Genomic DNA, 105545 nt, shown 5'->3' with positions numbered 1-105545 from the left:
ACTGCAGTTTCTTCAGAAAATGCACTTTCTAGTTATATTTTCTTATTCCGTACGTTTTTTGAAAGCCTACTCCTTCAAAACCGTTCAACTTAGAAAAACCATTCAAACATCGTTAGATTCCTATTATTTTGGACATGACTGCTTCTATTTTTCTCATTTTTAACATTTATATTTTTAATTTTATTCAACTTTATTCAACAAAAATTTCCCATGTATTTCAATGGGGAGACCCTTCAAATTCTCATTCAACTTACTCATTTTTAAACTCTTACTACTTCCACATACATTGACATAGAGCCACCATTCAAACTTTAAAACGAAGACAAGACATCCAACTATTCAACTTGTATTTATCTTTTCAATATCTATTATACTTTTTCTTCAGCTCCAGTTTAAGTTTCATGATGTTTTTTCACCCGTTTCAGAGTTTATAATGGGTGTGTATGGGACGGAATGTTGGGGCTAGAGTGAGGCAGCTCAACTGCTAGAGTGAGAGGAGCAAAAAAATTAATCTTAAAATCTTTTTTAAAACTGCTGCTGTGTCCGCAGCGTTTGCTCTACAGGTATGATTTTACCCTCAAAACGTAGCCATCGCTGTCCTCTTTCATCCAATGTGTTTACTATTGTACTAGGTGTTATGGTTCTTTCATAAATGTCACCAATGCACAGCCTCCTCCCTCCAACTCTTCCATAGACTCTAATGTTAAAATGGCTCAGAAGGTTCGTTTGAAAATCAGAAGAGCATGGTGTCTTTCCACTGTCACCACGTCCATATAATAAACTCCACAGACATGAAAACTGAGAATTTGGTAGACTAGACATTGCTGTCGCTCACAGTGAAAGAATTTTGTCAATATGACTTTTACTTTTCATTTGGGAAGAATTTGTTTCGGCCTGACTTTTCTGTTCATTTTAAGCAGCAAAAGTGAGGTGCATGTCTGTGTCCGTGTGTATGGAGCCATTGGGTGCAGTCACTATAGCAACCAGGCTCACACCTGCCTGCTTAACGAGCTCTGCCTGCCACTGTACCAAGATTCATCTTAAACACTTCTCTTTCAACTGCTGCTGTGTCCACAGTGTTAAAGCCATCATTTTACCCTCAAAACGTCGCCATCGTTGTTCTTTTTCCAACATCTTGTCTTTCAAAGCTCAGAGATGTAAACTTTTTAAACTGTGTGGGTCCAAGTGGAGGGATCACATTTTAGTCATTCAGTGATTCAAAGAATATGACCTTTTAATATTCTTTCAGATGTTTTCTGACTCTAAATGTTCTTTTCTCATTTCTTAGGTTTTTCTAATTTACAATTAAAACATTTTCAGCTTTTTTTCCAACTTCTTCTTCTGTGTAACCTTCAGCTTTTAGCAGTTCAGCACTTTTGTTTTCAGGTTAAATTCGGTTTTTTTTTTTTTTTATCTCATTCAAGATTTTTAACTTAAATTCAGTAATTAATTCATTTCAGTGCATACATTCAGATTCAAGCATTCACACTGCAGTTTCTTCAGAAAATGCACTTTCTAGTTTATATAGAGATCCTCCAGCTTCAAACTGTATCATTTCATTTCATTTCATTTAAGTATTTATTGTCATTGTCACCCTTCAAGGACCTGCAGTTCAAAAAAAGCGCCCCTCCGACAGCCAAACCCATCTGTTCTCTGATTGGATTGTTACATTTGTGATTGACATGACATTGACCAATCAGATGAAAGGAAGAAAAATAGGGTCAAAATTCGCACTTGTAACTTGCAGGGGTTTTTTTCTAAGTCAACACACAAATCTTTTTTACGCACACACAAATCTTTTTTACACATACAAATCTTTTTTTACACATACAAATCTTTTTTACGCACACACAAATTCTTTTTACACACACACAAATCTTTTTTACACATACAAATCTTTTTTACAAGTACAAAATATTTATGACCACATTTTGAGCCCATAGGCAACAGACGTTTCCAAAAATGTAGGGGGGCTTTTGAAAATATGTGGTGTCTTGATGAACTGAGCAGATATTTGAGGTTTACACAGCTACATTCTCGCCTGAAAATATGTTAAACGTTTATTTTGTGACCCAGTAAGAATAATAAGAGTAATATTAAAACTAACTAGCGGCCGCCATTGTTGGAAACTGAGCAGGGCCACGCAGTGTTGCCAACTCCTCAGTAAGGAAAATCGCTATTGCTAGAAGTAGCTAAATGACGTCATCGCCTAATTTGCGTTGTTGGAGAGAGAAATAACATCGTAGAAGAGACATAAAGTGAGTAAAAAACGTCCTAAATGCATTTCGTTTATTTAGAGCAACAAATTAAATTTCTTTTAGCATTTTTTTTTAACTTCTCAAGTACAGCCCTGCTCCTTTATGCTGACCCAAAATAGGCACTCTGGTGGAATTACTTTGTGTGTGTGTGTGTGTGTGTGATTAAAAGTAGTTTTAAACCTTGTGATCCACAAAACAGCATAAGAGTAAAAGAAGAACTGACTGTGTTACAGTCAGTGCGGGAGCAGCGGCTTCGCTCATGCGCGATTCCCCAAGTTCCCCCACCTAAAATGATGACAGAGGTCAGTAATTTGCACCAGAGGTACACTTCAACTGTGAGAGACAGAATGTGAAAAAAAAATCCATGAATTCACATGGTAGGATTTGTAAAGAATTTATTCGTAAATTAGGGTGGAAAATAAGTATTTGGTCACCTCAAACAAGGAAAATCTCTGGCTCTCACAGACCTGTAACGTCCTCTGTAAGAAGCTTTTCTGTCCCCCACTCGTTACCTGTATGAATGGCACCTGTTTGAACTCATCATCTGTATAAAAGACACCTGTCCACAGCCTCAAACAGTCAGACTCCAAACTCCACCATGGCCAAGACCAAAGAGCTTTCGAAGGACACCAGGAAAAGTATTGTAGACCTGCACCAGACTGGGAAGAGTGAATCTACAATAGGCAAGCAGCTTGGTGTGAAAAAATCAACTGTGGGAGCAATCATCAGAAAATGGAAGACATACAATACCACTGATAATCTCCCTCGATCTGGGGCTCCACGCAAGATCTTATCCCGTGGGGTCAAAATGATCATGAGAACGGTGAGCAAAGATCCCAGAACCACACGGGGGGACCTGGTGAATGACCTGCAGAGAGCTGGGACCAAAGTAACAAAGGTCACCATCAGTAACACACTACAACGGCAGGGAATCAAATCCCGCAGTGCCAGACGTGTTCCGCTGCTGAAGCCAGTGCATGTCCAGGCCCGTCTGAAGTTTGCCAGAGAGCACATGGATGATACAGCAGAGGATTGGGAGAATGTCATGTGGTCAGATGAAACTAAAGTAGAACTTTTTGGTATAAACTCAACTCGTCGTGTTTGGAGGAAGAAGAATACTGAGTTGCATCCCAAGAACACCATACCTACTGTGAAGCATGGGGGTGGAAACATCATGCTATGGGGCTGTTTTTCTGCCAAGGGGACAGGACGACTGATCCGTGTTAAGGACAGAATGAATGGGGCCATGTATCATGAGATTTTGAGCCAAAACCTCCTTCCATCAGTGAGAACTTTGAAGATGAAACGAGGCTGGGTCTTCCAACATGACAATGATCCAAAACACACCGCCCGGGCAACAAAGGAGTGGCTCCGTAAGAAGCATTTGAAAGTCCTGGAGTGGCCTAGCCAGTCTCCAGACCTCAACCCCATAGAAAATCTGTGGCGGGAGTTGAAAGTCCGTGTTGCTCTGCGACAGCCCCAAAACATCACTGCTCTCGAGAAGATCTGCATGGAGGAATGGGCCAAAATACCAGCTACTGTGTGTGCAAACCTGGTAAAGACCTATAGTAAACATTTGACCTCTGTTATTGCCAACAAAGGTTATGTTACAAAGTATTGAGTTGTATTTTTGTTATTGACCAAATACTTATTTTCCACCCTGATTTACGAATAAATTCTTTACAAATCCTACCATGTGGATTCATGGATTTTTTTTTCACATTCTGTCTCTCACAGTTGAAGTGTACCTCTGGTGCAAATTACTGACCTCTGTCATCATTTTAAGCGGGGGAACTTGCACAATCGGTGGCTGACTAAATACTTTTTTACCCCACTGTAGGTGTGAACATCTTCTGCCCTGATAGCAGCTGGGGGAGGACTATCCTCCGCCTGTGAGCGCTTTGGCACGGGCGAGGTGCCCATTCCAGCATCCGCTGCTTGATAAGAGTAGGAGCAATACGTGCTTTCACGTCAAAAAGTCGTCATAAATAAGGCTCCAATAACACCAGAAAAAGTCGCTAAGAGAGTCTGAAAACTTGCTAAATATAACGAAAAAGTCGCTAACTTGGCAACACAGCGACAACCACGATGGGCCGCTATGAATTCTGGGACACAGCTTCTTCTTCTTGGGGGTTTAACGGCAGCTGGCATCCTTGTACATGCAGTGCTGCCATCTTCAGTTATTACACTCTTAAATCCTACTACTTATTCCTGCGTGTTTTGGGATCTTACAAAGCTTCAAACGACGCGTCGACTATTGAATTAGCACCCACAGGCAGCTAATGGGTGCTAAGCTAAGCAGGCACACATCACATACTTACTTCGATCATTAACGCACACTTCTCAAGGAATGACCAACTCTGCAGGTAATCTGGAGCAGTAAAGCTCAAGTGCCGTGACCACGTTCCTCCCTCCCCATTGTCTCTGGCATACAAAGCGGTGGGGTGACCTCTACTTTCATTTATCTGTGTAGCCAATTTAATTAAAAACTTTTCCATAACATTTTGTTTCATAGTGTAATCTTCACATCCTTTACCTAAAGCAGACTCTCTGTTGATTCATCTGCTAATTATATTCACAGTATTCATTCACTGTCTTTAGGGATTAACTTGCTCAGGATAGCTCAACGCACTAATACAATGGCCTCTTCACCAGTCCCTCCTGTACTTTCTTGCTCAGTGTGTCAGATGTTTAGTTACTCCTCAAACCCTTTAGTGATAACTATACTTGTAATAAATGTTTAGAGTCTGGAGGCTAGGATCACTGAATTGGAGACCCAGCTCCGCTCCCTTGAAAAACCCATAGCTAGCCAGGCCTCTGTAGCTGATGCAGCCAGAGGCAGCTTTGTATTTTTATTTAGAATTTTAATTTATTACTTCTAGTCTGAACTAGTGTAACTTGTTATTGTCACGATGTCCTCAAAACTCCCAGAACAACGTTCAGTTTATCCAAAATGCTGCAGTGAGAGTACCAACAGGGACTAGGAAAGAGAGAGCATATTTCACCTATATTGGCTTCCTTTCACTGGCTCCCTGTTAAATCCAGAATCAAATTTAAAATCCTTCTGCTCATGTACAAGGTCTTTAAAGTGTCAGTCATCAAATACAGTTTCTGATCTCGTCTTCTGTAATAGTGTCTTGTTTTTGTTTCTCTGTCATATCACAACTTAGATTATTACACTTTTGAGCCTCTTATGTGTGTGACTCTTAGTTGGATAAGCATTTCAGAAAAGCCTGATGGCTCATCTGGGATTCTGCGAACAACAGTAACAGTCTGCTGGGCCGTTATTAAGTGCTGATCACATACAGTAATTGTATTACTCGGAAAAACATCCTGTGACTCCACGTCAACATCTTTATATTAACTTCAAAAAGTTTATATCTTGCACTAACACAGTTACACCACATGAGGGAGGCATCGTGCAAGTTTTCTAGTGGATCAGCTTATAAAAAAGTCTATGACTCTACTTGCATGTGAAACTGACACTGCACCTTGTTAATACTTAAGGGTTTAAAGGGTTAAGTAGAGTTTCATTTACCATATTGAGTCAGTAGGTTCGTGGTCAGTTTGATAGTTGAACATTCCTAGCTGCACTCTTCACAGATATTTAATTAATGGCTTTGTTACTACAGCTTCTTATTGTCTTAGTGGCATTTGCAGGTAAGTCTCAAAAATTATGATGTTCAGTAGAACTTATTGTCTCTTTACAAAAGGTTATATTTTCCTTTGGATGTTTGCCAAAGACTTAGAACAGCAGCAATTCACTGAAAGCAACAGCTGGTTAACTGTTTTAATAACCACACGTTTACTGTGTGAGTTCCTGAAACTCGATCAGAAATATGTGCGGTATTATCTGGAAAAGCTCAACCTCTAATGAAAATAAGGTGAACTCTGCAGCTTTGCTGTATTTCATTGCATTTATTCCACAATTGTTTTATTTGTTTGACTGACATATGTTTTATGTACTTTTCTATTTGTCTCCTGCAGTTTTCACTGAAGGAGCTAGTGTGTTGCCTGATGGTCCACTGAATGCAGCTGTAGGAGAAAAGGTGATGTTCACCACAACACTGACTCCAACAGAAACACCGTTTCTAACTGTGGACTGGAAGTTAAATTTCTCTAAGGTTATAATCATCTCAACTAACTTAGCAAACAATACTGGACCAGAGTATGAAGGCAGGATCACCTTCTTCCCATCTACTGGGTCTCTGGAGCTCAGGAGTCTGACTCGCGATGACATTGGAGAATACAGTGTTAGCATTACACAAGCTGATGGCACAAACCATGCTGGACGTACAACTTTGGAGATACACGGTGAGCAGATATTGAAATCCAACAGTGTAATTTTTTTCTGCAATATTTAAACAAGTTTACATTATATTAAACGTGCAAAAATACCTGGAATTATTAGTACATTTTTGTTATGTGTTGTTCTGCTTTCTTGCAATAATTTGTGATATTATTCAGATTGTGATATTACAAACTTTACAAAGTGGCTGTAAGAAACTGAATGGCTTATTTAAATGTAGTATTGACCAGCATATTGTAAAGATTAGTCTGACGACTCAATTTGTCTAATTTACTCTGTGCAGAATAGTCACTTAAAGGCAGCAGATATTTAAATTATGAGAATGAAAGTATTTCAAGGTTTTGACAGTACTTCTTTAAATGTTTTAATGATAATTTTATTATTGCTATTCTGTCTTTTTCGGTTGGTTTTTATAGTATATACTCCTTGTCTTGACATGGTTTAGCTGGAGTCAGATTTTAATCACTTTAATGCTTATTTTCTATTGTTGATGCCAACAATGAAACTATTTTATTTTCTTTCACAGAGAAAGTCTCCAATGTGTTGGTAACTTCCAGCAGCACAGACTTGGTTGAGTTCAGTGCTTCTGTCTCTCTGTCCTGCTCTGCCTCTGGATCCTCTCTCTCTTTCCTCTGGTTGAACGGCAGCTCTGAGGTTACAGCAAGTGACAGAGTTCAGCTCACTGATGGAGACTCTAATCTGACTATAATCAATGTGACCCGCTTTGACCAGGGACCATTCAGGTGTAATGTGTCCAATCCTGTCAGTTTTGGTACCAGTGATCCAGTAAACCTCTCCATCAGCTGTGAGTTACTAAAGAAAATGCTCAGTCTGAAAACGTCTGCATCAGAGTTTTTTTCTGGTGACATGATGTGGATTAATGTAGCTGTGTTAAATAATTTTACAAGTACACAAGAAAAACTGAATGTAATATACTTATACATTTTTTATACAATAAAAATTTTCTCTGTTCCTTCTATATTTAGATGGTCCAGAAAATATAAATTTGATATTATTTCCATCACAAGAATACTTTGCTGTGGGGTCAGACATCAGCCTCACCTGCTCAGTTGGATCCAGACCTCCTGCCCAGTTCAAGTGGTTTCTGAATGGAGATCAGCTGCCTGATATTGGATCAGATCTCAGACTGATGAACATTCAGATGAACCAGAGTGGAAACTACAGCTGCCAGGCCTTTAACAGCAAAACTCTGAGATCTCAAGCATCTCAGCCTTCAGCCATCACTGTACTCGGTAAGTCTGTTTTTAAATAATTTATTATTTAAAATTTTATGATTCAAATTCATATTTCTCAAATTTTCTATACTCAGATAATACTTTCATATATATATATATATACATACATACATACATTTGTGGAGAAAATAAAATACAAAAATCCAGTTTTTAAACACGAATGGTCTCTCAGATACTTTTGACTTTGGACATTTTTCCTTACGCAGAAGAGAAATGAAGCTGATAGAGAAAGCTTAAACAGAATGAAGATTTTAAAATACAGGCAAAGAAGTACCCTTTAAAAGAAAGAGTAATGCTTGTTGTTTGTTGACCATGTGGCTGTTATGATAACAAGGTTGGTTAGAATCTTATATTGTGAACTATAATGAGAAGCCTAACATCACTGGATGTTTTCATAGATTCTCTTTGTTTGAGTTTGTAAAGTATGAAAGTCTCCTTTCAAGATGGAAGGAAGGGATTTTATTTAGGCTATTTTGTAGAAACGATAAAGTGATGCACAAATAAACTATTAAGCACTTCACCGTAAAACAAATTTGAACACATTTTCACTGTAGGACAAGTCCACATTAACTGTGATGATTTTACTATTTCATGTAAAGGTGGACGTTTGCCTATCAATTAACAAGTCAAGTAAGCTACTGACTTAAGAATTGGGGAAAGTGGCATTTTGTTGAGTTAACTTTGTGATTCAGGATTTTACAATTGTTGCTAAAACAGCAAAGCTAAAGTATCAACATGTTTATCGTAAATAATGACAGTTTGTTTGTTGTTTGAGTTGCCCTTCATAGCTCCCTGCTCATAATATGTTGACAGTTTGGGAATCATAAGTTGACCATATGGTGGCTAGTGGTCTTCAGTTTGAATAAATATTACCATAAAATGTAATAGAACCCTGTAACTGACTAGCGACCTGACCAGGGTTTACCCCCTTTAACCCTATGACAGCTAATATAGGCTACAGTCCCCCCTGTAACGCTGAACTAGATACCGTATTTTTCGGATTATAAGGCACACTTAAAATCCTTTAATTTTCTCAAAAATCGACAGTGCGCCTTGGGTATGAATTCTGGTTGTGCTGACTGACTTCGAACCGATTTTATGTGGTACATGGCTCTTAAAAATCTGTCAAAAAATGTTTTACTACAACTTTGGTAAGCTATGAAGCCGCACTGCTTGATAGATTGTCGGAGTTTTACAGCTACCATAGTCAGGAGCCTCCCCGAGAAATCTGGGTCCAAAACTCCATCCACTTCAGGTCCCAAAGTCAAACGAACACTGTGGCATCACTGAGAGTTTAAAACTGTCTAAATTCTTTCATCTTTAATAAAATGATCAGCGTTGCTGCTTTACCCGGTGTAACAATTAAGTTTAACATCCAGGCATCTATGAAAACAGAATTTATGAAATTTATGAGTTACAAGTTAGCAGGAAGTTAGCTCGCTAGTTTCCACCTAATCATGATGTACCATGTTCTGACTCAGGGATTTCTGAAAAATTAAAACGTACAGCTCTGCCATCGCTTCCAACATAAATGAAGACAGAAAACTAAACAACAGTGACTTTTGTAGGGTTACTGAAGTTGGACTAGCTGGTATATAAAGATGTGCTACGTGATCGCTAGCGACACAGCTATGTTAGCATAATATAAACACAGTGACGTTGGAGGATGAACGCTAACTTTTTTCCACTCGATAAATGTTAACGTGAGGGTTTCCGATGGTTAGGGACAAATGCAATCGCATGGCAGGATGCTGTAAATGGACCAAACTCCAGTCAGGAGAACAACGGAGATAATCCAGCAACAATATGAGGTTAGTCATTAATATACTGCAACAACATGAAAATAGTGCAGCTGTGAGATAATTCAACATTAATGAATCAATGGTACGGAAGTGGAGGAAGCAAGAAGAATGAGTTGAGTAAAGTTTGACTTATCTGACTGTTTTGTTTTGCTTAGTGCACCTTATAGTCCGGTGCGCCTTATGCATGAAAACAGACCCGTTCATCGTCAGTGCGCTTTATAATCCAGTGCGCCTTGTGGTCTGAAAAATACGGTAAGTGAAAGAGAATGGATGGATTGATAATTTGTTTTTGGCTTGTATGTGAATTTGGTTTTTAATTGTGTGAACCATAGATTCCATGGAATCTGATCTTTTCACAGGTCCCAAAGTAAATCAAAGATTTGATTTACTTTCATGGTATTACTGCTAGTCCTCTTCGTCCCATATGAGACATAGGGATGTCCATGGTCTGTCATCTTGCTTTTTGCTGCACTGCGTGGAGGGCCATGGGTGCCAAAATGAATTAAATAAGTACACAATTAAATAATTAATTAAATTATTTATTAATTATTTAAAATCTGAGTTATTTAATTAATTAAATATATACATGATTAGTTAAACTTCCATTCATTTCATTTATAACATTTAATAAATTATTTATTTATGTATTTCGTATTTTAATTTAGTTTAGTTTATTTATTTATATAGCACTTTTAATTACAACAGTGGTGCTGACTAAAGTGCTGTGCAAACATACAAATTTTATAATAAAATAACACAATAAAATAACAATATCAATTAACATCAATGCCAAATAGCTAATAACAAATAAATAAGTAAATAACTCTCATGCAGTATTAAAAGACAGTGAGTAGTGTTTTAAGATAGGATTTAAAAAGATTGAGGGTAGGAGCCTGTCTGATTTGGAGAGGCAAATCATTCCATAATTTAGGCACCACGACCGCAAACGCATGATCACCTCTAAGAACCAGCGTCGATCTTGTGTGGCCAAGAGCAAAAGATCACCCGATTTAAGAGCTCTAGGGGGCATATAAGGCTGCAGTAGGTCTGACACATACCCTGGGGCCTGTCCATTCCGCACTTTATAAGTCACCAATAAGATTTTATAGTTGATTCTAAAACGTACAGGGAGCCACTGAAGCGAGGCAAGCACCGGGAAGATGTGTTCATTTCTCTTCATTCATGTCAAAAGACGAGCAGCAGCATTCTGGACCAGCTGGAGCCTTGCAAGAAAAAGTCTGACTTATGCCTACATATAAAGAAATACAGTAGTCCAGTTGGGATAGAATGAAAGCATGAATTGCCCGTTCTAGTTTTTTAAAAGACAAAAAAAATCTCACCTTGGATAAAAGCCTCGGTTTAAAGAAAGACTGCTGTACAAATAAACTAATCTGTTTCTAAAAGGCGAACTTATTGTCAAATATAACCCCCAAATGTTTAGCATGCAATTTGATAAAAGGTTTTAAACTGCGCAAATTAAAATGGTTCTGGAGGTTCTGGAATTGCAATTTGGTCCAAAAACAATCACCTCGGTTTTATTTTCATTGAAATTAAGGAAACTAGCAGCCATCCAGGCCTTAACTTCGCAGAGAAACTGAAATAAAGGTTCCAGCGAGGCAGAACTATTTCAGTGGCTAGTAAAAGACCGTTAAGAACTTTTAAAAGTGCAGTTTCGGTGTTATGAAAAGCTTTAAAACCAGACTGAAACCTCTCAAGAACATTGCGACCATATACAGGGAGTGCAGAATTATTAGGCAAATGAGTATTTTGTCCACATCATGCTCTTCATGCATGTTGTCTTACTCCAAGCTGTATAGGCTTGAAAGTCTACTACCAATTAAGCATATTAGGTGATGTGCATCTCTGTAATGAGAAGGGGTGTGGTCTAATGACATCAACACCCTATATCAGGTGTGCATAATTATTAGGCAACTTCCTTTCCTTTGGCAAAATGGGTCAAAAGAAGGACTTGACAGGCTCAGAAAAGTCAAAAATAGTGAGATATCTTGCAGAGGGATGCAGCAGTCTCAAAATTGCAAAGCTTCTGAAGCGTGATCATCGAACAATCAAGCGTTTCATTCAAAATAGTCAACAGGGTCGCAAGAAGTGTGTGGAAAAACCAAGGTGCAAAATAACTGCCCATGAACTGAGAAAAGTCAAGCGTGCAGCTGCCAACATGCCACTTGCCACCAGTTTGGCCATATTTCAGAGCTGCAACATCACTGGAGTGCCCAAAAGCACAAGGTGTGCAATACTCAGAGACATGGCCAAGGTAAGAAAGGCTGAAAGACGACCGCCACTGAACAAGACACACAAGCTGAAACGTCAAGACTGGGCCAAGAAATATCTCAAGACTGGTTTTTCTAAGGTTTTATGGACTGATGAAATGAGAGTGAGCCTTGATGGGCCAGATGGATGGGCCCGTGGCTGGATTGGTAAAGGGCAGAGAGCTCCAGTCCGACTCAGACGCCAGCAAGGTGGAGGTGGAGTACTGGTTTGGGCTGGTATCATCAAAGATGAGCTTGTGGGGCCTTTTCGGGTTGAGGATGGAGTCAAGCTCAACTCCCAGTCCTACTGCCAGTTTCTGGAAGACACCTTCTTCAAGCAGTGGTACAGGAAGAAGTCTGCATCCTTCAAGAAAAACATGATTTTCATGCAGGACAATGCTCCATCACACGCGTCCAAGTACTCCACAGTGTGGTTGGCAAGAAAGGGTATAAAAGAAGAAGAACTAATGACATGGCCTCCTTGTTCACCTGATCTGAACCCCATTGAGAACCTGTGGTCCATCATCAAATGTGAGATTTACAAGGAGGGAAAACAGTACACCTCTCTGAACAGTGTCTGGGAGGCTGTGGTTGCTGCTGCATGCAATGTTGATGGTGAACAGATCAAAACACTGACAGAATCCATGGATGGCAGGCTTTTGAGTGTCCTTGCAAAGAAAGGTGGCTATATTGGTCGCTGATTTGTTTTTGTTTTGTTTTTGAATGTCAGAAATGTATATTTGTGAATGTGGAGATGTTATATTGGTTTCACTGGTAAAAATAAATAATTGAAATGGGTATATATTTGTTTTTTGTTAAGTTGCCTAATAATTATGCACAGTAATAGTCACCTTCACACACAGATATCCCCCTAAAATAGCTAAAACTAAAAACAAACTAAAAACTACTTCCAAAAACATTCAGCTTTGATATTAATGAGTTTTTTGGGTTCATTGAGAACATGGTTGTTGTTCAATAATAAAATTATTCCTCAAAAATACAACTTGCCTAATAATTCTGCACTCCCTGTAGAAAAGATTGCAGCTGAACAAATACAATCTTTTCTAAAATTTTTGACAGAAAGGGAAGCTTTGAGATATGTTGTGTTATTTTTGTGCCACTATTCTGAGTGCACGTAAAAAAAAATTTAGCGCACATAAAAAAAACCAAACAACTGCATTTTGAGGAGAATTTTATTTTGAGCGAAGAAAAGCTAAATTGAAGTGAACAAAATTCATTGCTGCATGCAAAAAATGTATTTTAGTGTTTCCTATTATCCATATACATACACAATAGCAGCCCCTGTCGCTGAGTTGTTGCATTTGCGTTTGCTCGCAATGTGTTGCTTGCGCTCTCAACATTTCTGTCTGTGTGCGTTCAACTCTTTCTGTACACCGTTATATTTGCTCCACAAAACCAACCAATCAAACTTGGATGCAAAAAAATCTGATTGGCTATTTTGGTTTCCAATCAGCTCGAAATTAAGAAATGTAATATCCCAGATTGCATTTCGTCCAAAACTCAAACGAGGCAGTAGCGGAGGAGCGCAGAGTGGCGGAGTTTGAAATATTACTCTTTCTGGATCACAAAATAGACTTTTAAGATATTTTCAGGCGAGAATGGGGCTGTGTAAACTTCAAATATCTGCTCGATTTATCAAGACATCACATGTTTGCAAAAGTGCTCTATCATTTTCGGAGATGCCTGTTACCCACCAGCTGACCGCACAGCTGGACTGGCCATTGGGCATACCGGGCATTTACCCGGTGGGCCAATGGTGATTTTTCATTTTTATGTTTGTTTGTTTGTTTTTGTAACGGCATAAACAATGAAAGGTGGTGGATTAGCCAATTGGTCATGATCAACTTTGGGCTGGACCAATTACAATACATCTGTATTTAGGTGAAAAGGAACGCGATTTGTTTATCGCCCATTTTGCGGCAGAAAGAACATCAGCTGATACTAGAAAGTAATATTAAATAAATTCTAACAACAGCTTAGCAAGCTTAAACGTGCTGGTGTTGTTTAGCGCAACATCTGCGCTAAACAACAGTTCCATGATTGAAGTAGCAACAGGAGAGAGAGGGGGATAGAATGAGAGAAGAAAAGGCAGCTGAGCAACATAAAGACACAGAATAACTCCAGCTCCAGCCAAAGTAGGAGCCCCACCTATCCCCACAATCCTATCTTTTTCAAAATATTTATTCAACTGTATTCCAAACACCATTGTTATGGAAATTTAATCAGCAAATATACAGATACAGTGAGCAGTAGTTAACACCTTTAATCCCGGGAGAGAGATGTTCAGCAGGGCACTGACGGCCATCGCTAAAAAATGAACAGCACAGCCCTCTTCTTTAACTACAGGGCCCCAAAGGGAGAGAGAGTTTAACAACCTTTATCTCCTCTTGCAGTGTTACAGTGGGGTAAAAAAGTATTTAGTCAGCCACCGATTGTGCAAGTTCCCCCACCTAAAATGATGACAGAGGTCAGTAATTTGCACCAGAGGTACACTTCAACTGTGAGAGACAGAATGTGAAAAAAAAAATCCATGAATTCACATGGTAGGATTTGTAAAGAATTTATTCGTAAATCAGGGTGGAAAATAAGTATTTGGTCAATAACAAAAATACAACTCAATACTTTGTAAAATAACCTTTGTTGGCAATAACAGAGGTCAAACGTTTACTATAGGTCTTTACCAGGTTTGCACACACAGTAGCTGGTATTTTGGCCCATTCCTCCATGCAGATCTTCTCGAGAGCAGTGATGTTTTGGGGCTGTCGCCGAGCAACACGGACTTTCAACTCCCGCCACAGATTTTCTATGGGGTTGAGGTCTGGAGACTGGCTAGGCTACTCCAGGACTTTCAAATGCTTCTTACGGAGCCACTCCTTTGTTGCCCGGGCGGTGTGTTTTGGATCATTGTCATGTTGGAAGACCTAGCCTCGTTTCATCTTCAAAGTTCTCACTGATGGAAGGAGGTTTTGGCTCAAAATCTCATGATACATGGCCCCATTCATTCTGTCCTTAACACGGATCAGTCGTCCTGTCCCCTTGGCAGAAAAACAGCCCCATAGCATGATGTTTCCACCCCCATGCTTCACAGTAGGTATGGTGTTCTTGGGATGCAACTCAGTATTCTTCTTCCTCCAAACACGACGAGTTGAGTTTATACCAAAAAGTTCTACTTTGGTTTCATCTGACCACATGACATTCTCCCAATCCTCTGCTGTATCATCCATGTGCTCTCTGGCAAACTTCAGACGGGCCTGGACATGCACTGGCTTCAGCAGCGGAACACGTCTGGCACTGCGGGATTTGATTCCCTGCCGTTGTAGTGTGTTACTGATGGTGACCTTTGTTACTTTGGTCCCAGCTCTCTGCAGGTCATTCACCAGGTCCCCCCGTGTGGTTCTGGGATCTTTGCTCACCGTTCTCATGATCATTTTGACCCCACGGGATGAGATCTTGCGTGGAGCCCCAGATCGAGGGAGATTATCAGTGGTCTTGTATGTCTTCCATTTTCTGATGATTGCTCCCACAGTTGATTTTTTCACACCAAGCTGCTTGCCTATTGTAGATTCACTCTTCCCAGTCTGGTGCAGGTCTACAATACTTTTCCTGGTGTCCTTCGAGAGCTCTTTGGTCTTGGCCATGGCGGAGTTTGGAGTCTGACTGTTTGAGGCTGTGGACAGGTGTCTTTTATACAGATGATGAGTTCAAACAGGTGCCATTCATACAGGTAACGAGTGGGGGACAGAAAAGCTTCTTACAGGAGACGTTACAGGTCTGTGAGAGCCAGAGATTTTCCTTGTTTGAGGTGACCAAATACTTATTTTCCACCCTAATTTACGAATAAATTCTTTACAAATCCTACCATGTGGATTCATGGATTTTTTTTTTCACATTCTGTCTCTCACAGTTGAAGTGTACCTCTGGTGCAAATTACTGACCTCTGTCATCATTTTAGGTGGGGGAACTTGCACAATCGGTGGCTGACTAAATACTTTTTTGCCCCACTGTAAGTAAAGAGTTCTCCCCTCTCTGAGAGATGTAAGAACTGGGTGTCTCTGCCCAACTGTGTGTGTGCAATGAAGTTGAAACTTTTGTGTCACTATTACCGTATTTTTTGGAGCATAAGGCGCACTAAGCGAAACAAAACAGTCAGGTCAAATTTTACTCAACTCATTCTTCTTGCTTCCTCCACTTCTGTACCATTGATTCATTAATGTTGAATTCTCTCGTAGCTGCTCTATTTCCATGTTGTTGCAGTATATTAATGACTGACCTCGTATTGTTGATTGGTTCTTCTCAGTTGTTCTCCTGACTGAAGTTTAATCCTCACGTTAACTTTTATTGAGAGGGAAAAAAGTTAGCATTCATTCTCCTGCTTCACTGTGTTTATGTTATGCTAACATAGCCACAAGGCCCACCACACTACCTGCCGGTGGCTGATGCCCTCAGCAGTTGACAAATAGGCTGTATTTTAACAAACTGACCAGATATGTGAATATTCTAGAACAACATTAAAAGTGTAGCTGGTGATAGACAAACAGGGTATTTTAAAACTTTACTTAGTTTAGAGCACCGCCACCATTGCCACGTGTGATTTGAAATGCATTCTTGGATATCTTGGCTGCCCCAGGTCCACACTACCACCAGTTCATAGAAATCAATTATCTGGGATTGACCTGTCTTGACTTACTGTGCATCGATACTGAATTTGATGGGTAATGAATTTGATGTAAGAAGGTAGACCATGCTCACCCCAACTAAGGAGTCGGCAACGAGTTAACCCCTTCCCGTAAAACAACACTGTGTTACAGAAATTGTTCTGTTTTCATATGTTGTCCTAAATAACATACTCTCTTATTTATTTCATATTTTGTAATGTGACCTCAGACTAAACTCTCAAATTAAAAATCATACAAACTTTATGTCACTTAAACACCTGTACATAGTTAAAACTTGCCATTCAGATCCCGATACTTTAGATGGGATCTTTTTCTCTAAAATCATTTATGTCATAATACCATAACACATGGGTAGGGATGGGTATCGAAAACCGGTTCTTGTTGAGAACCGGTTCCCACTGTTTCAATTCCTTGGAATCGTTTGCCACTTTTAAAAACGATTCCCTTATCGATTCCAGTCGCCCCGAATGACGTCATCACGTTGAGTGGCGTCTTTTACCCAGTAGGAAACATGGCGCCTGAGCGGCACAAACGCTCAAAAGTTTGGTTACACTTTATGAGAAAGGATGACAACAGGGCAACGTGCAATACTTGCAAAGTAGAGATTTCATCAAAGGGAGGAAACACTACGAACATGCAAAAGCATTTGCTCAAATAACACGCGATTGCTTTCAACGAATGTCGTGTTTTTGATCCGCTCCGGACTAGCGAAGCTCAACCCAGCAGCAGCGGTAGCGTTTCCACGTCCTCTCCCGTTAATACTGCAGGTAACTAATCAATTAGCATTGCATATTATGTTAGCGCGATCTGCCTTATTACAAAACCTGCTATTACTGTGCGTTGCATTTAGATAACCATGATGAGAGAGACAGAGTCTGGCTGGCTCAGATGCTGGCAGTTCTCGCTGCAGTCTACCGGTAGCGTCTCCTTTCAGGCCAGGATAGACAAATGTCACCGAGCAGTGTCTAAGTTTGTGGTCAAAGGCTTGAACCCATTTGCCACAGCAGATGCCCCCGATTTCACTTTGGTAAGTGAATGTGTTTAATTGTAGGCAGGGACATTACTGGATATTCTTGTGTAATTGCTACAGAATAATTTATGTTAAACTTTGTTATTGCTACAGGAGAATATTTATTTTATTATTTTACATATACATTTTTTTTCCTGGGGACCCTGTGACACCCCATTGAAGAGCCGTAGGCTGGATCTCTTAAGATCTCACTGTTGGGTTTGTAAGGCCATGTTACTCCTAAATTTCTATCTTGTTCAAAGAGAAGATATAAAACACAGTTCTAAGCTAATCGACCTTAGTGTTCTCCTTTTAAAAAAAAAAAGAATCGCTAAGAGAATCGATAAGGAATCGAATCGTTAAACAGAATCGAAAATGGAATCGGAATCGTTAAAATCTTATCAATACCCATCCCTACACATGGGTCCAAATTTGCATTTGCATTAACCTCCACATAGAAGTAGCACCACAAAAAGTTGTAAATAAACAAAAGTCAAAAATGAAAATCATCTTCTTGGAAATTTTTAGGTTATTGGTTGTATTCAAAAAATGTAGAAACGAAAAAATCAATTCAGCTTAAGTGTCTGCGTTATACTTGAGTCTTGAACTGGTAAACTGTTTCCACAAATTAATATCAGACACCTTTAAATATCATATCTTGACCTTAAAAGTCAATTGTGTGAAAATGTCATATATGTATATGCCTTACATTACTTTTAGTGTTGGCCATTAATCCTTTTGTTAGTCCAGAGAGAATTAACCCACATGTGAAGAGTTGAATTCAACTCTTAGGTTTTATTTGGTGTTTTTAATCTCATTATCTGCTGCGCAGATAGCTGCCCCTCCCTGAGCCTGGTTCTGCCGGAGGTTTCTTCCTGTTAAAAGGGAGTTTTTCCTTCCCACTGTCGCCAAAGTGCTTGCTCATATGATTGTTGGGTTTTTCTCTGGATGTACTGTACAATATAAAGCGTCTTGAGGCGACTTTTGTTGTGATTTGGTGCTATATAAATAAAATTGAATTGAATTATTTTATTTTTTTCAGCACTTTTTTTTAATCTCACCATCACTAAACTTAGTTTATGATTTTGGCCCTTAGTCACTTGTATATTTTTGTTTATATAAATATTATTTTTTCTTTTCAATCATTTATCTTTTGGCAAACAGAGAAAATATCAGACCCTTCTGTCAAACCATCACCAAACCTGCCAGTCGAGGGGATCTCTGTCAGCTTAACCTGTGAAGCTATTGGCTCAGCCTTTACAAGGAACTGGATGAAGAATAACTCTGAACTGACCCCGACTGACAACATGATCCTTTCTGACAATAACAGAGTGTTGACCTTTAACTCTGTGAATAGGAAAGACAATGGAGAATATTTTTGTAATATCAGCAACCCTGTCAACAGTGAAGGAGCTAAATACATCATGATTGTTAATTGTAAGTAATATGCTGTTCAGGCATACAGTTACAAAATATTGAAGAACAAATGACAGTACTGATATGTTTTCTTAGAAGCCATTTAATACCCATTTGATATTTTTATCATTTACTTTACAAATACCTGTTTTTCAGATGGACCAGAAAAAGTTCAGCTCAAAGGTCCAAATGAGATAAATTTCAAAAGCACCTTAAAACTGACCTGTTCTGCTGAATCCACACCATCTGCCAGATTTAGCTGGTTGCGTAATGGTGTAGAAATCCTCAGTAATTCTGCTGAGTACGTTAGAGAAGAGGTTGAACTTTCTGATAGTGGCAACTACACCTGTCAAGCATGGAATAATATAACTGAGAGAAACTCATCATCAGTGGTGCATGAATTGACTGTAACAGGTACCTGCATGTGTTGATTCTCTTGGATTTTCTAGTCAGCTGATAGACTTCTGGAGGTTTTTCCTTAAAGATCTTTTATACTTATAAATTGAAGATTAATTTCAAGCTCATGAGACAATTGTGTTTTAAATACAGGACTCCATTTAAAGATAGAAAGATGTTTGCCAAAGCCACATGGTGCCTTGATAGTTTTGCCATAACATTTAAACATTACAAAATATTCTCCATTCAATGATTTCTGCACCTCTTCTGTGTAATAAATTGTCCAATAAATTGACACTGAAACCTGTCCAATGACAAATCAAGCAAAGGAGGACGTTTTTACATGACTATGAGATGATGGAGAAAATCTATTCAAAACAATTGATATGGAAATATTTTTTCGTATTTATACAGTCCCAGAACCATCATCAGGATTATCTGCTGGTGCCATCGCTGGAATAGTAATCGCATGTTTTGTCCTCGTGGCTGCAGCTGCTGGTGGTGGATACTTCTTTTATAAGAAAAAGTATGTTGGATATTTTTCTCATTTGTGAATGTGTGCTATCTGTGTATTTCTAGCCATGACACTAGTGGTTATTTAACAAGTCTTTGTTGTTGTTTTCCAGGGGAACATTACCTTGTATTACGTTATTACATTATTGTTTTTATGTGGACATTAAATGCAAACTAATGACTCATTATCCCTCTCAACAGAGGACCTCTGAAGAAATCTACAAATAGAGACACTTCCACTACAACAGGTTTGTGTGTTTGTGTGTGTGAGTGCACATCTGCATGTTTATATTTACTCCCTAAATTCAATTACAAATCTTCTTTTTATTTTTTAAGGAGGCAATGCAGCTTCCTCGAGTCAGGTAAATTTTTTTAGTCCTTTGCAATGATCATAGATTCATAATCTTTGAGTTTTATACATGCAAGATACTTTTATAACTGTTGATATGTATTAGTGGCTACATGGTTTGTGAAAAGGACAGTTTGGGCTGATATACAGAGCCTTCCTCCCCCATCTTTCTATCTCAGCTAACACTTACTTACCATAGTGCTCAAATTCAGACTTTGAACCTTGTCAGACTCTAACTTAAATGTCATGTAATGGATTGATATCAGTAATGTTTTTTGATAATATTAACCAAAATACTGTATATGTTTAATAAATACATTTCATTTATTGTGATGTAACTGAATAAATGTTTGAACCTAAAGTATATAAAACAAAAAGATAAGATACCCTGTATTTCACAGTTTTCTACTCTCTGTTTTTTCTGTAGGAATTAAACTATGCAGATGTCCGTTTTTCCCCAAAGAGAAATGACGAAAGAGTTCAGATGGGGTTACAGAATGAATCCTCAAATCATGCCCAGGTTCAGGCAAACAACAGGGCTCCTGCAGCATCCTCCCTTCCTACACATGACGCTCATGTGCACCGAGTGAGGAGGCCCGCCCCTCAGCCTGATCCTAATGCTTCAGAAACCTATGCTCAGGTTCGTGTACGCTGAGTGTACTGGATCTGATAGATTCATATCCAAGCAGGCCAGAAGCAGTCAAACGTGCATGTTGCTCTCACTCCATTTATTGCGGGCTAGCTTGGACTTGAACTCCTGAGTCAAAGCACTTTAAAAGTAGTCAATAATCAACCAGCTCTGAAATTTATTGCCATGGGAACAATGTTTCCTTATTACTTTGAGTAAACAGCATATCATAGCTTCCCGTCCTTATGTTCAGGATTTTCTTTGTACAGTGCAAAGTTTAGTTATCTGAGCAGTGATATTCTTTTTATTTGATTCAGATATTTATCTGTAACAGGTTTGTTGTAATATATTATCATGTGATTTCATACAAGATTCTTATATGTGGCTAAAAGTAGTAGTGAAGTAGTAGTTCCAGCAGCACTCCTGGATGCTACTTAATGATCAGTTTGACAATTCATTAATATGTCAATGTGTGTTACCTTAGTTAGACTTAAGATTACTTACATAGATTGAAATAAAATCCACTTTCTCATCCCTGCAAATGAAAGGTCAGGAGTGACAATAACCAAAAATATTTCTGTTTTAAAATAATTAAAAAAGAGTTTGAATGATTCCAGACTTTCAAACTTTTTCTGGTGCTATTGAGCAGGTTTAGGGAAACCATCCATTGCACACTAGACAACAGCCTGGATCACATTTCAGAATGCTACTACGTCTTTGTTTAGTTACTCTGATAAATAATAATAAGTGCTTCAACATACTTCCATATCATTTATTATAAATGTCATGACTTTGGTACAAAATATAGGCACATTTTAAACACAATATTATCTTTATCAGGGGACTGTAGATATTTTCCTGGCACAAGTGAACGTGTGTGATGAGTATAGTTATTGATATGTATAATAAGAATGAGCTACTTCATCATTTGAATTCCTTCAAAGTGCCTAGATGACTTGTATCATCTTCAAAATCGTTCCCATGTTTCTCTTGTATAAAAAACAATAACAGATATAATAGATAACTCTGCCTAAATGCACAAAAACAGACAATCAACATTAGCTGTAACACAACAAGATTTAAATACATCATCTCTTTGATAAAAAACAAACAAACAAACAGCTTATTATTCTACAGTGGTCTTCCAAAAAACAAACAAACAAAAAAAACCTGAATGAATAAATAAAATCTAGAAGCAGGTCATACAAACTGCAATGTATATCTCATATTATTTCTAATGGGTAGCCAGTCTGTTCTCGTGTAATTATTCTTGCACTATTTCCCACTTGAGTTAAAAGTGTTAAGTGCAAATAAAGTACAAAAATAAAAAAAACTGTACTGTAACTGTTTGGAAACATGCTTTCACTTGCCTTTTTTTGCTGCTTAGCTGGAGTTATTTTTATTTTTTTAATAGAGAAGAAATGTATTATCTTAAAAGCTGCATATTAAGAGGTTTGCTAAATTCTTAAAAAATGAAAATGTAATGTATAATGTGCTATGTGGGAATTGCAGGGATTTTTTTTCTGTTCCTTTTGTTCCTGTTTTCCATTCTTTTCTGTCCGTGTATTTCCATTTGTGTCTGAAGTGTTCCTGCCATTTAATTCTGAAAAACCCAGGAAGTAATTTTCTACACAAAATTGTCTACTAGTTGTTCCTCGCTAATTGCTTCCTCTGCCAATATATATATCTCAAAAGTGCAAACATAAACAGTGCTTAATGATACTATAGCGTGTAATGTGACAGTAAAGGCATTAGATGCAGTAGAATTGCACTGACACATTTTAAAGTGTCTTTTTAATAAAGCAGAATATCCCACTTGAGAGTAATATATGATTAGAGAGTTTTACTACAGATTTAAAGTTCTTTCCTGTTTTTTAATGTTGAATGAATTGAAAACAACAGTCAACAACTAGACTTCAGGTTTAGGAATTGTAAATGAAGTGACGAAATCATATAACAGAACATATTTTACTTTGTGCTGTGGCTGCTGTGGAAATATATAATAATTTTTTCCTAATAGTGTGTTTCATATACTAAACTGAGTCATTTGCAAGTAGGCACTGGATCCTAGCAGGTGTTGATAAGGATTTTGTTTGAAATCATGCAAGCAATAAACGTGTGACGGAGATGACATTTGTCCTTTTCTTTAGTTAACAAATAAGAGTAGTTTGCCTTAACTCTGGCCTTAAACTCATTCATTTTTTAACTCTGGACCAACAGAGTTTTTCACCTTTTCTATTCAATTCAGTTAAAATCAAATGTATTAATTCTGACTGTATGTGCAATCTGTCATTGTTGGTCCTCTGTGTGAAATAATAACTTAAGTTTAGAGGACATGAAATCATGAGAGAAGACCCCCCTCCTATCTTGAGTGTTTGTCTAGTGGTTAACTGAGTTAGCCCTCCCCCCATTAGTTACCCATTACTGAAGATCAAGCTACATTTGCATTTTCCCTGTAAGTGTTTTACATCCATTGAAAGCTTATGTCTTTTTTTTTCTGCCCCATGCTGAAATTAAAGTGTAATAAATGTGTGACCAGTTTGCACCTGTTCACTAAGCAGTGCAATGATGATAGCTGCAGGTTATTTTTTTATGTATCTGTAATAATATATTTGCTTCTTCAACTGAATAAAATACTTTTTCAATTACTGAAGTTTACAGAGCATGTTCTGCTTTAGTGACCCTTTTGCTTCTTTCTTAAAATTCATGCATAAGTCACATGTGTCTCTTTGTTTGTTTTTGTTTTTACAGAGATGAAATGACACAGTAGTTGTGGATATCTGTTGTTTAAAATTTCACAAGAAAGGAACTGTAACTGAAAAAATAAAGAAGTTCAGAACAGGAACATAAATATCTTCTTGTTCGCAAGACCCAAAGAGGGCTGCAAATGAAGAGCCAAGTTAAAAGCGTGACTATACTGTTTCTCTGATGTTTGTGTACTTAGTTAAAAGTTATAAAACAAAAGACAGAGAATATATTAGGAGTGTAACTGAAGGAGGAAGTAGTTGTAGCCTAATTATACAAAATTACAGTTCCAGGAATGACACTTTGTTTTTCCTGCAGCAATAAATTCAAAGGTCATTCTGTGTAAAATACGTTGCCTTGCCAACTAATGTCATTACAGCAATAAAATCAAATAACAGTGCAGTAAAAGTACCTGTTAATGAACACATGATGTTGGTTACATATTACACATGTACACATGTGTTTTTACTTAAATTTGAAAGTTGAATTATACCACAAACTGACAGATTACTGAGTATTTCATGGTTAGCCCTTTGTGTTTTCTGAAAAGTGCTACCTATTTGAACACATATGATATTTAACAACTTATCTTAGTGTCTGACAGCTGGGAAAACTTCTCTACTAGCAACAGAGAACTTTTACTTTTAATTAGATGAGTTTCCTAGTTTGTAGTTTATTTTTTTTGTAATTAGACTTAAAATTTAAAGTCATGGAGGGAAATGATACCTCACACATACGGACACACACAGTGAGGTTCAGAGAAGAAAAAATTGAGCAAGATTTGCAAAAAGAGGATATACAATGTGGAGTTGCTTCATTAACGTATCATCACCAGTGTCGGGCTTACTGATAACTCTTTATAGCCAGAAATTCAGGTCATTTTCTGGTCATACATTTTATGAAGACCTTATTTAGAACTAGAGGGAACCAAAAGTAATAAAAGACTCATGTGAGACAGTGCCATCTGGTGTTTTGAGGAATGTGAATAGCAATTGTGCGCTTTTTGCTGGTTCATACTATCCTTTTAATAATATTGGCAAATCCATACATTCATAGAACAACAATGAGCACAGCATCATCTCAAAACTAACTGTAACTAACTCAATGAAATATGCACATTTGCTCTATCTCATCATCAAGGACATTAGGTAGAAAAATAAAAACATTTGGGAAATGTGGGTGTGACTGTAATGTGCACTGTGTTAAAAACTTTATATGAGAACATTAATAACTGATAAACACATTAATGTGCTGCTATCATTGTGGAAATATTTAACACATTCAGCTCATATTAAACAAATAAATAATAAATAAACATTAATAACAAATAAGCTGACAGGAGGATTAAAATGCAACATAAATAATAATGCTGCACGCAAGAAGACGGAATGCGCTGTAAATTTTATCTGTTAATTAATAACCCGGCCAAAAGAAAGAATATAGATACTTCCCTGTTTCTATTAATTATTTAAAAACCACAGGTATTTATTTACTTATTTTTCCTGCAATTTTATACTTCATATATTTTTGCACGATCAAGTAAAGTAACAAGTTTGTGGACAGTTAAAAATCATATTAGACGTAATGGTTTAGTTTTACAATTTAAGTCAAATCAGTGTCATTAGGTGCTGATAGTGTCTCAGTAGAGCCAAAATGGTAAGGCTATAATAAAACAAGCTTTAACAAAATAGCCTGTTGTTTTCATTTTGTATGTTAAATGAACTTCTCAGTTTATATCACAGAGGTTACAGTATCAGAATCCAAGTCAGGACCCCTCAAACCCTCCCAAGAGGAGGACATTCAGTGCTGCATTTGTGGTGGCCATTGTGCTCAACTTAACTTTGTCTAAGTAAATTAGCTTATATGCCACAAACGTTTGTTTAACTAAATATGGTTTCTACTGTAAATAATTTACTAACAGGAACAAGAACTGAAGGAGCCAATGAGCATGGACAATCCAGCAGCAGCACATGAGGAAGTATCAGTGGAATATGGAAGGTAACATTAACTGAATGACTTTGGCCACAAACTTTTGACCAATTTAATAATGAGTGAATGTGTTTTGTCAGTGAAGTCTTCTGGTGCTTCCTCCACATGAGGTGAAAATAAACAGAGTGAGTGATAATGGTACAGATGAACACTGTGCTCATGTCTCTTGTTTTTCCTACAGATGCTTTATAACACAGAGAACCGTGGCAGCAAGTGTCGTTTTTGCTGTGGCTGCTGCACCCCTGTATCTGCAGAATTTGCTGCAAATTCTGAGGCTTCCTCCTCCAACAACCAATAAATATTAACTTGTTAAGCTTTTTCTTATTATCAACATACTGTGTTTATGGAACAAAGTCTAAGACCGTATATCTGGATCTGGTGACAAATTCATGGTACTGCTTAGCATTGCAATGTTATAATAAGTAGTGATAATATTGAAGGAACAGAGGATACTCTGTTTATTTAAAAATAAATACTTTTGGATTCTAAAGTTTAAAACTTTATTTCTTTGCCTGCATCGATGTTGTTGTCATTTCAATTCAGTTTTATTTATAGCTCACCAATACACAATAACAGCTGCCTCGAGGCACTTTATATTGTAAGGTAAAGATCCTATAACAATACATAGATAACCTCCAGAATCACACGACTCCTTTGAGTAAGCACTTGGTGACAGTGGGAATCAAAAACTCCAGCAGAACCAGCCTCAAGACCACTACTATGTCATAGTAAGACATATTAGTGGTGGACAAGCCGAGGAAGACGGCCATACTGATATATGTAGCGATACCGAATGACGATCATAACATCAGGAAGAAGGAAGACGAAAAGCTGGAGAAGTACCAAGGGCTCAATGAAGAGCTTAAAAAGATGTGGAGGGTGAAGGTAACAGAGTGGTAATCAGAGCACTGGGTGCAGTTACCCCCAAATTAGGCGAGTGGCCCCAGCAGATCCCAGGAACAACATCCGAGATCTCTGTCGAGAAGAGTGCATCTACCAAGGAGATGCTCTGTCCCCACTGCTGTTCTGCATAGGCCTGAACCCCCTCAGTGAGATCATTAACAAGACTGGCTACGGATACCGACTACGGAACGGAGCAGTTGTCAGCCACCTCCTGTACATGGATGACATCAAGCTATATGCCAAGAGTGAACGAGACATCGATTCACTGATCCACACTACCAGGCTATACAGCAATGACATTGGAATGTCGTTCGGACTGGAGAAGTGTAGTCGGATGGTAACAAAGAGAGGGAAGGTAGTCAGAACTGAGGGGATTGAACTACCAGAAGGCAACATTGCAGACATAGAGGACAGTTACAAGTACCTGGGGATCCCGCAGGCGAATGGGAACCATGAAGAGGCCGCTAGAAAAGCTGCAACCACCAAGTACCTGCAGAGGGTCAGGCAAGTCCTAAGGAGTCAGCTGAATGGTAAGAACAAAATCTGGGCCATCAACACGTACGCCCTGCCCGTGATCAGGTACCCTGCTGGGGTAATAGGCTGGCCAAAGGAGGAGATAGAAGCCACTGACATAAAGACAAGAAAGCTCCTTACCATGCATGGAGGGTTTCACCCCAAGTCCAGCACCCTGAGGCTGTATGCTAAGCGGAAGGAAGGGGGCCGGGGACTGGTGAGTGTCAGCACCACAGTCCAGGATGAGACAACGAACATCCAAGAATACATTGGGAAGATGGCCCCAACTGACCGAGTGCTCAGTGAATACCTCAGGCAGCAGAAACCCAAGAAAGAGGAGGGAGACGAGGAACCATCATGGAAGGACAGGCCCCTGCACGGTATGTACCACCGGCAGATAGAGGAGGTGGCTGATATCCAGAAATCCTAACAGTGGCTGGACAAAGCTGGACTGAAAGACAGCACAGAGGCACTAATCATGGCAGCACAAGAACAAGCTCTGAGCACAAGATCCATAGAGGCTGGGGTCTATCACACCAGGCAAGACCCCAGGTGCAGGCTGTGTAAAGATGCCCCAGAGACAATCCAGCACATAACAGCAGGGTGCAAGATGCTAGCAGGCAAGGCATACATGGAACGCCATAACCAAGTGGCCGGCATAGTGTACAGGAACATCTGTGCCGAGTATAACCTGGAAGTCCCGAGGTCAAAATGGGAGATGCCCCCAAGGGTGGTGGAGAATGACCGAGCTAAGATCCTGTGGGACTTCCAGATACAGACGGACAAAATGGTGGTGGCTAACCAACCGGACATAGTGGTGGTAGACAAACAGAAGAAGACGGCCGTAGTGATCGATGTAGCGGTTCCGAATGACAGCAATATCAGGAAGAAGGAACACGAGAAGCTGGAGAAATACCAAGGGCTCAGAGAAGAGCTCGAGAGGATGTGGAGGGTAAAGGTAACGGTGGTCCCCGTGGTAATCGGAGCACTAGGTGCGGTGACTCCCAAGCTAGGCGAGTGGCTCCAGCAGATCCCGGGAATAACATCGGAGATCTCTGTCCAGAAGAGCGCAGTCCTGGGAACAGCTAAGATACTGCGCAGGACCCTCAAGCTCCCAGGCCTCTGGTAGAGGACCCGAGCTTGAAGGATAAAACCGCCCGCATGGGCGTGCTGGGTGTTTTTTATATATATATAATAGTTCACTTGAAATAATTGAACGTGATGGATTGCAATAGAGAAATTAGTTTATCATGTGAGCTCAGTTAATTAGTAAAATTTCAATTTTCTTTGAGAGTGTTTGTGCAAACACATTTTCACCACAGGAGGGACACCTGTTCCAGGTTTTCAGGGGAAAACTGTGGCCTGCAGTAGGCTTGTAAATATTCACTTATGATAGGGAGTGTCAGGTTAGGGGTCAGTCTGACCTTTGAAAATTCATCTTCTGTGCACCTCATGAAACTTTTTTAACTTTTTATCTATTAAAGTTTTCATCATTTTCATCATCACTTTATCCTGTTGTTGGCCAACAGACCTTCAGTCTGGAGCACATACTGTGTCACTTCAACCCACAGTTATTTATTGTCTTTTGAAACATTTTTATTTTAAATACTTTAAATTTATCTGCCTCAAAGGTGAAGACGAAGACTGATGCTTTGATGATTTTTATTAAAAGAAGCTGGTGTGTTGTGATGGTCCTCTGAATCCAGGAGTAGGAGACACAGTGACACCATTTGTGTGTGTGACCTGAAGATTATAGATACTGTAAACATAATTAAATAAGACCATCAAGGCAGGATCACCCTTTTAACATCTGTTGGCTCTCTGGAGCTAAGTCTCTTAATAACACTGGAGAACAAACTGTTTGCATTTTACCTGCTCGTAAACAAGATAAGACAATTAAGTGCTTTGCCACTTTCTAAGATCATCAGCAAATCAGTTGATTGTTTACTGCAGCCTTTACATTACTTTCTGCATTTTTTTTATAGTTAAGCATTTTGCCAAAGTGCTTATAAAATTTCAGTAGCCTATTTTTTAAGAATATTGGTAATTGGTAATATTAAGCACATGCTTGAGTTGAGCTTAGCCATGATGTCAACAAGTACACAATGGTGTCTGCTGCATCCTCCTGTCCTCCGAAAGCTGTAATCTAGTTACTTTGCAAACTGTGAACTAACAATTTTGCAAGAACAACCTTGTTGTGGTTGTGTATGGGATTCAATGAGTCCTCTTTTTATCAAGACTATTCAAACAGCAGATTTAAAGCAAATCAACACAGCTGTTATTCACTGTGAGAATAACACCCCCGTTACCTTACAAGCAATACATTGTAATACAAATGTTGTGGTGATGACTGACAGGCATCATGGGAAGTTTGTTAGACTTGCTACTGTAACAAAAAAAAGGTGACCTATTTGATTAAAAGTGTAATGTTTTGTTAAATGTTACTTCGAAAGTATCGTTGTAAAAGATTGTGCTCTCAGCTTGAGATTTTTTTAATGCAAGTTTCTATAAAATATAGATGAAAATGAATGAATAGGCTTCTTTCAGTGCTTGTTGGACCGGTGTACAACGGGCCTTCAATTGACTTCAATAGATCTGTCCAAAACTTTGTCGGTCCACTGAGCAAATGCCCGCCATGCCAGATGTCCAGCCCTGGAACAGAATGATCCCTGCTGGACACATGACTTTCGAAATGCACTACACTGTTATATATTATTTACTCCAGGTGTAATGTAGTGACCACTAAGCTTTTGGACACAATGATCCCCAACTTCAATTCAGGTCTGCAACTTTTATTTTCTGCTGTATTGTTTTGCCAGCTTAAAATAAGATAGTCGGTGGTAACTGATAAGGATGTGTTGAAATTTCATTTGAATGGTAAGAGAAGTGAACTTTAATTTTGTATATTTCTTATATTTTCTCCAATATTAGTAAACAGACCCTTTTCATTTTAAATAGTCTGTCTGTTTAAGAGCATTTGCTTGGTGTAGTTTGGTTACAGGTTTGTCATTAACCCTAATTTATTCTCAATTTGTGTTGATTGTCTGGGGGTACTTTGGTGGAAATAGTGGAAATTTTCACTATTATCTGTTATTTGCTTGTAGTGCTATTCCTCAGTGAAATATGATACTGACTTTACATGTCTGTTTTTCCAGACATGTGGAGGACCCACCCTCTCCAATGTTCAATTTGAGGTGATTCAAGTTCAAGATTCAGCTTGGCACTATGTTCATATTTTTGGTTTGTTTATTTATTTATTTTTTTATGATGTGTTCTACAATATGTGTCAATTTATTCACTTCTGCAGTAAAATATTTTATACAAGAATTAATTTCATATATGAGAGACCTTAGAGAATGTGAAATAAACCCCAAACAGTTGTACTTTTTTTCTACCACCGAAGTGGTATCTCCTGGACAAAAACATTTTTATAGGGTCATCCCTATATAGCCTATTTCTCCCTTCTTGACACTGTTTGTTTGTCTTTAATTTTTTGAGAATAAAATGACACAAGTAAATGCACTGAGGAATAAAGGAGATCAGAGCAGGAGTTCGAATATGTCTTTGTTAGTTTCTTAGAAATGCAGCAGTCACACAGAATATCTTATTTGTGGGAAGAGCAGAGGGAACAAAAGTACATAGGGCTGTCAACGTTAACAAGTTAACACTGCACGCTCTCATCAAGATTAAAGCGATTAAATAATTTAACGCAATTAACCCATCTGGAGTGCAGAATGGACAAACTTTGGACAAACTGCACAAAATGCGTTGACAGAGACATTTCAGATATTTTGAGTCATTCTGCGATCCAGATGGGTTAATTGCGTAAAAACTTTTAATCGCGTTATATGTGATTCCTGACCATGATTCTGGTCATGATCAGGTGCTTCCTGAACATGCATGGAAGGTTGTCCCAGCAAATAAAAACGCTGGGTCAAATGACCCAGAACCTTGATGGGTATGTGTCCGTTTCTTTACACGGTAAATGTATAAAAAGAAGTGTATCAAAAGTTCTGCTGCTCAATGGCCAAACTATCCTGTATTTATAAAACAATACAGTTTTTGTTAATTCAAGGACTTTGTTTTTAACTTTGGACCTACTATAATAAAAATACTTTCCATAGGAAATAGTGGACAAACAAGATCTTTTCTGTCTTTTAATTGTTTATATATTATGTCACTACTTTGGTGCAGTATGAATGGCAATCCAGGGAAGTCTTTATCAATAGAAAAAGCTGCAAAACTTGCATGTCTGAAAACACAGCTAAAAGTTCAAACTCTTTGCACTCCTTCACATTTTCCAGAGCTTTCCAGTGGACCAGATTGGTCACTATCTTTATGTGGGAAATTTGCAATACACCTTGTAGGTAGAGCTTTAGTTTAGGGCTCTTGATCACCTTCTGAACAACTCAATAAACAAATGTCTGTGTTACTGTTGATTGTCATCTGTGCGACTTTTACAGGTAAAAATCTTAAAATTAAGCTGTTCGTTCAAAACTTTGTGTCATAATCGTTGTGAAATTCACTTCACATGACTGTTTCTTTGTTGGCCAACGGGAGTCATTAATAAAAGTAAAAAGCCACAGAAATCACAGTTGGTTAACAGTTATTATGATCACCAATCATTTATTCAGTGCTGTTTGCCAAAAACAGACATTAAGTCTTGAGTACAGACTTCATGTGATTTTCCTACCACTAAGGCAGACAGTATGAGGTCATCTTCATGTCAGAGTTATTTTGACTACCACATGTTCATGACCCCCTCCTCCAGGTTTTATAGGGGGAAATGATGCGGTCTCACCAGATGAACCAACTATGGCAGGACATACAAGTGTGAACATAAACGGTGAGCAGGTGTTGAAGTATAATATCATCATTTTGTTTTGTATGTGACTCTTTTTGAATTTTTTTTTTAACAATTTTATATTACATTTTTTATTATGTCAGCAATCAAACCATTTTGTTTTTCTTTCACAGAGTCAGTCTCAAATATATTGATAACCAGCAGCAAGACAGACTTGGTTGAGTTCAACAGTTCTGTCACTCTGTCCTGCGCCTCCTCTGGATCTCCCACCTCTTTTCTCTGGTACAACGGCAGCTCTGAGGTTACAGCAAATGACAGAGTTCAGTTCACTGATGGAGGCTCCAATCTGACTATAATCAATGTGACCCAGTTTGACCAGGGGCTGTTCAGGTGTCTTGTGTCCAATCTTCTCAGTAATGGCACCAGTGATCCACTGAAGCTCTCCATCAGCTGTGAGTTACTAATCAGTAACTTATCTGAAAGCATCTGGATGCAAACAACAGAGAGAGTTTAGAAAGTAGTTTAGATTTCAGAACATTAGATATTCCAAAACACATTTCTCAGTTTAATGGGAATACATTTAAAAATGGCTTCTCTAACAAGGACTTGCCCTCCCGAATTTCAAGGAATATTTCTATGCAGCCCAGCTGAGATATACTGTTTACTGGTGTTCATCAGAATATACTTCAAAATGGAAGCATATAGAGTTAAATTATTGCCTATCATGTCATCCACAAGCAAGATTGGGAGAAGAAACTACCCAGCCCACGAACAAAAATCTCATCACTGAATTTACTATTAAACTCTGGTGGACAATAATGAAGAAATATAGAACTACAGAAGATTGTAAATTGCTGATTTGGCCTGCATACTCTCGAAAATTCCAAAGTGGACAATGGGATAGCACATTTTTAAGATGGGTCAATAAAGGAATTACAGCAATGTGTACATTAATAGATGGGACAACATTTAAATCTTTTGAGAATCTACAGAAACAATTCGGATTGGATAAATCAGATTTATTTAGGTACTTTCAATTAAGACACTTTTACAATACAGAAATTAGAAAGAAGCTCTCGAGAGAAAGAAATCGTATAATAGGAACAATAACAGGTGCATATAAAAATCTTCCATCAGGAATTCTGTCGAAATTATATGATGGCCTACAAAATTCGAATAGGAATGAAACATTATATATTAAACAAAAGTGGGAATCGGAACTACAAATTGAGTTGTCAGAGGATGATTGGCGATCCTTATGTCTCACACAGCATAACTCCACTAGCTCTAGACGATGGAGAGAATATGGCTGGAAAAATGTGATTAGGTTTTTTATTACTCCGTATATCAAAAGCAAGCAGTTGAAAACACCCCAACAATGCTGGAGATTATGTGGAGACTGGAACGCCAATCACTCACATGTGTTTTGGAAGTGTAAATATATTAAATCATATTGGGAAAGAATCGCGGCAACAATGACGAAGGTGCTGGGGTATGAAGTACTGTGTGAGGCACGAGTAATGTATTTTGGAATATGGGAAAATGTAAAAAAGGAGGACTGGTATTTGTTTAAGATTATGTTGTTGTCAAGCAAAAAGGTGATAACAAAGAATTGGCTGAAAAGCGATCCTTTAAAACTGGAAGACTGGATGGACGTAATCGAGGACATATATACAATGGAAAAAATGACTTACACTCTGAGACTGAAATCTGACAAACACCGAAAACAGTGGACAAAATGGATAATTTATAAGTCTCAGTCAGCCTTATAGGGCGGGACCTCTCGTGGTTTTTTTTTTTTTTTTTTTTTTTTTTTTTTGTGTGTTTGTTGTTGTGTTATTATTATTATTGTCTTGTCCGTATGTAATACAAAGGAAAAAGTACAAAATAAAGAGTTAAAAAAAAAAAAAAAAAATGGCTTCTCTAACAACACCAACTAGAGCCACCCCATGACTGTGGTTAAGAAACTGGATGGCTTGATGGGACATTATCACAAGTTACATCAGAGTGCCAGCTAAACTGCATGGCAAAGTTTAATTTATAAGGTTTTCTTTGAATGTATTAAATTGTACAGAGATTTGTTTTCCTGGTAACTTGATATGAAGTATTATTATTTACTAATGATCTTACACCAAACTGAATACAACATACTGGCAAACTTTTCTATTTTCCCTTTACATTTAGATGGTCCTGAAAATATAAAATTGAGAGTAAACCCATCAAAGGAATATTATACAGTAGGGTCAGACATCTTCTTCAGTTGCAAAGCTGATTCCAAACCTCCTGCAAGGTATCACTGGCTTGTGAATGGAGCCCCGGGGTTTACAGGTGGAATAGGTTTTGGTGTGATTGATGCTCGCACAAGTCAGAGTGGAAACTACATTTGTCAGGCCTTTAACAGCAGAACTCTGAGATATGAAACATCTCCGCCTTTATCCATCACTATAGTGGCTATAGACCCAGTGGGTAAGTTGGTATATACATTATAATTACATTTATGAAAATGGATGTAATTTCTGACCAGTTGATGCAATTATTGGTTCAGAATTAAAGCTGAATGTTTACATTTTTCTACACATTTCAGTTGTTTGATTTAAAATCTGCTTCTCTGCATCACCACAGTCGAACTACAAAAACTGTGTCTTGGATGCAAAAATCAAATAAATCTTTTTTGCATATATCTTGTTTAATGATATATATCTTGCATATATCTTGTTTATGTTGTTTAATGATACACCCCACAGAACCTAAGCTTTTCAGTTGTTATTCAGTAAACTTTTATTGTACAACCTGATTTAAAAAAAAAAAAAAAGGTTATACTCTGTGTAAAACGAGAATATTTCTGTATGTGTTGTTAACTGTGAGTTTCACAATATTCAGCTTACACTACCTGTTTACATGGACGTAGCACTATGCAGAATACATACATTTATTTTTTGTTTATTTTCAGATTATATATTTATATTGTCAGTGCCTATGCTGAAAGCTGAGTCACCCTCTGACCTCTGTATGACCTCTGTAGGATCCTGGGCACACATGGGTTTACAGTTTCACAGTTTCAAGACTCCCTTACCCAACTTTCTTTGACTTGACTCACACTGGTGAATCTCGTAGCCATCTGAACAGATAACTGTCTAATTTGACTCTGAAGGTTTAAAATTTAGAATCAGCTGTACAACAGTATAATATATAGAGTCACCAAATTACAATTACAGGGTAAAAGTCAGGTATTTAGGGTATTTTTACTGGTATCAACCTTTAAAATGCATCTAATATGACCCGAACAGTATGTAAAGGTTAAAAGCGTTGATTTATCTGACTGTGGTCAGATTCAATGATTGTGGTTGTATTATTTATTTTGTAAAAACATTGAGGCTCTATAGCTGTTTTTATTATGTGACAAAAGGTCAGAGAATGCTTGTGTTGTAATGAATAGTAATGACCTTTTAACTCTCTCAGCAGAAGACATCTGAACCAGTCCACACACACAGAAACTACCACTGCAACAGGTAAGATTCAAATAAATAAATAAATAAATAACATGTGATCATATAAATACCAGTACGGTTTTTGGTGGAGCTGCTTTAATTTAAATGCAAAGGAAAACACAAAATCAGATGGTGTGTAATACAGGTAGCGTCCCATTTGTTCTGTGATGTTTCCACATAATTCCTCTCCAATTTTCACTGTTAGTATGTCTGACAGCCAAGATTTACTTTTCTGGCCTGTTTGTTATGTTTGGCTGCTGAGAGAGAACGTGTAGCAAGTTGACAGCTTTGCTTTTTTGTGTTTCTGTGCGTGTTAGTATTGTTTCCCTAAATTATTTGTTTATTTTTAAAGCCGCTGAAGGCCAGGATAATCCAGCTTCCTCCATTCAGGTAAAAGTTTTCACTTCTTTTATGTTCACCTATGTTTGCAAACTGTTTGGCAAAATCATGGTCTTTATAGTTTTGTGTGAGTGGCTACAGGGTATTTGACCAGGACTGCATGGGCTGATTAATGATTATGCTAACTCCATATCAGTTCAATATTTTATCCAATACGATGGAACAAAATAGAAGTTATCCCCATATGTTAGTTCTGTTCATCTGGACGTAGCGTTTTGAGTGGGAGAAACATTATGTCACCCACTCAAAACGCTATGTCCAGATGAACAGAATCAACTCTTGGGGATTTACTTACCTGGATGATTGAGGATGCATCAAGACATAAATGGAAGTTACATCTTATAAAATCTAACACAAAGACAATAAAATCCTGTGTACTTTACATCTGTAATGTTTCTGTCGTCTCTTTTTCATTTGTAGGAGCTGAACTTTACAAATTTGAGGTTTTTCCCAAACAAAAATATACATAGTGACTCTGCACATTATGCATCCTCCCCTCCTTCTTATGATGAAGTCATGCAGGAAGTGAATAGATTCAAATAATACCAAAAGCAGTGAAACCTGAACTTCTCTCGTAGTTCATTCATTGTGAGCTTGTCTGAACATGGCTTTCCGACTTTCCTTTAAAATGTGATTAACAACCAACCAGCTCTGAAATTTACTGTCACTGGAAAACTGTTTCTATTTATTACTTTGATATTTCTTTAAATAACTGTATATCGTGTTTTACAGCCCATGTAAAATGCAGTTATCTAAGCAGTAATATTCTTTATATTTGATTCAAATGTTAATCTAGCTAATGTTTGTCACAGGTGTGACATAATGTAATATCATGGGATTTCATATGAGATTCTAGTGTTTATTTGTTAAAGGTAACACTCCTGGATACTACTTAATTATCAGTTTGATGAATGATTAATGTGCCATTACCTTAGTGAACTGTAAAGGCGCTGCACTGTTTGAAAATTTTGAATTAAATGAAATGTCACAACAAAGAAAATGCTAATGGTGAGTTTTTAAACTTTCAAAAATTCTCAGTTATTAGGTTGTCAAGTTTAGAGCGAACATGCATTGCTCACTAGATAATACCCTGCACTGCATTTCAAGGTGTTACATCTCCATTTACTAAAAATCTGTATTCAGATTTTTTGCTGCTTAAAACTGCTTAAAAATACCATTTGTCATTTTAGGGTGGGGGGAATATTATTAGTTTGTTTTAAAATATATATATATATAGTCACACAAAAACCTTTGATTTTTTTTTTCCTGGGAGAAATAATTTCCACACACAAAGTAATTAGTAAAGTTATAGTTTTATTATCCCTTCAAAATGCTTATTGAAATGAATTATAAATATATTTTTAGGCCATTCTGGATTAACTTTTCTACAGTAAAGAACAGACATTGCACTTACAAAATAACAACATGCTCCCTTCCCTCTGTCAGCATATTTCAGTAGTGTAACTAGAAGGTATCAGTACGCAGTCTGTGTCTGTGTAATACAACCGAATACAAGTTGTCAAGCCTGGAATTCTGTAACAATATCAATTCATTAAATTGCAACACTTTTTGTACCAATAAAGGTATTAATTACATCGAATCCATTTATCGAATCCCGTATATACATTAGTATCAAAGAATGGTCTTTGAACATCCTGATTGAGAGAGTCGTTCATTATAATTATTTATAATTCACTAAAATGTATTTTTCTTAATGTTGAGCAAATTGAAGTGTTGACAACCAACAACCCAGAAAACCCTCGAAGGCTCTGAAGGGAAGTGGATAAACTTTTGCCCTCTGTGTAAAGTAATAACTTTAGTTTATAGCACATGAAGCTCTGGAAAACGACTTTCCTATCTCATGCACTTGAGTGCTCGTCTACATGCTGAGATGAATGTGTCATAAGTGTGTCACCAGTTTACATTGTTCTTCTAAGGAGTGCAAAGAATGCAACCTCAGAAACTGTGTTTGTAATAATATGCATCATTTTTCTAATCAACTTTTTGTTTCTTCTGCTTATTGACATTTCTGACTTCTTCACACCTGATAAATCACATGGGCCCTTTTTTTAAATACAGACTTACACATTTATTTGTCTTTGATTTTTCTGAGAATTAGATGTTGCAAAGAGGAAACGTAAATGCACTGGGGAATAAGGAAGAGGAATAAATATAAGAAATATCAATATATTTCTGTCACTCCATGTTTCTCAGAAATGCAGCAATCATAAAGCATATCTGTGGTAACACCCAGAGAGGAGGAAATGAAAGAAAACATGTTACTCCTCCTCTTGCAAAAAGAACTTAGAAGGATGTAGTTCAGGTATATTGCTAAATTTTTATGCTTTTTTGTTTTTCTGATGTTAGTGTATTTGATATACACTCAACATAAGGTTATAGCCAAACAATGCAAGATTTAGAGGAATGACACAGCATGAAACTGCAGCAATAAATTCAAAGTTCAGCCAAAAAATTATATTCCGGTTATCCAACCTGTTATCACAACAATGCAATAAGACAACACTGTACCAAAAGTACCGGTAATGTGTTGTGACAAAGCCTGCTAAATTTACTAACCACATTGCCAAATATATACTGTCAAGGCAAAAGTGACAGTTCACCAAGCAAACAGACTCAGAGATGTTCTTTTGGAAAGTTTTCTAAAATGGATGACTCAGCTTTTCTTGTGCTCTTCTGAATAGAGACCTCTGACGTTGTGCCTGGAATCTGCTGGAGCTAGTCCCTCGAGTTTAATGGTCACAGCTCACAGTATTCCTTTTACCTCTGGTACCACTGTGGACACACATCCCACTACAATGTGCTGGATAGTCTCCAGGACATCTTTGCACAGTCAGCCTATTTAGTTCTGTCAGTTGTGTTAGACTCCTGCCTCCATGGGTCTGGTGCTTAGGGCCCATCATTGTGCTGCCGTGATTAGTGCCTCTGTGCTGTCCTTTAGGCCAACCTTTTTTAGCCACTGCTTGGATTTCCTGATGTCAGCTACATCCTATGTTATCATTGGTACATCATATCCAGGGACTTGATCATCCATGATTGTTTCTCCTCATGTTCCTCATCACCATTTGCCTTCAGCCACCTAAAGTACTTTTGGAGAAAAATTCTCAGGGAACCAGATGAACTTCTCTAAGAACTTCTCCATCATCCTGATCATAGAGCCTCAAGGTGCTGGACTTCAGCTGGACACCCCAGTTGTGTCCAGCCCCATTGTGAGGAGTTTTTGTTTGTTGACATAAGTGACATATATCCTCTTCTGTGCCCAGCTCTGACCATTAGGATGTATGTATTCACTGTAAAAAATCAAACTTGCAGTTGTTGAGCTTACAGTCATTTCTTTCACAATTCAACAATAAAAGTTCAGTTGGCCCATAAACTCAAATACATTAAGGGTTTCAACTAATCATTTAACGTTTTGGAGCAAAAGTTGGTCTCAGATGAAATTTATTGCTGGCAAAATGAATGAATTCAAGTTTTACATGAGTTGAAGCTGCGCATGCGCATCTCATATTTTTGGATGCTACGGGGTCTACTTTGCGCTTTTGCAAGGACTGAAAGCCACCTGCCCGTCTGCCTTAATGAGAACGTGAGGCTTTTTATACCAGGAGCTGGATAGATCGTTCGTCTCAAGTTTCTAAAGGCAAGTAATGTTTCTTTTATTATATCAGACAGTATATGTTTGAACAGTCTCAATTTGTCTTTTAGAAATATCACAACTGAAGTTCTTCGTATTTTTCCGAAACTTAGCATAGCATTACTTTCTTGGCTAAGAAGCCTTGTGGCTTATGGGTATGTGTTTACTATATCATTTAAGATTCCATGTCACAAACTACGTGCCATGTCACAAAAGAATGAAAATCCGACAAACTTCGCTACTGAAGAGGTGCGCTCATATCTGACAAGCCTCCGCGACACCCCCTATGCGTATTTCATGAAGTGCAGTCTGTGGCCGCCATACCACCGAACGAAACAAAATAGGCTGGCTCACTCATGACCAACGGCAGCAACCTCTATGTTACATTATAATTATACTCGTGGAGCCGCAAGTTTGCCTCTCTTTCGTCCACTTTTGTCTCTACGCTGTGTTACTCCGCCTCTCTCCTTCACTGAACACAACTCCCCCTCCCCCATCGCTTCACCTGCAGGCAACGACAAGATGGACACGGCAGCTATCAAAGAGGAGCTGGTCGGTAAAAAGAAAACATTTGAAGATTACTATTTTAGTGCTGTCAGCGTAAAGTCAATGCCATAACTGCATTAACGGGGCACTAGTTACCGCGGATCACCCCGTGCGTGGGGCTGGGTGGCGTTAGTGAGCTAACCGGGCTAACGCGTTGACACACGGCCTAAAATCCTTTCATCTCAAAAATCGACAGTCTGCCTTATGTATGAATTCTGGTTGTGCTTACTGACCTCGAACCAATTTTATGTGGTACACAGCTTAAAAAAATATGTCAAAAAATGTTTTGGTACGACTTTGGTAAGCTATGAAGCTGCACTGCTTGATGGATTGTTGGAGCATTACGGCTACCGAGGAGCCTCGCAGAGTGATACTACTCTGCTTCAACGTAATATTACCATATTATGTGTGTAAGGACCATAAATGGCACCTGTAAGAGACATGGTTACAAAGAGGATTTCAAACTCCAGGCTGTCAGTTGCGCAGTAGAACTTGGAAACAGAGCAGCTGCAAAATCTGTCTTTGTTATTATGCTCAGCATCTTTTATTTTACATTTTGACTGCACAATTGTGAGCTTTTTGTTATGCACAAAACAACATTGTTTTGGTTTATTTATGGAGCACCATTAATAAATGCACTGATAATTTAAACAGATGCTTCAGGAGTTTTATCCCACTCATACTCTCAATCCAATGTTTGTCATTCTAAGTTGTAAAACCAATCACACAAAATTATCCTTGGCTTACATAATACATCCCAGTATACTGTTGGTGCATTCCATGTAGAATACAATTTGTTAATAATAAATTAAACATTTGATGTAATGTATGTTTTGTAAATTATTTGTTTTACTGTGTTTCACATGGCATTTTACAAGGCAGAATCATTTCACTTTAGTGAGCCAAAAAAATTAGGACAGGAGAAAAAAATTCTTAAGTAATGTCAGGAAGCTGGTATTTTATTTTAAAACTAATTGCTATTTTTTTTATTTATTTAGAGAATTAAAAGCCAACTCCAGACCACTGCTTGTCCTGATTTATGAGGGACTGATGAGGAGTTGGTAAGGAGAGGAATCAGAACAGGAGTGCCTGCCCCCCGCCCCAAACACATTATCAGGTAATGTAACTTTGGTAATTTGAGATTAATTCAGGTTTCTTTTGAATTGTTGACACTGTCCTCTCCTCTCTTCTCATTATAGCTTTTGTATGCAGTGCCAGTTCTGCTCTTTTGTCTGTTCAAGCCAAGAAGTACTCTTAAGACATCACCAGCTACGACATAGAAGAGGATTTCATTTGCCCTGTGTTTACAGTGACTGCGTCTGTTCGTTTAGGACACGAGGGGCGTTGAAGTCTCACCTCAGCAGATCACACAACAGGGCTAAGAAAAGGCAGGAGATCTCAACATTTTTTTGTGAATTTAAGGAAAACTGCTCACAGCATACATTTATTTCACATATTTTAAGGCACTTAAAAAAAAAAGATCAGACTGTATCCTGTCCTTTCCAAAAATGTGACTATGCTACCAACAATTTATCAACCTTTACGGCACACACAAGCAGAAAGCACAAAAACTCAAAAGATATAAAAAAACTGTATTAGACTGATTTCTCATGCAAATGCATGTCCTAGTGAAAGTAGCTCCCCTGATAAATCCTTAAATACCTCTCAGGAGCCAGAGACATTACCAAGTGGTTCAGGTGTAGCATCAAGTGATAAAGAGGACAATGAGTTTGTAGATTACCAATGTCTTGAACATAAAATAGCTAGACTTTTTCTATGCATGCAAACATTGTTACATGTTTCTAAAAGTGCTTTGCAGAGAATTATTGAGGAAATTAGTGACATTTTAAAATTTTCTCAGGTTCATTCATTTCAAAGAATCAAACAGGTGCTTGCTAGAAACCATTCAAACACCATTAGATTCCTCATCTTTTGGACATGACTGCTTCTATTTTTCTCATTTTTAACATTTATATTTTTAATTTTATTCAACTTTTTTCAACAAAAATTTCCCATGTATTTCAATGGGGAGACCCTTCAAATTCTCATTCAATTTACTCATTTTTAAACTCTTACTACGTCCACATACATTGACATAGAGCCACCATTCAAACTTTAAAACGAAGACAAGACATTCAACTATTGAACTTGTATTTATCTTTTCAATATCTATTATACTTTTTCTTCAGTTCCAGTTTAAGTTTCATGATGTTTTTTCACCCGTTTCAGAGTTTATAATGGGTGTGTATGGGACGGAATGTTGGGGCTAGAGTGAGGCAGCTCAACTGCTAGAGTGAGAGGAGCAAAAAAATTAATCTTAAAATCTTTTTTAAAACTGCTGCTGTGTCCACAGCGTTTGCTCTACAGGTATGATTTTACCCTCAAAACGTAGCCATCGTTGTCCTCTTTCATCCAATGTGTTTACTATTGTACTAGGTGTTATGGTTCTTTCATAAATGTCACCAATGCACAGCCTCCTCCCTCCAACTCTTCCATAGACTCTAATGTTAAAATGGCTCAGAAGGTTCGTTTGAAAATCAGAAGAGCATGGTGTCTTTACACTGTCACCACGTCCATATAATAAACTCCACAGGCATGAAAACTGAGAATTTGGTAGACTGGACATTGCTGCCGCTCACGGTGAAAGAATTTTGTCAATACGACCTATACTTTTCATTTGGGAACGATTTGTTTAGGGCTGACTTTTCTGTTCATTTTAAGCAGCAAAAGTGAGGCGCATGTCTGTGTACGTGTGTATGGAGCCATTGGGTGCAGTCACTATAGCAACCAGGCTCACACCTGCCTGCTTAACGAGCTCTGCCTGCCACTGTGCCAAGATTCATCTTAAACACTTCTCTTTCAACTGCTGCTGTGTCCACAGTTTGCTCTACAGCCATCATTTTACCCTCAAAACGTATCCATCGTTCTTCTCCTTCCAACACCGTGTCTTTCAAAGCTCAGACATTTAAACTTTTTAAACTGTGTGGATCAAAGTGGAGGGATCAGATTTGAGTCATTTAGTGATTCAAAGAATATGAACTTTTAATATTAATTCAGATGTTTTATTTTTTGTTTTTCTTAGTCTAAATTTCTTTTCTCATTTCTTAGATTTTTCTAATTTACAATTAAAACATTTTCAGCTATTTTCCAACTTCTGTGTGGTTGTCAGCTTGTAGCAGTTCACCACTTTTGTTTTCAGGTGAAAATTTCTGTATTTTTCATCTCATTCAAAATTTTTAACTTAAATTCAGCAATTAATTCATTTCAGTGAATACATTCAGATTCAAGCATTCACACTGCAGTTTCTTCAGAAAATGCACTTTCTAGTTCTTACTTCATTCCTACATAACTATAAAATTAATGGAATTTTTTCAATGAATTTAAAATACAATTTATTGATTTATTTCTTTTCTGCAATGCATCCTGTAACAATTGAAACCATTATTTTGCCTTATCAACATTTGATTAGGTATTCTATAGACTTACTGTAAAATCTGCCGATCAGATTTTTCTTTTTGTTTTTTTTAATACGTCAGTTATAATTTGTACCACCACTACCACTAAAAGAAAAAAAAAAAATCCAATCAAGGCCTGACCAATAGATCAACCGAGACTAACTAAATGTTTTGAAATTAAGCTCCTTTAACCAAATTTGAAAACAATGTGATTTTTATATAATGTACCTTTAAAAGTTTTCTTCTATATTTTTTTTGTTGCTTTGTGGATTTGTGCGGAATTCTCACGCATTACCACCAAGGATCTCATGGGGACCTTCATGACTGCCCTCGACACTTACTCGCTTCGGCTGATTAAGCTGTATCGAATTAGAAAAGCTGCTTTCCGCAATGACATGGATTCCCTGTTGCAGAAGTTCGATGAACAGGTAATATATAAAAATGTATTTGTGTCTGGTTTATGAGGAACCTGAAGTTCCCACTGTAACGAAAGATACTTTATTAAATATTTACTAAATTGATGTAAAAATTGTTAGTTTTCAAAAAGTGTGTCCTGAATGGGATTATAAGCTAACAAGCAGCGCTGTGTTTGGCAGATTGCAGGTCATGACAGACAGTTCAACTCTCATCCCACTCATGGCACTTTTTGTTATAAATGTTGTAATAAGTGTGCTACATTTGTTGCACATCAAAATTACTTAAAAAAAAACTGACAAAAACATGACCAATCATCTGTAATAACTCATTTCAACATCTTATTTCTTAAGGCTGTATTTTGAGCAACAACACTTAATGTGTTTTAAAAACAAAATAGGTTTATAAATGAGACTGAGTCTTGTTTGATTTCCTTGTTTTAGGTCTCAAACATAGTCCAGCATCGACGAACCATCAGTTTGGAAGGGTTACCGATATTTGTTCGCGACGACGAGACCAAACTCTTCTTAACATGTCTGGTGAGTATGCAAATCTACTCAATCTTCAGTTTTGGTTTTCAGAGACTTATATGTACTGTTGTTTTTTATTTTGCATAGGATACAGATCCAGTTGAGAGGGCAACCCGAGGTGTTACGGTGGGCATCCTCACTGTTCTGGAGGACTACGTGGGACCCAACTCGCAGTCCACAGTGGTCAACACTGCCATTGTTTTGGAAGAGGACATTATTCTTGATGATCTGCCAGACCTTCCCACTGCCTTTGCCTACTTGTTTGGCCTACTTTATGGGCTCAACATGGAGTTTCCCAAAGAACTCAAGTACACATTTGAAGCTGTGCAACACATTTTTATGGAGTTGACATCTACCTGTTCCCAGAGGATAAGAAGCTTCAAAACCAAGCTCTTAACCAAAGTCTAACCTATTTGACAACATGTTCAACTCAAATGCAACTTGTGTCAAACAGAATGGCAATTTGTTTTGATTTACAGTTTTTGGGTTTCGTGGCAAGTTGCTCTGAAAATTAATTTCTGTCTTTAAGAAAACGGTAAGGTGCAGAAAGTTCTGAATCAATGTCTTCTGTTCTAACTTTACTTAATGTAGCTTGCATGGCTGATTGCAGATTTCATGTATAACATGTTATTATAAAATGTTGAAAGGTTTTATTCTATTTTTTTTTTTTTTTTTTTTTTGCCTGTCCCATTTGGTTCTTTAGCCATCAGAATTGTTGTCTGAAGACCAACAAGGATACCCAATGGATTTACTTTGCCAAATGGATCATCGTGGCATTGCCGTATTGGTCCATTTGGTCGATCTTTGTTTTTATTATTTATTATATTCTATTTTCAGATGTTACAGACGGGACAGACATGAGTGAGGGATAGGAAAGGGAGAAAGAAAGAGGAAGGAAAGGAAAAACAGAAGGGGAGAGGGACAGTGAGAAAGGGGGGGAGAAAAAAAAATAAAAATCTCCTGGATCACCTGTTGAGAGAAAAATAGAAAACAAGCAAAAAAAACAAAGCAACATACTAAACACAACACCATCGCATTAATCTAGCTAAGTGTAAATAGCAGTAAATACTAAATATTCAATGTTGTTGTGCAGCACGCAGGACAGATGTGCTTCGAAGTAGCGGCCAAGAAAGGTGTAATTTTGGTCTACGAGCAGTGAACACCCGTGTGCATACCTGTGTGGATCAGCGCGCTTGTATTCCAAAGGTTTCTCTATGTAACGATCTGCTAGGGAGTGTGGGGGGGCCACAGCCCCGTCCTCCAGGGTGTGAAGCGGGTATGGAGGAGATCAAAACTCCAGACATCCAGAGGCCCCCAGAACACAAGAGACCATGGAAGACCAACAGAGGGGCAGCCGCGCCACTGTTCCAGTAAGAGCTGAGGAGAGTCCCAGATGAGGGCTCACTCAGCAGCCGCGGAGCAGAAGCCAGGGGGAGTTGCAGTGACGCGCCCATGAGCTCCGCCGGCCCCCAGCTGTGCCTGAGTGACCGAGCCCCAGGCCAAGAGGCCGGGGGCACCCCACCTCCGAAGGGGCCCGAGCGAGCCCCAGGCTCCAGGCCCCGATAAGCAGCCGCCAATTAGTGAGCCGGTGTGTACCCGGACGCCCACCCCCAGACACAAAGAACCACCAACGCACCGACACCTGAGGGAGTCCGCCACCGGCAGGGGAAGTGGTGGTGGGTGGAGATAGGCCTCCAAACCTTGGAGGGCCTGAGGTGTCCCCAGAGAGGTGGTGTCTGATACCCAACCTGACATATAGACACAGACATACAGGCACACACATATACAAACATCCATTCCCACCCTCATGCTCTCATGTGCACTTACTCCACACTCAACCAACGTGGAGACAGACATAAAGAGACGCTGTACACACGATCACACTCCCCAAGCGTACTCTACAAACCGGGTCTAGGTACCCTTGCCCCTGGAGGGGGGAACTGCACCCAGACCCAGGTGGTGTTACCCTTTTCCCTGCGGTGGGGAGAGGCAGACCACCCCGACTCCGTAGCAGCAGGGAGGCCCCACACCCCAGACCGCAGTCGGACGGCCAACTCCTCCTAGCCCTCCCGCTCCAGCAGGCCGCAGAGAACGGGGGTGGGAGAAGACTCCAAACCTCCCTCCACCCGCTCATTGTAGTGTTGATGCATGTGTGTTCTAAGGTGCAATTAAAACCCAGGAGGGCATGGAGCTACCTGCCAAGGAGCAGCAGGTAAGCGCATAGTCCCTCCTGATAGCCCTTAATGTCTAAGTGTATTTAAAATTGAGAGGTGGGCAACGACGCCAGGGGTGAGGTGTACACCCTGATGGTAATTTGGACTCCGTGATTGTGCCCACCCCCAAGATCCTATATGTATGTGTAATGAGAGTGTGAATAATGTGAAAGGTTTTATTCTAACTTGAGCTGTTTTAAACAATTTTTATAATCTGGTTTTAGGTACATTTGTACTAGTTTTATAACAAATGTGGCACAATACTGAACTTCACAGGAAATTGGAGTGTTGATACCATTACTATTAAAAGACAAGTGGTGGAAAAATTTGTTTGAAAGTTGTTTGCTGTATGGAAACCAGATAGAAGTTGTTCACATCCTGCCATCTGATGTTTTGAATCTGTTTGTTAGTGACTATCTATCAAGATAGGTTTGATATTCTGTCTGACAACACCACCTTTAAAATTGGATGAGTAACATTTGTTACAAAAATTTGACTTTTTTTGTGTTTTTGGAAGGACTTTATTTGTGGCTGAATGTTGTCAGTATGTTAAAAATGGCTAATCTCAAAAGTCAACATTGTCAGTGGTGCAGTTGTGTTTGAACACAAAGTTATTTGAAAATCAACTGTGTAAACATTCATTGGTACAACAGGGAGCACCTCATGAAAACTATGAAAGATACTTTTTCTAAACTTGAGGAAATTGATTGGCAAAACAAAATATGTTGTGTAAACTTTAGGAAATACGTTGCAAAAACAATAAAATATGAGTTGAGAAAAAGGACAATTATTAATTTTGTCAACACAAAAACATTAGCTAAAGCAACTTATCTCCTAAACTTGAAATTATAAGTTATCCATCAGAACCTAAAAACGTAAATGCAGTCGGTTGCCTTGAGTTTTTAAGTTTTAGCAACTTTTTTTTTTTTTTTTTTACAGTGTTGAAGGCTTGCATCTTATCCCTACCATTCCACTGATTTTTGTGTATTTTATATACTGTATTTTGTTGTGGTGTTTTTCCAGACTTGTGCTGTCAGGCCTTCATTGAATAATATTACTGTAGCTTCTTCATGCCTGAAAGTCAGTGTTAGATATCTGCCTTTGTGATGTTGTGATTGTAAAACTTGTTATTTTTGACATTTTTCCTAGATTCAACTAAAGAAATGGGAAGAAATTATGGGTTTTTGACTAAGTGTCTAAAAATAGAATTTCTGATTGGTTCTTTGCTAAGTGTAGTCAGCACTGGGTCATCCTTTGAGTTAGGTGCTTCGTAATGCTGAATGGTTTTTAATTCGGTGGATTAAAAAGTAAACACTCCTTTTAAAAAAAAAAGGTCAGGTACAAGAATTGAAGAGCTCTAAAAGACTTTCAGAAAGCCTGGACCAAGACCACTTTTTAAAAAAGGACAAGACAGTTTGGCTTCTTTGGAAACAAACTATAAAGACGTGAGGGATGACTCAAGATATTGGCACAGTACTGTCTACATGGCATAGATTACAATGTTTTTTTTCTATTGTACTTATACCAGTAACAGACTGACAGCAACTTTTACTGCTTGTCTTTGCCCTTGTTTCAAAAGCCCCACCTCTCTGAGCAATGATAATTACTGAATTATCTTAGTGTGTGACAGCAGGGAAGACTCAACCCCTATGTCATCTGACATAATAAAAAGCTTATCGTTGTGCTGCCATCAGAAGTTAAATTAGGTATATTTCATAATTCATACTCTATCTTCTATGTAATCACATTCAAAGTGTCAATCACAGGACTAATGTTTTAGATTCACGAGGGCTAGAAAAGATAAGATAAATATAATATTAGCTGAGAACAGAAATATATAGTTGGATGTTGCATTATTACTGTGTTACTACCCATCTGCAGGCTTGTTGAGAGAAACCAAAAGGTCCAGGTAATTCTTGGTGAATATTTTTTAATACAGAGGTTATTTAGAGGCAGAAGGAACCAGAATTAAAAGACTCCTGTGAGACAGTGCCATCTAGTGCTTTGAGGAGTGCACTATAAACATCTTCAATTTCACGCAGCTTTTGACTAGTCCATGCATTAATACAAATAAAAACCAAACAAAAAAATAATACATGCAAACAACAACAACAAAATCTAACCCATTCTTTGAACTCTATTTGACCTCTTTCCTCACTTGTTTCAGGGAACTTCCACCTTCTGCTGATTTCATCATCACGGGAATTCCAGTATTAAACAACATCAGTTGTGAAATCAAAGTGTGACTGTAATCTGCACTGTTTTAACAGATTTAGTAAATGATTTAAAACTTCCTCCCAGTAACTCACAGCTGTTATAAAAACAAAGAAGGTAAAGCAACCCTACAGCAGAGTCAAACATGGCGAGTGTTACTGTGACATCCTGTTGGAAGAGTCTTTTGCTGGTGGCACTTATGGGTGAGAACATTTCATTTGTGTTCACTGTTATTATTCTTTTAAATGCTGACTATGAACATGAATGACAATAGTAACAAAGTAACTGATACATAAGGCCCAAGAATAAGGGTCTCTGTGCTTTGATTCATGTTTTATTTTAGCAGATGTTTATCACATTTATCCATAAATAACGTCTTCTGAGTGTAAAGATTTTGGATATTGATTTAAAAATACATGGAATGAATTAACTGAGTAAGGACTGAAAAGTAGCTTTTTCTTCATATTATGTGATCCTGTTTTTGAGGTTGTTGTGCCCAAACTGTGCAACAGCCTTCCTCGGTCACTCAGGTCGGCTGACTACGTTAATTAAGTTAAGTGACTGCTGAAAGACAGTTGCTTCTTTAACTTCTGTTTTCATGTAAATTATCATTATTATTTGTATGTTAACAAAGTTTATATTTAACCATACATCTGTGGAAGCAGCAAAACCTTTTTTTTCAAATGTGCTCTTAGAAAAAACGTTTGAATACTGTCGTTCCTTCTATCACATACATGTAGGTTAAGAACTACACTTGACAGCTTTGAGTACCTGCTGATTCTAATATATGTCTTACATCATCTTTTTCTCGCACTTAAACCCACTGAGGCCCTGGGACCATTTTTGTACATTTTAGTTTTTCAGTTACAAGCCATTTGCACTGTGTTGAATGGAATATAGCCAAATTCTCTAAAAACAAGTTTGGCATAATTTCATTTCAAAATTCAGGTCTGACTTCCTTAAATTAACTTCAGTGGCTAAGCTAACAATACACATCCTCTTAAGGCCCTAGGGGCCGTTTGCGGCCCCATTGACTTCCATTATAAACGCTATTTTTCACTGCAGAATTATTACCGTTAACGTCTTGGTGATTACTTAAATTTCGGTTCCGTTTTGGACTAGGGGCCTTAGAATTGTAATTTTTTTATTTGTCCACCGGGTGGCGCCCTTGCTTCACATTTGACCCCTGCTGGAAAACAGCGGGCTGCTTAGACAGACCTGCGGGAAAGGAAGCCTCATTTCCGGCGTGCAGCAGCGGCTTCGCCCGCTGATCGAGCGGGACCATTTTCGGTCCCTAGGGCCGTGAGAGGGTGCATTTTTTTTTTAGTCAACAGGAAATGACGTATTTGTTGTCACGTGGTATCGGACATGTGTGCTGTAGAAAGGAGTCCCCGGTGATCGTGCCCCGGTGATCGTCGCGACTTACCCCGGGAAGATGCACTTCTTTCGGCCTAGAGGAGCAGCATTGCCTGCCTGGGGACCATTTTCTGGTCCTGAAAAAAAAAAAAAAAGGCGATCAAAATGAATGTTGGTGCCAATCTTTAGTCCATCTAAAGGCCTAATTATAATAACAATTGAATATTACCTCAAATGTTTTTTTTGGAAAATATTCAAGTTTTTTGTTTTTTGGGGCAAAAAAAGCAGTGAGCTCATGTGATGAAACCGGGATATAAAGGGTTAAAATCCGCGAAATGTAATTAAAACTTTATATGAATATTTCAGGGAGAAGTGGTTTTAAAAGACTGACCAATTTAAAGTGGAAAAAAATATGAATATATAAAGTTTTTATAGCACTTTTTGGGGAATTGTCCTTAGGCATAAAGGTGGATGCATTTTTTAAAATCTGCTCCTGCAAAAAAAATAAAAGTGGATCGAAATGAATGTTGGTGCCAATCTTTGGTCCATCTAAAGGCCTAATTATAATAACAAACAAATATTACTTCAAATGGTTTTTTTTGGAAAATATTTAGTTTTTTGTTTTTTGGGGCTAAAAAAACAGGGCGCTCATGTAATAAAACTGGGTTTTAAATGGTTAAAACAACGAAAATATAATTAAAACTTTATATGAATATTTCAGGGAGAAGTAGTTTTAAAAGACTGACCAATTTAAAGTGGAAAAAAATATGAATATATAATCTTTCTATTGCACTTTTGGGGCGGGACCATTTTTGGTCCCCAGGGCCTTAAAAGGATGCATTTTTAAGGGCCAGCCAAGTTTGTCTGGACACACGTCTGAACTCCTGTTTAGTTAACTGATACTTATGCAGATAGATATCCATTATGGAGTAATGAATTATATATTATTTAATTCTCAGATTGAGTTATTTTGTGCTTTTAACCAGTATTGTACCAGTATTGACACAGAGTGGCTTTTACTGGTATGTGTTACAGCCATCCTGACTGCTCTGTCCCTCAGGTTTACCAGGTTTGGGGACCAAGGTGCAGATTTCTTGGACTGGCAGGGTGACAGCTGGTTCCCCCACTACTTTCACATGCTCATCTAATTGTTTTCCAAACTGCATCTACACCTGGTCCTTTAAGGCCAGCACAGTCAACGGGAGCACATTAACTTGGACACCAGATGGACTGGATGATACAGTGAAACTGCACTGCACTGTCTTCAATCCACAGACAGGAGTCTACACAAGTACTGACACCATTGTAGAAATTACAAGTGAGTACATCAAGTTAAATGTCACATTAAATAGTGGAAATAACAAAGGTACCTTTTATTCTGTACTTCTAAAATGTTTGCCTTGATGACAGGAACAAGGTGAGTGTATGAGTTACACATAATTAGGACACACTACATGGACAAAACTACTTTGCTATCTACAGATTACACCTACCCTGTCATGAGGCCCTGGGCACGCAGTTTTTCAGCTGATGCTAATGCCAAAGGAGGTTTAAAACTGCAGTTATTGAGTCAGGAGGGAATATCTAAGAGGAAGGAAATTCCACCTGCTGATTTTTATCAATGGTGGCATGTTATTACATCTCATTCAAATTCAGTGATATTTATAGAACAACACATTCTTTCACAAATATTTGTAAAGGCAGACTGCATGGCTAGGTGCTTGACTTTACACACCTGGGACAACTGAATGCAAAGATTAAGAGGTGTGGCTTAACACTACTGCCCATATTTTTATTCTCACTTTATGAATTAAAAATGTATTTTTTCTTTTTGTACAGATCAAATATCTGTACAAGTCAGTCCGCTGAACACTGTACCATCTCTCAACCAGTCATTAAATCTCATCTGCCATGATGCCAGATTTGGTGATCCACAAGGTCTATCAGACCTGGTCTGGTATAAAGATGGACAAGAGGTGACCCTGCGTGAAAATATGTGGCTTCAGCAAAACAACCTCACACTTCATTTTGACTCCCTGCTGCCCTCTGATGCTGGTTTCTACCAGTGTCAAACGTATCTGCCTACATCACAGACAACAGTTGTCAGCCTGGGCTATCTACTCAGCTGTAAGTACAAGGATACAGAGGTTAAACCAGAACAAGAAAGGCTGTGTTTTGTCATAACTGCAACAAGCTTTCTAATCTTTTGCAGATGATCAGTGGAACGTCAGCATTAGCGGACCTGACACTGTGTTTCCTGGTCAGTTAAGTGAGTTCACCTGCCTGACTAGCTGCACCTTAAATGTGGAATGCACCGTCAGGTGGGAGTTCAGGGGAGGTTTCCCTGTTGGAACCTACTTTTCAGTTCATAAAAATGAGGTCAGGTGGACTCCTTCACTACCTGGGACTTTTCAAAATTTCACCTGCATTGCAGAGAATAAAGCTGCTGGACGTTCTGCTGAGGCCACCAAGATGGTAGAAGTTAAAGGTACGCACAACTTTTTAGCACTTGCTTGTTTCTATTCTTATTGCTAAATCAATTTCAATTACTTTCTTTTTCTCTCAACAGATATCCCAATCTCTGGATCAGAGGCGATGCAGCTTAGTGGACCTTTTGCAGGAATCCTCAGTCTGGGAATGTGGGTCCTCTTGGGTTGGGCTCTAGAAACAGTATACTTATATTCACTTTAAAGAGACAGTTCACCCCAGTATCAGCTTTATGCCCAAATAAACACATGACTACACCATGGATTATCATAGAATAGTTACTACAACTAAATGCAGCTGATATCTACAAAACTTTTCAACTCAGACTTACACTCCAGAGAAAAACAACATAAATTTGATTTGGGGGTTTTAGTGTGAATATTTTCCACGCTATTTATTTCTGCAGCAGCTTATTCTGTTTATTATTATTTGTGCAAAAGAAACATATGTGATGTCAAATGTTAGAAAAGTAGAAGCAGTGTTTTTTCTTATGAATTTTTGTAAAACATCTGAACTCGCATATGAAAAATAAATTATGTGCATTAAGTCACAGTTGGAGTTGATTCCTATTTAACAATTAAAGTTGACACATGATTTTCTTTATGCTCCTTTATAGTGTACGTTTTAATTACAAGCCATTTGTAATTAAAACGTACACTGTAATTAATTTAATTTAACCACAAGGTGTCACTAACAACACAGAAGAACTGGATTTCAAGGACAGTGGAACATAAAATGTAAAATATTTCTGTGAATGATATTGCAATAAGTACTCTGACTGTTTTGTCTTTTTCAAAAACAAACCTCAAGATTTATTAAAAATTCTTTCACTGGGATGTAACTCCTTCAGTGAAAAATTACTTTTGTAAAGTCAGCTTGATAAACAAATTGTGTGACGTCAATTCTGCGCATGTGGTCAGTGATTCAACAATCTGTTTCATGTTCCTTTGAAAGTGAACAATTAATGCAGAGAAGACAACCACACTAAGCAAACTGAGAGCGACTGAGGTTTTTACCTTTGTTTTTCTCTTTTCTTCTTTTGTCATATCTCAGTTGCTTTATCAGGCGTAAGAATAGGTGGGAAAAATGAAACTAAAACATCTGCTTTCATTTTGTTGTAAAAGAAACCAACATTTGCATGTTAACCTCATTGTAGTTTCAGTTGAAATGCTGCAAACTCTGTAGTATATGTATATATATCCTGTGTTTAATTATAAACTAGAAAATGTAGGTTGGTGTTTTATGTTATGTCTGTTATGTACTTTCTCTTTTAAATTATTGAAACAAAAAGATATTCAAAAAAAGATTAATTCCAAAATGGACCAAAATGGAACTTTGTGGCCAAAATGCAAAACGCTATGTGTGGCGGAAAACTAACGTTGCACATCACTCTGAACACACCATCCCCACTGTCAAATATGGTGGTGGCAGCATCGTGCTCTGGGGGTGCTTCTCTTCAGCAGGGACAGGGAAGCTGGTCAGAGTTGATGGGAAGATGGATGGAGCCAAATACAGGGCAGTCTTGGAAGAAAACCTCTTGGAGTCTGCAAAAGACTTGAGGCTGGGGCGGAGGTTCACCTTCCAGCAGGACAACGACCCTAAACATAAAGCCAGGGCAACAATGGAGTGGTTTAAAACAAAACATATCCATGTGTTACAATGGCCCAGATCTAAATCCAATCGAGAATCTGTGGCAAGATCTGAAAACTGCTGTTCACAAACGCTGTCCATCTAATCTGACTGAGCTGGAGCTGTTTTGCAAAGAAGAACGGGCAAGGATTTCAGTCTGTAGATATGCAAAGCTGGTAGAGACATACCCTAAAAGACTGGCAGCTGTAATTGCAGCCAAAGGTGGTTCTACAAAGTATTGACTCAGGGGGCTGAATAATTACGCACACCCCACTTTGCAGTTATTGATTTGTAAAAAAATGTTTGGAATCATGTATGATTTTCGTTCCACTTCTCACGTGTACACCACTTTGTGTTGGTCTTTCACGTGGAATTCCAATAAAATTGATTCATGTTTGTGGCTGTAATGTGACAAAATGTGGAAAAGTTCAAGGGGGCTGAATACTTTTGCCCTACAGGGAATGGTTCTGGCTCCGTTTGACTTCACCATCTACACTGCAGACTTCTCCCACAACGCCATCTTTTACGGTGTGGTCTGCTGAGGTGGCAAGATCTCTGCCGGGAATAGGAAGAGACTGAACAGGTTGATCCGCAGGGCCAGCTCTGTTCTAGGATGCCCTCTGGACCCAGTGGAGGTGGTGAGTGACAGGAGAATGGTGGCTAAGCTGTCATCCCAGTTGGACAACATCTCCCACCCCATGCAGGAGACTGTGACAGCACTGAGCAGCTCCTTCAGTGGGAGACTGCGGCACCCACGGTGTGGGACGGAGAGATTTCGCAGGTCTTTCTTCCCCACTGCTGTCAGACTCCACAACAAAGACTTTTGCAGCTGATCAAACACACAAACCCACACATGTGCAATAACACCAAGTGCAATACTCTTTTCTGACAAAGTTGTATTTTTACTCAGTTGTATATAGCATTTGTATTCTATTTTTAACCTATTGTGGATATTATTTTATTTTATTCTATTGTATATAGCAGAGGTGGGACCAAGTCATTGTTTTGCAAGTCTCAAGTAAGTCTCAAGTCTTTATCCTCAAGTCTCAAGTCAAGTCTCAAGTAATGTCAGGCAAGTCAGAGTCGAGTCTCAAGTCACTGGTGTAAAAGTCCGAGTCAAGTCACAAGTCTGAAACTTTGAATTTCAAGTCCTTTCGAGTCTTTAAAAAAAAAAAAAAAACGAAAAAATAATGTTGCAGTTATGCTAAATGTAAATATTAGACCATGTAATTTTTAAATCTGTGTTTTTCTCAACACATGACAAAATAGTGAACTTAGAAAATATACACAAATTGTGAAATTGCACCTCTTTAAAATGCAGCTCAATTAAACTTAGCTCCAAGAATAATTTTCACCGACAGTTCTGAGATAAGCTGCATGTTATTCTTGGATGCGGTTGTAGGACCGGCTTTAAAATCGCATGACAAAAATATCATACACATTAAAAAAAAACTGTATCACCAACGTAGCCTGGAAAACATTTGCTAGTTAGATGAAGTCAGCTATCTCATCTTAGCATATTTATATGCATATTTATAATTATACGGTTCTTGGAGTGAGTGCATACACTCATGAAGTTTAGTAACTTCAGGTCACTGCAACAAGCCCAGGTACAGTTTACCGACGGATGGGTGCAGGACCTTGAAATGCACCGTGTAGAACGAAAGACCATCGTACGTATCATAAGTTTACCAGTCTCACAAATTGTCGTCATAAATACACATTCCTTAACCGTTTATTAATAGGACCTTTGAGCTCAACGGTAATTAATTAGTAGTGGAAATAATTTCTGGTAGCGTTACAGAAATGTAGCAGTGACAACAATATTGTATGCTGTAATCACCGCGCGGATAGGAGGCGGCTGGCTTGACCGCGGCTCACAAATGACGGCTCACTTTACCGCAGTCTGTAATCGCACTGGGCAATTAGTGATACAAAAAACCTGTTTTATCCTGTGAATAAAAGTATATGTTTTTGTCAATGTACCATAATAACAGAAGCGAAACGCAATATTGTGTCAGGACAATTCACTATTTATGCACAATAAATAAAGGAGCATAGCGGGACAATTTCTGTTCAGTGCCAGACTTGCTTGTAACCTATATCACTAATTATGTTATGAAAATGACGTATTAACTACTACAAAACACTGACCTTCGTGTAAATGCTTGGAGCAGACTAACATGTGAGCTGGAGTGTTCTGGGACGTTATATTTGGTCTTTGAATGGCTGCAATCCAGGCCATCCGTGGCGTCTTTGTTACTTCGGAAACATGGCTCGAACAATTTCTCTTCAACGACGTAATCCGATAACAACCGATCTCTTTACCCGTCGGCTTCCCGTGGCTGTCATGCGACCGGCTATTGCAGTTAATAATACAACGGCTTCTTGACATTTTTGTGTTTCTTTTTATCGCTGTTTAACTGATTTTAATTGAAAGCCTGCGTGCGCTAGTACCGCTTGCCACGAGTTCCCAGAATCCTTTGCGGTTCTACCCGTGAATGACGTCACATTTTCAATCTCTATATAATATGCATGTTAAATTTTATATTTGGGGTGAAATATCAAGTCTTTTCAAGTAAACCGGTTCAAGTCCAATTCAAGTCCCAAGTCATTGGTGTAAAAGTCCAAGTCAAGTCACAAGTCTTAGAACATTTTTTCAAGTCAAGTCTAAAGTCATAAAATTAATGACTCGAGTCTGACTCGAGTCCAAGTCATGTGACTCGAGTCCACACCTCTGGTATATAGTATTTTATTTTAATTTATTCTATATTCTGTGCAGTTGTGTACAGTATATTATTCTTATTGTATTCCAGTGTTCAAATAAAGGTTATCTTATGTTATCCTAGGTTTCCTGCAAGACCTGAGGCATGACTGTAAACAAATATTGAATCTGACTAGGTGTGCCCTCCAAGGATCCATGATCTGCTCACACCTGCTCACACTGGAGTTTTTTTTTTTTTGTTGAGATGAAGTCAGGCCTCCATCAAATGTTTCTGTTTCGTTCCCTTCTTTCCCTTCAGGCTCCGTGCCAAGTAAGGAAGGATGACGCTACCTGTTTATGGGTAAAGTGATTTCTGATAATATGGGTGCTGTAATATAAACTCCTCATATGAGGGTATCAAGCAGAAGCTCTTCCTCTTCCTCATTAACATTTTATTACCATTTTCTACTTATTTATTGTTGTTTTTGTTGTTCTCATTCTATTTACATGGTCTGACATTTACTTTGTTTTTCAGATGTATCATACAATATACTTGTTTTAAAAAGTACAACAGAACTTTGTATATGATGAATTCAAAACATATTACACCAGATATATTAAAGTCACATGATGACAGCGATGTTAAAAATATTAATGCAGAAGTCTGACAGGTAGTTCATTCTTTATTCAAACCAAATAGTGAAACATGATTAAGTACCTAGCTTAGCTTTTAAGTCCATTACATTTGATTGATAGCTAACTATTGGCTATTGGTTATGTCAAAAATTTGTAGATTAAACTACAAAGTATTGCATTCACTGGCTGAAATTAGACCCACCATTTCACCCTTAGCATTAAAATGATGTGTACAAAAACCATTATCAAATGCATGATGCAGCTATACTACATCATATTTGTTTGTAAAAAAAACATAAGGTTTTTTATAAAACTCTGCCATGGCTCATCAAATGTTGTTTTTTCTTTTCTAGGACTCTGAATAGTGATCAGCAATAGGGAACTAAAGAGTTAAGACTATAATTTCATGTCAACAGGGCCCCTCACACTTACCTTTAAAATCTACAAATGACCTATACATCAATCACATCTTCTGTTTGGCCAGTATACACAGCACAGGTTTGCTCAGATGCTGAACTTCGTCCCGTCATAGCTCAAACAATACACCCGCTGTTTACTCAGTGCTATTGAGAGGGGCATAATGGTTTGCCTGTGCTTCACATCCAACGTGGGAAAGAGTATTTCTTAGTGTGTGAAAACAATTGGTTGTCTGAAATAATACAGTTTTCTAAAAATTGTATCACCTTTCTGAGAAGTTTGACAAGCATGAAACCCAGATGACCTATAACACCTGCAGATAAGAAGCAAGTGGAAGCAAGCAGGAAAGTTCCTCATCCTTACTTGGCTTGGCCAGGTTGCGTTTTTTACAAATCACAGTAGGAGGGCGTCTGTCAACATCCTCATTGGATGTTGACAGATCCGTCACATCTGTCCCACAACTTAGGGTCAACACTACCCTTACAGTTTTAGGTGAGAACAGATAAGTAAGAGCTGATGTTCAAGGTTGGGAGAACCATTTTTGTAGAATTTCAACTTGTTTATTAATAATGGTTTGAAGTTGGTAGTTTCTCACCAAACATTATAACTGAAACACAAGCATTTAAGGTAAATGTGAAAGCATAAAGTCTCAGGGAAAGGTTGGGAAAAAATATAAGAGCTTTTCCTAAAGTGTTTTTTTATTTGTACTTTTTAATATTAGCATAATTTTTTTTTTTAAGTTAATCATTTATTCTGAAACATTTCAGCAAGTCACTCTGACACTTGAACCCTTCACCCTGGCTTTCATGCATTATATTTATTACTCACTTTTTATTTTGGGAATGCTGAAGCATGCTTTGAATAAACTGTGATCAGTGTTGAGTAAATACTATGAGATGAAATGCATGTGGGTTTTACAAAAAATGAAATCATCTTTTGTGGAAGTCCAGTTTCTGATAATGTTACGTAAGGAAAAAAAAAAGAAAAGTTATCTAACCTTAAATGACTTTAAATGACGCAGCAAATTGTGTAATGTGAGGCAGAACAAAGATAAATCCCATGAGCAAATAAAGGCACCATAATGAATGACATATTCAAAAAGCCAAAGCAAACTTAAAAGAAACTGTGAACACTGGCCATAAATTCTTACAGTTCTGTAAGGTGACCAAAAACATTTCGACACACTGAGGGTAAGCGGGATGGAAAAACTATGCTGATGAATTGTTTGCACTAAACACTTTACTGGAACAGGTTTCTGTTGTAATGAAAAATGATCCCAAAATAATATTGGAAAAGGTTTAATGGAATTCAGGAGGCCCCTGTCTCGTGGTATTTGGACTAACAACCAGCAAAGAGAAAAACAGCCTGTTCCTTACTGTATGTCTACGTGCTTTTGCCGTTTGTTGTTTTTGGTGTGCTGTTCGTCACGTTGCAGTGTCATCTAGTTTCTGCCTGCCCCCGTGTCTGTCCAAAGTAAGTAAGTATGTTAGTATGCTTCTTTTATCCCAATCGTCATTTCCAGTGTTGAGGAAGTTATATTGAAAAAATAATTAATTATAGTTACTAGTTATTTCTTCAAAAAAGTAACTGAGTTAGTAACTGAGTTACAAGATTCTAAAAGTAAGTAATTACTTGAAAAGTAACTATTGCTTTACTTTAAAAAATGTTTAACCCCCTGGGATCCAGGGTATAATTGGCCATTTTTAACCACATTTTACCTTTAAAAACTGTTTACTTTGCCTTGTTTGGTATCATCCTTTTCAGCACAACCTCACGTGTCTGAATTTACAGTTATGTTTTCATTTTGACATACTGTATTAACACAATTGATATGCAGTAAGCCGAACACAGCTTCAACCGTCTGTTTGTTGACAAATAGTAACGGGCCGCATTTTCTTGTTAGCAACTGTAACGGCGTTGTAACGATACTCGTTACTGAAAAAAATAACGCCGTTGCTTGTAACGCATTCCCATCACTGGTCATTTCCATGCAACAAGGTTAATGATACGAATCTGCTCAGACCGCACCTTTTATTTGAATTTACATGTTGTTTGCATCTGGTTATTTGCAGGTGCTCTGGCTTCGTCCCTCAGTCCAAAGATGCCTATTTGGTTAATTGGTCATTTTAAGCATGGGAGGGTGTGGTTGTCTGCGTTGTTATGTTAGCTCTGTCATGACCGAGGGTGTAACCCACCTCTAAGTGAGCTGGGATAGGCACCAGCCAGAACATGGATGAATAAAGCAGAGAACTTCAGCTTGTCACATTGTTTCTGGCTTTTTGTCGTAGTTTAAATGTTCAGATAAAGCAATTTGAGAAACAATGTAGGGTATTTAGACCAAAATATTTTGATACTTATGGCAGGGATTATATATAATATTTTTTTATTAATTATTTTAAGGTAATTAAAGCACAAAAACAAATAATCAAATAATAAAAGAAATATGGCTAAATTCGTGCGTAAAGTTTTTGCTTTGTCTGTATTGTATACTGTCCTAAAACGTCATGGCTAATGATGGTATTAGTTTAGGAAACAATGATGGTGTAAAGCACAGTCATCGTTTAGTTATATTAGTTATATATTCAGATATATTCAGATATTTATAAGTACTGTTTGTAAGTACTGATGTATTTTATCATATTTAATAATTAAAATTAATATAATAAAGTGGTCTAAGAATAACTAGAATTAATATTCATTACAATTAATACACTTTAACTGTATGCTTACTGCAAAAACTCATTGTTATGAAGTACATTTGTAAACATTTATTTTCATCTGTTTGGCTACCACAGAATGAATTATGTGCTGATCAGTGTGAACCTAAGAGTCTGAATGAATTCCGCAGCTCATCAATCATCAAGTGCTCAATTTTATTCTCCTTCCAATCTCTTTCTTTTGGATGAACAGCAGCTTTGAGGTTACTTCCAGTTACAGAGCTCAGCTCACTGATGAAAACGCTCTCTGTGATCAGTGTGACCTGCTGTGACCATGTAGTAAACTTTACCATCAGCTGTGAGTTGGGCAATAGCATATTCACTACTACTGCAGTTTTATATACTAATATAATCATTGAGCTTCAATACACAGTTCTTATTTTTCTGTATGTCTCTCGTCTGCCTAATTGTCATTGCTTTTCTGAGATGGACGAGATAACATAGCGCTCAAAATGAACGGACCGAACATTTTTCCTTTTTAGCTGGATCCAATCTGTCTGCGGTCTGTTCTGCATTCTCCAATCATCCAGCTCAGTTTTAGTGGGTTCAAAGCTGTTACATGTCAGCAAGTGGTCCATATTGCTGTCTGGCCTTCAACAATCACGCCAACATAAGAAACGACATCACCGCAAATGTGCTCATAGCAAGTGCATTTGTTACTATTACAACAGCAACATCAGTACTTCTTGGTTTTGTTCCAAACTAACTTTGTTTTGTTTTTTCTCAACACAAACTGTGTTCACTGTGGAGCACTGCCTCCCTTTGCTTTTCACAGATGATAGCACGTTCACTGTGATGGACCGAGCAGCGAAGGAAACTTAGGCACAGGTTAAAGGGAAAAAAAAAAGAAAAAAGGATTTTTTTATTGAACCCCAATAAATAATTGGTTAAATCATGTAAAAAGAATCAAAATCTTGGGCCCATAAAAGAGGTCAAAATAACAGAACTCTACTCAAAGTTGACAAACCATACTGATAACTGAAACAAACTGAACTAACTTAACGAGACAAAGGGGAAACTTAACAATGGCTGATCACCCACAAAAGCACAAAAAGGGGTAAAACACACAAAACCTAACTCCAATTACCCCACATGGTCCTAAATTATGAAATGAGCCAATTTGCAGCTTTCCATCAAGGCTTGTTCTGCCCCTTTTCCACCTGTTGGCTCCTCAATCAAGGGACGGGAGCAGCTCCAACTAAAGTAACTCAGAAAACAAAGATTAAATCATACATAACAGTGTAAACTAAAATGTGCACACTTATTTTAGAATACTGTGTTATGTGGATATGTGAACTAATTCTAAACCAAATCCAGTTATTCATTGTCCTGTAAATTAATTCCTATTTGAAGAAAGACAAATGTGAATGTGATGTTATGTATAAGCCTCTACACTAATATGGTGGCTATTACCACTGTGTGGCTGTAAGTGCAGCCATCACCATTATCTACTAGAAATACTGTCATACCTAAATTAGGATGTGACCTCAGCTAGTGAATGCAACACCCTTGTTTTTTATGTGTAGCGTGATCATGTCTTTGTTTGCCATTTCCTTGCTCTATCAACCCTATTATTGGTTTATTTTCACTTAAAATCGATTCAATGTTTATAGCCTTTAACACCACATGTTATTAGGTGCTCCAAAAAAAGAAAAGCAGATATCGTGTATATTGAAAATAAAAAATTGAGCTGATTGTGAGAGGTATTTGTGAAACTTATTTATTTATTTATTTTTATTCTAGTCTTATGGGGGAAAGAAAATTGTAATTTTGTTTACAGATGAATAGTGCATTTATCCCGTGTCTCTTTGGTTACTGTAAACAAAGTAGGAGAAGGAGACGATCCAGTATAGTGGGACAGAGAGTCCATTGTCCTCTACAAATTCTTTAAGTTTTGATATTCTGGGTGCAACTCATAACCAAATAATCCAATAAGAAGGCATTTACAGATTTGGATGGATCATCATAGCTGAATCTGCAAATGCCTAACCCCAAATTTGTTTTTATTTTGTCCAATTCAGTGGTTTCCATCTCTATTGTGGGAGGAAGTGACTCATCTTTTTTATGAGAATACTAAAATGATGTTCAGAGACCAAGATTCCACAGATTTGGTTTGCATTCTAGGTACAGAGTCACGTGTTAAAATTATAAACGCTCTCCACATGTTTCCTTGGTTGGAAAAAGTTGCAGAACAACAGTATACAGTAAATGGACACTCATAGGTGTGCACCTGTAAAGCATCAATATAAAAAGGTAAAACAAGGTGTGGTCATGACTTTGAGGTGGTATGATGATGGTGAAGGCAGGGGAAGGCATTTGCATCAAGAACACAGAGAGCTGCAGTGTTACAGAGTAAATATTAGCTGATTTGAAGGCAGGTAGCAGAGAATATCACAGGATTTTATTCATCAAAGCCAGATTCAAGTTTAGGGAAAGGATACCAAGGAGCTTAATGGAGTCTCCAGTGGTGTTCATCCTATTCTTGGCTGCAGTAACTTTCACAGGTAAAACTGAATGATAAGTGAAGTTCAATGAGTTTTATTGCCTATTACAATAACTACAGGGTCAGAGAATTAGACAATTTATAGATCCTAATATCAATTAAAATTCTTTAAATATACTACTTTGACATATATCAGTACTTTTGTAACTACTTCTGTCCCAGTGTGTGGATGACAACTACGTGGCGATTGAATATTTTACTTGCTTTCTCTTTCTAGATGTGACATGCAGTCAGACATTATATGCCTCTGAGAACCCCGTCGCAGTGGGAAACAATGTTACCCTTAGCAGCAATTACACTGTCAGCTCAGGCGGATGGCTATTCAACACCCGCCAAATTGTGATAATACTAAATGGGGGTTTTGCTATTTCCAAAACTTGGCGTGACAGAGTATCTTTTAACCAAAGTACTTCATCACTGACCATACACTCAGTAAAATTGGAAGACTCTGGAAACTACGCAGTACAGGATCTAATCAATGAAATTTCTTCTCAGTTAACACTTTCAGTTGAAGGTAAGCGCTCTCTCATTTTTCTTGTTTAGTCACCAGCACAGATTTCAAGAAGATTTCACTTCCTACATTATACTTCTTGCACGATTTCTGTATCATTGTCATTATTATTATTATTATTGTTGTTGTTGTTGTTGTTGTTGTTATAATTAATTAACTTTGTTATGATTTATGAAAAGAGGCATTGTCAGAGTCTCTTGGTTCCATTATGTTAAGGAGAAAAACAACTCACACTATCACATTGTAGACATATCTATCTAGAAAAAAAGGGAAAACAATTACACTATAAATTTAAATAACACTATCAAAAATATGTTGATCTTGATTTTCAACAATTGTTACAACAAAGGTTTTACATCAAACTGATAAAAGTCAGGGTAAATACCAACTCAGAACACGACATCACACCAAGTCATTGTTTAACAAAAATTTTAAGAGGTAAATGCAAATTAAAGTATATCCTTGATGAACCAAAGAATTTGACTGACAAATCAACAGACCAATACTGTCACCCAAGGAGGCCATTTTGTATAAGACTGTTTTGTTTTTATTTGTTTTTATCTTGAACCTGACTTTATTTCAACATATGGGTCACATTTTCATATATATTTGGTGGAGGACACATTTGCTTAAATAAAACATGACAAATGCCTTGCTGTTTTATTCTCCGCAGAATCTGTTTCAAATGTGACCGTTCAGACAAGCACAACCAACCTGGTGGAGTTCAATGACACAGCAGTACTTATGTGCAGTGTGTCCAAAGGTACATCCCTGTCTTATCAGTGGTTCAATGGGAGCTCAATGATCACGGCCAATGAAAAAGTTCAACTCAGCAGTGGAAACACCATTCTCACTATCATGAACGTGACCCGCTATGATCAAGGACTATACAAGTGTAATGTGTCTAATAATGTCAGTAATGACATCAGCGCCCCTGTGAATCTGACTATCAGCTGTGAGTTCTAACCAAAAGACACCAATACATGCATACAATCTATAAAACAATCTGCTGTCCCAACAATAACCTCTAAAACAATTTATGCCCTGTTCTGTCACCAGACGGCCCAAGTAACACGGAGATGACAGTCATGCCCCTTATGAGTATATACAAAGGCGGATCTAATATCACACTGTCATGCTCAGCGGTGTCCAGTCCTCCAGCAATGTTCCAGTGGATGGTTAATGGAGTGTACCTAAACAAAATTGAACCAAAGCTTGAACTAGAGAAAGTTAACGAGAGCATGTCAGGAAATTACATATGCCTAATTCACAATAATGTCACGTTCAGATTCAGCAGCCAAACAGCAACGATCCTGATTGTGGGTAAGTTTGGTTTGGTATCTGTTTAAAAATTTATTTTGTTTTATTTTTTACTTTGCTGCTTAGATCTGCTGAGCTGGTAGACCATTAAGACCAAAGAGAAAGAGTTGTGATTTGTGCCTTTTCCTTTGTACAGTGCAGAGGAATTATCTAGTTGAACATGCCATATTTTTTCAGGTCAAATATTTGAGTGAATTTAAGTTACTTACTAAACTCCAACAGATCCTGTGACAGCAGTCGTGGTGAATCTTGCCAAACCAGCAATATTTGGTGAGACATTCTCTTTGAGCTGTGAAGTGACGGGACCTGTTGACATCATTCATTGGTGGAAAAATCATCAACTTATTTCTGCTGACAATAAAACAACGTTTGGCACGGGCAACAGGACACTGACTATTAGTTCAACCCAGCATTCAGATGGTGGAGATTATCAGTGTGAGGCTTTTAATTCTGTAAGCAACCAAACCAGCGACCCCTTCACAGTCACAGTTTACTGTAAGTATTTGTATCATTATTAACATAACGATTATCACTGTGATGTCAGTTCTGTATTATCTGAATGCCTGTAGTCACATAAGCATTTTTCAGTGAAAGTAATTTGTGGTGTTCTTTATGTGTTTAGATGGACCAGAGAAAGCAAATGTTATGGGACCAAATTTGGCAAAGGCAGGAGACTACGTCACATTCACCTGCAATGCAACATCTAATCCTCCCAGCATCTATGAATGGTACCACGAAAATGTTCTGGTCTCCAACAAGTTAGAGTATGTCACACCGTCTCTGACAACCAGCATGAGTGGAAAGTACCTCTGTGTGGCCTTCAACAGCATCAGTGGCAAAAACAGCACTGCCGACATAATGCTTACTGTTATCGGTAAGACTTACGTGACCATTTTTTTTGGTGTACACAAAATAACTTTTCATTCATAAAAAGGAGACAGGTGCCTCGAAGGAGAACTAAAGAGCTATTTTGTGATTTGCTTTGTTTGCAGAGCCGCTGCAAAACATAATAGTAGAAGCACCAATGATGCCTGCCAAAGAAGGTTACTCCTATAATTTAACATGCAACACAAATGTACCTGCTGATTACATTTACTGGATGAAGAATGGGGAGCCACTGGATGAAAACAACAGAATAGTTTTCTACAATGATAACAAAACACTTCACATCAGAATGGTGGAGCGCTATGATAATGCCAATTATGAGTGTATGGCTATTAATGCCGTTTCAGAGAACATGAGCACTCCTTACATGCTCTTTGTCAACTGTGAGTATAATATTTAGAGATTTTATGCAGTTGAGTGTCATGTTTAAATGAACAATTTTTAAGTTTTACATTTATAGTTGTTTAGATATTCATCTATCTCCTTTTCTGTTACAGATGGACCAGAAACACCTTCTGTTTATGGGCCAGCTTTTGCTGAAACAGGACATCAAGCTGTCTTCAGCTGTTCTGCCGAGTCAGTGCCTCCCAGTACGTTCTGCTGGTGGTTCAATGGATCCATCGTGGCCAATACATCAGACTATACAACCGATGTGTTGTCATTAAGCATGAGCGGAGAGTACAAATGCATGGCCATTAATAATGTGACAGGAAAGAACAGCACAAACTCCACGCCACTCACCGTGATTGGTATGAAAACTTTAGGATTCAGAGGAATTAGATGAAACATTTTTAACATATGACTCTGGCTGCTATTGTGTTCCAAGAATAAAGAACACTAAAGACATCTTACCCTCTCAACTCTCATGTTCTGTGTCTACAGAGGCCATAGAGTCAGTGATGATCAAAAGCACGACAATTCCAATCAACACTAAGAACTTTACTCTCACCTGTGATGTTACTGGGCCCTATGACACAATCTACTGGATGAAAGATAACGTGATGCTCAACATGGACCCCTCTAATGACTCACATATCTCCAATAACATTGAAAACAACATGCTGAACTTCATCCCAGTGACAACGTACAATGAAGGGATATATCAGTGTGTTGCTACCAATAAGGCTGGCCAGCGAAAAAGCCCCCAGTACAGACTACTGGTGAATTGTGAGCATGACAGAAAGCAATGAAATGTGTTTTTTCTATTTTTTTGAAAACTAGTTTTATTTAATTTTGTACTCATTTTCAAATGCTAGACACAAATTGTTTTAATATCTACATCCCTGAGAAAATGTTTGCTGTAACAAAGATCCAAATGAAGAGTCATGATATGTTTTTTAGCAGTATTTAGACATTTTGGGGATTTAAATACTTAACAAAACAGCCAACATGTTTTTGGGTTGATGCAAAAAGTGTATTTAATTTATTTTCCTTCTTAGAAAGAGGAATGGCAGCTAAATAGAGAAATTAAGTGTTATGTGGTTTGCTTTGTTTGCAGATCCAATCCAAAATGTAAAACTAAATGCACCAGTGACCTTTGTCAAAGAAGGTTACGCCTATAATTTAACATGCAATGTAACTGGACCTGCTGACTACATTTACTGGATGAAGAATGGGCAGAGACTGCATGAAGACAACAGGACTTTTTTCCACAAGGATAACGAGACAGTTGAGATTAATCCAGTAAAGCGATATGACACTGGAAACTACTACTGTTTGGCTATTAATGCTGCTGGAAACATGCCCAGCGCTATTTACATGCTCGTTGTCATCTGTGAGTTTGATATTTTAAAGATTTACGCAACTGAGTGATATGATTTTAACATTTCAAGATAATTGTTGCAAGTCAATTATCTGGAGTTCAGATCATTTCAGTTATGTGAAATACCAAAAGTTCAGGCACAGAAAAATTAATTACAAATACATAAAACATATCAATATCGTATGAAACTTTACAGAAGGCAGTAAATAAAAGACAATGCACAGATGTTAAATTATACTTGCATATCTATGTGCATGTGTGTTGTGTGTTTGTCTCATTTCTTCATGCTTTGCGGGTTTTGGAAAAAAAAGAAAGTGTTCCATAGCGTGCCAGTGTGTGATTTATCAATGTTATGTCTATAACCAGAGGGCATCAGGGACAATAGGCTGTTGTGTGGCTGCCGTGGGCCATTTAAAACTCACCGAGATGCGCTAAAGGATGGTGTTGCCTTTGCTAGTGCGGTTAACATACCAGTTTTGGAGTATTTGAGGGCTCATACTAAAGGTTAAATGTGGGCACTGCTGGACCTTTTTAACAACAGCTTTGATGTAAGTTACCTTTGTCATGTCTTTCTGACTAAATGACTGTTGTGTTTGTTTTGTTTGCAGATCAAATAGAAAATGTGGAAGTAAAAGCACCAATGATGCCGGCCATAGAAGGTTATTCATATAACTTAACATGCAATGTAACTGGACCTGCTGAATACATTTACTGGATGAAGAATGGGGAGATACTGCATGATGAAAACAGAACTGTTTTCTACATGGAAAATAAGACGCTCCACCTCAGTATGGTGGAGCGCTATGATAATGGAAACTACTGCTGTATGGCTATTAATGCTTTTGGAAACAAGGCCAGCCCTGCTTATAACCTCATTGTCAATTGTGAGTATATTAGAATGTATAGAATGTATGCTACTAAATGGTTCAATGTCAATGGTGCATCACCTTAAATTAGGTAAATCCATTGTATTTCGGTTCTTCAGTTGGGGTGGCTGTAGCTCAGGTGGCAGAGCCACTAATCAGCCACTAATCAGAAGGTCGGTGGTTCGATCCCAGGCTGCCTCCTGGCTGCATGGCAAATATCCTTGGGCAAGATACTAACCCCATGTTTGCCTACTGGCGGTGGTCAGAGGGCCCGGTGGCGCCAGTGTCCGGCAGCCTCGCCTCTGTCAGTGCGCCCCAGGGCAGCTGTGGCTACAATGTAGCTTGCCATTGCCAGTGTTTGAATGGGTGAATGACTGAATGTAGTGTAAAGCGCTATACAAATGCAGGCCATTTACCATTCTAAAACATGGATTCTACAAAAAGGGTCATAATGTTCATAATGTGCAGACTTGCTTCTCATATGCCTAACTACGATTGCCTGATTGATCACTTTTACAAAAAGTGCACCTCAATTTGTATTAGCTTCACATTAATTATAGATTAGTAATTTACTTAATGCAGCAATTTTACAAAGTCAGCTTTCATTGAGAAAGCACTGGTGTTACATGCTCTGGTGTGGATAGCAATCACACTACATGCTGAACCGTACCCACACAGCTGTGAAAAACATGATGACTTGACACACAGGTGACCAATTTCATGATAAAACTATCAAAGAGTATTTTAGTGTTGCAACTACAATGTCTCTTAAGACACAGGAGTCAACACAATAAATATACAATGAACTGCACAGCTGACCAGAACCTATCCAAATTTGGATAATACTTTACCCAGCTCAAAAGACAAATTTGCATGCTATATAGTCAGGTGGGCTACTCTTTTGCATTAAAGGTAGGACTATGAAATTGCTTCATAATGTTAAATTGCTCGGTGGTAGCTCATACTAACTCAAAGTGTTATCTTTGCCTTATAATACTTATTACTTACTAAATTACTTACTTATTACTTACTTACTAAGTATTATACTTACTTATAATACTCCAGTGTTGCTTGTTGCTCAAAAGTTTAGACAATAAATTTCCTCAGGAGCGGCACAGATATTCAAAACGTCTGTAAGAACATTCATCAGGGACAGGTGTGTCAGTCTCTTTTGCATCATGCTGATCCATCACCACATTTTTAACCGCAAGTTGAAGAAGGATACTTGCACGAGTCCAACATGGGCACAATTTAAAGAACTTTGTAGTTAACAAAAAAGTTAACACTCTAGATTCTTACTGTTAGAGTCACCTATCCTCTTTTGCTGTTACAGATGGTCCAGAAAAGCCCATTATTTATGGGCCAGCTTTTGCTGAAACAGGACGTCAAGCCGTCTTCAGCTGTTCTGCCATGTCAGAGCCACTCAGCCAATTCTGCTGGTGGTTCAATGGATCAATTGTGTCCAACACGTCAGTGTATGCAACTAGCCTCTTGTCTTTCAACATGAGTGGAGAATACACATGTATGGCCATTAATAATGTGACAGGAAAGAACAGCACAAACTCCACTACGCTCACAGTTGTTGGTATGAACACTTTAAGATTTTTGGGAAATTTGTTGCACATGTGGCTCTGAAACTGATCAAATACAAATTCTTATTGTGTTCTTAAAGTCTAAATATTTCATGGGGATGTACTCCAGTCAAGATGTCATGCTCTTTTGTGTTTAACACCTTGTAATTTGTGTCTACAGAGGCCATAGAGTCAGTGATGATCAAAAACAAGACAATTCCAATCGACACTAAAATCTTTACTCTCACCTGTGAGGTTATTGGGCCCTATGACACGATCTACTGGATGAAAGACAACATGAAGCTTAACACTAATCCCTCTAATAACTCATATGCGTCCTATAATACTGAAAACAACATGCTGCATTTCACCCCAGTGACACTGGACAGTGAAGGGACATATCAGTGTGTTGCTACCAATAAGGCTGGTGATCATGTGAGCCCCCAGTACAGACTGTTGGTGAACTGTGAGTGTTTATTGAGAACTAGTTCTGAGTAATCTGCCCAATATTCTTTTGAATTGTGTGCCAAGGAAACACTATTCATAATTTTGCAGTACATTATTCAAACGAAATCTTTCTTTTTCCAGATGGCCCAGTCAGACTGACCATTTCCCGTGCAAGTATGTTCATGCACGTGTCCCTGATATGCCAGGCTGATTCTCGACCAGCGTGTGACTTCTCCTGGTTCTTCAACAATCTGTCAACACCTCTACAGAACACATCTACTATTGTATTCCCTGCAACCAGCCAGAATTTTGGGAATTACATATGCAAGGCATGGAACCCCGTGACTGATATCACAATGTACCAAAATCTTACCGTCACAGGTGAATAAACCACACATCTTATCTCTACTCATTTTTCTTTAACAAGTTCTTTAGTGTTGTTGAGCAACGGGTATTTTACTATAACCTATGACCTCATAAGAAAATTACGGAATAACGTGACATACTTCTATTTTTCTTTTGCCTGGGTGGCAGCTCTACGCTTCCGTAGAAAAATAGAGGTGAAATGTACAAAAGATTTTGAGACGTTAATGCCAAACGACGTCTTTGTAGTGTGGAGCATTTAAAGAAACTATGATGATCGCACCCATCTTTTAAAATTGGCCACAGGCAGTGCTATAAATTTGCAAATATGCTTTAAGCGTTTTTCTTTTTCAGTCCTAACCTCAAACGTGTCTCTTTGCTTGTCATATTTTCCACCCCCAGCTCACGCCCCTGCCATCCACTTCCCATACCAAGGCAGCCTGATGATGATGGTTCTGTTTGCCTTTTCTGCGCCTGTGTTGTTCAACTGAGTTCTCCACACTCTTAAGTCTTCTGAGAATGAAAGGCTTCTTTCTCGCTCCCTGTTTTTTGACAACAATCTTCCTGCACAATGATTAAGAAAACATAGCGCAGTCCATAATCCTAATGTTAGACATACACATTATTTAATTAGTGCAATGCCTATTTTTTATGTTCAATATTATATCTATTAACAGTAAAATGTAGTTTCGCTAGTTTTAATACTGTCATTGTAATCACTCCCCTGGAGCTAGTTCAGTGAATAGTTTCATAAAAGGAAAGCAGGGAAAGTGTACTCCTTACAAATTATAATCACTGTGAGCATTTAACCATGTTAATAATATATATACGTAGATGTTTTATTATACCTTGATTCACCTTATTTGATTGACTGATTACTTTTTTAAAAAATGAATAAAAAAAGACAACATAATATATTTTTTGGAGATTTTATTAAGTGGGATATTTAAAATAATAATGGTCCCATTCAGAAAGTTATAGTGAGTTCAAATTCCAGTGATAAAGTTTCTTTTACACTGCATTTGTAAAAAGTATCATGTGTATGCATAGAAAATATGATTGGCAATGAGTCTTACAAAAGCATGCATGTGTAAGAATAGAGGGCTTCTTTATATTGCTCATATGGGCACGGAGGGGTTGAAGGATTTATTAATCCTTTGGCATATCTTCATGTTCTTGAACTTTTCCTTCTTGCAGTGTTTTTTCCCTTGTGGTTTGAATGAATCCAGAAAGATAAAGCAATTGGACACAAAAAAGAAAATTAATGAAAAAATGAAATGAAAAAAAATGTGTAACTTCTATCTGTAATCACTCTTCAAAGCCATGATAATAAAGAGAATACAATAATTGATTTTATCACTGATTTTTCTCATCATTTTATTCCTTCCCTATTCCAAAAATCTTAGAAGTTATAGGCAACTTACACTTTCCAGTATTCAAGCAGTGGCAGGCTTTGTTCATCACACCCATTTCCTTCCCTGAGTGACATATAATAAAAGAAGAAGAATGGGTTAGAAATACTGTATTTTTCTAAGAGAGAGGATGTACTTACATAAAAGCGATACATGTAAATATCTATACATTCTTTGGTAAAATTCTCATGTCACCTTTACAGGTGCAAGGTCTTTTGTCCTGTCTTTGGATGACTGGACGTGCAGTTGTAAGTAGTTCTTCAACAGCAGATCCTGTAGCACAGTTTATTGTAGAAATAACTTTAAAAGATTTATAATAACAATTTTAATAAAGTAAGTATTTAGATACAAACCTGTAACTATCATTAAGGAGCTGGTCTTGTCGAAATGTGTTTAGAAAATAATCTCACATACCGTCAGTGAATGCGCTGACAACCAGGCTCCGTTTCTTTGTCTCATGAACACCTTTAACAAATGAAAAGGAAAATAATAGAGAAGGAGACTTCAGAATAGGGTGCACAGGATACAAAAAGATTTTTACGAAGTATCATACTATACCTTGGATGCAATCAGTTAATATTACCAGCCCAAGAGCCAGCGGCAAAAGCACCCTGGGTCCCATGTTGGAGAAAAGGCAATTCAGTGAACTCGGGGAAAGAAATCCTGCTTGTGCACTGACTTCAGTCCCAGAGAAGAAATGATGGGGTTGGTGTTCCGGCTCTTTATAAAGGATGATGGTGATGAAATCATGGCTGCAGCACATTAATCAACTGGCTGAAAAAACAATTTTACGATATGTGGCAGTGACTGACAGAATGATGTACACTTGCCAACAGATAGTGGTTTTGAGTAATGGCTTTTTGCTTTTAGAGAGATTCACAGGGTTACTGAGATGCGGTAAAAGAGCACTTGAATGTCAGATGTGCCCATTTGATAGCCTCTAGTTAAACTTTCCTGATGGGAACCTAATACATCAATAATCTTTTATATGCATTTTATCTTTTTGCTGCCTTTCACTAATTTGATAAAAATTGGGATCAAATTCTCTCTTCAGGATATATCTGTTACTCTCGTTAAAAAACTGGCTGGCGGTTATCACTTCTGTCAGCATGACTGCAACTGATACATCACTGTCAATATTAAATCGTGTTTGCTAATGTCAAGAAGAGCTGTAAGTGCTCTGCTTTTGTTTCATGTGTGATGACAGTTGGAGAAAGGATCAGATTCGTGGTAAAACTCACAAATGGGTGGTATGGACAAAGTTAGACTTGTTCACCTTCCTCAAGTTTCTGAAACGTGCCTCTGCTCACAAAATATGCGTGAGACAGGAACAAAACCAGTCAAGCAAACGTAATAAATCTCTTTTACACATCTAACAATCTATATGTACTCTTGATGAACCCAAGGCCTAAACATGTAGCTCTGCATCAGTGGTACTCAACACACAGATCCAATCTTGTTTTGATATTTAATGCATATCTTTCATCACTTACACAGTTGGCCATCCAATTGTTCATGTAATGTAGCACAGTCGTCACACAAGAGGCCCAGAAGCAGGTTAGTGTGAAGTAAAGCCTTTAAATATTTGAAGGAGCCATTACAAAAGACTTATCTCAATTCACAGACATCTAGATATATCACCACAGCTTCTCGACCTACTCAAACACATCTATCCTTGCAACAAAACAGTCTCTCATATGAATACTCTGTTGCTGTTATGGATAAAGGAAAAGATACAAGGGCATTAATGAGATAACATGATATGCTGAAAAGCAAGTAAACTGTAACGGTCAATTGTTTGCAAGTGCAGACAAGCAAAAAAAAAAAACAAAAAAAAAAAACCCCAAAACACTTTGGTCCTTCAAATGAACAGGTACAAAAAAAAAAAAAAGAAACCAAACACATCAGACATCGCAATAAAGCTATTGCCAAATAAAGGTAACCTGAAGAACAGTGAAATCGAGATGATTTACAAGGATCTTCTAAGAAGGGCAGTTGTTCTATCTTGTATACAGGCATATTTTGGCTTAAACCTGATATATCCTGCATCCTTTTCCAACAAGCTCCTGTTCCTAAAGTTCAAGAAAGTGCAACCTGTTTTTGTGTGTGAAGGATTCATGAGCTATAGCCAAAGGGATAAGATCTGCAGCACAGCAAGCCTTTAACAAGGTGCTGCATTCAGCGGTTTGACCTACAGAATGTCTTCCTTAGAATATAAAGCTGCTGCCTACTTTTGAAATTTATTCATGACCACTGAACATCTGGACTGATGTGTGCTCTAACAGCCATCTCTTCACGTATCGTTAAAGGGTGCTTTATGGTCAGCGCATTAGTCGTGTCATTTGCAAACAGTGATATCACCACAGCAGTCACCATTAATACTGGTGCTTAGGGCTCAGTTACCCGCTACAGCATTTTCTAAAACAAACTGTCATCACTGAGATAAAACCTCCACATCAGCCCTCTTTAAGAGTAGAAGAAGCTCAAACCAGAAGCTGAGTTTTTAAGAAGTCTTTTTGTCAAGCTGTTGCAGCATCTCCCTCTGTATAATTTGGGAATTACCGGCCATGGTGCCAATGCCACCCACACACAGGTAAAAAAAATTGAGAGGTGTGCGACCGGCTAAAATGACACAAAAACTTGCACCGGTGGATATGACATCACTTTTAGTGAGCGGTGCCAATCATGAGGGTGATAATGGACAGTATAATTAGCTCATTATTATTCTTTTAAACCAGAGGGTCCCTGGATGACAAACAAAATTGTCCAATTGTATTGATTCTTTGTGTCAGAGAAGCTAATGGAACAGGTGCAATATTGGGAATGGAAGTAGGGATTTGTCAATTCATATAAACAAAAACCGTATGGTCACATTGTCTTTAACAGTGGTCACCAACCAAGGCCTTGAAGAGGTCTTCCACAAATAGTTTATGCAGCTCTTAGCCCTCAATAACTGATTCTATCCATCATTACACATCTTAATAATATAAGTGCAATGGTTTCTTGAAACAGGGACAAGGACCACTGTGGTAGTGTACTTTTGTGACCTAGATGCTCAGTTGTCAGTAGGTTCACCTAGCAGGGCCTTGAGATGGGCATGCAAAGGTTCACATACAGCTTGATATCCTTTCGGGGTCAGGTGAAGGTAGTCGTACATGTCCTGGTGGGAGATGCTTCCATTGGAGTGAACAAAGCCGGGGTCTACATTGAAGAAGGAGGCACGGGGAAGGGATGTTAAGGTGTCCTTTACTAGCTCGTTCACCTTGGCATTTCTCTCCCGTAGAGGGTTTGGCATTTTTCCTCTGGGCAGTAAACTCTGGAAAACAAACATTAGCATACTTATTTTTAAATGTTTCATATTCCTTATTTCATATGCGTGTTAGCTGAATTTCCAATTAAGTTTCTGCCCCTAGTACATATACAGTAAATTAATACAGTTAAACTTCAGACCTGTCTGAAACAAGTACAGCTTTTTGGCCCCCTAACATTCACCTGACCAGGCAGAGACTCCTCTGGTTTACTTTTAACTACATATCATATAGCACAAAACCTTCTGATCCAAACAATCTAAGATATCCATTTACATACAATATAGCATCAGTTGATTTTCAAGCAGATTTTCTAAGCCGTTGCCGTTTCAGTTTAGTTTTTATTGTCTGAAAATCTCAGTCTTTTTTTAATTACCAGAGTTAACCAGGTTTGCAGCACTTTTTCTAATTCTTCTTTCTGTATTTAGTGGTGACTTGAACAAAATTCTACTGCGGATCCAATTTTCTTAAACCATTAACTTACATATAGGTGACATACATTGAAGATAGCACATGAAACAAACGAAAACTATTAAGTCTTTTTTAAAAAAAAACAGATGTTAGTGATCTGATGTTAGTTTTGTTCAGACTGGCCAACCCCGTTAAAGAGATCATTATAGCAAGATAAAAAATTCAAGAATTTTGGAATAGTTATTAGAATACATATAACATGTCCTAAATACACGTAACTCATCCCAGTCTCAATAAACATATTCACCACAGGATCATCAGACAACTTGCATTGATAGATTCTACAAAATTGGCAAAGACTCAAGCTGAAGAGAGTTCCTCTGTATTTTCATTTGATATTAGTTTCCAAGGTTCACCAAAAAAGGTTGTTCCAGTTAGCATTAAATTTTCAAAAGTCTCGTTTTATTCTAAGTACCTAAAATATTTCAGTTTCAGTCTCTAACTTTAGTTGCAACAGCATCAGCAGCGATTGCAGCTTCTACACAGCTCCCATCAAGCTGCTATTCTCTGCAGACTCGTTGAAGAGCATGTCTGTAGAGTGTGTGCTGCACTGTTTTTCCAAATGGGCCTCAGAACAAAATACTTCCAAGCCCTTATTCTTATGAGCAATGTCTGCAGTGTATATTTAAAATCCTTGAATATACTACATGAAATGGCTCACAGATAATCAAAGTTCCAGCCTATGAAGAAGCATCCATAACTTTACACTTCACCTCATTTCAGATAGCTAAGATGCTGCTAAAAGGGGTGACATCGCACTGTACTTTGATGGTTGAATTAACTTCATTAGTCATTTTCAAAAAACATGCGGGTGAGCAGATTAACACCTGATACAAGGAATGCTTTAGGAAAAACACGTACAAGTACAAGCGTGTGGGCATTGGGAAGCTTGTTCTTGATAACTTGGATAATAGCCAAGATGCCTCCACAGATCTGTTCAGGAGTGTGACCGTGATTGTTAGTTCCTACCCACAGCACTACGACCTGCAACAACAAAAGACAAAGCAATGCATGACTGAACACATATCGCTGATATTTTGACCCAATGTACCTGGAAGTGGGATTTTAACACAGAGTTGAGCACAATCAGTCTTTTGTGTGAATAAACAAGCATGATCATGTTATCTATTTCTGGCACTGTTTTGAACCTTTGGGCTGATGTTATCCAGTTCACCGTTGCTCAGTCGCCACAGCACATGTTGTGTTGCATCACCACCCACCCCAAAATTAAGGCAATGGAGAGGTGAGAACAACTGACGCCATATCTGCAGACAAACCACAATAATATTGCATTCATATGTTCCACAACAAGTTTTCACACTTTGAAAACATTTATGAGAAAACGTAAATCAGTTACATAATGGACAGAGGCACACATATCAATGCAATCTTTGTTTTACCCCAAACTCGTGCATGAGCTGAACAAGAGAGTCTCCAACAAACAGGACATCAGGTTCTTTGTCTTTGCTGTCGGACACAAACCGATTGTGCTACAAAAAGAAAATGTAAAAGATGTATATATATTTTTACTACAGTACCAACCATTGCACAACATCCGCACATATTGCAAGACAAACTTTTTAAAACCTTGTGTTTTTTTTAAGAATCAGCATGGTATGTTTCTTTTGGTTTTCTGGTGACTACTGACATTTGTGTTCATTTAGAGACATCCTTTAAAATAACTACCCAAATGAATGCCCGATGGCAACGCCAAAAGGCTAACGAGTGGCGAGTCTACTTTCTAGAAGCACTTTGATATCATCACAGGGCAGTATTGAATGTAACACCAGCAATTTCATTTTTACATGGCAAGTCCAGGTACAAAAATGTATTTAGAATGCGCTGTTATGTGGATAGAGAAAACATTTTCTAATGGGTTTTTTTTAATCAATTAATGAAATATCTATGCATATCCCCATGTGTCTGAAAAAATACTAATTTGCCAAGACTTTTCTCCTTTCTTTCACAATCAATTGCAAAACTGCACACCCCTCACAAGCCATTGCATTTTCATTTATTAGACAGGTTTAAATAATTTATGAAGGCCATTATTGCAACAATATGTACTACAATATGTTAGTAGCTGGCTCTTTTCAACTATGAAGCTTCCCTTTATCTTCACTGATTGCAGAACTAAACATCAGCAACGATGCAAACGGAATAATATAACACCGTACTTTATAAAACCTATAAATAATATAAAAGTCACACACCATAGACATCCATCGTCCATCTCCCTGCGTGTCTTCACAGGGAGTGGGTGTGGCGGCTGGGTTTGGTTCTCCTGCACTCATTCTGCTTTACCTGTGTTGGGAAAACAGTCGCATTGAGTTCTTCACACTTTCAGCAATGTATACAAACCAATTCATAAATAGCCCATAGCTCTGTTCGCTTGAGAGATCTGTGGAAGCTAACAAAGTTAGCTACAATAGCTAGCTCAACATGCTGGAACACATAAGAGATGTAGTTGAACAAAGATAAGAGAAATTGTGAAATTAAATAGGCCTGTGCTCTGCAGAATGGAAAAGGGTAGAGATTAACATAATGACTGCATTAAGAGGTATAACTTATCATAGCATACCACTAAATCAAAAACACTGTTGTCCCCCCGAATCACTTTCCGGAAGTGAGGTTCAGCACAGCAGAGCGTACCATTATCATGAGTAGTCAGCAACATGTATGGTTTTAGATATTTTAATTTTCCGACGTTTGAACATATAAAATTGTAGTGTGCAAAATATGATATGAGAATGTAAATAATAAAGGATTACATAAGTAGAGAAATGGAGCAGAGTTGATACTGTGTAACCCCTCGTTTTGTGAGGGTAGTTTCGTCCAACTCGTGGGCTTTCTTGGGCGTTATCACTGCGTGTAAAAAACGCAACGGCTGCGTGTTGCCGTGCAACGACACATTCGGTGTGCGATAAAATTAAGCGGTTGTTAACGACTTTGGTAAGTAGACACTATGTTTATTAACTATTTTTCCTTTTCATTTATTTTTTTCTCATGTATTTACGGTTTTAACTGATTTACAGTTTGCTAAAGTTGGAAATACTTTTCGCTTCTAAGCAGCTACAGCTTGGACTTCATGCACCGCGTGTCACCTTAACTTAAATTACACCTGGGGATAGTAGGTGCTTGCTAATCTCCAAGTTAGTTTGCTGACATAATTCAGTTAGTTTGCTCGTTTTAGTTAAGTTTTCATTAAGTTTCAGTATTAGTTCGAGCTGATTTGTGTTCAAAATACCTGGGGGTCAACCATCCAAAGCAACGAACAGTCCACACAGGAAGTGGTGAAGAGGTTGTGGACGAGGTGGAGTGAGTGGGCACTAGTGTCAGGTGTGATTGGCGACATAAGCATAGAAGAATGCAAAAGGAAAGTTAAGATGTTAGTAAGACTTGCGATGATGTATGGTTTGGAGACGGTGGCACTGACAAAAAGACGGGAGGTGGCGCTGAAGATTCTAAATTTTTAGTTGCGAGTGACTAGGAGGGACATTGAAGCAAAGTTGAAATGGCTTGGACATATGGTGAGGATGGATAGTGGACACAACGGGCAAAGCATGTTAAAGATAAAGCTGCCAGTCAGAAGGAAAAAGAGGATGATTGCAGAGGAGGTTTATGGATGTAATGAAAGTAGCAGGTTGGTGTTACAGAAGTGGGATGGGGTGAGATGGAGACTGTAGGAATGCCCAACAGGGCAAACAGAAGTATAAGTTCTAACTTTTTTGTGTGCATACAGAATATTGTCCGGGGCTTTTCCCCCCCAGACATTCAGAGTAGAAATAAGTACATTCACATATATTATAAGCAGTACTTTTGACTTGCAGTCATCTCAATACTGCACATATTTTTATTATTATATTTTTTTAATGTTTTTATTTTTATTATTATTATTTTTTTACACAGGGTTAACAGCAGACCATATGAACTTGACAGGCAACTTTGATGGGTGTAGTCAGCTCAACTCACCTTACTATTCAGTATCTATACAATTACAAACGTTATAAATAATTACAACCATGCATGCACAGAGAAATGTAACCACAGCTATAAAACTGCAAAAATATCTGAAGGGGTACTTAAAGTGCTCAAAGTCTGACTGCAGTTGGCCCATCTGCTCAGTGTCTCTTTTTCGCCCATTTATGTGAAATGTTTTTCTCGAAACCTAGTTTTTAGTGTGTACAGCTGCACATATATGGTGAAACTCTTGTGATTGTGGAACAGGTCAAATAATACATTATATATTGGAATGATTTTGTGTCTGTAGTTTAATATGATTTTAAATGTCATGCAAATTAATTTCCTTACAATTTGTACTGTACATGAAATGATCCTCACTTCAGGGTTTAATTGCACAAATAATGTTAAGGTAAAGGAGACATTTTTCATACTTTATCTATCTCTGCTAAACTATGGCAAGTATGTTACATGCTTTCTTATTATTTTTATGAAGTGCTTAGAAAGTTGTATTATGTGTGGTCTACATGTTCAAGTCAAAGCCCACATTCAAATTTATATTTAGTCAGTTTCACTGAATCATTGGTAAGTTGCTCTTAATTTTAATACTAGAGTCGACCTCAATGAGGTACAACCACATCCTGTATTATCAAGCCTGCTTTACTAACTGTGGTTATTTTTCTACAGAATAGAATGCAGCATGAGCCATGTGTGTGGCAGGACCTCTATAAGAAGGAAAAGTCAACAATTTTCAACAAGAAACAAAAACAACAGATAAAAAGTGTTGCTTTGCAAAAAGATTCAGTGCTCTTCCCAGATATTCAACCCACTACAGTAAGGCAAATGAGGAGAAAAAAATGAAACGACTGAAGACCCGCAAGGAGAGGAGTCAAATAAGAGGTGGCTGGAAAGAGATTTCAAAGATCAAGTCAAATCACCATCATCATCACTACCGTCATTGCCAAAGCAACATAGACATGGCACATTTGCATAACTGCTGTTGTGCTAGTTGCCATTGTTCTTCGAGGAGAAATCCACCATTTCCAAGTGTTGTGCGCTCTGTGCAGGAGCCCAGTATCATCACAGACGGCCGCCTGACAGGACACCATGGCCTGTTTAACCATGAGGTGAAGTCTATTGATTTTGAACGCTTGCTAAGTGAACAGCCAAAACTGGAGGAACAAAGAAAAGAAAAGAACACTGTAATTTCACATTCATCTTCAGCATTGCACAATTCTGCTTCACTGTCCACTGATGCTTTGTTGGGAGCTGATACAGATGTTGGGAGCTGTGTGCCATTCAGAAAAAATACAGACCCTGCTTCAAAAGCCCACACTGACTGCCAAGAGAAGGAAAAGAACAACATCCAGTTTGAGTCAAAGCAGTCAGATGTCACAACAGAAGAGAAACCACAACAACAACTCCCTCTTTCATGTGAAAGTTTTCAAAGCAGCCACTGGTCTAAACACAGCTTCCTCGATGTGCTAACAACAGAAACCAAGTGGGCATGTGTCATGTCTGAAAACAGCAGAGAATCACTGCTGACTCCGGTTGTTGACAGAGACAATATTAAGTCTTTCAACACAAATGTAAAGAAACGTGTGATTTCTACTCTTGTGCAAACCCCAAAGAACCAGGAGCCCCCTGTTCAGCAGATACAAACTCATGGTCTCACCTCAAGCCCACTTAAACTCTCCAGTTCAGCCACTACTAACAGCTGTGAGATACAGGACAGAACACAAGATCCAGAGTATGTAACGAAGTTTGTCAGTGCAGTAGCAGCACGTTTGTGTCAACGTTTGAAGCTTCCGTCGATCAGTAGGAGAAACCTGCTGTCAGAGAGCAGGGAGGTCCTGTTAAACTCTCTGAGGGAAACACATGGACCGTGGCTTCAAGAGAACCTCCTTAGACTTCAGCAACATCGTAGCTTTGCTGTGCATCCCACAAAGAAAGACCAAGATCATGATCAAGAGCCAACCAGGAAAAATGAAGAGAATCTCTTTGCCGCAGGTGAGCATTAACCTCTTGAGACTTGAACTCTTCCATGGCATGCATTTTTATTTCTTTTTGATATTTGGGCTCATTGGGACCTGATGAGTGTAAAAACAAAGAATTGCCAGATTTTCTTTACCTGATTTTTGTTTCTGACAAAAATGAGATGCACATATGAGGATATTCGTTTAAAATTTCAATTGAACTGTGGCACTATAATGTCATCGTAAGTGGATATCAGGCCCTTGTAGAGCAAAATTTAGTATTTTGGTCTAGAGCTTAAAATACATGTCCCCCATAATATAAAGGAAAGCGCAAATTTGTTCAAGCTCAACGTTTCGTTTTTTTTAAAGTAACAACTACTTGTTATACTTTATCTATCACTATCATAGGGGAGATATTCTGGTGCAAGTTTTTAACTGATTATGTCTAATGATCTCTGTTTGACCACAGCCATGCTGGTTGACATGGTAATAATTTCAACTGTGTAACTTCCAGCTGATCAAACATCTGTTTGATAGATGTTATTACATTGTGATACAGATTATATGCTCAAAATTCGTTATTTTAAAAGTGTTTATGGACTATCTTTGCATTCATTGTTACTTATAAGTACTTAGTATAAAAGTGATTGTTAGTAATATATTGCCAAGCTGATTGGTAAGAAATATTTAAGTTCTTACATTTACTTTTGTTTGATAGCTTGAACATTTACACTGTCTTTTTATGTTGGTGTATTTTAACCATTTAGTCATTCAGATTAAATTGAACTAGTAATAGTGCATGCTGCATCCTGTAAGCTCACACACATTATTTTGTTCTTATGCACACAATACAAACACAACTTAAATACACTAATTGCGAATTCTGCACAAAGTGTTTCCCTTAGAGACTGACCATGACCTCCACCTACATCACGTTTACCTGTTGTCACTTTTTCTTCCCGTGTCTTTGTGCTGTCATGTACTATAGAATTTACCGTTGCAGTAATTGTTACTCCCCCTCAGCCTTGTAGACCTTGTGTATTTGGTTCAGATTTAACTTTGGCAGAGAGTTATTGGTACTCCAGCTAGGACCAGCTTCTCTACTATCAGACTTACAGATGTTTAGTGTAAATCTGCATCTGTCTATCTATGGTTTTAGAATAATTAACATTTCTTGCACTTCAATCAGTTGTCATTAACTCACCACTGTCCTCTCTTATACTTGTCTGTCTTTGCGCCACCTCTCCCTTCTGTCAAACACGTGCAAAAACAGTTACGGAAGAGAAGTGAAACACTGAAAAAAAACCTTTTTCCTCTTAAAGAATGACTGGATAATGCCTTCTGTGCTAAAATAGTTTTAAAGGTTTATTTACTGTTAAATATCTTTAAACCAACATTTCTGCTGTTTTTTTGTTTTGTTTTGTTTTGTTTTAAAAAGAGAAAACATTGATCTTAACTCCATGTATTGCATGATGAGGAAGATTTTTTTTTTTTTTAAATACTTTTTTTTTTAATAGGCATCCATTGTGTGAAGATAGGTTTGGATTTTTTGACCTATCCTAAAAAGTGTTTTGTGTTTGTTTTATGTCAGGAGATTAATTTGTGTAAAGAATACAGAAAAGACACAAACCATCAATTTGGTTTTACATCATTTTATGTGGTTATTTAAAAAAAACAGAAGTAGGCATGACATACCTACATTTTTTCAGTTTTGTTTCCTTATTTTTAGATATCTCTTTTAATATGCCAGCAAATAGCCATTCCAGCTGGAAGACCAGTCTGCAGCAACACTGCAGTCAAAAACAGGTGAGGCCCTCAGTTTACATTGTCACTCTTAAGTTATTTTCAGATTTCTATAATATAAGATTCTCTGATAATAAATAATGATTCCTTATGTTAATTGTCAAGGTTACTGAGTGGCTGGCGAGCCCTGCGGATATGGCTGACAGTGTTTTGGATGATATCCTCAGACCAAGTCTCTCTCCTCCATTGTTCATGAACCTTCAGACCTGTGAAGCTCCAGAAAGCATTTTGTTTGCTCCTTCTACCACTTTATGCCAGAGAGAAGTGGCTTCTGTACCTGAGAACTGGCAAGATGGTTTAAACTGGTCAAAGAGCAAAAATTCAGCTACATTTGGTTCTTTTGAAAATGGCTTCATGGACCAATCCAGCTTACTTGGAAATCAGAGCCTACAGTACTCTGACAGCAACTCCCAGCCCTCTTTTCCTTACCAATCGCAGCTGCCAGATACATACGCAGGAGAGCCAATGCACTTTGCCCAGCAGGAAGACCCATTTGGAACTGATATGTACTCTTGTGTTCCCTCTTTTGCTGCCCCAGTTCACCATCAGAGCAGCCATTTCCAACCTTCAAACCAGTTCAGTCACGCTTCAGCTTGTTCTCTGAAGTCCCAGCACACTGATATTATGCACTACCCTCCGTCATTCATTCTTGAGAGAGACCCTTCACCTTCCCTTTCTGCTTTCCTTAGCCCTGAGCCGTGGTCCTTCCCTCCTATGAGACTGTACTAATGTGTGGTAAAGCTCTCCATACAAGCATGTGGATCAATATTTCTATGACTGATTAAAGTACAATTCTCCCTTAATTTATGCACTCCAAGGTTTTTGTTTAGTGAGTGATAAACATGTTATGTTCCCATATTAATATAACCATAGCATTAAGCATAGATGCAATAGCTATCCTCTGAAGAGTAACCTGTCTTTTTCTATTGTCCTGTTTTTGCTGAGTTAAGTAGCCTTTGATTATGCATCATTTTCAACCTTTTTAAGCATTTATGTTTATTTTGGACTTCTGTACAATTAAAAACACATGTCATAATGGAATATTATTTGTTTGTGAAAGTTGCGCATCCCTTTAAATGCAAAACAGTAATTTAAAAGACATTTTTAGAAATTGCATAAATACATAAACACTGCAAAACATAAAATTAACAAAAGCTGCTCTTACATTTATTACACATATTGCATATTTAATAATAATAATAATAATAATAATAATTTACAACATAACTTCATCACAGATAAACACATTTAGACTGAAAGGTTAATTGAGTAAAACCACAAATCACACATTCTTATTTTCTTTCTAAGGTTGCAAGTAAAAGTTTTCATCAGATCTCTCATCCGTAAAGTCTTCAGCTTCTTTGCTCTCACGAGTTGCAGAATATTCTTCTGTCTCTAGTCTGGTCCCTGTTTTTATTCCTCTACGCAGCTGATTCCAGAACAGTTCCTGCGCCTGTGTTGGGTTAGTACAGTCTGAACCAGGCCACTGCAGGTAAGTTTTTTTTAACATAACTTTCCTCATGCGATGATACGAAGACAGCTGCCTCTCAGAGATTGGCTCCAGAAAAACGAGCAGGAGAACATCTCTGTGCTCATCAAAGAGTCTGTAACTGGCAAGCTGGATTTCCAGAGAACACCACTCACTTTGCAGAAAATTCCTGCTCACCACACAAATGGTTTTCCGGCTGCTGTATACAGCAGAAACAATATTGTCCACAATATCACGGCCCAACTCAAAGTCCCTGTGGTGCAGGCAAAGCTTAAAAGATGATCCGCCTCCCTCCAAGTTGGGTAACAATTGGTCCATGACCCATTGTTCATCAGATGAGTTATAGGAAATAAATGCATCATATTTACAATTCTCCTCCTCCTCATGGAATCTGCTCCACTGCTCACTAAACCAGGCCCGAAACACATAGTAGCTGTACTTCATTTTCCAGTAGAGTTTAACATAGAATAAGGGAATGATTGTAAACAAGAAGATTGCAGCTGATGTGCTAAAAAACAGGTACATTCCTATATCTCCGCGACAAACTTTAGTGTCAAAATTGTAAAATTTGAGTTTTGGATTGTGTTGGCATGACAGGTTGTACAGGTACACCACCTGAACATCTGTGTTATTCTTTGTATAATTTTGCAAAGGCCCGTTGTTGCAGGTGCAGCTTACAGGATTATCTCGTATGTCAAGGTAACGAAGCATAGGTAGACTCATTAATGCGTCTACAGAAAGAGTCTGCATGGCATTGCGGTTGAGCTGCAGTAAACGTAACTGTGTAAGATTCCCAAAAACCTCTTTAGAGAAGTTCTGAATGCCCATATTTTCTGCAGCCAATCTGGTCAAATTTCTTAAATTTTTAAAGACCCCTGGTTCTAATTTTTTCACCCCAACACAGCAGTTATCCAGTGTGAGGAAACTTAAGTCTGTTAGGTCATCAAAGGTATCAGGAGCAAGATGGTATATGTTATTGTTGGTGAGATACAAAGATTTCAGTGAGTAGAGGCCACGTAGTAAAGTGCGTGGTAAAACGGTGAGTCCGTTAGGTCGCTGCCGATCTAATTTCAGATCAGTCAGTCTGCTGAGATTCATGAATGGTGACTCATGAGTTTCTGTTATGAAGCAAATCTGATTACTCTGTAAATCTAGCACAGTGAGGGTGTCTTGAAATGCACGATATAAGAAAGGGTCAATTTGTTTTAGCTGGTTTCCATCTAGATAGAGCTTGGACAGGCTTTTTAGTCCATCAAGACCCGATCGCTGAAAATGGGTAATCTTATTACCTCCAAGATCCAGTGTATTTAAAAATGTCAGGTTGAAAAAAGTCCTATTGAAAATGACAGAAATGCGGTTGTTGCGAATGTTAAGAATTTGCAAACTGACCAGATCTTCAAATGTGACACTGAACAAATCAGTTAAGAGGTTATTGTCTAAACGAAGTGTCTCGAGCTTTTTTAGTCCCTTGAGAGCGTGTATATGGAGAAATGCAATACTGTTTATGTTAAGTTGTAGCGTCCTGATATTTGGTGTATGATAAAAAGCATGAGAGTCAACTTTTAAGATGCGATTGTAACGATAACTCAGATTTTCCATTTTTTTAAATTGAAACATTTTTTTACAGTATATTAGGGAGCTGAGATGGTTGTGCTCTGCTTTGAAGTCTTCTATGTATACATGTCTTCTAAGAAACTCAAGGCAATATGCACTCTTTAGGTTGTTGCGGGATAGATCCAAAGCCCCTGTGATATTAGGACAATAGGACAGTGTGTTATTTGTAAGTTGCCTAATTGCATTATTACCCAGGTTCATATTTTTAAGATTTTTCTCTTTCAGCCTTTTTTTCAACAGTATGCATAATTCTTTGAGCATGCTGTCATTGTTCAGTCCTGTACCAGAGAAATCAACATGACTTGGATTGATGTTGCTAATGTTTAAAAACTCCACTATTGTTACATTTGTTGAACGCAAATGCAAATAATTTATAGTGCTCAAATCAATTTGATCAAAGGCTTTTGTAGGCAGCTGAGAATTGTATGACAAATCTAAAATGTTGATAAAGCTGAGAAATGAAGGCTTACATCCCAGCGTTAATAGATTATTATGGCAAACATACAAAACAGTGAGGGACTGGGGCAGTGACACATTTGAGTGTCTGAGGGAGGTCAAATTGTTAAAGCAAAGATCCAGTGTCGTCAGATTTGTCAGATGTGCCACAGACTTAGCAATGCCTGAGAAATCTGACAGAAAGTTTTGTCTCAGGATTAAAGTGTGTAGCTTGAGAACAGATGAAAAAATATCCTCGGGCAGCCGCTCCAATGCATTGTTGGCCAAAAAGAGGGAGGTGAGATTCTGCAGGTCCTTAAACAGAGAAGGGTTGAGCGCTGATATTTTGTTTAATGACATGTTTAGATTCTTCAGTTGATACAAGCCTTGGAAAGCTAACTGACGGATGGTTGTCAAGGAATTATTATCAATTCTGAGGTGCTGAAGGTCTACTAGGTTACTAAAGCTGTTGTTAGGAAGGTCCGTCAGAGGAGTTCTTAAAATGGTGAGATTGATGGCAGATGGTGGCAGGTCACTGACAATATCAGAAATATGCATTGCATTCCGATGCATGCAGTTGAAAGTTTTCCCATCAGAATCTGCTTCTGCAATGCAGTTCCTGAAACTGTAACTACTGGTGAGTTGAACAGCTGCAAGAACAACTGTAACTGACAGCAGCTGATGGTTTCCCATTTTGTCTTCTTGCAGTGCAAAGAAATAGTCCTTTAAATAACTTCTGTCGGCTCCTTTTTTTTCGTTTCGTTTGTTTAAATATTAAGTTGAAAACGTCTAAAGGCCTCTGTGTTTTTTCATCAGGTGAACGCAGGGATCTGAAAAGAGAATACTTTCAAATCAGAAAAAAATTCTAATATCAGATTGCAAATTCTCGCTTTAGGTATATCATTGATGTTTTCAGCTGTCTCTTAAAATCTGACAATAATAATAATGTGCTTTTTAAGACCCTCAAAAGCGCTTTACAATTCCACTATTCATTTACACACTGGTGGAGGTAAGCTACAGTTGTAGCCACAGCTGCCCTGGGGCACACTGACAGAAGCGAGGCTGCCATATCGCACCATCAACCCCTCTGGCCATCGCCAGTAGGCGGTAGATGAAGTTGCCCAAGGACACAACGACCGGTTTGAGCTGACTGTCCGAGCTGAAACCGGCAACCTTACAATTCGAAGACAAACTACCAACTCTTGAGCCACGATCGCCCCAAGTACAAGTACATTTAAACATTATAAAGACGTAAATTGACAAACTAGCATTGTATATCTGATAGATTTTTAATCATTTTTAAAATATTGTAGAAACAGTATACAGGACACTCATCATGGTTGTTGGAGCCTGCTGCCTTCAACTGACATTTTAATTTAGACTAAATATTTTTATAATTACTTTACTAACCCAAGCTCAGATTCTTACCTTTTCTTGTTGCTGTTACCGTTTCTTATTAGAAGCAGTTGCGAGTCTCTAGGAATAGTCTCAGCATAAAAGAATCTTCTAATCCTGAGGTGTGAGGAGCGTGTCCCCGAAGAAATTTATACGATGAGAAAAACTTTGTTCCTCTTTTCTTATGTTTTCACATCCACTTTCAATATAAATGAATGTTTGCCCTTCTCCTCCTCTTTAGGGTTTCTCACACGTCATTGCGGTCCACACAATGCACAATGTTGAAAAGCAACGAATTCCTAATTGAATACTACAGGAATACAATATATGGCAAAAATCACGATATCAATAATTTTAGAACGATAAAAGAAATGCATAGAAAGAGTTGAGAAATAATTTGGTTCTTTCCTATGTATAATGTTTAATTTTCACCCTTTACAAACATAAATTCTTATGATTTTGCAAATAAGATAACGTTTATTTCCTATCCTTAGACGATCCCAAGAAAACTGAAAATGTCATGATGTGTGAAGTTAATCTAATTTGTACTTACTTAAACAGCTTTGTTTTTGGTGGCTGCAAAAACATTGAGTCAGAAAGAGGAAGCTGTCTATAAAAATAAAATGTATAGAAAGAGTTGCGAAATAGTTTTCAGAGAGTTTTTTATATAATACGTGCCACTTTTAAGATTCACCCTTTATGAGCATAACTTTATAATATTGATGTCATTCCTCAAACTTCCCCAGGAAAACTGAAAACATGTCCTGATAGTTTAAAGTTATAAGGTACCCTAATTTGTACTTACTCAGATTAATGCTTTTCGCCTCACCCTGTGCCTTTAGACAGCTCTGAAGTACATGGTCAGCCAAAAATAAAACAGTCAGTCAGAAAGGGGAAGATGTCTCCAACGTATTCTTCTTCTTTCATAATCCTTTACAGCTGTGTTCAACTATTTAATCACAACACATTAATTCCAATAGTTTTATTGAAATATTGTTTTTGAGTGGATATACAATTTGCATTCACACATCTATAACTCACGTATTTTTAACACAATTATGTTAAACATTAAAAAAAGAAAAATATAAAATTGTGAACATTATTGAATTGTATTGTAGGTAGTAAAAAAGTTCTCAGAAATGATGATGATAGTTATTTGAGTTTACCACCATAAACTGGTTGATTCTTTTTGTTTTGTTTTGTTTTGGGGGGTTTTAAGGGTGGTTAAGAGTTACTCGTGCTGCAAATTCCCACATATCCGTCAGATTTTTTCGCTGATTTGTTGCACAAACTTGGTGTCAGCACAATGAGTCGCTGTTGAACTTCGAGTGAAAGATACGGGGGTTTTAAGCCTTATTCTAAGACTCAGAGCTCACATTTAAAATATAACAGATATACTATGTAATCCTATTAAACTATAGAATAAACAAGGAAAAACAAGAAGAAATTGTCAGTTTAGTCCAGTTATCTGACTTTATTTCTTATCAAATCCTTTAGCTTTACTACAATATGTCTATGCCATTTTTTTAACATTTTAATTTAAGATACAGAAACTGAAGAAATACACTTTCACATATTATATTACTTTGATACTTTGAGGATATCATATATTGTATAAATTTTCAGTTTCCTCTTATCTTCTGTTCACGTGCCATCTGACATAATCCACATGCTGGAATGCAGGCCATGACTAACCAGTCGTCACACACAGAGCCCTGAGGAAAAGCACAGTCACAGTAAACTGGTGACAAACATCATAGTTTGTTTTTTTTACAGAACCATATTTAGAGTGCTGGGATTTCAAAAATGTAATATAAAACACCATCTAGATTAGAATTCTAGAGAATTTTCTGACTTCATGATTGAATTCATGATTAGAATTCTAGTCTTCTTGTTTAATAAATGATTAGAAATCTGCACCACACTTACACCAATATTGTATCTGTTGCGTATGCTTGTCCGTAAAGCAATCAGGGCGCCGGGAAGGCAGGCCAGACAGCAGCTTTCATCACTGTCCTGAGCCACCTGACAAGCCAGGATGCAGGGAACGAATGTTCCACAAAGACCTGGAGGTGAGAGATGTTTTATCATATTTCTGTTATGTTACACTGTTGGTAAACTTCAGCATGTTCCCATAGAACTTATATAGACACGTACAGATGCCGCAGTCTTCACAGCAGTCGCATGCATTTGTACTCCACTCTGACGACCCACGGGAGACCGTGTACTGTGTCACAGTCACCTGAGGTTGTGCATTTATCACATTTGTCTGGTATTCCATGGCTGCAAGAAGAAGAAAAATAACTTGGAGCAAATTAAACATGAAGGTCACTTACTTTACCAATTTACTTTCTTGTTTATAGAACCTTTGAGACACTTTTACACAGTTTCTTTATAGCAAATGTTATATATCCAAATCTGTGTTGTGAAAGCTTCTTAAGATTTTATTCCAACCAAAAATTATTAGATCTTTCTTGATTAAGAGTTTACCCCAAATCAGATATGAAGAAAATCAGTTAGTAGGATGAGTTTAAACTACCTTGATTTGTAGGAAAATTTGCAGTCCCCTTCAACTCTTGAAGTTAGTATCTGGCTCCTGAAAGCAAGGTCTGAAATTGAAGACTAGGATAGGGTTTACAACCACAGCTCTTATACCCAATGACACAGTATGCATAGGTTGTAGTTCAGTTTCTATGCTGATATGAGATGGCAAACAATGACCAAGTAAACAGGGCTGAATGCCTTGTAAAGGAAAAAAGGAAAAAATGTTTGGTTTTGGGGCGTATCACACACCTAAAATGGTGCACCTAGAATTATGTGTGTGTACATAACAGGGGACAAGCTGAAAAAATTAAATGAACTGTGACGCTCAAGCGCATACTCTGTTGACTTTATAAAGTGGCACTCCGTATGTAAATACCAGTGACTCAAGAAAGTACTCAGCGCAGAAACATTATACTTGTTTAATACAATTTAGCAAAGTATTTCTGACTTCTAGGCCGTTCAAATACCACTTTTGTTGTTATTTATGGCTTTTTCAGTTAAAAAAAAGGTAACAAATCATCAGTTCAAATGTATAGTGCATTACATTCAGTTTTAAATATGACTAACTTATCTCTGTTAATCAACTCTATACCACAGGCCTTCAATCTGGCAGTAATTAAACCACTACTTAAAAAGCCATCACTTGACCAGCTTTCTTGGCTACTTATCTCCAACCTTCCTTTTATCTCAATAATTCTTGAAAGAGTGGTTTAATGGTAATGCTAAATGGCTGATTTGAAGAGTTTCTGTCAGGTTTCATAACTTGGCAAAGTACAAAAATAGTGTTAGGGAAGGTTACAGAGGCGGAGGTGTAAGTGCCTGCCTCAAAACAGGACAATTTAGCTGCATTTAACCTTCAGTTAATCTTTATATAGTTAGGTAGGAGTCAGAACATGTTTCTTTTTAGCTGAAAAACATTACACCAGGTAACCTGCAGTTTTGAAAACGTGTTTTCCGACGATGTTTGCTACCCTACAATCCGTCCTACTCTGTAGTAAAATCAGTGACATTTGACAGTCCTGTTGCTCCCATTGAAATTTCTATAGCCTATTTAAAATCTAAAACTTAAAATTGTCCGTAGCCTACTGTTGTTACCACTGTCCTGGATGCCCATTAACCTTATAACTCCTGTTGTGTGTGTGTGTGTGTGTGTGTGTGTGTGTGTGTGTGTGTGTGTGTGTGTGTGTGTGTGTGTGTGTGTGTGTGTGTGTTGTGTACAGAGAGACAGCCAGGTTCATAATGGATATAAGGAGGTTTTTCAAAAAAAGGTGTAAGATCAAATGATCCGTCAATAAAGGATAATGTTGGATCAATGTTTCAATATTTATATCTTTTATTAGTGGTACATGTGGTTTGGTTATTTTCCTTTTAGTTGAAAGTACACTGAGAGAGGGCTTTTTTCATATTAATGTAATTTTTTCATCTAATTGAATACAATCTATTTGTGTATGATTGTCAGTCCAAAGAGGGAGAGAGGAAAGAGGGGAACGTGAGGAGAATGGTCAGGAAGAACCAGGTAAGAAAATGGACAGGGAATAGTGACAGGCAAAACTGAAACAGATAAACTGCTTGAGAGAGTTGATCACCAAAAAGTGACAGACAGATTTGCCAACCTCAAGGTGAGGTGACATCTGCAGAGCCATACTAGTATCTGCAGTAAAGATCGTCTTGATGCATTCTCAATCATCCAGGAAAGTAAATCTCCAAAAGTCGATTCTGTTCATCTGGACGTAGCGTTTTGTGGGAGAAACGTTTCGTCACTCACCCAAGTGACTTCTTTAGTCTCAGCTGACTGCAGGTTTCCCCAATCTTATAAATTTGCAATTCATTATGCAAATGTACTATAAGATTGGGGAAACTTGCAGTCAGCTAAGACTAAAGAAGTCACTTGGGTGAGTGACAAAACCTTTCTTCCACAAAACGTTACGTCCAGATGAACAGAATCGACTTTTGGAGATGCAGTAAAGATCGTTTCATACATAGTATACATTGTACCATAGGCAAAGTTGCCTCCATTTTTAAGATTTAAGTTTGTTTTTTTTTATTAATATTTTGTACATTTGTACATGTGAAATGCACTTCACACACGTACACACACACACAGTTGTTTGTCGCCAGATGGCACGTTTATTTCTAGTTTTCATTTGTTATGTCCGTCCACAGTCTGACAGCTCCGGTCTCAGCTGATTTCCAGCTCTCCCTCTGCTCCTCTCCCGTCTCACTATAAAAGGGGAAGGAAACCATCATCAGTCCAAACGCCATCAGCTGTTCTCACCTGCGTCTCCAGCACCGCCCCTTTGAGCTCACTGCACCACTCCTCCCCTGCAGCCGCGCCCGGGACCACACCTCCGCCACAGTACATTTCAAGGACTCTTCTATTTTTGGAGTGTATTTTTGTGTATCTGTAATATATTATACATACACATTAAAAGTGAATCTCTGTCCACTCAGTTTACTTCTTGCTCACTATGAACATCATTCATTTTTCTTCCCCAGTAATTAAGGTTAGGCTATGTAATTTTTTTTTTATTCCAATCCATTCTTCTTTTGCAGCATTTAAATAACCTTTATCAGATTTGATGGTTTTGTTACAGACTTTTCAAAAAAGTGTTTTCCTTTTTCACAAATGTGGGGATTAAATTGTGTTAAAATGTACAAAACAGTCATGTTTTGTGATGAGGACCCAGGCACAGAGAGACTTGATGAATTTAAGAATCTTATGATTTAATAAAGAAATTTGCAGACTCGCACAGAGATGGTAAAATTATGATGACTGATAACGGAGACGAAGACAACAGATGACGAGGACAGGGAGGAACAGAGGTATAAATGCACCAAGGAGACAGTCAGAGAGAACCTGGGATAACTGGAGACATTAAAGGATGCAGGGACTGACAGAGACAGGGAAGAAGTCTCATCGTGACGAGTAAAGTTTATCTTGTCTGGCTGGGCAGCTCTCTGGGTGCTCAGCACCCCCAAAGCTCTGATCCTAGAATCCCCCCTGGTTAAAAAATGATCTTCTTATGGCACCTGACAGTAACATCATCCTTTTGCTGTCAGAGGCTATACTTCAGTGCATCATTCATTGTTGACCACAATATTTTATTAGAGACATTGGGGCAAGCATTAGGTATTTAAGGCACTGCTATGCAGTGGTTTGAATTTTATCTAGACTCCAACAGATTTTATGCTAGGACCAGTTCTGTTTACTTTGTATATGCTATCATTAGAAGGCATAGCATACATTTTCACTGCTATGCAGATGATCCCCAGCTTTATCTAGCTCTGAAGCTAGATAACACACACCAGTTAGTTAAACTGAATGAATATCTTAAACACATAACTACCTGAATGACTTCTAACTTTCTGCTTCTAAATTCAGGTAAAACTGAGCATATTGTACTCAGCCCTAAAAATCCTAGAAATATGGTCTCTAACCAGACGCTTTCTCTGGATGACAGTGCCTTAGTCTCCTGTATTACTGTGAGGAATCTTGCAACTGTTCTTGGTGAGAATGTGTCCTTCAATGCGCATATTGAACAAATATGTAGGACTGCTTCCCTCTCCTTTTGTGCAATATCTTTCAAAATAGAAACGTCTGATCGTGATGCTAAAAAATGAGTTAGTTGAGAATTACTTTCTGGCTGGACTATTGGATATCATTATTATCAGGCTGTCCTAAAAACTTACTGAAAAGTCTTGAGTTTATCCAAAATTCAGCAAATAGAAAGAGAGAGTGTATTTTTCCTATATTATCTTCTCTTCATTGGCTCCCTGTTAAATCCAGAATCAAATTTAAACTCTGTCTCCTCACATACAAGGTCTTGAATAATCGGGGCCCATCTTACCTTAATGACCTCATTCATACACCACTCTGCATTTAATTATTAGCTGTTATTAATCTCAGGCTCTCTTCTACACTCTGTCTTTGGCCTGTTTTTCCCCTTCTCCCTCCCAGCCAGTCGAGGTAAGTGGTTGCCCCTCCATGAGCTTGGTTCTGCCAGTTGTTTCTTTCCATTAAAAGGACATTTTTCCTTCCCACCATGTGTAAGTGCTTGCTCATATGGGGCCATCAAATTCTTGGGGGTTTCCCTGTATTATCATACGGTCTTTGCTATCTTACAATATAAAGTGCCTTAAGGCAACTGTTTTTGTAATTTTGCACTATATACATACATTAAATTGAACTGAATACATTAGTTGACTTGATGATTCAATGTGGAAATACTGAAACAATATTGTCTCTTCATCACTGACAAGTTTATTTTTAGCACTTTGTAAAGTCATTGATCTGCACTTGGACCAAGAGGTTTTTGTCAAACCCCTCTCATCACATCAAATTTTTCCCCATACATCCTCATCCATTACACTGAACACTGAATCTCTTTGAGGTTGCTTCTTTACATAACGCACACCAGTGACTGTACAGCTGTCCACTCATCCAACATCATTGTTTAATCTGCTGATGATGCAATTGTTGTTGAGCTAATATCAGGTGAAGGTAAGTCAGCATACAGAGATGAGATGTGCCCATCAGCAGTAGCGGTTTTTGATAGGGGCGACATGGGCGGTTGCCCAGGGTGGCATCGTGGTGGGAGCAGCATCACGGGCATCTCCAATAAAAAAAAAGTTGCTCGTACTCATGCTGCCAGACATCAGCCAGTGCATTTTGGAGATGGCATAGGCACCGGTCGGTTTTCTGCCGCCCATTTGCTGGGAGTAAAGGCGCCCTCCATTTGCGACGTGCGCCTGCTGCTTGCGGCACATGGAGGAGAGGGCGGGGCGGCGGAGGATTCACTGCCTGGAGCAGCATCTAATAACCAGCTCGCAGAATATAACAAAATAAAAACAAACCAACAAACACGAAACACCAGACATTATGATACAGTCTTATAATTTGTTTGAAAAAGGTTTTTTTGGGGGTTTTTTTTTCGAAATTCTATAAAGTGAACGTGAGAGCCCTCGGTGCGCCTGTTTGCTGCTGTGCTGAAATCAAAGTAAACTTTATTGTCATCTCCGCTACATGCAGTACAGTATACAGAAAGACGAGACGACGAGGCTCCAGTTACAACAGTGCAAGTAAAAAAACAATAAATATAAAAAGAGTAATATATATATATATACTTTAGGACTAGCAGTAAAGGGATCAATAACAATTTATAATTTACAGTTTGATGATTTAAAGTCTGGCACACAAAGTGTCGATAGGGGAGGGGGCGGCTGCTTCCAAATAGAGCACATTTCATTCATAATGTGGAAATCCAAGCCCATTTTGTATTCCTGGTCTGACTCCTGGGTTGTGCGAAATCCCAGAAATAAACCCTAGACAAAGCATATCTGTGAACTAAGGTGTAGGTCTATTAGGTTATGTTGTGGTGATCCTCGGGTTGGGGGGTGGATGTTCATACTGGAGTGCAAAATTAAAACCAATGGAAGGTGGACAAGAAAAGTTCAAAGCCATCAGGTGCTCAGTTTAGGAAAAAAGAGAAAAGAAGAGGAGAAACAAGCAAAAGATACAGGTAAGCAGATGTGTCATTGGATAATGGCAGGTCATGTGTCCTGAAACAATCAGAATCAGAATACTTTATTAATCCCTATGGAAATTATGTGGGTTACAGTTGGTCCAAGAAGAAATTCTAAAAATAGTAACAGTAACAGACTAAACTCCAAACAATACATTGTGTTACAGATTTTACACATTTGGGAAATAGCACTAATATATACAGATCACTCAGTTATAAATATCAAGAATTAACAGAGGTGATTATAAATAAATATCAACAAAATTGACAAGAATATTCCAGAGTAAAAAAGAGCGTGTGTAAAAAGGGTGTAACTATTGCAGCATTTACAGTGTATTAGATGGAGGAGTTGTACAGGGAGATGGCCACGGGCAGGAATGATTTCCTGTGTCATTCAGTGGTGCATTTGGTAATCTCAGTCTCTCACTGAACGTGCTCCTGTAACTAGCCAGTACTTCATGGAGTGGGTGGGAGGTATTATTCATGATTGTCCTTATCTTGGACAACATCTGCCTCTCAGACACCACCCTGACAGAGTCCAGCTCCATCCCCACAAGATTACTGGCCTTGTGGATCAGTTTATTTAGTCTGTGGGCATCTGTGACCCTCAACCTGCTGTCCCAGCATGCAACAGCATAGAAGATAGCACTGACCACAACAGAGATACGACAAGATAACATTAATTAGTAGGGATAGTGAAAATGTCTGTTTACGTTTGTTAGCCACTTGGCTATAGTAAACAGTAGACACTGATGTAGCTTACTGAATCTTTTGGATTGTGTTCAGCACAATATTAAGGTGCATTAGTCATCGTCAGTTATTGATTTGTTCCAATAACAGTAAAATATGTTATTGTACATTCTTTAATATATTGAATGTGTGATTGAGGGGTGTGGGGTGGGGCGGGGTGGAGGGTGCGGGGGGCGGGGTGGGCGGGTGCCAGAGGGGGTGTTCCAGGGCACCAAACAGGCTAAGACCGCCACTGCCCATCAGTGTGGTGTTCAGTGAACATAGTAGCTTAGAATACCTTTAGGACTAAAGAGTTGATACTGAAATACAGGAAAAGCTTGACTCAAACCAAGCGTCATTTTGTATTGACTGTGGAGAGCTTGTGAGTTCCTCAGTGAGACTCCACTTTCTGCTGTTATAACATAATTCACATCAGTGTGGTAGGCATGCTGCTCTGTGGCAGAAAAAAATGGTGCTGCAAGCACTGGTGGAGAAAAAACCAGCGGTTGCTATCTGTCAACCCTAGAGAACATTGCCACCTCAGACCACAAAACATCATCAGGGACTGCTCTCTTTCCAGTTAGGGACTTATTCTTCGTCTAAAACATGCACCTCTAGATTGTGACACCCTTTCTTTCCAAAAGCTATCTGTGTTCTGAACACTTGCATCCACCAATAAATAAATGTGCCGATAACTGACTCATGCTGCAACTTTTTTATTTCAATAAAGCTACAAAATGCAAGTGTAAAATGTCACATTAATAAAACACTAGGGTTGAGTTTTTGTTCACATTGGGTAACATAAGAAAAAGTCTGAATTTAAACATGGGAGCATAGTGTTTGAGGGGCTGTCAGAAGACACAAAAACATGTATGATGTTACACAATAGCTTAATTTTCCAGGAGACCTTCGGTTGAGACAGATGTAACCACAACAGTATTCAGTTCCTCTCAAACGAACTGCTTTTCAAAAATAACACTTGTACCGTGAGGGGATATGGCTCACTCAGACTATCCAGCCTCTGTCTAGTTTATGACTCATTTTTTAACTGAATTTTTCAATTTGCATTTGAATGTTCTTGAACCTCACTATGCAATTATCTACTGCTTAAACATACCTTTTTTTTATGTGTTCACCTTAGTTTCAAACTTGTGGACTGACTGTCTTTTGGTGTCATTGGTGCCCAAACCTCATAAACTTTTAAAGTTTTTTAAAGTCTGCATAGAGACATCGTCTGCAGGAAATCCTATCTACCACATTTCAAGCAAACGATATATTCTGATGTCATCCTCTTAAACCTATGTTTAATTTAACCACAAAGATAAACGCAAATAATGTCATATCCTGTCTTCTTTAAAGCCCGCACAATCATAAAGCCTTCAGTATCTCTTTCACCAGCCTTCATCAGCTTGTATCCTGTTTTTATAAAAGTTCAGAAGGTAAGTCTTGTTTGCTCTATTTATACATATATATATATAATATTTTAGTGAGTTGACATGGCTCACTCAGTTAATCCAGCTTTAGTAGTTTTAACTGAGTGACTTTAATTAAGTCGCCCACTGCTTGCTAACACGCTTTTTAAAAATTTTTCATCTTACCTCAATTTAAAATTTAAAATCTTTTAGTATTTAGTACACTAATTTAGTAAAACAGTTTTAGCATTTACTTTTAATTCACTTCCGAGAGCCTTTGAAGTACCTCTAACATTGCTTCTGCACACAGCTTATATCCTGTTGTCATCCTTTAAACCAGGGGTGGGGGAACTCGAGGCCTTAATGGCCAGTGTCCTGCAGGTTTCAGATGTGTCCTTGATCCAACACAGCTGATTGTAATGGCTAAATTACTTCAACATGTCTTGAAGTTCTCCAGACTTCTGGTAATGAACTAATCATTTGATTCAGGTGTGTTGATCCAGGGTGATATCTAAAACCTGCAGTACGCCGCCCTTGAGTAATATGTAATGCATGTTTATAGAGAGATCTTTTGTTTTCAGTGAGGGATGTTTTTTTTTTTTCCCCCAGAAATCTTTTATGTATTTTTTCATTGCCTCCCTACAGGTTTACATTTTGCCAGGAATGTCATTGCTAAAATAAAAGAAAAAAAAAAAGAGCACAATTATTAATCTCACTGAGGAAAACACTAAATGGATTTAACCTCTATAATCTAGCATGAAAATACTGAAAATACCACAAAGCTAATAAACTTTGTTTTATGCAAGAACGCACTCTTGGCTGAAAACCTGAAGGTTGACATAGCTCACTTCCAGGTGCAAAGTTCCAGGAAGACAGCTCTCTGTTTTTCTTGCTTATTTTTTTATTATAGAAAACTGCATGTGGCACCATGGTGAAGTGGTTCACACATACTGGTGGTGGTCAGAGGGCCCGGTGGCGCCAGTGTCCGGCAGCCTCGCCTCTGTCAATGCGCCCCAGGGCAGCTGTGGCTACAATGTAGCTTGCCATCACCAGTGTGTGAATGGGTGAATGACTGAATGTAGTGTAAAGCGCTTTGGGGTCCTTAAGGACTTGAAAAAGCGCTATACAAATGCAGGCCATTTACCATTTGCCTGACATGCAAAACCTGCTCAGTATGTGCCTAGATAAATGGTAGTGCATCAGGAAGGTTATTTGCCATAAAAAAAAACCTCTGCCATATCAAATATCACATATGCAGACCCACTTTTTGTGATGAATCTTTCAGAAATAAGGGAGCAGCTGAAAGTCAGATCTGTTTTACAGGGAACTTCAGTGGCACACAGTTTGGAGCCAGGTGGTCCGAGTTTGACGACAGAAAGAATTTTCACAAATGAGTGACTCATTAGCTCTAAGCCATTGCAACACAGCTGCACTTGCAACATTTACTTGAGGCACACTGTCAAGTTTAACGCAAGATTATCTGTCAAGATAAGAACCTTAACCTTCATAAACCTCACTGGTTGCTAAATGTAAAAATGCACTTAGAGGTAACCATGCATAAGTCAACAAATATAGAAACTGTAACTAAGACATCAACTCTGATATTTCATGAGCGAAATCCAAAGTCACCAATGTTTGAAATCACTTAATAAATCTTGTAATGCAGTCCTGCTGAGCTCTAAACTGTTTTATATTTTCACATTCTATAAATTGACAAAAACAGGAAAAAAAATACTCCTGAAGAAACAAACAAACAAGTTCCTACATTGTAGGTTGAGTGAAATGCTTGATATGTCAAAGCAAGTTGAACTTGCAGCAGTGGCGAGTGTAAAATTTGTGCCAACAAAGCACTTTCACTTCTCCTTAGTTGTGGAGGATTTCTTTGCAAAAACAACTTTCTGCTTTTTAAAACCTGACAACTTACAGTTTTTTACTTTATGATGTGTAATCAATTTGTGTTTTCAAAGAGGATGCATTTTCTTCTAAGTTTTCTTGCAATGGAATATTTTTCATTTTTCCGCACAGTAGTCATGCTCTGTCTGTCTGGCTGACGCTTACAACTAGGTGGAGACACAGATTAAAAATATGTGTAAAAAATTTCCTGAAACAGTCATCAATTCCCACTTTAGCTATGTTTTCATCTGTCTAAAACTGAAAAAAAAAACAATCAGTTCCTGAAATTCTTACTTCTTCTTTCTGATCCTCTGTCATCTGGCTAAGGCAAGATGTGAAAAGGGATGTTTGGCAAACGTGTTTATGAGAACAGTACTCTCATCTCCCTTGGAAGGTTTTAGGTCTTCTGCTGGCTCGCCGTCCAATCCCAGATTCAGCCATGTCAACCACAGACAATATCTGGGTGAGTGGATATTTTTAAAATTTAGTTATTAATTTAAATTAGTTATTTAGTTGTTATGCATAATTGTTCATTAGGAAACACAAAGTGTTACCTGAACCTTATCCAAAAGCAAGTCTTTTTTTTTTTTTAATTACCCAGACATTGAAAGACATTGATGAGTTCTGTATCTCTGTCTTCTCACAGGACTATGATTATTATGGAAATACGACAGAAGCTGTTGCAGCCCCGTGCTTAGAGGAAGACATCTATGGTTTTGCAGAAAAGTACTCCCCTGTAGTATACAGCCTGGTGTTCGTCTTGGCAGTTGTTGGCAACGTGCTGGTGCTGTGTGTGATCAGACGCTACAGAATCTCTCAGAGTAGTGGAGCTTGTGCCTTTTCCTTAACAGACACCTTCCTCCTTCACCTGGCCATTTCAGACCTTCTTCTGGCCTTCACTCTGCCCCTGTTTGCAGTGCAATGGGCTCACCACTGGATGTTCGGCTTGGCTGTTTGTAAGATCTCTGGTGCTCTCTTCTCCCTAAACCGGTACAGTGGCATCCTCTTCCTGGCCTGCATCAGCTTTGACAGATACCTGGCAATCGTTCATGCCATCAGCTCAAGTTGGAAACGAAGCACATGCCATGCTCAGTTTGCATGTGCCATCATCTGGGCAGTCTGTCTGGGCTTGAGTGGAATTGACATTTACTTTAAACAAGTGGTGATGATAGACCTTGTCGGTCAGCAGAGGGGGCCCGTGTGCCAGGTGTGGTTCACTGAAAACACTTTACAGTGGCAGGTGGGGCTGAAGTTTGTCAGTGTAGTGCTGGGCTTTGGGGTTCCCCTCCTAGTTATGCTCTACTGCTACATCCGGATCTTCAGGTCTCTGTGCAATGCCTCTCGCCGCCAAAAGCGCAAGTCTCTCCGCCTCATCATCTCCTTAGTGTCTGTATTTGTAATCTGTTGGGCTCCATACACCTGCTTCCAGCTGGCAGATAGTCTGCTAAGGCTGGGTGTGTTAAGTGCATCCTGTGAGCTTGGCTATGTGCTTGACGTTGGAACTCTGATCACTGAAAGTCTGGGGCTGTCACACTGTGCCCTCAATCCTCTGCTGTACGGCTTTGTAGGAGTGAAATTCAGGCGGGAGCTAGTCAGAATGTGTAAGGGGCTACTGGGACAGAGGAGCTGGCTGGCAATGGAAGGGTGGCGAGAGCGAAGGCTTAGAAAAGCCACGGGATCGTTCAGTTCTGCAGAGAGTGAAAACACCTCGTATTCTGTCATGGTGTGATTTTAGTCAGAGATACATAAAGAGAAAGGAAGATGAAAATATATTTTTGTGGTTTTGGGTGTGAAGCTTGTATAGTAAAGTGAGGTGAAAACTGAAATAAAATGTTCTCAAAAATATTTGCTACATGTTATTGGTGCTTTTTTGGAAGTGTGCAGTTTGTATTCTTTTGATTTCTTTTGTGTGTGACACGAGCCATGGAGTAAAACGATTGCAAAATGCTGATGTTGTCACAAAATATTTCTTGCTAACTTACTGTGAAAATTTTTGATTTCCACATTTCTAAAAAGCTTGATCAGCAGTATTGGGTAACGTTTACGTAAGTACTCAGAGTCAGATCTCATGTATTTATTCCCAGTAGATTGTAAATTTTTAAAAGATTTTAAATCTGTATATGTTATAATTTATGTTGTAACATGTATAAATCAATCATCCTATTTGTGTCCTTTAAAATGTTTTGTGTTGCAAAAGATGAAATGGCTATAGTGCTTCTTAAATTTTCTATGTATCATTGAAACGCAACCTTTATTTTGACCGATACTGAATATTTTTGTATTAAATGTTTTAAAGAAAATGATTATTCAGTTGTCTTTTATGTATTTTTTCATTGCCTCCCTACAGGTTTACATTTTGCCAGGAATGTCATTGCTAAAAAAAAAAAGAAAAAAAAAAGAGCACAATTATTAATCTCACTGAGGAAAACACTAAATGGATTTAACCTCTATACTCTAACATGAAAATACTGAAAATACCACAAAGCTAATAAACTTTGTTTTATGCAAGAACGCACTCTTGGCTGGAAACCTGAAGGTTGACATAGCTCACTTCCAGGTGCAAAGTTCCAGGAAGACAGCTCTCTGTTTTTCTTGTTTATTTTTTTATTATAGAAAACTGCATGTGGCACCATGGTGAAGTGGTTCACACATTTGCCTGACATGCAAAACCTGCTCAGTATGTGCCCAGATAAATGGTAGTGCATCAGGAAGGTTATTTGCCATAAAAAAAACTCTGCCATATCACATATGCAGACCCACTTTTTGTGATGAATCTTTCAGAAATAAGGGAGCAGCTGAAAGTCAGATCTGTTTTACAGGGAACTTCAGTGGCACACAGTTTGGAGCCAGGTGGTCCGAGTTTGACGACAGAAAGAATTTTCACAAATGAGTGACTCATTAGCTCTAAGCCATTGCAACACAGCTGCACTTGCAACATTTACTTGAGGCACACTGTCAAGTTTAACGCAAGATTATCTGTCAAGATTAGAACCTTAACCTTCATAAACCTCACTGGTTGCTAAATGTAAAAATGCACTTAGAGGTAACCGTGCATAAGTCAACAAATATAGAAACTGTAACTAAGACATCAACTTTGATATTTCATGAGCGAAATCCAAAGAGCCGTTATTAGACCCAACATTTGTTTTTATAAGAAGCAAAAGTACCAAAAGGTTTGGAAGCTCATTATGTTTGATAACATCATTAATTAAAAAACCTATTTATGTCAAAAGTATTCATGTAGTTGAGGTTTAAATGTGGACAGATCTGACCTTAAAGTAGCTTACTGCAATGAAAATACTTTGAAGTAAATAAAAATTGGACAAAAAAACAAAAACATTAGAATCTACTTGAGAATTACACACTTCAAAGTCAGCAAACTTTATAGTGGTATTTAGTATACTGTCTTTATGTCTATTATTTGAAGTTAATTTAAATACTTAAAAAATAAGAACTGAGTTTTGAGACCTGCTTGTTTCTACGAAGACAGGTGGGCTCATATTACATTACATTGATCAACTGAAATGAAACACAACACATGAGTGCTACATTAAGTTTAACTGTATGTTTACAATAGATGTCAGACATGTCAGACAATGTCTAATGTAAAATAATACAATAGAAAAAACACATGTAAAGTCTGATTACATGTAAGAGGATTGCCCTCTGGTGGAATCTGATTAAAAGACAGTGTAGATTAAAATAATTTGCCTGGAGATTCAATAATATAAACAGTGGTGATTATAGAGTCTTATGGAGACCTAAAAAAAAATCACAGCACGTCCTTTCATCACCTTTACATTACTGTGTAAAATTCTTGAGCCTTTGCTTCCAAGGAGTCAGATTTTGGACATGTTTACTCATTTTTCATTTTTCCGTACAGTCCTTGTACCTGTGTCATGGTCTCCTGGTCCTTCTCCAGGTGCAATGCAATGATTTGGCAATCTCTGTTGGGCTCACTATGGTGAGCAGGCTACTACTGAAGAGGTGATTTCAGATTTACCTGCGCTTTCTCTTTTCACATGCCCACTGCTGTCAACAGAAAGAGTTGTTTACGAGGGTGAAGTCAGGAATCAGCTGTTTCGATAGAATTTGGAAACAGAGTTTCAGAGGAGACAGACCCACCAAGAGAAGATCACTCACCTGCCCCACTGACAAAAGCCTGACGTATGCTAAATTACACAAGAACTGGACTGAAAATCAGTGGCAATAGGTCATATTGAGTAGGGAATCCAAATTTTAAAACTGTGGTTCAAATTACCATAAAGTAGCACAGTCCAGCTTTCAGGTAAGATTAAGCACATTTACTATCATATCACTCAGATTTGTTTTTCAAAATCAATGCCTTTTGAAATTTCCAATGTGAAAGCCTTCAAAAGTCTTCAGGTCTTTGAGTGTGGAAGAACTGCAATATTTACTGACTTTTATAAAGTATTTTAAACTTCTGTTAAAATACTTTATAAATGTTTTATTTGCAGCAAGGTAAGTCTTTTTGCAGTCTTTTTGTATCCGTTTGGATTCCTATGCGTGCACATTTACTGGAAACAGTTGCCCTGAACACTTCTGATTTTATAGAACCTTTGATAATTACTTCACAAAGAATAAATAGAAAACCTGTGAGACTGTTTTATAGATTATGAATGCCT

General features: G+C 38.1%; 10 protein-coding genes and 1 long non-coding RNA gene across 15 annotated transcripts; 7 read left to right on the top strand and 4 right to left on the bottom strand.

Annotated features, from left to right (window-relative positions):
- The first annotated feature begins 5785 nt into the window (after positions 1-5785).
- On the top strand, positions 5786-23548 carry LOC146564111 (cell adhesion molecule CEACAM6-like). 3 transcript variants are annotated; one of them, XM_085291601.1, is made up of 10 exons: positions 5786-5918; positions 6246-6572; positions 7094-7372; positions 7554-7820; positions 18763-19035; positions 19171-19428; positions 19825-19936; positions 20125-20171; positions 20260-20285; positions 20700-23548. In XM_085291601.1, exons 1-10 carry the CDS (start codon positions 5873-5875, stop codon positions 20925-20927), a joined length of 1863 nt encoding a protein of 620 aa, XP_085147727.1. In that variant the 5' UTR covers positions 5786-5872; the 3' UTR covers positions 20928-23548. The 3 variants fall into 3 exon arrangements, with proteins under 3 accessions (XP_085147727.1, XP_085147728.1, XP_085147729.1); XM_085291602.1 differs by lacking the exon at positions 19171-19428; XM_085291603.1 differs by lacking the exons at positions 18763-19035; positions 19171-19428.
- Positions 23549-39840: 16292 nt separating this feature from the next.
- On the top strand, positions 39841-41273 carry LOC146564110 (uncharacterized). The gene is made up of 3 exons (XR_014894398.1): positions 39841-39942; positions 40935-41053; positions 41136-41273. It is a non-coding gene; the product is annotated as an uncharacterized LOC146564110 (long non-coding RNA).
- A 387-nt stretch (positions 41274-41660) lies between these two features.
- Positions 41661-45562, top strand: LOC146564109 (uncharacterized). The gene is made up of 4 exons (XM_085290205.1): positions 41661-41664; positions 43629-43819; positions 44249-44344; positions 44423-45562. The coding sequence occupies exons 1-4, from the start codon at positions 41661-41663 to the stop codon at positions 44741-44743; spliced, it is 612 nt and encodes a 203-aa protein (XP_085146331.1). The 3' UTR covers positions 44744-45562.
- Positions 45563-48820: 3258 nt separating this feature from the next.
- Positions 48821-53157, top strand: LOC146564108 (uncharacterized). The gene is made up of 5 exons (XM_085291604.1): positions 48821-48965; positions 51179-51436; positions 51958-52245; positions 52331-52606; positions 52688-53157. Exons 1-5 carry the CDS (start codon positions 48908-48910, stop codon positions 52807-52809), a joined length of 1002 nt encoding a protein of 333 aa, XP_085147730.1. The 5' UTR covers positions 48821-48907; the 3' UTR covers positions 52810-53157.
- A 9845-nt stretch (positions 53158-63002) lies between these two features.
- On the top strand, positions 63003-71864 carry ceacam1 (CEA cell adhesion molecule 1). Its single transcript, XM_085291596.1, has 15 exons — positions 63003-63212; positions 63429-63725; positions 64396-64677; positions 64782-65045; positions 65265-65537; positions 65665-65916; positions 66035-66310; positions 66425-66676; positions 66810-67094; positions 67426-67701; positions 68298-68573; positions 69889-70140; positions 70308-70592; positions 70715-70954; positions 71339-71864. The coding sequence occupies exons 1-15, from the start codon at positions 63161-63163 to the stop codon at positions 71425-71427; spliced, it is 3651 nt and encodes a 1216-aa protein (XP_085147722.1). The 5' UTR covers positions 63003-63160; the 3' UTR covers positions 71428-71864.
- A 132-nt stretch (positions 71865-71996) lies between these two features.
- LOC146564106 (uncharacterized) lies at positions 71997-73651 on the bottom strand. The gene is made up of 5 exons (XM_085291607.1): positions 72907-73651; positions 72763-72813; positions 72544-72621; positions 72361-72414; positions 71997-72143 (listed from the first exon to the last, which is right to left on the bottom strand). Exons 1-5 carry the CDS (start codon positions 73109-73111, stop codon positions 72055-72057), a joined length of 477 nt encoding a protein of 158 aa, XP_085147733.1. The 5' UTR covers positions 73112-73651; the 3' UTR covers positions 71997-72054.
- A 151-nt stretch (positions 73652-73802) lies between these two features.
- Positions 73803-79407, bottom strand: pafah1b3 (platelet-activating factor acetylhydrolase, isoform Ib, gamma subunit). Of its 2 annotated transcripts, none has more exons than XM_085291606.1 (6): positions 79375-79407; positions 78341-78431; positions 77528-77617; positions 77276-77392; positions 76989-77111; positions 73803-75664 (listed from the first exon to the last, which is right to left on the bottom strand). In XM_085291606.1, exons 2-6 carry the CDS (start codon positions 78419-78421, stop codon positions 75404-75406), a joined length of 672 nt encoding a protein of 223 aa, XP_085147732.1. In that variant the 5' UTR covers positions 78422-78431; positions 79375-79407; the 3' UTR covers positions 73803-75403. The 2 variants fall into 2 exon arrangements, with proteins under 2 accessions (XP_085147732.1, XP_085147731.1); XM_085291605.1 differs by lacking the exon at positions 79375-79407 and adding an exon at positions 78709-78784.
- A 1380-nt stretch (positions 79408-80787) lies between these two features.
- prr19 (proline rich 19) lies at positions 80788-84669 on the top strand. The gene is given in 4 exon segments (XM_085291600.1): positions 80788-80841; positions 80843-82097; positions 83793-83869; positions 83972-84669. Coding segments are annotated over 4 exon segments (2010 nt in total). The 3' UTR covers positions 84596-84669.
- Positions 84670-84722: 53 nt separating this feature from the next.
- tlr21 (toll-like receptor 21) lies at positions 84723-89677 on the bottom strand. 2 transcript variants are annotated; one of them, XM_085291598.1, is made up of 2 exons: positions 89605-89677; positions 84723-88234 (listed from the first exon to the last, which is right to left on the bottom strand). In XM_085291598.1, the coding sequence occupies exon 2, from the start codon at positions 88095-88097 to the stop codon at positions 85170-85172; it is 2928 nt and encodes a 975-aa protein (XP_085147724.1). In that variant the 5' UTR covers positions 88098-88234; positions 89605-89677; the 3' UTR covers positions 84723-85169. The 2 variants fall into 2 exon arrangements, with proteins under 2 accessions (XP_085147724.1, XP_085147723.1); XM_085291597.1 differs by lacking the exon at positions 89605-89677 and adding an exon at positions 88833-88948.
- Positions 89678-90264: 587 nt separating this feature from the next.
- On the bottom strand, positions 90265-91481 carry cnfn (cornifelin). The gene is made up of 4 exons (XM_085291608.1): positions 91339-91481; positions 90957-91082; positions 90729-90865; positions 90265-90514 (listed from the first exon to the last, which is right to left on the bottom strand). The coding sequence occupies exons 2-4, from the start codon at positions 91078-91080 to the stop codon at positions 90422-90424; spliced, it is 354 nt and encodes a 117-aa protein (XP_085147734.1). The 5' UTR covers positions 91081-91082; positions 91339-91481; the 3' UTR covers positions 90265-90421.
- Positions 91482-101206: 9725 nt separating this feature from the next.
- cxcr3.2 (chemokine (C-X-C motif) receptor 3, tandem duplicate 2) lies at positions 101207-103199 on the top strand. The gene is made up of 2 exons (XM_085291595.1): positions 101207-101362; positions 101546-103199. The coding sequence occupies exons 1-2, from the start codon at positions 101339-101341 to the stop codon at positions 102626-102628; spliced, it is 1107 nt and encodes a 368-aa protein (XP_085147721.1). The 5' UTR covers positions 101207-101338; the 3' UTR covers positions 102629-103199.
- Positions 103200-105545: the final 2346 nt, after the last annotated feature.

The sequence above is a fragment of the Mchenga conophoros genome, linkage group LG11, assembly GCF_057382185.1.
Source record: "Mchenga conophoros isolate Kocher_MC1m ecotype Shallow Benthic linkage group LG11, M_conophoros_male_GT1.1, whole genome shotgun sequence".
Lineage (NCBI taxonomy): Eukaryota > Metazoa > Chordata > Actinopteri > Cichliformes > Cichlidae > Mchenga > Mchenga conophoros.
Note: the sequence above shows the minus strand (reverse complement) of the source record. Positions and strands in the feature narration are given on the sequence as shown.

Bases quoted from the DNA above. Each gene is read 5' to 3' on its own strand.
- LOC146564111 (XM_085291601.1), top strand. From the start codon at position 5,873: ATGGCTTTGTTACTACAGCTTCTTATTGTCTTAGTGGCATTTGCAG. The intron at 7,373-7,553 runs GTGAGTTACTAA...TTCTATATTTAG, and splicing joins AGTAAACCTCTCCATCAGCT to ATGGTCCAGAAAATATAAAT. The intron at 19,937-20,124 runs GTATGTTGGATA...CCCTCTCAACAG, and splicing joins TACTTCTTTTATAAGAAAAA to AGGACCTCTGAAGAAATCTA.
- LOC146564109 (XM_085290205.1), top strand. The intron at 43,820-44,248 runs GTAATATATAAA...TCCTTGTTTTAG, and splicing joins TGCAGAAGTTCGATGAACAG to GTCTCAAACATAGTCCAGCA. The intron at 44,345-44,422 runs GTGAGTATGCAA...TATTTTGCATAG, and splicing joins AACTCTTCTTAACATGTCTG to GATACAGATCCAGTTGAGAG.
- LOC146564108 (XM_085291604.1), top strand. From the start codon at position 48,908: ATGGCGAGTGTTACTGTGACATCCTGTTGGAAGAGTCTTTTGCTGGTG. The intron at 48,966-51,178 runs GTGAGAACATTT...TCTGTCCCTCAG, and splicing joins TTTGCTGGTGGCACTTATGG to GTTTACCAGGTTTGGGGACC. The intron at 52,246-52,330 runs GTAAGTACAAGG...AATCTTTTGCAG, and splicing joins CCTGGGCTATCTACTCAGCT to ATGATCAGTGGAACGTCAGC.
- ceacam1 (XM_085291596.1), top strand. From the start codon at position 63,161: ATGGAGTCTCCAGTGGTGTTCATCCTATTCTTGGCTGCAGTAACTTTC. The intron at 65,046-65,264 runs GTAAGTTTGGTT...AAACTCCAACAG, and splicing joins AGCAACGATCCTGATTGTGG to ATCCTGTGACAGCAGTCGTG. The intron at 68,574-69,888 runs GTGAGTATATTA...TTGCTGTTACAG, and splicing joins TTATAACCTCATTGTCAATT to ATGGTCCAGAAAAGCCCATT.
- LOC146564106 (XM_085291607.1), bottom strand. From the start codon at position 73,111: ATGTGCTGCAGCCATGATTTCATCACCATCATCCTTTATAAAGAGCCG. The intron at 72,622-72,762 runs GTATGTGAGATT...ACTGTGCTACAG, and splicing joins TGTCAGCGCATTCACTGACG to GATCTGCTGTTGAAGAACTA. The intron at 72,144-72,360 runs GTAAGTTGCCTA...TCAAACCACAAG, and splicing joins CTGCTTGAATACTGGAAAGT to GGAAAAAACACTGCAAGAAG.
- pafah1b3 (XM_085291606.1), bottom strand. From the start codon at position 78,421: ATGAGTGCAGGAGAACCAAACCCAGCCGCCACACCCACTCCCTGTGAA. The intron at 77,618-78,340 runs GTGTGTGACTTT...TTCTTTTTGTAG, and splicing joins ATGGACGATGGATGTCTATG to CACAATCGGTTTGTGTCCGA. The intron at 77,393-77,527 runs GTAAAACAAAGA...GTTTGTCTGCAG, and splicing joins AGCTCATGCACGAGTTTGGG to ATATGGCGTCAGTTGTTCTC.
- tlr21 (XM_085291598.1), bottom strand. From the start codon at position 88,097: ATGGGAAACCATCAGCTGCTGTCAGTTACAGTTGTTCTTGCAGCTGTT.
- cnfn (XM_085291608.1), bottom strand. From the start codon at position 91,080: ATGGAATACCAGACAAATGTGATAAATGCACAACCTCAGGTGACTGTG. The intron at 90,866-90,956 runs GTACGTGTCTAT...TCTCACCTCCAG, and splicing joins CTGTGAAGACTGCGGCATCT to GTCTTTGTGGAACATTCGTT. The intron at 90,515-90,728 runs GTAAGTGTGGTG...GCTTTTCCTCAG, and splicing joins GCAACAGATACAATATTGGT to GGCTCTGTGTGTGACGACTG.
- cxcr3.2 (XM_085291595.1), top strand. From the start codon at position 101,339: ATGTCAACCACAGACAATATCTGG. The intron at 101,363-101,545 runs GTGAGTGGATAT...GTCTTCTCACAG, and splicing joins CAACCACAGACAATATCTGG to GACTATGATTATTATGGAAA.